At 36.0% G+C, this 120,023-nt stretch overlaps 8 protein-coding genes across 9 annotated transcripts; 2 read left to right on the top strand and 6 right to left on the bottom strand.

Annotated features, from left to right (window-relative positions):
• Window positions 1–11,576: 11,576 nt before the first annotated feature.
• On the bottom strand, window positions 11,577–50,800 carry LOC132563698 (receptor-type tyrosine-protein phosphatase R-like; the record flags this gene model as incomplete). Its single annotated transcript, XM_060228450.1, has 9 exons — window positions 50,721–50,800; window positions 50,301–50,605; window positions 17,024–17,128; window positions 15,433–15,591; window positions 14,574–14,681; window positions 13,833–14,044; window positions 13,279–13,362; window positions 12,306–12,405; window positions 11,577–11,666 (listed from the first exon to the last, which is right to left on the bottom strand). Coding segments are annotated over exons 1-9 (1,236 nt in total), but the record flags the coding sequence as incomplete, so codon positions are not given.
• A 1,544-nt stretch (window positions 50,801–52,344) lies between these two features.
• On the bottom strand, window positions 52,345–57,357 carry LOC132563697 (uncharacterized). The gene is made up of 6 exons (XM_060228449.1): window positions 57,199–57,357; window positions 54,828–54,966; window positions 54,434–54,583; window positions 52,994–53,128; window positions 52,703–52,840; window positions 52,345–52,427 (listed from the first exon to the last, which is right to left on the bottom strand). The coding sequence occupies exons 1-6, from the start codon at window positions 57,355–57,357 to the stop codon at window positions 52,345–52,347; spliced, it is 804 nt and encodes a 267-aa protein (XP_060084432.1).
• Window positions 57,358–59,551: 2,194 nt separating this feature from the next.
• LOC132563693 (insulin-like growth factor-binding protein 2) lies at window positions 59,552–66,254 on the bottom strand. Its single transcript, XM_060228443.1, has 7 exons — window positions 66,090–66,254; window positions 64,172–64,307; window positions 63,152–63,301; window positions 62,609–62,684; window positions 60,851–60,885; window positions 60,252–60,407; window positions 59,552–59,625 (listed from the first exon to the last, which is right to left on the bottom strand). The coding sequence occupies exons 1-7, from the start codon at window positions 66,252–66,254 to the stop codon at window positions 59,552–59,554; spliced, it is 792 nt and encodes a 263-aa protein (XP_060084426.1).
• An 8,538-nt stretch (window positions 66,255–74,792) lies between these two features.
• Window positions 74,793–84,767, bottom strand: LOC132563691 (uncharacterized). The gene is made up of 4 exons (XM_060228441.1): window positions 84,706–84,767; window positions 76,806–76,922; window positions 76,089–76,230; window positions 74,793–75,350 (listed from the first exon to the last, which is right to left on the bottom strand). The coding sequence occupies exons 1-4, from the start codon at window positions 84,762–84,764 to the stop codon at window positions 74,793–74,795; spliced, it is 876 nt and encodes a 291-aa protein (XP_060084424.1). The 5' UTR covers window positions 84,765–84,767.
• Window positions 84,768–89,591: 4,824 nt separating this feature from the next.
• On the bottom strand, window positions 89,592–96,270 carry LOC132563696 (uncharacterized). Its single transcript, XM_060228448.1, has 4 exons — window positions 96,223–96,270; window positions 94,071–94,138; window positions 91,892–92,117; window positions 89,592–91,578 (listed from the first exon to the last, which is right to left on the bottom strand). The coding sequence occupies exons 1-4, from the start codon at window positions 96,268–96,270 to the stop codon at window positions 91,441–91,443; spliced, it is 480 nt and encodes a 159-aa protein (XP_060084431.1). The 3' UTR covers window positions 89,592–91,440.
• A 3,863-nt stretch (window positions 96,271–100,133) lies between these two features.
• Window positions 100,134–112,850, top strand: LOC132563694 (NAD-dependent protein deacylase sirtuin-5, mitochondrial-like). 2 transcript variants are annotated; one of them, XM_060228446.1, is made up of 10 exons: window positions 100,134–100,170; window positions 100,286–100,441; window positions 102,503–102,658; window positions 103,095–103,193; window positions 105,697–105,823; window positions 106,311–106,398; window positions 107,255–107,308; window positions 107,627–107,750; window positions 109,653–109,768; window positions 110,643–112,850. In XM_060228446.1, the coding sequence occupies exons 2-10, from the start codon at window positions 100,307–100,309 to the stop codon at window positions 110,710–110,712; spliced, it is 969 nt and encodes a 322-aa protein (XP_060084429.1). In that variant the 5' UTR covers window positions 100,134–100,170; window positions 100,286–100,306; the 3' UTR covers window positions 110,713–112,850. The 2 variants fall into 2 exon arrangements, with proteins under 2 accessions (XP_060084429.1, XP_060084428.1); XM_060228445.1 differs by lacking the exon at window positions 100,134–100,170 and having other exon boundaries at window positions 100,205–100,441.
• A 1,338-nt stretch (window positions 112,851–114,188) lies between these two features.
• Window positions 114,189–115,635, top strand: LOC132563695 (oligoribonuclease, mitochondrial-like). The gene has a single exon (XM_060228447.1). The coding sequence runs from the start codon at window positions 114,189–114,191 to the stop codon at window positions 114,693–114,695; it is 507 nt and encodes a 168-aa protein (XP_060084430.1). The 3' UTR covers window positions 114,696–115,635.
• A 2,018-nt stretch (window positions 115,636–117,653) lies between these two features.
• Window positions 117,654–119,988, bottom strand: LOC132563692 (NADH-cytochrome b5 reductase 1-like; the record flags this gene model as incomplete). The annotated part of the gene is made up of 3 exons (XM_060228442.1): window positions 117,654–119,005; window positions 119,481–119,607; window positions 119,803–119,988. Coding segments are annotated over 3 exons (486 nt in total), but the record flags the coding sequence as incomplete, so codon positions are not given.
• Window positions 119,989–120,023: the final 35 nt, after the last annotated feature.

Below are 120,023 nucleotides of genomic sequence, written 5' to 3'. Positions count from 1 at the left end.
AACTTTTTATCCTTGTTTTCATTGTTACAATTTTTTATTGTTTCGATGCTGGATAAAGGTGCCGGGTTTACGTCGGGGGTCAGCGCATGGATGTTCCTATTTCTATAGATAATGGGAACCCCATGATACCTGTCCCATTTGCCAACATTACAGCCAGACCTCACTATGTGAACTTTGTTTGCATATGGAGTCTGCTGCTTAGGCTCCCATGCCTTTCCAGCTAACTTTCCGCCGGAAGAGGGATTCGTCCTCTTCTTCCGGTAAGGGAAGTAAGCTTTTTAAGACCTCCCTCCTGAAGTTCTGAACCAGAGCGTTCCTGCTGGGGGTGCTCTCGTTCCACTGAGCTCCGCCCTTCAGCAGGGGGTGGCTCCCCCTGTCCAGGTGCGTCCTGGAGTAGGGGTGGGCAGCCCGACCCTGACTCGGCGCAGTCAAGGGTCGAATTGGCCGGTAGCTCTCGATAGGCGGCGGTGTTACCGTCGGAAAGGGACTTCCGGTCGAGGTCTCTGATTCCTTCAGGGACCTCGGCACGCCAGGTGGCGTCGTTGGTGGGGGCCGCTTTGACTCCGGAACTGTGCCGTCGGGTATAGGTTCAGGGGCCACAGACTTTTTGTCAGGATTGTCTGTGGCTACGGGGATTAGTGACACTTGAGTTCACTAATCCTGGTGTCAGCGCGGGGTCTGTTTTCCCACCCTCACAGGCTTCTGGCTCTGGGACTTCCATCCCAATCCAGATTTCCCAGTGCAGGGTTTCCCAGGGGGTTTTCCTCCAAGGGTTTGGGGCTTCAGGCCAGGAGTCCGGTTTCCGGTCTCCCTTTCCCCGGGCTCAGGGAGTAGGGGTGCCTGCGGGCACTTATTCCTGGGTCGCCCAGGCCAACCTGCGGATGGTTTTGGGTACCAACAGTTACTCAGCAGTTACGGGCTTAGCCCGTACATGTCTGGGTTTCCACCTGGTGGGAGTGGCGGTTCATCCTGGTCCTTTGGACAGGATGTCCAGCCCCAGACTCAGGCAGGCCATCTTGGCCAGTTCTGGGGTCACTCCCGGCCTGCTGGACCGTTCCCATTCCCTCAGGGGTTTGGGTTTTTACCCCATGGGTCTTCACTCGTGGAACCCATAGGGGTTGGTCTCTCCTCTAGGAGATGTTATAGCAGTGCGGAATCCCCCCAATGTTCTGCTACTTCGGGGGCCTTGTTGGCCGGTCCTATAAAGGTTTGCCAGACCTTAAGGACTTCCGCCTCCAGCGCGGACCCGTCGGTCTCCTGTTCCCAGGGGTCGGCTTCGGGTCTCCGACCCAAGCCTACAGCTACAGTTGTTGGTCGCGCTGCGTCCAAATGCCATAAAGAGGAGTTCCCCTCTGCGGAGATGGCTCCTCTGGCGGCCCCTGTTCCTCCCAAGGGGACTTCGGTCTCTATTGAGGAGGAGATGGACATCGAGGGTGCGGGCTCGGCAGAGGAAGACGATGTCATTCATCTTTCTCCTGGGCCAAGAGGGTTCACAAGGGGAAGATGGCCCTGAGACTGCTGAAGCCGAGGCTCAGCATGTGCTTTCTGGGATGCGGGTCCTCCAGGCCAACATCTCCCGGATTCTCAGGGCGGAGGTTTGCCCACCGCCTCAGCATCGTCGGCGCCTGAATCCACCATCCTTCTGGGTTCCCTGGTGGCTCCTCGGGCTTCCGTTCGCTCAGATCGGTCTCTGCCAGAAGGCAATATCATGTCTTCGGTTCTGGCCACGGCCCGGGCTCCGGTTTTAGAGAAGGACTCCTTCTCTACCCGTGCTCCCGGGTTTGTCGGTCTGCAGCTCAGTGTTGGTGAATTGTCGGAGGCTTCAGCTTCCGACTATGCCACACATGATGGGCAGTTGGCCTCTCAACCAGCACAGCTGGAGTTGAGACAGCTGGCTGCCTGGCCCGGCAAATCAGTGGACCAGGTGGTGCTCGATCCCAAAGAGCACCACAGGATGGAGATAATGTTGCACTTCTCCATCCAAGTTCTGTCATACATAGACTTCCTGACAGTTTGTCTATACAGGGTATCCGATTTGCCTGAGTGTCGGTTATCCGAGACAGAACAGCCGACATACAGGACACGGCAGCCTTGCAGGTTCTCTGCTCGTCAATGCCGTGTTGGCTAGGCAGTTTTCAGTTCTGAAATTCCGCCCAGTCCAGTAACCCTACCGTTTCCGCTTGTTGAATGCCCCCTTCTAGGGCTCTACCCTGTTCAGGGGAGCTCTTCCTTGGGTTCAGAAGGATATGAAGGAGGACTCGGTCGCCTCAGCACTTCTGGTGAAGAGGTTTCAGGCTGAGAAGGCCAGTGCCTCGCAGGGGTCAGTGCCTCCTAAGAAGAAGGCGAAGTCTTCGGCTGCTCAGTTTTCTGCACAGCCCAAGTCCCAACCTCACTTCAACGGCAACAAGGGGAAGGGTAGGAAGGGTAAGAAACCTCCTGGGGGCAAGAAGAAGGGTTCCTGACTATTTCTGCTTCTTGGCCGCGAAAGGCGAAGGGTATGGCCGGGTGGACGGTGGTTCTCCTTTCCCGGGCTCATGTCCTTCTCCTGCAGGCTCAGGCTCCGGGTGGGCAGACGATTCTCTGGTCTGGCAGGGGCTCGATCTGCCCCATCCGGAACTCCCTGTGGGCGGACGTCTCTCTGCTTTCCTTTCCTAGTGGCAGGATATTACAGAGGACGCTTGGGCTTTTGTCGGTGGTCAGGGAGGGTCTAGATATTCCCCTTCTTCAGGATTCGTCCCTCGCCTCCTGGCCGTTTTTGTTTCTTTCCTCCTCCCGGGGATTCAGAAAGGGCACGGGTGCTCCAGGAGGAAGTAGGGACCATGCTGCCAAGGCAGAGATGCCCTTGGGGCTCACGACAGCTCCTTTGGTGTTCACCAAGTTGCTGCTGGTGTTTCCTTCACTCCTGCAGAATAGACGTCCACATCTATTTCGACGACTCCCTCATGCCTCTTTTGGTGTGGGAATCGTTAGTGAAGGACACTCGTCTGGTCCTGAAACTCTTGCTCAGAGTCGGCTTCATTCCTTCCAGAGAGAAGTCAGAGGTTTCCCCATCTCAGGACTTTGTCTTCCTGGGGAATCGTTTCGATACGGTTCTGGGCATAGCCCTACCACCGGTGGAGAAGTTCGAGAAGGCCAGGGCTCTAGCTCTGTCCTTCATCGAACGGTCGCAGGTCCAGGTACGTTGGTTCCTCAGTTTTCTGGGGTATCTCAACGCCCTGGCAGATGTGGTCCCCCTAGGGAGACTTCAAATCAGACCTCTCCAGATGTTCCTCCTGTCCAACTGGGTTCCGTCATCCAGGAAGTGGGAGGCCTGGATAACTCTCACTCAGTCGGTCAGGGAGTTCGCTCGCTGGTGGACCATTCGGGAGAACGTTTTCCACGGGGTACCTCTGACCAAGCCTATCCCCTCTATGATCCTGTTCATGGACGCGTTCATGACAGGAATGTGAGCTTACCTCGATGGCCAATGCCGCTTGGGGGAGTGGTCTGGCGAACAACTGAGACTGTTCATTTGGCTCTGCAGTCCTTTAGGGGTATCCTGCAGTCCAAAGTGTGGCTACCGACAACAGTTGTCGCGTATCTGGAGAGACAGGGGCCACCAGGTCTCATGTCCTGTGTGCCCTCTCCATCCACATCCATCTTCTCTGCCAGGACATGCAGTTGACCATAGCGGTCAAGCATCTTTCTGGCAGGCTGAGTGTGTTGGTGGCCACTCTCCAGGCGCCACCAGCCGGTGTTGACGGAATGACAGCTGTGTCCCTTGATTTTCAAGGGGAATTGTCAGGCGTGGGACAGACCTATTATAGACCTGTTTGCCACTTCCCTGAACAACCAGCTGCTAACCTTCGTCTCCCCGGTCCCAGACCGTAAGGCGTGGGCTGTGGACGCCCTTTCTCTGGAATAGGAAGGGACGTATGCATATGCATTCCCTCCCTTCAACCTGGTGGGCAGGGTTCTACAGAAGTTCTGGGAGCATCACTGCTCCTTACTTCTGAGAGCCCCTCTGTGGCCGAGGCAAGCTTGGTTTCAGGAGCTCTTGTCGTTTCTGGTGGAGGAGCCCTTGGCTCTCCCCACCAGACTGAATCTCCTTCGCCAGCCTTGGCCCAGAACGACACACTCTTGACCAGAGATCCTCCACCTTCACGTGCTGAGGCTATCTCTGGAAGCCACGCCAAGGCAGGCTTTTCTCAAGAGGTGTCAGATTGCATTGAGCAATCAATCAGGGCTTCCTCTTCTGCCGTCTACCAGTCACGTTGGATGATCTTCTGTGATTGGTGTGTCGGCAAGGAAGCTTATTCATTTGAAGCCTCTGCATTTGATTACGGAATTCCTAATCTCTCTGTTTAGGTACCGCTATCTGCCACCTGGCACTATTGCTGGCTATCGTACAGCTATTGCCAGAGTTCTTGCTTGTTATGGCAGGAAGGAGATCGGTTAGTCCTCCTCTCTTTCTGCCCTAATCAGAGGCTTTGCTATGAATAGAGTTGTTTTTAGCGAAGAATCAGGTTCCGGGGTTCTCGCACGATCCCATCAGGATCCTGGCTGTGACTAGCTCGGAGGAGCGAGATAGGTTGCTTTGTCCTTGTCGGGCTCTTAGGTTTTATCTTGATAAAACCAGGGGGGGGGGGGGGGGGGGGCGGGGCGGGGCTCTCGATCCCGTCTGTTTTGCCCATCAAACAGGGACAACGAGATATCTCCTCCCAGTCGGTTTCCAGGTGGGTTTGCCAGGTGATTTAGTATGCTTACGAGCATTTTGATGATCTGGCTCGGGCGAGAGCGAAAGCGCGGTCTCACGAGGTCAGGGCCCTTGCTTCATCCTGGGCCCTTCTCTCAATGAGTCCTCCTTTCAGGAGGTCATGTCTGCAGTATTCTGGCAGGGCAGGGATACCTTAACAGTTTTTTTATCTGTGATCCCTAGCTTCCCACTCAGAAGGCCTGTATTCATTGGGACCTTTGGTGGTGGCATAGTCAGTGGCTGGGCCTCCTCGTTAGCCCCGGGCCATGTCTTTCCGTATGGCGGCATGTGGGTACACCTGCTCTTTCACAGAGAGGTCCCTTCCTTCACTTTAGCACTCTGTTCTCCCTCCCTACTACTTTGGTTGTGCTGAAGGGGCTGCCTGGCTTCTAGTCACCACTACGGTAAGACGAATTCGCATACTAAAGTTATGGTAATTATTACTGAAATGAAATTGAGGTTTTTTAATGTAAAACCAATTTTCATGATGTAATACTTACCATAACTTTATGGAGTCCCACCCTATCCTCCCCTCTTCCTTATCTGCCTGGCTGCCCCTCTGTGGGGTTTACGCCATAAAGGTTATTAGAGGAATACTCAAGACTTAATCGTTCAAGAAAATGTGACTGGATTTCACTCCCATTGCTGAATGCATTTCTTTAACATTTAACAATAAACAGAATTGACAAAGCATTAATTTTGGAGTGTCAAACCATTCTTTTTTAAAATTCATCTAAGAATTACAAATGAAATGTTGCATTTTAAGCATATTAACCAAAAGTTTATCTTCAGAGTTTGAACTACTGAAGTGATGTTGCGGTGTCACGGATCGCGCAGCCTTAATGTAACAAGAGTCGATAAGAGTTATTCTCCTAAGTTTGCTCTTCAGTAACAACAAACGTTGCTACTACGTCCTGTTATGAAACACATTTTCGATGTATCGAATGCACATTTTCCTTTCAATGTGGTTTGTGGCCACATACATTGTAAGTTTTGTGATTTAATAAGTTAATCGTTATGCATATTTACTAAGTAAATCATGTTTCTGTGTTTTGTACATCTCAATTGGCAAAATAGCACGTTTTGTGTCAATCATACTCGAGCTGAAGTATTTCATTGTTTTGTTTTATAGTTTCACTTGATTCGTCAGTAATAAATGAGATTTGTCGCTGAACAGATGTAGCATTATTTTTGTATGCTGAACTAGTTTTTAAAGTTCAGAGCCATCTTTTGTAAAACTGCAATGTCATGTCTTTTCAACCACTAGCATTTCATTTTAATTATGATGAAATCAAGCTATTTCTGACTTACATATTTGGATTTCTGTGTTTACAAAAAGAATCAATGGTTTTACTTTAAAATTGATTCTTTTCTTTTTTCTTCTTTCTTTTTTCCCCTCCCTGTCATCAGACAACTGACAAGACATTGCAATACTCCAGGGGTTATGTATGCTTCCTAATACTCTCTATACCCCTGGAACATTTCATGTGTAACACTTTGTGGATAATGTGAGATGACTTGTGTGATTCTTTTTTTCTTCTAAAACTCACTCTAGACTTTGCTTTTGCCTTCAATTTTGCCTTGAAATGTTACAGGGGTGCAGAGAGTGATAGTAAGTGTAAACCTCTGGCTATTGAGGATGCTGACAAGACAGACTAATAATAATATTTCATCAATGGGATATTTATTTTTTATTTGGTAGGGGTTGGGTGTGGAAGACACATGGAGACTTTAAACACCCTAAAAGAATTCAAAATGTCTTGTTTAATGGATTTTGCAGGCTTCATGACCATTATTATCGCACTCCCACTCCTTGCTCAACTGACATGAAGAAGTGCATTTGTGATGCTGAAACCTTTTAAGATAGAGGAACACACAAAATGCACACATATTAAGAAAGTATATATATATAATGAAAATATCAACAGCTCAGTGTCCGGTTCAATATATGAGAATAATAATCAGAAACACGATGTGTATGATGTAAAGCGTCTGAAGATTAATACATGAAAGCGCTCATGCTTTACACTTAAATGCACATCATGTTTCTGAATATTATTCTCATATATATATATATATATATACATGTATATCTATATATATATCATTATAATATATCTCTATAATCAATATATCTCTATATATTCCTTGGAAGTCAGGATTATAAAATAACAAAGCTACCAATCAGAACTTAGCCTTAAGAAACAAGGGCATAACCATGTCATTTAGGTAATGAGGTTTTACCTGTGTATTTGGAGAATTATGGAAGATAAACAGTATTAAACATGTAAGGGGATATAGGCTCTCAATCTTATTGATCCTGGCTTATTTCATCAGACTGACAGCCCACTGGCATAGTATTTAGGCTTGGCTAATCACCTGCTGATCGACTAACAACTAAGCCCCATTACACAACTCCTATCCAGCAATGCACCTGACCAAACACAGACAATTAGAAAGTTGTATAATCCTGCATCTTGTTGGATTCTATTAACCAGACTTTGTCCAGCTGCTGAGCCGTGAAATCTGTCTTTTATTTCCTTGTTCCTGATCAAATATCAACCTCAAAATAACAACAAGGAAGTTATTTAATCCTGCAGGAAATTTACTCTTCACCTTACTTGGCACCAAAATGGCTCAAAGCTCTTTGAAGCTTTCTGAATTTGATTTACTGAATTTGTATCTACACCTGTCAGTCAACATGCTTCGTCACTTTGGGATTTTCTAATCTTAATATCTCATTAAAAACGAAAACCAATTAACTCCCTCTACAGCGAAATAAATTGACAACAGAAATCATTTATTTTTTTCATCAACTCTCATTTTAAAAAGTTAATAAAATTTTAATCATCAATACATCAAATTATCAGTATTATATTACTTGCCCATGTTTTTGTGAGTCATAAGTTTCATCATTTTTTTAAAACTAATCCATGGGAACTTGATTTTGTATGTTCTAATGCGTTAGACTTTAGCCAATTTTTTATTCTTTATTAATTCCTGGACATATGAATTCCCGGAATTAGAGTAACCAAGAAATTGCATTAAAAAATAATAATAATAAAATAATAAAAAAAAAAAAACAGAAAAAATCTCCACCAAACTTGACACACTTATCATCCATCATGCATACATGTACAGTCAAGTCTGTATATGATTTCAGTCTGCCATACTTAAAACCAATCTGTCTTGTCAATCACATCCAATACCTTTGATGTATTGTCTAATGGCAAAGTGTTGTTAACCCTAGCCTGCTTCATATCATTTGACCTAGATTTATACAATAATAAGTATTATGATCATTAGGAAGATACTACCAGCTTATCGGATTTTAATCTTGTTCTAGTCCATGCTCTGTTAATCTTTCTTTCATTCCAGTTTTGCCCTCCTATCATTTATTTAGACTAAGAATAAGGCTGCGTTCACATGTCCTCAGACAAATACAATTCTACAATTCTCACTTTTATATCTCCCATTTAAGAATTTCAATTTCATAGCAATTTCTTAATGACTTTCAAACCACATCAAAGGAAAATGATACTTATCTTTTTCTGTGTTCTTTGATATCACGTAAACAACTTTTCATCATCAAAACATGAGAGTATGTCACTGATAGCAACCAAAACAAAAAAATCTCCAATTTAGCTCTGTCTAATGAAAATGCAGATAGAAGTCTGGATATGGAATGTTTTTCCTAATCAAATATCACATAACATGGGATTTATAGTTACTAGATAATTGAAAACTCCTCATTATACTGCAATGTCAAGGCTAAAACAAAGAGAATAACTGGAGTTCCTTATCTATATTTTTTCTGGAAAAAGCTACGAAGGCAAAACTTTCCTGGAATAAGCATCATGAAAAAGAGATCATGACACTGATGATAGTAAGACTTACTAAGTGATATGATTTAAGCTCTGTCAGCTGATGTCAATATGTCATCAAAAATACAATAATTTTTCAATTTCCATTAAAATGGAAAATTTGTGACTACATTCAGGAAAGAGAAACAAATATAAAATTTGGTTTATGATATAACTTAAACACTTTTGCTAGTATCTGTGAAAATGCTTTATTTTACTGTCATTGATTCAAAACTGGTAGTATTCTCACTCTATCTCCTTATAAACATCACAAATCCACATGATGACGCAAAGTATGACGTCATCATTAAAACAGCTAAAACGTTCATCCAAGTATAGTTTCCTCTGTCAGGCATCGTTAATCATGTAGTCATAATAATCCAGTATTATAACAATGTTAATTGGGTAATTATGTGAAAATTATGTTTGGTTTATTGTTGCTTTATCTCCAACAGCCAAGGTCATTTAAGGACATGCCAGGTTTAGGTGGTAGAGGAAAGCTGGAGCAGCTAGTGCCTGGCAACTGCCCAAAGTAGGAATTGAACCTGTGACCCACAGGTAGAGGGCCAGTGATAAAGACAGTCAGACAACTAAATCATATTGGCCACCATGGCCATTGTGATAAATAAGTTTTCAGACACCTAAGTGATATAAATCTATTGAACATACCAACCTCAAGATCATGAAACAATGTTTAGTCCCCAGTTGAAGTCAGATGATTGTTACTGTATTTTGATCAATGAATCGGTGTTTCAATCTACAAAGAATATTTACTACAAAAACACTGTATCTTCATGTAAAGTGTTTCAAACTGACCTGATATCAAGAGTATGCCTTTGGTACACCATGTCTGTATCTTTTACTGATCTTTATTCACTTAAATATGTAATTATGTACATTGAGTGTACTATCATACAAAGCTAGGTTTTCCAACCATTCTGTACTATCATAAAAAGCTAGGTTTTCCAACCATTCTGTACTACCATAAAAATCTGAGGTCTCCCAACCATTCTATACTATCATAAAAAGCTAGGATTTCCAACCATTCTGTACTATCATAAAAATCTGAGATCTCCGACCATTCTGTACTATCATAAAAATCTGAGATCTCCAACCATTCTGTACTATCATAAAAAGCTACGATTTCCAACCATTCTGTACTATCATAAAAATCTGAGATCTCCAACCATTCTGTACTATCATGTTTGTGTCATTGGACAAATTTTTTACCTCGCTGTGGAAAGTACACGACGGGTCTCCCATATGTTATTCAGTGAGACAGCCACCAGCTGCAACAAGGACATCTAGCCTCAAATTATGACCTTGGCTGTTCATAGAGTAATAAATTGATCAACAAAACAAATATTTATCATGGAAGACTGTACAGATTCCACCTCTTTGTGTTGAATCTAGTGTTGGGAATCGGTTGAGATTTCAACATAGATCATCGGATTTAATCACTTAGTGCCAATCGATTTTCGATTAATAATCAGTTTGTCTACCATAACATAATCCTTAAAAACTGTAGCTAAACTTGCAATTCTGGTTTTGGAAACGATGTTCGATGTTGTTACCTCATAAAGGATAGCTGGGAATCAGTTGCCTTTTCAATTAGACAATGATTATAATTAATTATCGAGACAACACTAGTTAAGAACCTTAGCCTGCCTGAGAACAAGACTCAATAGTACAGTGAAACCTCGCTATTAAGACCACTTTGGGGACTGGACAAAAGTGGTCTTAATAGCGAGGTGGTCTTAATAGTGAGGTGGATCAGATTGACCACAAAGAACCGTAACTCTGTTTAAAATAAAGAGTATATATATCATAAAGTAATGTACATGTATATTATTCAACAATAATAACTAATAATAATAAACTAAAATGTTGAATTTTATGAAATGCATGTAAAAAAGACAAAATTGCTGAATTGACAGAAGAATAATTATTAATATATTCCTTAGTTTATATCATAATATACATGTATATTTACTATTGTAAACATTGAATAAAAGGAAACAAACAATTCATTTTAAGTTCAATTGGAATTTAACGTTAATTTTGCAACTATTTCACATAAATTTACGAACACATTTACTCTGTATTTGTAACAACTTTAATGAAGTCACTATAAAGTCTTTCAACGCTTCATTTTTCACTTAAATTCGCAAACACATTATCTTTATCAGTGTATCACTCAGTACAACACATTTTTCTTTTTACTTAAAAAAACAAAGAGTCCAGTGGACAATATTGCGAAGAGCTACGGATCTGGACAGCCTCCTCTTTCATACGTCCTTTTATAGCGATACCTCGTTTCGTTTCCGTGGTTTCGTCGTTGCTTGATAAAGTTCATCGGAGTTTTGTGACAGAAAAAATGTGGCATACACGTTTTTTATTGTTCAAACGATATCGAGAGTGCAACATTGCTACAAAAACAGTTAAAAACCCTCGACAACGCGTGCGCGTGCAAGCCAAGGAATATCGGCCGAAACGACTTCATAATTCACTTTTGGGTATGCAGGGCTTCTAAGGTGTTTAACAGCATACCTACTGATCTATCAATATATAATTAACAAACAACAGATCGCTATTAAAACATGTCTAGCACACGGTTTCGGACGGGTAGGCCAAGTTAATCCGATAATGATGTTTACTTCGTTTAACGCCACCTGGTGACAGGGTCAGTAACCCGTGACGAAAACAATGGTCGTGAATGACACACATGTTCGCAGTTCACGGCCAACCAGGTAAACTTTAATCACTGGTCAGACCGTGGTCGTAATTGTGAGGTCAATTATCGTTAATAAGTGGTCGTTGGGACTGTAGGTAGTGGTCGTAATACGGAATAGCGGGGTGGTCGTAATACTGAAGCGACCAATACAAAGATATATAGTGAAAAAAAACGGAACTGAAAAAAAGTGCCCGTAATAGCGGGGTGGTCGTAATTTTGAGGTGGTCTTTAGGTGAGGTTTCACTGTATACTTACTTGGTATAATGGTTTTGTATCTGTTCTTCATACCAGAACCTGCTACATACACTTTTTCTGGATGGTTCATCGGTATTTCCTGCAGAGTACACAAACATAGGTTAAATATCTTGTCGTTTAAAAATCATATGTAAATGTTTTCAAAGAGACATCATATTAACCCTTTCGGCGCCAACTATCTTTCACAATGTACAGCTCAGCGCCAAATATTTTCCAGAAAATATCCGAAAACAATGGCAGCATTACTGAAATAAAGATATTAACTTTGTCGACCAAAGTCGCCTACGGCAGCCTGTCTGCATGTCGACTTTAGTCGCCTACGGTGTTGAAAGGGTTAAGGAGACTTGGTATAGTATAGGTAGTTGTCACATTTCTATGAAAAAGGTTGATATATCAAAATATGATATTTTAAAATATAATCAACTAACATCATTTCCTCAATTGATGCCATATTTCTAAACAAATGCCTCTGAAAACACAGCTTATTTGTTTTACCTAACTGCAGATGAGTGAGGTATTTTGTTTTACTTAGAAAGTAGGAGATTGATCAGAGCAAGCGGTCAGATATCCTATGCTCAATATCCGCAAAATCTGGGCTATTCAAAGTGACACAGATGATCGTACTAACTTAATAACCTACAGTAACCAAAGGTAACATCATTTTCATAAAATGAAATATTAAATTATCTATCACTGTTAAGTACTAATTGTTACTTACCCAAAATTCTTCATACAAAGCTTTACAATGTTTGACTGCCATTCTTAAGTCTCTTCTGCTTAATCTGTTCCCCGCTGATAACAAATACTCTAAACCAGTACTGTAATGATATCAAATAAGATCATTTTTACTTTCACCGTCAGTACATAATTACATATGGAAACAAGAGGTCTAAGGACAGGCAATCATCATAATTATTCAGCCTTGTGATTGACCTTTGTATAAAGCTTGAACAAAATCTGTCAAAGAATGAAGTTGGTAAGAGTTTACATTGAATCTTAACTGGAGGGGATGGAACGGACATTGGGCAACCCTATATGCGCCCCGCAACCTTTCATGGCAGAGGCATAAAATGAAATCAAAGAAATATTGCAAATAAGTCTGCAGTAATGTGGCCATATTGATTACATGATTGTGTTAATATGTACATGTCAGGTAGTTTTTTTTTTAAGATATGAAGCAAGAGCAAAATTCTCTAATGTAAAACAACAAAGTGAGGCCAAAAACTGCTGACACAGAACACATGTGATATAATCTTCTCACACAACAACTGTGTACAATAATGTAAAAGTAGCATAATTGTGATGTTTTTTCCAAGTCAAGCGTGAGAGTACAGTTGTGCTGCTTGATCGTGCATTAAAATTATTTTTCACACGTGTTGTGCATATTGCATCTGTAAAACATCACTAGAGGTGTAGAGCCAACACCATTCTTCTCGTGAAAGTATTGTAGGTTCTGTAATACTAGGATACCTCCAGGTAGGCAGGGCCATTGGAGAACATTGTACACTGATGTTTGCACCAATATTAGTGTAATCTGAACAAGTACAACTTGTTGATTTTAAGAATACAAAAATGGGACCAATCAATGCTAATATTTTCTGTGTTTTTTTAGTGGTGTTCTGTTCCCTATTTCCTTGTAAGATGTTCTAATTTATAAGTACATGTACCTTTCTTAAGGATGTTAACTTTACCTTTCTTTTGGTGGTGTTCCGTCCCATCTCTTCATTTCAGGCGAAGCATTCAGGTCTATCGTCAATGACGCATTTGACCCTCGTCTGAAAGAGAGGAAATAAAAAGCCTTTAAGTATACATACTACACCATTTTATATAGAGGCCACAGCTAACTCTCACTAACTCTAATAGCAGTTCAAAGCTGTTATTTGAGTAAAATACTAATATAACATTTGGCTCCAGGCACGGACTAATCAGATTGTATGAATATATCGAACTAAATTCTGTGTAATATCAGATTTTTATTAAATTGATATACAAATTTATCTGTGTTTAGATTCCAATTGTCTCTGTTTGTAACACTATGCTCCCTGTCCAACTAGTGATCATTACCAGGGGGGCAACACAAGAGGTTTTGACTCCAGGTCAGGAGGTGAGCTTACTGGACAATGAACAGCATTTATATGGAATTCTAATGATCTATGTATATAAATGTTAGGCCTGTTACAAGCCATGGGCTTAATAATGAGTAAATCAATTTTAATCTGTGACCTTCACCTTTGGCCTCACTGACCTTTCTAAGAGTCCTTTGGTCTTGATTCTCATAGGTGGTGTCTGTACTGGAGTTACACAACCCTTGGTGACAAATGTTGGACTAGATTCAGGTTGTATCATCATGGGATCCTTCATATCTGGTTTGATGGAGGGATAGTACACCTGCTGAGGCTTGGCCAGCTCCTTAGGGGCCAGTGGCTCTTTTTTGGATTTCCGCCAACAACAATACACCTACAAAGTCACAATGTTATGATGTTAAGATGTTATAGCCAGGGACAAGGTCAAGGTCTCAACACCTAATTAAAAACAGTAGAATTACAAAATTGGAAGCAATGACTCCACTTCTTAAGAATCATAAGGTTTAAATAAAGTTAATTGATAACCGTTTTTTCAAAGTTCAAATTAAGTCTTTCTTAGCCAAGGGCTTTTTGAGGTATGACACTTACCAAGAAATTCAAAATTTCAGAATTACTAAAATTATATGCATTGACTTCACCTCTAAAGATCTGAATGAAGTTAATTACCTTTTAAAGCAAAAACCCAATACAGTTCTGCTTATTAGAGAAATATTTGAGATTTTTATTTCATTAATGAATTCAAATTTCCAAAATTCCAAAAAATTTATGCGATTACACCACTTATATCAAATAACAGAATTTGAACTTTTTATCAAAAGTTATGGAAGGAAGCCAATCCATTTTCTATGATTCTTTAAAGACATTTTGGTTTAAGGAATCCCAGATCAAACAATTCAACGTACCACAATAGAGACTATGAGGACAAGGTACACTCCACAGGCAGCTGCTACATACGGGAAATAACTCTCCATCCAAAACTTCACATGGTACTTCTCAATGACAAAATCATGCTGAACAATAGAAAAATCATTCATTACATAATTTGAATCCCTACGGTTGGGAATAGAACATTCCTACACAAGAGCACACAAGGAGTAAATGTCAGCAATGATACACAGAGCTGTAGTGAAATCTAAGATAAGACCCTAAAACAATTAAGTAATCAATTACAAACAATGGATTTTGTTGTGTTGTCACAACTTTTTCATGTTATACTTCAGCTTTATTATTTTTCAAGACCTTTTTTTTTTAATTTTATTTATCATTATTATTTTTTTCAAGATGATAGAACCCTAAGTTTCATTTTTATTAAGATTTCCCCTTGTAGAATCAAAAACATTTCTATACAACAGTTAATAAATTAAGTGTTATTTTATTCCATTTGGAGAAATTTCAACATTTTTGATATTGAAATTATCAATGACTAAGTTTTTATTTATCTAATATTTAAAATATCACAACTATTATTTGCAGGTCTAAATATTTACAAAGCATGTTCAATTCCATTTACCTCAATGATATAAGCTGACCTTGACCTACCAAATATGAGACTTACTTTGTTGAAAACAGGTTATTTTTGCCAATGCAACAGACCTTTAAATTTTTAATTTAATAAGTTGAAGCAAGTCTACTAACTTGACAAGGTTGATAAATTTACAATCAAATACCACAACACTAAAATTGTCTGACCTTGACATTGAGTAGTCTGACCTTGTCAAAGACTAAGTTGACTCTGAAATAGTTTGACCTTGATCAACTAACCTGAGGATAAAATGAAGTGATATTAAATGTAGGCACTTGGTTTTGGACCGTCTGCAGCAAATCATCAGTGATTATTTCATCAGCCGTCTTTAAGTCTATTAGTCGAAACATATTCACAGGGTGGCCCAGTTTGATGAAGAAGAGCTCGACCTCCGAACCCTTAAACAAATCCAATGTACAGTAAATACAACAAATTTTCACCATTTTTGAAAACCATTTATTGCCTACCAGTGTAACAAAGACATTCTGCATATCTATGAATCAAAGGAAAATAAGCAATCCAAATGATGAGCCTTGTATCTTGTCAAACACTATCAAGATATTGTGACCCCATCATATGTAGATGTACTGTACCAAAGGGACACAACTCAAAGTATTTTATATCTATGTTGAATTTTTCAATCTGAAGAATACATTAAGAAAGAAAATAAATTAAATGGCGTGAATAGAAAGGGTCATTTTGAGGAAGGCTCTCTTTGAAGTTGCTGGTGGCTCCCTCAATGAACAACATAGGAGAGGCCAATCACATGCCATCCAAAGCAATCAGGTAAAAATTACATGAGTAGATCCTGACCAAAGAAATAATCACGTCTGTAAAAACCAGTCCATTTCTCAGCTTCCTGAGAAACACAAGCTGTCATCACTTGAGCCCACTATTATTATTCAGGACACATGCATCAACTTATCAACAATACCCTTCAAAGGATTGTGTATAATTTGCATTATTCAGTTTAGATAGTACTGCAACAATGCATGAGATATTTTTTTTTTATCTTGTTTTGTTTTTCTTTCCCATTGCTCAGAAAATCACTACATATATATAGTGTTTTCGCAAACTTCGTGTTAGCTGATTTGGCAAATTTTGTGTTACCTGGTACTTAAATGACAAAAACCTCTAAGAATGAAAAAAAAGGGTAGTACAGACATGGTTTCAGTTTCAGCCCCTATGACCTCAACATTTTATATATGACCTTGAATTTCCCTAGACATTTATCATTCCCTTGTCCTGCCCAATTTCCTTACAATTACCATGTATTATAAAATCAGTCCATTATGATGCTCATTTAAGCCCTATTATTCCCAATGGACATTTCCTGTGTAGTTTCATTGAATTTCATTCTTCCAAGCTTAGGAGTAGCAGATTTCGTCCAATTAGAGCTTTTCTTTTGGTTACCATGGAAGTAAAAGGAGAACCATTTTAAGTACCAAAGTATTCGCTAGGCCAAATACTAATTTTCAGCTTAATTGGCCAAAAGCTCAATTTTGACAAATCAGGAGCCACCATTAATGTTTACATATTAATCCATAGTAATAATTCTGGAAACATCTGAATATGTCAAATTATATGCTTAGATACAATTCAGCCGTGTTTGGATAAGGTTTGCTTCGATGACTCAGGAGCCTGGGGCTGTCATGCTGATATGAATGGAATGTACTTTTCATTATTTTAAAAGTCGTAGACTTTGATATCTATAATTGAAGTTAGTTAAACTTTAACAGAGGAAATTATCTCTAAACTTTATTTCCCAATATTTTTTAATCATTATCATTTGTTATCATCACTCTAAGGAAGTTAAAACCAATATTTTACCTTGACTTTGTAAATGCCAACATTTTCCAAAGGCAGATTCAGGCCGGTGGCAAAGGCATGGCGTAACCACAGCAAAGTTGTTCTGTTTACAGGCACATTCAGTTTCTGAAATCAAGAAAAGATACATAACTGTCAAGCCATGAGGAAAAACATATTTTTGAAAACAGTTCGGTGATAATGAAACAATCAACTCATGCGTTTTTTAAAACTTTAAATTAGGACATTACACCCATTGGTATCATATCCGATTGTTCAGGAGGCCATCACAGAATCTGTGGTTAAAATTCAGAAGGTAGGTTTATTGCAGGAAAATTTAACACTGTTTCTGCAATGTGACAATATAAGTATGATTGAGCTGATTACCGGACATGGACTTCTTGTACATAAATTAGGTAAAATACCAGGAAAAGAACAATCTTTTCAAAGTGCAATAAACACATATTTTTTTTTACCATTTAATTTGGAATTAGAATTCGATCAATGTTAAGATGGCTTAAGAAGAGTTGACCTATGAACTGCATGAACAAATATGTCACATCTATTAATTCTAACAATAAACCAGGAAATCAGTGTGATGTAAGGCCACCCAACATTTCAAGTGAGAGAATATTATTACTCCTGTCCATGCCAGCACGATAATTACAATAAAAACATATTCAGATGTTGAAAACATTGAAGAAATTTTGGCAGTGGTTCAAAACAGGGATGTAAAATAAAGAGATAAGAAACTGCCTATATCTCTCTGTAATGATACAGCGAAGAAATAGGAGTTAACTTAATATAGCAAAGAAATAGGAGGTAACTTAATATAGCTAAGAAATAGCAGTTAACTAAATTTACTGTATTTGCAAGCCATATTTCTACAAAAGCACAAAACCAATCTTTTAAAAATAAACAGTATTAGAAATTCTAATACATTTCAGATTGATTGTGCTAACTTTTGTGACAATTAATTTCTATTATCTTTTGATATCTATTTTACAATAATACATGTTAAAGCTATTTATAACGGAAATACTGCCCTGCATTTTATACCACTGTCAGCCCAAAATATATATCTGTGAATAAATGGCATTGTAAAGCTGAGCGACTTTCCAATTTACTTGTGACATCACTTTAATTCATTAGTACATTATATTGTTTCTGTTACAAAAAACAGATTCACTTCTCATTGAACAACAAAATGGCCCTGGTTATTAGGTAGGTTGTATTGGGAAGGTGTGAGAGAGAGGGAGCTCTGACGATGACTTCACATCTTGGTAAACAAACACAAATGCTAATACAAGTGACGACTTCTCTGGGCCTAGCTCTTTGTCTTTCTATATAATACGTCCCTATTCAAAATATTGTGTCTTCAAATTTCAACTAATTACTAAATGTAGACATTTCTCAAAATTCTCAGGCAAAGTTGATTTATTTCTCTGGAGTTTGGATTTATACACTAAGGCATTCATTTAACCAGTGCTTCAGAATTCATCTGCACAGTGTTAGAAGTAGTCCTCACATAATATCTTTCCAATTAAATCATCTTTTAACATCGACATTTGAGGACAACTGGGTAACGCCATAAGTTTTCATCAAGGAATGAAATAAATTATGAATTATAATTTTTTTTTTTTTAATTTTAATTTTGTCAAGGAAAATCATGCCTTTTTTACTTTTTTTTATTTTGTGCATGAACATGGTTGTTGAAAATTATTAAACTCTTTTGGTACTTAATTGGCTTTCTGACACATTGAAATCATAAAAATGATAATAACAACAATCAAATTCATCTCCTGCTGATCAATTTTGTCAGTGATTGGACAACATTGAACATCACAAGACACTGCGCTACTTCCACTCACCACCAAATCAGGATCTCACCCTGACACTGTATCACAAAAATGTATTTTTCGCCATGCTGTTTCCACATGAAATGTAGGGCAAATCGTGACAGTTTTATAATTTGGAGAATTTCATTAATCTTGACATACACACATAGAACAGAAGAAATCAATCACAAGATTTCTTTGACAATATTTCATTGTGTTATTGCACTGATAAACAAGCTTGCATTTAAAAATGGACAGACATATATCACTAGATTTTATATACATTATGTATCTATTTTAATTGACAATACATTTTTTTGTCATGTGGAGAAAACTAAAAATTTCTACGACAGACTTCCAACATTGCAAAGGAAGGTTTTATTAATATTAGAACACAGAACAATTGCTCTTTGGCTATGATAAAACTTAGAATTTCTACTATATAAAAAAAAAGAACTTTGAAATTTCGTCATTAAAAAAAGCCATTCATTTCTAACAAAGAAATATTCCATGATTCTGCTGAAGGTCCAGAGGAGTGACACGCTATTGAAAATTCTACAGTGATCATCTATCTACAATTAACTGATACATTACTGTCTCCGTGAGCAATAGAACAGAATATGGGTCCCCAGACACTAGAAATTGACTACATCTTTCACTGGCCTCATTCTAACGGCCTTCGCCTCTCCAGACCAAGTCGTATCGCTCAGCAACTACTGAGAATGCTTTACAACATACTGCCTTTAAATAATGCAGTAAAACAGCAATTTAAAAAAACAGCAACATCGTAAACAAATGTTATAGTGCTAAAGCTCTGAAAAAAATCCTGGTTTGGCTGTTTTTCAAATCATAGAAGAAATGTTTCACTAGCTATTTTTTAAGTTCCAAAATGCAAATGTTTGGGATTTTTATCTATTAACTAATGTCAATAAGCTCAGATTCTGAGAAGTCAACATTTACCCTGCGTTTAGAGTCAGTTTTAGATGAAATTCTGAACTTGACCTGAGTGAGCTGGTTTCATTCTACATTTGTTTGAATTCATCTAAGATTAATTAAGCTGTCTAGGTGATTCTTGCCAATGGACTATTAACATGCAAACACAGAAATAATACCATGCCATTCACAAAAAACTCAGGCACGTTGTTATAGCATTTCATCGAGTTTCAAGCCGATGTTTTGTCAACTTTATACATGATAGCACACAAAGCTAAGAATGTCAATTAGGACTGCACACTATGTCCATATACATTACAGATTAAATCCATAAAAAATGCTGTCTGCAGGTAAGAGATTGGAATGGAAACAATAAAATCCTGGTGGCTTTTTTTATATTCTTCTGTCTGACATGTTTAGATATTGGATAATTCTTATTACCACAGTGATACTGTGGGAATTAAAATAGCAAACAAAACAAGCTGTGGTTACAGTTGCTGTGTTAGGGACCATAGCTACAGCTACTCTGTGTATGGACTTGTAGTTACAATGGCTGTGTTAGGACCCATAGCTACAGCTACTGTGTTAGGAGCTGTGGTTACAATGGCTGTGTTAGGACCCATAGCTACAGCTACTCTGTGTATGGACTTGTAGTTACAATGGCTGTGTTAGGACCCATAGCTACAGCTACTGTGTTAGGAGCTGTTGTTACAATGGCTGTGTTAGGACCCATAGCTACAGCTACTCTGTGTTTGGACCTGTAGTTACAGTTGCTGTGTTAGGGACCATAGCTACAGCTACTCTGTGTATGGACTTGCAGTTACAATGGCTGTGTTAGGACCCATAGCTACAGATACTCTGTGTATGGACTTGAAGTTACAATGGCTGTGTTAGGACCCATAGCTACAGCTACTCTGTGTATGGACTTGTAGTTACAATGGCTGTGTTAGGACCCATAGCTACAGCTACTGTGTTTGGACCTGTAGTTACAGTTGCTGTGTTAGGACCTATAGCTACAGCTACTCTGTGTATGGACTTGTAGTTACAATGGCTGTGTTAGGACCCATAGCTACAGCTACTGTGTTAAGACCCATAGTTACAGCTACTCTGTTAGGACCTGTTGTTACAATGGCTGTGTTAGTATCAACAGGTACAGGTACTGTGTTAGGAGCTGTGGTTACAATGGCTGTGTTAGGACCCAAAGCTACAGCTACTGTGTTTGGACCTGTAGTTACAGTTGCTGTGTTAGGACCCATAGCTACAGCTACTGTGTTTGTTACAATTGACCCATAGCTAGCTACAGCCACTGTGTTAGGACCTGTTGTTACAATGGCTGTGTTAGGACCCAAAGCTACAGCTACTGTGTTAGGACCTGTTGTTACAATTGCTGTGTTAGGACCCATAGCTACAGCTACTGTGTTTGGACCTGTAGCTACAGCCACTCTGTTAGGACCTGTTGTTACAATTGCTGTGTTAGGACCCATAGCTACAGCTACTCTGTTAGGACCTGTTGTTACAATTGCTGTGTTAGGACCCATAGCTACAGCTACTGTGTTAGGAGCTGTGGTTACAATGGCTGTGTTGGTATCAACAGGTACAGCTACAGTGTATGAACCTGTATATATAAAGCTTGTGTCAGGACTGGTAGTAACAGCTGCAATGTAAGGACCCTAAGAACAATTGTCTTTTAAGGACCAAAAATTAGTTAGGTTATTGTGCTAAGACCAATATCTACAGCTTCAATTTATGTTACAATGGACCCATAGTTACAGTTGCTATGTTTGGTAATTTCAGTTACAACTGCTGTGTTAGGCCCTTAGTTACAGCTGGTATATTAGTGTTAGGACTAGTATTTACAACTCCACTGCATGTTATAATGGACCAATCATAAGTAACGAATGCTATGTTCAAACCCATAGTGAAAGTTGCTGTGTTTAGACCCATAGTTACAGCTGCACTGCATGTTATAAAGGACCCATAGCAACAGCTGCTGTGTTATATGTTTGATAATATAATCACAACATAAAGACACAAATACCAATACAGAGAAAAACTTGCATTTTGATAACATGATGCCCAATGGGCCTACAACATAGCTTGGTATTCAGTGTTTTTCACAGATACATTAACATTTCATCATTGAAATTCAAAGTCTTATTCATAAGGAGAATTAGTTTGCAGCTTTTAACAAATTTGACCCTTTTCAACTTTGAATACAAGGAAATTAAATCCTTTTCACAAAGTGTTCCGGGCTTCATCCCAGGAATCTATCTGCCAAACATCATGATTCTAGACCTTTTGGTTAATCAGAAGTCATTTAAAGGCATAAACAACTTTCACCTATGACTCTGAATTATGCCTTCTAATATTGAGAAGAAAACTTTGAAAGGTTTCAATCAAATAGACCTCTATGACCTATATGGGTCAAGGTTAATTCTTTTCACAAACTTTGTTGGGCATTATCCTAAAAACCTACCTGCCAAATATCAAGAGAGTAGGCTTTTTTGGTAATTGAGAAGATGCTGTTTAAACATTTTAATGAATTTGACCTCTGTGATCTGGAATATGAGTCAAGGTCAAGACTCTTAGCAAACTTTGTTTGGTTATTATCCTAAGAATCTACCTGCCAAATATCAAGATAGTAGGCCACTTTAGTAACTGAGAAGATGCTGTTTAAACATTTGAATGAATTTGATCTCTGTGACCTTGAATATGGGTCAAAGTCACTTCTTTTCACAAAGTTACTTGGACTTCATCACACATACCTAACAGGCAAACATCAAGATTCTAAGGCTTTGTTTAATCAGGACAGGTCCTTTAATTTCATAATTTCATCACTTTTGACCCCTGTGGCACCTCAAAGACATGTCCAAGTCATCTTCTCTTTTCTCAACATTGCTGGGCCTCATCCAAAGAACTTTTCAGTCAAGTATCATGATTCTAGGCCTTTTGGTTATGGAGAAGAAGTTGTTTAAAGGGAAAGTTGACAAAGCACAGATACTGGCTGGATGCCACACAGCAAGGTGTGCTAATAAATCATTACACAAATCTTAAACTGATTGAGTTGTTTCATTAGATTTGCTGAGAAAGCTTGGTCAGACTAATCAAAGCTAACAGACAACACTCAAAATGATGTGAGATTTCATTCATCTTTGAAGGTCAAACGCTTTACATTTTAACGCCTGAAGGTCATTTTACTTAGCTACTTGTGGAAAGTTATCACAGTCATTTTGCAGTCCTCAGCAAATGAATTTATAATTAATGTATTGCTACCATACATGTAAAATAATTGATGTGTGTAAATTTTACCAGGTATGACAACGTATTTCATTGATTTCAGAGGAAATGATAGAACAAGAAAAGAATCACTTGAACTGACATGTAGGGGATTGTGACAAATTATTGACAGAATGGCATTTTTCCGAAAAATTCAAGGTTGCTTCTCTTAAAAAGAATTCTACAGGACCAATGCTGGCCACCATGCCACAGTAATTATCGGCCAGTATACCACAATTATCTCCCTCACAACCATTATCTCCCTCCAAGCATCTCCTAGTACACACTGATCCATTGTGTAATAACTAATTATCTTTAGGCAATAGATGAGGGAAAGTTTGGCTAGTTATGGAGAATGTACAGCCCCCTTGTGAGATAATGTCAATCTCATTACCATTGCAATGAGTACGTCCTAATTATTGTTCTGGGCTTTACTTCGTTAAAAACATTGTAACAATATAAACAACAAAAGGTCTATTTATAGATACAGACCAGTCTAGATCTGTTAGTTAACAATCTACTTTCTGAGAATAAAAGGTCTTATTTATCAAATGCTATTGTAACCCCTAAACTATCTGATTCTCCCAATCAGTTTTAAAATTAAACCTGAAAATCTAGCAAGGCTACCTGTTTGGCCATCCTCTGATTGATCTTAAAATCATATGTACAAGTTAAGGCAGAGTCAAGGCTGAAAACCTACAATTTTAAAGTTGAAAGAGATCCATCTTGCTGTTTCTGAGCAACTTTGGTTGTCAAAATCCAAGACAATTGACTGATGGCCATTTTCCTCTTCCAACCATGCAGATTCTAAATTCTATATGCATATCTGCAGACCAACAAGTACACATATGTAGCCTGCATATCTATGGGAAATTTGATAAAGATCACTCTTACATTTTCTTTATACCGTGGAACACAAATACCTTTTTTAGAAATCCAATTTGTTTCCAAACAGTGTGTCTTCATGTTTAATTAATGTATCTGATGAGAAGAATATATACTATACTGAACAAGGTAACATCTGTGACCTTGATTATTTACAATGATCATGCAAAGACCACACTGTTAGACAACAGGGACTCAATCAGAACTTGAAAATGAAATTTGAAAAAAGATCTGACAATATTTTGTTTTTGAAGAAGATTAGTAAAATTTAAAACACAGTTTGATCAAACTCTGACATCAAAAGTCACAATCAATTCCCTGCTAAATATTCACCATAACATCAAATAAAACAGACAATGCACAATTTGGATCTAAATCAAAGAGCACCACACTGAAGGAAAGTCAGAACTTCTAGGAATCTAATATACTGATTATTGGATGGACCCAGGTGTAAATTAAGCGACTCGTCTGCCAAGACTGTTTACATCAAAATCACACTACCCTTATCACGCATAAAAAGTTGGTTCTTATACAAAGAGTGACATTCCCATACGAATGAAGTGTACAAGCACATTGTCTAACCAATATCAAGAGTCATTTATTAAAGCTGAATTTCTAAAAGAAAAAGGTCGGCCTTGATTCATTTAAATATGCATATGAAGAAAAACGATTGCGGCAAGAATGACTGCATGTTGTATGGGAAATATTGATCTCAAGTTCGAAACTATTCATTTTTGTATTTAAATAGGGACTATTTTCGTATGGAGGCTGTTCAAGACAGAATGCATTCTATCAAGTATATAGCAAAAAAACTGTCTATATTTGGCAAGTGCACAAGGATTTTCAATTTTTTAAGACTGCAATCTTCTGAGATTTGTGGGAATATTCAAGAACAACTCAGTGTCTTATCAAAGTCAGCAGTCATAAAAAATCAGGTTCATTTCCTTTAGTTAACCATATCATACTGATGTATAATATCCACCAAAACCTCCCTTCAAACTAAAGCTGACCCAAATTCATTTCCTCATTGAAAAATTATCTAACATAGAATCCCTGTATTACCCCAATATACAATCCCTGTATTATCCCCATATACAACCCCTGTAATACCCTCATATACAATTCCTGTATTACCACCATATACAATCCTTGTAATACCCCAATATACAATCCCTGTATTATCCCCATATACAATCCCTGTATTACCCCATATACAATCCCTGTATTACCCCCATATACAATCCTTGTAATACCCCCATATACAATCCCTGTAATACCCCCATATACAATTCCTGTATTACCACCATATACAATCCCTGTATTACCCCCATATACAACCCCTGTATTACTCCCATATACAATCCCTGTATTACCCCATATACAATCCCTGTATTACCCCCAAATACAATCCTTGTAATACCCCCATATACAATCCCTGTATTACCCCCATATACAATCCTTGTAATACCCCCATATACAATCCTTGTAATACCCCCATATACAATCCTTGTAATACCCCCATATACAATCCCTGTATTACCCCCATATACAATCTCTGTATTACCCCCATATACAATCCTTGTAATACCCCCCATATACAATCCTTGTAATACCCCTATATACAGTCCCTGTATTACCCTGTATTAACCCCATATACATTCCCTGCATTACCCCAATATACAAACCTTGTATTATACCAAGAAACACCAATGTAATTTTATGAAACTAAACATGTTTATTATGAGCAAGTTAGCATAGCAGCCACAATTTTAAAATTAAAACTTAACATTTCTGTACAATTTACATTGAAGTTGGTTGAGAAGTTTTGAGGGAGTTGTCCAGAAAAGATTCTGATACCTCAAAACAGAGCTTAAATCCTTTGTATAGTTATGCCACAGCACCCATATTTAAACTTTCTATGGTACCACTGTACCTGTTGTCATCCCCCTAAACCTTTCAATACCGTTTATGGTTTAATCAGATAATTTTCTAATTTAGCTTAATGAGATACCTTAATTTCAAACAATCTGAAATATTATTTGTGTTTCCATGGTAACATCTGTAATATATGAAAAATTAAAGAATACAATAAGTTATATTAGTTGACCAACTTTAAAAGAAATCAATGAAAGGACTGAGCATAATTGGCCATTTATAAAGCATTGTGACCAGGTTACCAAGGAAACCAAACTTTTCATAATCCAACACCCACCCCCCACACAAAAAAGAAATTGCATCCTCGTTTGCATGAACCTTAACAACCTAATATTTCTGTATCATTTCATCAAAAATTGGTTTGCAGGTTAAGGAGATATTCTGACAGAAAGTTAGTTATGCAGACCCCCTCATGCCTCATGACACATAGCATCAGTCCTATACACTAAATGAACTGCTTCCTAACACATATTATTAAACATGATTTTCATATCTGAATGAAACCAATAACAATGGTTCTCAGGGTTCATGTGTCTCTGCCAAAATGAAGCCCACTCACCCTGTCTCCCTGCATCATATAAACTACCTTATATATGATACGTAAGATTTAATATTATCTCCCCTTTCAGGACATTACATGCTATATATAGTATTTATATATATATATATATACACTGTGTATTACACTGTGATAAACATCTCCATCCCTGAAGCATTTTCCACTTGAAACAAGGCATATTAAATCTCTTGTTTGATGATGTTTTCGACATTGACATGAATATATCCAAATCCGACATGATTAGACAGCTGGGGGCAATGATACCTAGGTATCCACCACCACAAGTATAGAAGAAAAAATCATTCTATGTATTTATGTGACAACTTCTCCTCTTCATCAAATACTGATAATATATTAACGTTGAACTTGACAATAATCATGGCTGAATCAAGTGACTGGGTTGGTTGTATGGTTATTGAACAGACAAAGCTATATCATTCCGTGACTAATTATTGCTTTAATATCAGGTAAATATCACTGACAGGGGAAAACTATATTCAAATGTACAATCATTATACTCAATCAAATCACTGAGCCGAGGTCGTTGCCTTAGATACATGTACTTTGGGTCCTTGGATTGAAACAATACATGTAGTACTGACTTCTAAAATAGTTGCTTGCTTTTAAAATCATCCATCCATAATCCCTTCACTAATGTATCAAAATATTCCAGCTGTGGATTCTGAAGAGGAAATGGCTCAGTGATAGACACAATCTGATGACAGTCCTCAGCCAACCAATAATCACACAAATAAATGACAAAAACCTGAGGACAGATAGAGGAAGTCAGCACAAAATTACACAGACACAGGAGAAAGCTTGATGACGGAGCCAGACCACAGTCATATAGATACGGGACAAAGCTTGATGACAGACAGAGCCAGCCCACAATCACACAGATACAGGACAAAGCCTTGGGACAGATAGAGCCAACCCACAATCACACAGATACAGGACAAAGCTTGATGACAGACAGAGCCAGCCTACAATCACACAGATACAGGACAAAGCCTTGGGACAGATAGAGCCAACCCACAATCACACAGATACAGGACAAAGCTTGATGACAGACAGACACAGCCCACAATCACACAGATACTGAACCAAGCTTGATGACAGACAGAACCAGCCCACAATCACACAGATACAGGACAAAGCCTGGGGACAGACAGAGCCAACCCACAATCACACAGATACATGACAAAGCCTTGGGACAGACAGAGCCAACCCACATTCACACAGATACATGACAAAGCCTGATGACAGACAGCCAACCCACAATCACACAGATACAGGACAAAGCCTGATGACAGACAGCCAGCCTACAATCACACAGATACAGGACAAAGCTTGATAACAGACTTAACATTTGGTCCAGTTTTAATTGATGGTGATGCTAAAAAATTTACAGGATCTTAATCACTATTTCACTGCATGTTAGAGATAAATACATAATAATAAATCCCATTTTTTTCCATTAAAACATGTTTATTTTAACTGATGAAAATTGAAAAAGTTGTGTCAAGTTTAACAAGGCCTCAGATCCTGCAGGCACCATGTATCATTATACTATCTTTTTTTCCTCTTCTTCACTAGATGCCTATAATAATAGCTAGTCAAATTTTCTCAACTTACACACAGCCAACATTGATTTCAAAGAATTTCCACACAAGTTCAAACAGACACACTTAATGGATGGATGAGCTGATTCTAGTAAACTCCCTCTAAACTCTGTTGCAGAGAGATAAATATTGGAAAGAATTTCCAATACAAAGGAATCAAATAGTTTTGTACTTTTTAACTTGTATATATAGACACAATACACAGATATCTGATATGGAAACTGACATCCTAGCTGTCAGTCCAATCCTTCTGGCCAATGTTACAATGCTTCAGTTTGTTGCAGCAGAAGTGCTCCATATACATACATATTATCTCAGTGTAATGGATGAAATGGTATCCTCTTACACATTGAATATCAAGCTGAAACAGACAGCATGGAAAATAAGAAATGTCTCGCTGAACAAATGTCAGAAATTGAATGTTTCATAACCCAAAAACCACAAAACCCCTTGCATTTATTTTTTTTCCTTTTTCCGAGACAATATCTTCTCATTTTTGACACAATCGACCTGCGTTTCATTTCAGGTCTACATGTGTATTGAACAGGATCAGGTGCACTTTAACAGATCGCTACTGTAACTCTCCGCAATGAAAAGGTCATGAAACCTCAAAGGTATCAGGAAATGATCAAACTCAGAAAGGCTGAATGTTGTCTGAAAATGGTGGTACATTGTTGTAGTTATACAATAAGGCGTCGCTATACCCTCAAAGAATGGAAAAATGCTCTTTATATGCAACATTAAGCCTTATAAATGCTGAATTCTTGTAGCACCATAATGAAGCAATGCCTGGCATATATATATATATGATCTATACATACAGACATATGAAACAATGCCAGGAGGTAAGTCCCATATCTATATTGACAGCCACAGGATCTACAAGTCAATTTCAATTCAAATTTTTCACAACACAGTGACATGAACACATCAGCAATAAATTTTCATAAAAGTTACAAAGTTCCAATACTGTATAAATGGGCTTGAATGACCCTGCAGTTAAAACGACATGATATATTTTATGCAGCATTTCAAGTGTAATCTGGTGCAACAACTGTTGATACATATCTGGCAATAAGCCAATTCCAGGTAATAAGCCCACCAGGTTTTTCTTAACCACTAAACGTTGGTCAGATTGTATTTATTGTCAATATGAATGACGGATAAAAAGAATGACATGTGTTAGGATGTCATGAATTTTTATCTGGCACCCAGATTGCACTCCTGTTGACAGTAAATACAATCTGACAGACATTCAATGGTTATATTTACATTTAATACATTATCCTGCCTTTGTTTTTCCTCCAGTATGTTTACATAATGTTAAACCTTTTTTTTGAAAACCATAATCATATAAATGATTAACGTAAAGCTAAAATGCATGTTATCTTAGGCCATGTGCAAAGTGTTGATGTAATGTTGGTCAACATGGCGTATCGTTGTTGTCTTGTGGTCCAGACTGTATCTACATATACTCCTGTGAATACAATTCAGATTAACACTGAGTCAATGGGAGGTCATCATGCAAAATACAAATATTGATATATCAGCAGCTATGTTACTGTTGTGTAATCATACATTAAGCCTTTCATGCAGGAATGGATCTATAGATGTTTCATGAGCAAATGCCCACAGATGCTAAGTGTTCTGTAATAAGCCATGTCTTGACTTAACAAGTGATGTTAAAGCTCTTGGAGAATAACATAACTCACTGATCTGAGAATTTGTCAAATTAAAGTATTTTGAAATACTGGTAAATAAATCTAACAGAGATGTATAACTGAAATATGTATTTAGTGTGTAATTAAGTTTAATACCAGGAGACACAGATATTAAGTTCTCCTAATCAGACCTGGATAGAAGCATGTATTTAGGGATCAATTCTTGCTGTCAGAGGAATTTACCACAGTATGTAGTACCAGGAAAAACCGACATGGTTATAAGTATATGCAGGTTTACCACCAATTCCACATTTGGTTGCAGGGAATTAAACCTCCATTGACTTTAAGATAAAAGGTTTGAAGAATAAATGCACTAGAGACTACTAATTTCAACATTTCTCTAGCTACCTGACAAAAGGTATGACACCTGTGCTAATCAACGAATAACAGGTCTTTGACCAATCAAACACTCGATAGACTGTGAAATTTTAATGAAATTGCAGAGAAAATGTTGACACAGGAGACTGGGACACATATATATAGATACTCTTGAGTCTTTTTCCTCCACCATAGGTTAGAGCTGGTATTGATCGGCTGTGCGGGACCCTAATCTTTACGTAGGCGGTGGTAATAGGTGTTCGTGGTCTTTAATCCCTAGCCTTAACACTATGTACAGAACCTCGCCTATATAGCTACAGCCAAAGTGACACTAAAAATATCTGATTCACCATTAACTCATTACGTACCAACTGGCTGATACTGTACAAGAAGCTCTATGATGTAAATCAAATTCCAGGTTAAAGAATGTCCCATGATTTTATACTGATCAATTTTGCGTAAATTGACCACTCAACCTTTTAAGCATGTAATCTACATGTATATGAGGATTCCAAGATGTTAAGGAATAGATGGCCATCTCCTTCTATAGTGACAGTGTTCCAGAATCACTTTAAACTCCACAACTGCATTTGAATATGCATCCTTTCATTTGTTGAAATTAGATATGCTTTTCGATGAAGTAAATTGACTATAATTAATATTCAGAGAAAGTGAATGCATTTACAATTGCAGATATATTTTCTTTTTTATTGTAACTTTAATCTAAGATACCTCAAATACCTAGAATTTATGCTTGAACGAAGACAAATGCCAGGTTCTTAATTGTCTTGTGCTCTTTACCAACAGAGTGTTTAGTGTATTGAATTGAAATGAAAGAAGAACTCTTCTAAATCATTGAAAATAACAATAAATGTGAAATACTTTTTCTTGGATATCTAGCTAAGAATAAAATAAAAAATAATTGGGTTTCTGAATTATATATAACCTTAACCCCCCCCCCCCCCCCCAACTCCATCCACCTTTATGACATATCTATTGTATATACTTCAAGATTCATTAAGAGTAACCTTTGACCTTCCAACCCTGCAGTACTCCTAACTCACCCAGTTTTCACAGGAAGTATCCACAATCACTTATCTTTAATTTCTGAGCTTTGTGACAAGAGTTTTAATGATGGTTTTCAAAAGCTAAATAGAACCAATTGTAGCAGAATAAAGACAATGTGCTAAATTTGATCAATTTATTACATGCTAGAGTCTCAGATTCATTTATCTTCTTCAAAAAGCTAACCAGAGTTTGATGCTGTAATATAATGGTGTTAATATGTATTGAATCTGATTTAAAATCATGGGGTATCTTTCACACATGTTAAATGTGCCACATAGTTCAATGCTTAATTACACATCACAACTAACTGCCATTAACAACAATACCCTCAAAACTACTGAGATAACAGTAAAGTTGAAAAGAAATTACCATACAGCAGTAGAAAAAAAATTCTGATTCTTTTACAGAAATCTAAAATCAATATATAAAGTATTTTAAAGCTATTCAAATTTTGAAAATAAATCAAAATTATGCAATCACATTCATTGTGATAAATACAAGATTTATTATCACAAGGTAATTAAATCTAAAAGCATCCTTTGAATGCAGATTAACTGTCAGAAATATTTCATGCAGGAAAAAAATGCAAATTGTAAACATTTCTATCCACTACAACCGTATCTTATTTCTACTATTTGAATGCTGAAGCCAGCAATACATCATTATAACGTATTAATGATTTCAATTCCTGTATTCAAATGTAATATGAAATATCTACCTGTAAGAATACAAAAATAGACAAGTACTGTCTAACAGTATTGGGAAATATAAAATTAATCAGTTATTTCTGAAACTCTGATATTTGAGTCCTGCACTCAGGATTTTCCTGCACGACTCATTCAAATTTAATGGACTGACAATATCTCTAAGTAATAGTATTCGACAAAATTTTAGAAATTGTATTCAGGATGTGCCCAAAAATCAATCTCACCAAAATTACTGAAACAATGCATTTTTGTGGTTGGAAAATTTCACCGATCTTTGTAGCAGTACCAATTTTTACTAACATTTTATTTTATGGAGTAAGTCTCTTTAATACACTACCGTAAAATCATAAATTTCTTAGGGCTTTATTTTCATGTTTTTTGGGTTTTTTTTCCAAAACAAGAGGCCCAAAGGGTCTGCATAGCTCACCTGGCTAATTTAGCTATTTTGCCTTTTAATAATAAAGATTGTGCCAATTTTGATATGTATCGTTATAGGCCTTGTGGTTAAATAGAAGAAACTTCATACCAAGCTCCGACAATATCCTTGTAAAAATTCACATTTCCACAGTTGAGCCCAACCAAATTTGGGCAATATCCATTCATTCTACAGGAGGAGTAGGATTTTAAATATTATTCTTATTTCCCCTATTGGGCCTGGCCCCTTAACCCCCCCACCTCCCAAGACCTTCAATCCTCCGGTCCCTGGGGGCAGAAAACAAATATTTATACAAACTTGGTTCCCCTTCCGCCAATGATGCTTCAGACCTTCGGACCAGGTGAGCTATAAACATTACTCGGTATTTCTTTGATACTTGATTTTGTGGATAAATAACGCTCAATAAATCTACTTATACTAATTTAACAATTCATGGATTAAGAATAACCACAAAGATGAACTGTATGTCAATATAAAAAGTATGCCCATAATATTAATACATTATTTTCTGACACGTGTCCAATAAGTCCAGTAAAAGAGTTTAGGTTCATATCATAACCATATACATTATAAGTGTAATGGTTTTGTAATTAGGGACTTTGTATGTGGGCCTAGCTATGAATTCTGCAAACAATGCTGATCATTTTAAGGACGCTTGTTCCTAATAATCCAAGCATTTGTTTTGATCTGACCTTGGGACCGTTTGTTTCTCCAGGGTGGAGATGATGGACACTTTACCCCGATAACTATGGACAGCAATGAGACAGTCCTTCTGCATGATGTTCAATAAAGTAGTCACCAGCTAGTATAAGCAGACTTCACTTCAAAATTACACTGACTATTAAAGGGGCAATAAACCCAGCTTATACTAAAAGAAGATATGTTTTACTTCCTTCCATGCTGACAACCAGCCCCTAGTCAGAGAATAGAAATCAGTAATATTTTGTGACTATGTCAAGACCTTCATATTGTAATCATGGTCCAACATTATGGTTTTATCAATGATCCTAGCTAATGGGTGTAACACACTGTAAATGACTGAATGACGTCCAGAGGCAACACTACATTTGTATGGCGGCTGCACACTACAAATATTCCCTCATATCCATTGTCACCAAGAGATATTCCTGTTCGTCAAAGACACTCCATAATTCAATAGTCACAAATGATGGAAACCAACGACGGAACAAAAGTTGTAAAAGAGGTTCATTAACACATAAATACCAGTTAAAGCTAACTGCATGATGACTGAATCAATTTGTAGTCATATAAGCTTTCATAGCTGAAGATAAAACCTAAAATGAAATTTTTACAAAATTTGTGTAAAATAAAAGCAGGATTAATGTTTGGAATTCAAGGATATAATTATTTCCTTTTCAGCTTTTACAATTATGCAAATATCAAATTGTACCATTATATGTAAACAAACTAAGCTTGACATTACAGCAGAATACTGAAAGCTTTATTCAATTAAGTTTTATATGGTTTGCCAAAAGTATTGGAAGCTTATTATAGTAAAATTATCCAATATTAGCATTTTTTATTTCTACAAGAATGCATAATTTCAATTTTATATAATATTTTGAATTCTATGTAACATAACAATTAAATGTACAATGCATATCAGGATATAAGAAGTAATGGAACTTTGATTGAGGAAGAAATGAAAGTAAACAGGAAGATTTCATCTGTGATAGATTCAAAACAATGCTTAAATCCTTAAAACACTAAACTGTGAAAAGGGGAGAGAAAAAAAAAATATATATATATATATATATATGACATGGATACAAAAATAAAAAAAATGAAACTTAACAAGCTGACAATGCTGATAGCTGACAACAACTGGTTGTTGGAAATTGACAATATATCACTGCGGAATTCAGCTAATAGACAGTTCACTGATGAATAAATACATGAAATATGGATGTCCATGTAAAACAACCTAATCCAGTAATCCAAGCTTTCTTTTAATATTTAAACCACAATTATGCAAATGTCAAATATCCACATCAGCCTAAATATTACATATCTTTTAGTGAGACAATTAAAAGCACATAACCTCCAGAAAATGAGCTCCCGACAAAGAGGGGTTATAAGGGGACTATCATTTTTCTCTCTGTCTGTATGTCCCTTTGCTCTAGTGGCTTTATTCCATTTGGGATGCTCTTCAAACTTCTTGGACAGGTATATTTAGCTCACCGGATATGACAACTTGAAAACCAATGTCATCTGCGTGGTGGACTTATTATCTGGTATGATTGCCATTTTAAGTATGTCAGTATACAAACTGAAAAACTAATTCATATTTCCAGAGCTTTTATTGTTTAAGTCTAATTTTACGTTCCAAAATAACAAACAAATTAACTTCGTATAAACTATGTCATTTTGCTCCAATGTAAACTTGAAAATAGGTCTAGGTCATTCATTTGAATAAATTTGATTGCCATGCATTCATCTAAGCATGCTACTTTAACCTACCAGTAGCCTCTTTGCTATTATAAATAGCTGTACAAAGGAACCCACCTCAATGTAAACTCACTGAAGACTTCCTCTTCAAGCATGTGAGTGAATAAAGGATTGAAAAATGTTTCATTTGATGTAAAAAGCTGACATAAACTCATTTATTAAAATTCAATATTAAATATAATGTATTGGTATTTAAAAGTTATAGTTTATATGAACAGAGAAATAGCACAGTTAAAAAGAGTGAAAAATGTAGTTTCCAAAGATATTTTTATAATTTTAAAGTATAGTGTAGGACTGAATTTATTAGAGTATAACTGTAATTTCAATGTCTTGAAAGGTAATATTTCTCAAATATCATTTAGGTATATAAATGGAGATATATGAAAGGTTGTTCTTAATAAGGATAAGTATAACTTATAAGTATAGCTCAATACACCTACTTATATTTACTGCAACAGTTTGTGACATGTAACTGAACGGATTAAGCAAAAGTACTATGAAGACAATGAAAATATATCCCCAGCAAAAATAAAGGATTTTTATTCTGTCAATAAAAACTGAAAAAATAGTAAAGAAAAACAGGTATATTATCATTTATTGTTCCAGCTGAGCAATTAAGTGTGTATGTTATTTGGTTCAGAGGCACATTTGGTCACTTGACTTCGAAGGCGGTCAACATGAACACCCTGTTTGACCTTCAATGTTTTCTCTGAACTGGCACATGAAGTGTCAGGCTACTGGCAATGTCCCAGCATTTCTGCTTGATGGAATGGCAGATGTAACGTTGATCCTGATATTAAGTGGCGTTTTAGTCTCCCAAACATTCTGCATTTGGCACTTAGCAGAAGTGACCTGGGATATAAATCGCAGCCAACGAGTTATTGACGAAAACCCTTCCTGTTTTTAGTTGGAAGCTTATTCTGTGATAGACAAATGCAATAGGTGGTTACAGTAAGCCTTCAAATGTTGCTCCACATCTGTGATTAGCAAGACATAATGATGAACCGGTTGATTAAGTACAATAAACAGAATTGCATCCTGTCTCTGACAGCATCAAGAACAGATCCACATTTTTATATCCTAAAGTGTCCTGAGACAGAGGCAGATTTTTACATAAGTAGACCCTTTTTATATGATTCCTATAAATCCTGTGCTTATAGACACTGTAACTTCACAAAGTAAAACACTGTTGAAATTCTCAACCACTGTTTTGAACTCTACCATTCTCTAAGAGTTTTGATGTTTTCATACTGAGTAACATATCTTTGGAATTCCTTGGGAGTTTTTGTGGTTTGAAGAAATTCTCTTGAGTTTTTATATTTTTCGCACTTAATGACATATACCTTTGAAATTCCCGATGAGGTGTTATGTTTTGATAAAATTCTCCATGACTTTTTGTGTTTTGATACCATGACTGTTGAAGTTTTTGTATTCTAGATTGAAAACCTACCAGCATTTTGAAATACTCCTATGAATTTTTGAGTTTTGACACCAAACAACACCATTGAAATTAACTGATAATTTTTGTTCAGAAACCTGAGTACCAGCATAAGAGTTTCAGGAAGCATTCCTTAACCATTAAACACCATCTTAAAAACCAGCACAATCTAACTCAGCATTACCTGTAATGTCTACAAATCTGTAGCTCCCCCATCTAATCACTACACAAACCAGCAGGATTACGTGTTACAAGAAACCACTTATATGTAATTAGTTTGTCCAAATCTAAATATGCATGTAATGCCGAACCCATCAAATTGGAAATCTTGCCATCATAAAGTAAACAACAAATTTTGATTCTGTCAGGAGCCTAAAGCAATATATAATGTATTGTACTTTTGTATTAACTGGGAGTAATCATCTGTTTACTTTGGTTTCCTTCAATAAATCCAGGAAAAACAAATAATCTCTGATTCAAAGTCATGGGGATGACTTATCACTGGGCCATGATATACAACAATCATGGGGCTTGTTACAGGACAATGATACACTCCATTGTGGGTGGGCTTATTACAGGAAAATGATATATAGCTGTTGTGGGTGGGATTATTACAAGACAATGATATATATTCTTTGTGTGTGGGCTGATTACAGAACAATGATATCCAGCATTTTTGGTGGGCTTATTAGATGACACTCAGCATTTTTGGGTGGGCTTATCATGTATATATAAATTACAGGACGATGATAAACACATTTTTATGGGGCTTATTACAGGACAATGATATATAGCCATTTTGGGTTGGCTGATTACAGGACAATGATATCCAGCATTTTTTGGTGGGCTTATCATGTAGGTGAAAATAACAGGAAAATGATCTACATATTTTGCTGGGTTTATTTCAGGACAACATACAGCATTTATGGGGAGCTTATTACAGGACAATAATATATAGCACTTCTGGGGAGCTTACTACATGACTGATATATAGTACTTGTGGGGAGTTTATTACAGGACAATGACATATAGCACTTGTGGGGAGCTTACTACATGACTGATATATAGTACTTGTGGGGAGCTTATTACAGGACAATGACATATAGCACTTGTGGGGAGCTTATTACATGACAATGATATATAGCACTTGTGGGGAGCTCATTACAGGACTGATATATAGTACTTGTGGGGAGCTTATTACAGGACAATGACATATAGCACTTGTGGGGAGCTTATTACATGACAATGATATATAGCACTTCTGGGGAGCTTATTACAGGACAATGACATATAGCACTTGTGGGGAGCTTATTACAGGGCAATGATATATAGCACTTGTGGGGAGCTTATTACAGGGCAATGATATATAGCACTTGTGGGGAGCTTATTATAGGACAATGATATATAGCATTTATGGGGAGCTTATTACAGGACAATGATATATAGCACTTGTGGGGAGCTTACTACAGGGCAATGATATACAGCACTTGTGGGGAGCTTACTACATGACTGATATATAGTACTTGTGGGGAGCTTTTTACAGGACAATGATATACAGCACTTGTGGGGAGCTTACTACATGACTGATATATAGTACTTGTGGGGAGCTTATTACAGGACAATGATATATAGCACTTGTGGGGAGCTTATTATAGGACAATATTATATAGCCCTTGTGGGGAGCTTATTACAGGGCAATGATATATAGCACTTGTGGAGAGCTTATTATAGGACAATGATATTTAGCACTTGTGGGGAGACCATTACAAGGCAATGATATATAGCACTTGTGGGGAGCTCATTACAAGGCAATGATATATAACACTTGTGGGGAGCTTATTACAGGATTAAGGATGATTCTAATACAGGTAAGCTAATAGTATCTTGCTACAATTCTTTTACTAGTTGTATTCTGGCAAAACTACTTGTAACTATGTTTATCAGAACAAGCACCAACGTGCATGGTATGCAAATTCCATTGCTATTTTGATATTAATGAACAGCCTAAGGTGGGGCATCAACACTATGTAATGATTGTGATGTAGATCTGTTTTAAAAAGTGTAGACAGAATGCTTCCAAACAAAAGAAAACAGAAATTCTCAAAGGCTAAAAATGGTTATTTATTTAAATACAGTATCAGTTCCAAGCATTAGCTAAAAGGTCTGCGACCACATTAGGTATATCGTCTAGCTGTGTAGGTTTTGTTAATCTAGGTGATAGATATGTTTGTCATCTACTGGGAATGTGCCTTCTGTGTACTAGCTGTAATCCTCTACATAATCAGTCTTATATAGCTTCATGTTCACTTACATTGCATATTACAAAGAGAAAGATTTCAAACTGCTGTCTATGGCTGTTTTAATGCCTCAGCGTTATTGATAAGAGAAAGAAGGGTGTAAAACAAAATAAACCATCTTCCACAATCCTACAGCCTTAACCTTCTACATCCCACAACCTTAACCTTCTACATCCTACAGCCTTAACCTTCTTCATCCTACAGCATTAACCTACAACATCCTACAGCCTTAACCTTCTACATCCCACAGCCTTAACCTTCCACATCCTACAGCCTTAACCTTCTACATCCTACAGACTTAACCTTCTACATCCTACAGCCTTAACCTTCTACATCCTACAGCCTTAACCTTCTACATCCTACAGCCTTAACCTTCAACATCCTATAACTTTAACCTTCAACATCCTACAGCCTTAACTTTCTACATCCTACAGCCTTAACCTTCAACATCCTACAACCTTAACCTTCAACATCCCACAACCTTAACCTTCTACATCCTACAGCCTTAACCTTCTACATCCTACAGCCTTAACCTTCTACATCCCACAGCCTTAACCTTCCACATCCTACAGCCTTAACCACAGCCTACAACTTAACCTTCCACCTAACTATAACCTAACCTTCAACATCCTACAGCCTTAACCTTCTACATCCTACAGCCTTAACCTTCTACATCCTACAGCCTTAACCTTCTACATCCTACAGCCTTAACCTTCAACATCCTACAGCCTTAACCTTCTACATCCTACAGCCTTAACCTTCTACATCCTACAGCCTTAACCTTCAACATCCTACAACCTTAACCTTCAACATCCCACAACCTTAACCTTCTACATCCTACAGCCTTAACCTTCTACATCCTACAGCCTTAACCTTCAACATCCTACAACCTTAACCTTTCACATCCTACAGCCTTAACCTTCCACAACCTACAACTATAACCTTCCACATCCTTAAATTATTTACATCCCACATCCTACAACCATTAACCTTTCACATCTTACAACCATAACCTTCCACATCCTTGAACTATTCACCTCCCACATCCTACAACTATTTACACCCCACATCCTACAACCATAACCTTCCACATCCTACAACTATAACCTTCCACATCCTATATCTTTAACCTTCCATAGCCTTCAACAGATACAAGCTTTCATTATATAAACACTAATCTGGAAAGGATCACGCATTGATCACCATAATATTACTGTCAAAAATACTCAACAGATTTCTCCAAAAACATATCTAGTGAAGATAGATGATGTAAGTCTGGTATATATATCATATATCAATATCAATAATGCAAATGAATGTTACTGAAGTCAGAGATCTCTGGTGTATCCCAGGCTCTGACATAACCTGATTAGTGTATATATAAGTACGATATTACTGATAACCAACACACTCAAGGAGATGTGGAGACCTACAAACAGTTTATGTAGTGTCTTATGCTATTACATTCAGAAGAGCATCAGGAATGTTTTCTCACACAAATGCATCCATTAAGTGTTTTACTGGCACATACATCAATAGAAATCTGTATAATTATTCCGTTTCCAAGATATGAAATATCTATGGTCATTACCAACACAGATAGTATATGTAATTCCCATCAATAAGAAATGTTTATACTAAAATAATAATCTGACGTTAAGTATCTTTTAAACTATTTCTAATTGTAATACCAACAACTTTATGTTTAGTATTGCAAATCTTACAACCTTGAAAGGTTTTAAGACTAAGAACAATTTTTCTTCAATACAAATCAGAAATGATTGACAATTTAGTTAAAAAGCACCAACACTTTGTTGCCCTCTAGTCATAGTCAAAGGTGAAAAGCCCAATCGTTCATTAATATGATTAACTGGACCAACACTAAACTACGAGACAATCTAACCCTATAGCCTCTATAACCACAGTGAAAGGTGAAATGATTAATCCTTGATAAATATGATAAAATGGACCAAAACTCAGCAACCATCTACAAGACAATCTAACCCTGTAGCCTCTATAGTTACAGTGGTAAGTGAAATGATTAATCCTTGATAAATATGATAAAATGGACCAAAACTCAGCAACCATCTACAAGACAATCTAACCCTGTAGCCTCTATAGTTACAGTGGTAAGTGAAATGATTAATCCTTGATAAATATGATAAACTGGACCAAAACACAACAACCACCAATCTAACCCTTTAGCCTATATAACCACAGTGAAAGGTGAAATGATTAATCCTTGATAAATATGATAAACTGGACCAAAACTCAACAACCATCTACAAGACAATCTAACCCTGTAGCCTCTATAGTTACAGTGGTAAGTGAAATGACCAATGATTAATTGATAGGATTAACTGGACCAACACTTAACAACCGCCTACCAGACAACCTTATCCTACAACTGCTATAGTTACAATGAAAATTAAACAATTAATCAGACTAACGCTACAAACTCAGACCCAAACTGAATATGAGATCAAAAAACAGCAGACACTAAATAAACACAGATACCGTGTCTCTAGTAAATATCTAGTAATCATAGCTTATTTTCAAAACATAACATGCCGACACTATGCATTATTTATTGTATGGCAGCCAAATCTTCTACGCACAGTGCTTTTATAAATTCCTTGGCTGGTATATAGCACCCTGTATTATTTATTAGTAAGGATATAGATGTGACTGATGGATTGGGTAAAATGTGTGCCTTGCTGGAGTCACTCACTACGTACAGAAATATATTACAACTGCTAGTCTTTAGATGGTACAGCACACTCTTTCTTAATCAACAATATAAAATTACATACATAACAATTTTGCATTTTCGTTTTTACGTGCATCAAGTACTTGTTCTTCCACTGATAAATTTGAATTCTTGCAGTTTTGCCCCGCTGAAGAAACGCTGATTCCACAAGCTCTGGAAATGTGCTATACTTATTCCCAACATTATTAAAAAATCAAGAATATCTCATTAAATTCTAAGAAAGTAATTAACCTCAGTATCAAACACTCCCAATTTCTACAAGACAAGTAGTTATAAAATTCTGATAGAAAAAAAAACACTGACATCACATCAATAACATGCGTTTATATAGTTAATGATTTATTATTAACTATTTTGATATACTGTAAAACAATTCATTTTTTGTGGGGCTCAAATTTTGTGGATAAATCAGGTTCAGAAAATCAAGTAGTACCACAATCCAGGTCAACCTTAACCTGTTTATCATTTTGTGGAAACACAAATTTGTGGTTTCTGAGTACCCACGAACTCAAATCACTCCCCACAAGAATTAATTATTTTACATAATATATGTTATGTTTCATTACTCAGAGTTCAACCATATGAATCATTAAGAACCAGTAGAATTTTTTTCATACACCTGTAATTGATTACAATCATACACCTGTATTTGATTACACACACTACACAGACAAGTGATCAGGGACTCTTAGCAACACATACATGTTTCAGTGTGACAAGATGACATATTAATTATGAGTGCCAGACAATCTCATGATCTGTATGTGACCATGGGCACATTATATCAGCTAGAGATGGTTTTCTGCTAACACAACTCCCGAACGAATACATTTTATATTGATATTTATTAAAAAAAAACCTACCTGCAAGCTTTGATGAGCAGGTACACGAAAGACAATATTAATATTCCATATCTCTGCCACATATCTGGGCACAATTTCCCTTGAACAATTGCAACACAGGCATAAAGGTAGATACCTCATTCAAATTACATTTTAGAATTACTTGTGGGTTCCACTGCTGGAGTCGAGACTAATTTCCAGTACACCATTATAAAATAAAATATAGATATATCTACATATGGTAAGTATCATCCACTATTGACATACATACAAAATGTTTCCCTATTAAATCCAACCATAATATACAATACATCATAAGTGGATTTGTTGACCCTAATAGGAATTATTGTGATAAAGGTGGAGTTATCTCCCTTCTTGGAATCTTGTGTGCCAGTGTTAAATAGGTTTGAATCTAGTCATCATCCTGGGAGATTTTGGGGATAGATGACATAGTATAGACATGGAAAACATGTCTGGATGACAAAAAAAATTTTTTTTTCAATCCTTTCCATTTCTTAAAATATTGTCATAATGTGAATTTACTTCTTTGCAGTCAGCCGAAGAACTTTTAAGTATATATACTAAACTAAAAGAAACATTTGATAAAATATTTGTCAATTTGTTGTTTTGCGTAGCTAATTCTTCTCGAATGAGGATCATCAGTTTAAATATCCATGTAATAAAAAGTGTCTGGCTAAAATCAAATACTTGTGAAGAACATGTGATTATGATGATCTAGTTGAACCACACCAACCAGCAGCTTGATAAAGTTACTACGACGCTTGAATGTTTACAGTGTTGCTGTTGATATGTCTAATTTTACCTCCATTTCAAAAGAGTTAAGAATTGTGATAACTACTATTACCTTTGTCTACATTATGAAATTATTCCCTTACATAATTAATGGCCTAGAAGTATCAGTATGATGAGTTGACCACAACTTGATGTGCCTGATATAATTATCTGCAGTGATATCTGAACTCAGGACCTATCTTAATTATCATCAGTTTGAGATTTAGTCACAAAAATATTCAGTGTTGAATCAAAATCCATAAAAATGGAATACAATGTAACTTAGATATGTAATGATTGACGAATCAACATGGCAAATAAAGCTTATTTTCGTCAACATTTACAAGCCATGTATCAACATTCTTTCCTTTTCCCAGATGCCTCTGTTTCTGATTTATTCTTTACGTATGCCATTGTCTTAATTGCCAGGTTGATCAATATGTGTTTGAAGAAGTGTGCTTATGGCCCAAGACAGATCACAAATTTCCTATGTTCTTATTCCTGTACAAAGCAAACAGTTAATGTAGGTACTGTTATGTTACGGTCTTTAATATTCCTGTATCATTTCAATAATATTGGTTTGCAGGTGACAGATGACAACCATGAAAAACAACAGATTACAGTAATGAACATACCTTTCCCACCCTGATGTAGAAATACAGGCCTAACATCGAATAATATAATAAGCTATTGTAAATACTGCACCACTTACTGATATACCAGTTTAACTGGTATATATACAACTACAGAAAAAGTTCAAAGTTACCTCCCTTTCATAATTAAGACACCATTAACATGCTTGCCTGTTTGCTGGCTTTATTGCCTGTGAGTACCCAGGGTTACTTTTGGGTTCCTTTGAACCAGCGTTTCCTTGTAGTAGCTGCAGCTGTTACCTTGCTGAACATCAGCTGGAGGCCCATTGCATGCTATCCAAATTGGGTTTTTAAGTGTTTCGTGTGGGTGGAACCATGACAGCACACGATTACCCATGAGCCTAACTCCCAGAGAATTTATAACTGCCCTGGGTATGGTGTAAGTGATGACACAACACAACAGATAATCACCTTAGATTGTGTTATTCTGATGTTCTAATCACGGAAACAATTTGAGGCCCTTATGCCATGCAACCACAGATAGCAACAGCATTATCTGTTGGATGGTTTAGCAGTTGTAATTCTTCATTACTTTATTAACAAATTTTATGTTTATCAAGAAATCTCTGACCTCAGTGACTTAAGGACTCGCATGTCGGAGTCATGGATTTTTTAACACTTTTCCTATGGGACACGCTCAAAGTTTGAATTTTGGAACTGGTGCACTGGACTCGCCTTAAAAAAATTCTCAAAAAATTATTGGACTTGTTTATAAAAACACATTGTATTTCAAAATTATAAAATTACCATCAAGAAAAAAGTAACGATACATTTCTTTTAATTGTAAAAGATCAATCATTAGAGCAAAATTTAAACACGTTGATAACGAATGTCTTGGAACCAGGAGAATCATTTCATTATTATACATAGTTCATAATACATTTATAACAAATTTAGGAAAAAAATATAGCATTCGTTATATGAAAATAAAGAAATAACAATATGATTGAAGACAAAATTTATTTGTTCAATTATCAAAAACACTTAATTAGTGGTATAACAATGGGTCGACTTATCGATGTATTGCAATAGCTTTGCTCTCGATAGCAATAGGTTGATAGCATAGTTTCAAGTTAATAACTATTGCAATAGTTTGTTCAACTATCGATTGTTAGCAATAGTTTTACAACTAAACAAAAGTGCTACTTGAAAGCAATATTTTTAGCGAGTTATTGCCGAAAGGCTGCAAGCCTTCGTTATTATTTTAAAGCATCTTTGTGACCTTGATTGAGGTAGCACTAAATACAAAAACGGCACAATCAATGGCTTAGAATGGAAACTAAATTTGAAGCACACTTGTTACATGGATGAGAATTTAAATCTTAAATGTTGTGTCTAATATGATGTAATTAAATCAACGAACTATAGTAGGGGTGGTGAATTCTTTAACTCCGGGTCCATGTTTTAGACCCATCCTTGAAATTATCCCATTTTGATTAACACAGCAGAATGTAGCAGCATTCCCAATAAGAATGCAAAAGTAACAGCCGCAGGACATCTTTTGTGTTACGTGAAAATTAATGACTAAGTGTCTCCCAGGACATCATTTGTGTTCCCTGAAAATTAATGACTAAGTGTCTCCCAGGACATCATTTGTGTTACGTGAAAATTAATGACTAAGTGTCTCCCAGGACATCATTTGTGTTACGTGAAAATTAATGACTAAGTGTCTCCCAGGACATCATTTGTGTTACGTGAAAATTAATGACTAAGTGTCTCAAAATTGATCACAATTTGACCGCAGTTTGTGTGAAATTACAGGTACCTTCATTAGGTAAACAGCTGTATTATCCTAATTTACTAGATCAGTACTATATCTCATGACACGGATCTACCAACAATGTATGAAGAGTGTCAAGCTTACTGTCGAATTAATTAATCAGGTTTTAAAACATAAAACAAGTTTGAAATAAAGAGGAAATACGCTAGATCTATTGTAAAACTAAGGCATTCATGAGAGTCTGGAATCAAGCTGTGTATGAATTTACAACCAATACCGCAGAATAGCACGTTTATATATGGAATAAATATTCTGAAAATACAATAAAGTAAAATGAATAACAGTGTGCAACCTACTTGCTTGCATGAAAATTGTAAATACTTTTCAGTTTTAGCATTTGCTTAATTGAGTAGTCTAATACATTTAAATGGTTAGTGACCTAGCTTTGTTTCTGGGTTAGAAAACATATCTTAAATGTATAAAAAACTATTGTGATAGTTTCGCAACTGTCACTTCACACTTTACAGTATTTTATTACTCAATACTACTTTGGTAGCGTTTTTTGCTTCAATAGTCACCACTAAACTTAATATTACGTTTTATATGTAAACATTCCAACCAGCCAGTGTTGGAGTTGTTTTGTGAATTCCTCAGATTTTGCCAATAAAACAGGCCCAGACAACGCAATATTATTCTGTTTTCTTTTTTCTAAAAGCCATTGAAATAGAGCCTATTCAACTGTTTCATACATAGCACCCTGATGCCTTTTCCTTTTTTGCGGAGAACTGAGGGCCAAGTACCATAAAAAACCCACATGATATGCCCATTTTTTAAAGAAAATAAATGTCCAAAGTGGGGTGTGTGTACATTACATAGCTAAAGGATTTTGAAGTTTGTTTTTTTTTTATGGAAAAATCAAAGATTCTGTGAGGCCGCCATCATTGATTTTCGGGATTATCTGGAACTCCAAACTGACACAAAAAGGATTTGACAATTTATTTATGAACAACAATAATAAATAAGATAAGTACTGTTTTAATGCACTCTGTCCGAGTCAATATCATGCAAAATCGTGACGAAGTGTTTATAAATGTACCTGCATACATTACATAGGTGCACACATTATGTGGGTTTTATGGTACTGTTTTAAATTCTTCTGAGAGTTTATGCCAGTATTTCAAACTTCGCTGCAATTTTTCTTTTTCTGTATGGTCCCGTTGCCAACTTCATTGATAATTTGATGCTTAGACGGAGGTGATGGAGCCATTTCAAAACTAACAACAACTGAAATAGTATTTGCTGTTTTATTATTTGATAAAAAGAATTTATAACTCTGAAGTCTAACTACAAAAGAATACCTGAGATATGTATTAAAAGACAATTATTTTATTTACGATTACCTTACCTGTGTTTGATACTTACCTAAACACAAGTATTAATAGTCATATACGTATGCAAGACACATGCTACTGTGTCAGAGTGATGGTGTCACTGTGACGTGACGAATGCCTGAGGGCCACTACGTTATACGGTCACTAATTAGAATTAATATTTACCTGAGTGGACCTAGAAGCTGCTTCGTTGTAGACAATGATTCGCTATGTGAAATTCATTATACATTTTGAAATTTACACACAAATGATAGGGCAATTGTTCGGGAATGAACAACACTATGTTATAGCCTTTCAACATAAGCATGTTTATTAAAGACATGTTTTATTGTACTATGATAGCAATGTGTAAATCTTTGTACATACACACAAAAAAAAAAAAAAAAACCATAAAAACATTGCTGCCCTGACTGAGAATTACAAAACCGATATCACAAACAGAGATTATAATGCTCCTACTTCAAAGTTAATCCAAAAATCAATGATCATAATGTCAAAACATTTTCTATTTCTGTCTCTAATCGTGATTTCTGAAGTATCAACATAAAATCCAGCAAGACTTATCATGAAATTATAAATGCGTTCCTTGCCGACCGACTGCGTAGCTTTGTCATGTTTCCAAGTATTTAGCCATATACCTTATCGGGTAAAATCAATAATCAGTTATTAGTTAAAATGTTCTATGGATTTTGATGTAGTTAATTACATAATAAGCTGACTTTTATTCTTCAATATTAAGAGAAAATTAATGCATTCTTCAATAGTTGCAGTGATATTTGTTCTTGGATACCTCAAATATCTCAATTATTAGCTAGAATTTGTATAAGAATGAAAAGTGTTGGTGTTTTTAATATCAGAAAAAAATCAATTTTTTTTTGCTAATACATAAGAGAGTAGCATCAAGACAGAGATGATTTTGTAAAATTACAGTGACCATTACATCAGTCGAGATTAAACGATTTGTTGATCAATTACATTGAAACATCTTCCTACCACTTAACTGGTCACGTTTTTTGTATTGCCTGTATCACAAGAAGACTCAGATGCATGCTTTGATTTGTTTTAGCCTCTTAAGCTTGCATAGCTGTCAACTCTCCTGAAAATTGCGCGAGTCTTTCAGATTATTTTTTACTTCCTCTAGGAATTTCCCATTGGGGCAAGTCTCCCAGAGTCCACCATTTTCAGCAGCCATTCAGCTTTGCATTGTCAATCTTGGCTACACGATGTACTAGACATTATAAGTCACATTAATTGGAGGGAGACTTTGCTTAACACAGGTCTAGGGTAAGCATGAACCACCTAGTACAAGACAGCTGTAAAAGGGGCCAGGTCTTGTGAAGTGTTATTAACATGTCCATGAGCTTCTCTGAAGCAATTTGTTTTATGAAACTGACAGGCTAAATGTGGACTACAAATGTATAATTTATGAAAGCTGACAGGCCGTGAGTGAACTATAAAGCTATAATTTATGAAACCTGACAGGCCATGAGTGGGCTATAAAGCTATAATTTATGAAAGCTGACAGGCTGAAACTGGACTATAAAGCTATAATTTATGAAAGCTGACAGGCTGAGAGTTGCCTATAAAGCCATGATTTTAAAAGCTGACAGGCCATGAGTGGACTATAAAGCTATAATTTATGAAAGCTGACAGGCCATGAGCATACTATAAGCTATAATTTATGAAAGCTGACAGGCCGTGAGTGGACTATAAGCTATAATTTATGAAAGCTGACAGGCTGTGAGTGGACTATAAGCTATAATTTATGAAAGCTGACAGGCCGTAAGTGGACGATAAAGCTATAATTTATGAAAGCTGACAGGCTGAGACTATAAAGCCATAATTTATGAAAGCTGTCAGGCTTAGACTATAAAGCTAAAATTATAATACAGGTATATAACAGCAGTTGTTAAATGGGCACATACTAATCAAAGGACAGGATATTAAATTCATGAAGAAATCAAAATTGATCAATTCTGGAACAAAAACCTAAATACAAAATCCCTATTACCAGTTCATTATGAATATATGTAGTTACAAGTGTTCACACATATAAGGCTTTCTGATTTCAGCTGTTAATTTTCCAAAAGATCTTTTTTTTATTCATCTTTTTAAAAACATTAATTGTGTTCTCATTTCTGGTATCAAATTGACTATGTAACTAAAGCTTTTGCAATTAACAAGGATGAAATGCGAAATACACTCGCCTTTCACCCCGATATCCATGGTTTGACTCCATAAACAGACGTAAAAGGTAGAGGGTCATTGTGACATTTCTCCACCAAGAGTCGACCTAGTGGCACTTCCATCACCAACTCAACCTCCTACCAAAAGACTACTGCACCTCTAAGGTTGATTGAATGAGGTTGTGCCTCTCACCTTAACATCCACAATTTGATTCCCTAAATAGATGTGAAAAGGCATGGAGTCATTGTGTCAACCTAGCTGCCCATCAATCACCTGCCAAATGTCTTATCACTTGACCTCTGTACCGGGAAGGTCGTGCAAAATAGATTGTTGAACACATAACACAGATGATAATGCTAGGTTATCTTCTATAACTCGTACTTCTTGATGTGCAAGTGCAGTTATGCTAATAAGTTTGTCAGAGACCACTTATCAAAAACTTCTGAATTGATACTGTCGTACTCATTGTATGTATTGTATATCGTCTTACAGTAACCAAAGGGTCAATTTTACAAGGAAGAGAATACAATACTAATATCAACTTAGCAAACTTCACAGATTGTTGATTTTTATATATTGCCCAGGAGCGAGGTCTGGTCTTGAATTTGGGTACAAATGGACAATATTTCTATACCCAAAACAGCCCTGATAAAATTATACACAAAAATATCTTGTAAATTATCATTAAGTTATATGTATTTTGAAGAGGTATTAGTTGTCTTTCAGAGTCATGTCTTGCACTAGCATGTGGACAAGTATGCATTTTTAGGCTGAGTTAGATGAATTTATTGCCTTGTGAACAGCCAGGTCATTTAGAGGTGGGATTTCCTAAGAGAAGCTGGTTACTACTGAAATGAACAACAAACAAGAGGCCCGTCACATGTTATCCTTAGCAATCAGGGTAAATTTTATTGCCTTGCAAGGACACAGCCAAATCAGCACTGACCGATTACGTATACCAATCCTTTAATCAACTGGGCTATTGTGGCACAAATATACATCTTTATATATAAATAGTGGTTGATCAAAAAATATGTGGGCCATGACTTTCAAAAAACTGCAAAAACAAAAACTTAAAAGGGTTATTAACCATTAATGTTTAATGACACTGACCAGTCCAGGTCCAAGTCCAGTCAGCATCACTTTATGTGTCATATCAGACCAATGTATTGATTGACAGGCTGTCAAGGTGACACAAATATATAACAGACACATTCTTAATTTCCTGACAATCTGATATATAAATAAATTAATGTTTTCAGCTTCGATGACTACCAACTCTCAGATTGTTGTATTATGGTATGCTTCACACCAAATTTACCTAGGCTAATGAATTGATAATGAATATTCAATTACATACTTGTTCTATTCAGCTCTATTATCACTATAGAGACATACATATAAATGCCACAAAGGAATAATTAATAATTATCAAACTACTCACCACAACCACAATGTATTGTGCAGGTATTGTGGTTGACATGTCAAATTTATCCATCGGTCTGGTTTTCACTTTTCCTAACGACCGCTTTATCCTCTCATGGAACTCTTCCTTCCATCCAGTTTTCATTTTAACCGACTGAACATTTTTATTAATCCCAATTTTTAGCCAATTGAAGGGTGATACACGTGTTTTGTCGACACCTGGTGACAATGCGAACAGACTGCTAGGATCGTATCCATTATTCGAAACCTGTTGTCTCACAATATACAATCCATCAGAATTGATACCTGCGCCATTTTCCGAACCTGCAGATAAGACAAGTGTTACTGTACTCGGTAAATCACATCAGTGCAAACAGCAGAATACAGTTGACAAATTATTACAAAAATGACACGACAAAAGAATGGAATATAACCTTACCTGCGTATGTGCTGCATAGCATAGACACGAAAATAACAACAAATGAATGTTGTTTCGTTATGTGAGGGCCCATCGGCACGGCCAAGCGCTGAACCAGGCTGTTTCAGAGTGTGTATTCTAAAACATGACAAACTGCTGTGCAAATATATATCACTACGCGAAAAGATATAGTTCTATAAAATGACATTATATTAATTGACGAGTAATTCACCGAAAATGTATGACATTTAGTTACAGTTCTGTCACGTTGTTTTACAGTTGAATGCAGTTACAGAAATGGATATGATAGAATACTTCACACCTGGCGGAGGAATTCAGTGTAGCTTGACGTTTGTAAACATTGCGGAAAGACCGAAAACGTTCCTTTCAGCCTCCGAAGCGAAACAACCCACTTGTGTGTGTTTGTCACACAGAATCAGGTAGATGAAATGGAAACACATTAATTTTACAAATGATTATTGAGCAGGTAATCTCCTCGATTAATAAAAAATGTAGTGTCACGAGAAACGATCAATAAAACTGGTCATTCATGGAAATTATTAAAATTAGGGCCCTTGAATTTAGCACGTGGCAGTATTGACAGTAGTGACGTCATATATAGCGGGATTCGCCACGAGGTTACATTGGAATGGGGACGTGTTCAAGGATGCCCCGTCATTAGATTTAACGAATTTATTTAATACCATTTATAATTATAAATAATAAATTGATTTTAAACGGGTATTAAATTTCCACAGATTTTTCTTATATTACTCGAAAAAACCAAATCAATGTCCAGTTTAATTGTGCACTGTGTCATGTATTCGGAAAGTGTCCCTTTTTTTCGTAGCGGGTTCCAACGAACGATTAAGATGCTATATCCTACGTCGTGTTGATCCGAGAAACCCGTATCTGTATCTACGATCGATGATTGTGTTCATTTTCCTGATATTCAAAACTTTTAAGTAGATGATCCGCCAGCTGTTATCAGTTGTCTCGCCCTTTAATATTCTAGCGTATATGTCACTAATGTAGTATATCCTGAAGCGTTAGAAGTTGATTTGTGATGTGATTAGATGAACAATGCTGCACGTCGTGGCTATAGAAAATGGCTCATTCCGTTCGGTTTTGTCATCCATAATATGACTTTAAAACCTGTCAAAACGTAACTTTATATATGAAACCTGTCTCGAATTTTAAATTTTTGCTCGCCTAAGGCTTGCAAAAACCACGCAAAATCTTCGAACATTCGTTTCATAATGTCTCTTATAAAATGAAAACTTATGTAATCCTATCTATAGAAGATATTTAAAGGTTTCCTGTTCAATTAAGCCGAGTCCGTCATTCACTGCATGTTTCAACCACTAACTCGGAGCACTCTGTGGGTGTGGCATGTTTGTCAGCTTAATTTTGTTTTGCTCTCATTGAAAAAAGGTATGCAAGAATTCTGACTCCATTTGCCCATATATTGAATATGCAACTAAAAAACTTTTTTCGTAGATTTTCATAGTAATAACACAGACAGATATATAAACACTGCTTTAAATCAACTCATGTAATATATAAACAACCATACAACTAAACTTGAATGTTGTTATTTTTATTAATGGTAAACAATAACGATCGCTACCAACAAATCTTTCATCTAATTTCCCGTACAATCCACCGGTTTGCTGGATTTCTCCGTAAGTAGTGTGCCTCGCGTAGTGTCAACACAGAAACATTGTCCTGTCAAAGAAATTCGTAAATTTCTTTTCTATATAAGTAATGCGTATTTGACATTTCACAATTATGAAGTTTCAACATGAAAACCTTTTAATATGCAACAGAAGCATAAGTATTTTGTATTGCAATAGAGCTCTATTATTCGTTGTCATTAAGGTGATTGTTTCAGATTTTTATGTAAAACAGCGTTAATTAAAACATTCAAATGATTCGAATTCTGACGATTATAAATCTTTTAAAGATTTCCAATGGGACGATATAGATACCCATGCACTCACCCTCATTGTCGCATTGGTGTGGAAGGTAATTTCCATGAGAATCGCACTTTGGTATCCATTGTCCCTTCCAAACTGCCATATTCATAAGACGAGTTTGTCTGTCCATTTCACACGTCAAGTCAAAATCTAGCAGACGGGCTAAAAAGTAAAAGTACAACAGAAAATTTATAACTCTAAATTATTAAAAGGCGCTATTTACTTGTGTGTCTTTTGTTCAATCTTATATTGATAATACAGACGCATCGGTTAGATTCTGGGTCATTGTGACCTAGTTTTATTAACAATACTAACCAGCAAGTGCCTTTCTCTGTACCATTGTATCAGTTGACTTTTGGTTGATAAGCTGTTGACTACTACAATCCACGGCTCCAAGTGTCTTGCTAGTCAGAAGCTTCCCACTTTGAGTATCCACACAAAAACACTGGCCTTAAAATCAATATACATCATAGTTATCATAAAGAATCATTTTGCTACATCCATCACACGGGATTTCTCGGTAAACCTGAACAAAAAGGTTAGGTCCTCACCAGAAAGGCGCAAATGATTCTCATTGGTTGTCAGTGTAATTTATCGACACATTAAAAAGTAGGCCCAGGTATTTCCAGTAGGGTTTTATATATTTTTTTTTAAATTCGCGTGGTTTTCCGATACCGGAAAATTAGTAAGAAGGGCGATAACTCCATTTTGGAAGAAATCCCAATCTGTTTATAAAAGCCTCCGAGCATCGTTGGCCTTAATTTATTTTCATGGCGGTAAAATGTTTCTTCTATTCATACAAAAAAGGACTATGTTATCGATAACAAAACACAAAAAGACACCATGAAATTTTTATGAGCTGTCGTTTTTTTGCTGGTATTTTCTTGTTTGATCAAGATAAATGTGCATACATAACGATGTGTTTGAGCTAATGTCCATTCTGAATGTCAGCTGTGGTCAGTGCCTTTGTGAATGCAGGTCAATTGACACGAGTATTTATAAACATGAAACGTGTGCAATCTCCTAAGACACATCTTTATCTGAATAGCTTTAGTATCTAAATATGTAATATTTTGATTTTAATTCTTTATTGTAAATTTTACTTCCCCTAGATCAACCAATCAAAAAATCTATTGTTCAAATCCAAACAAGAAATGTTACCATCGGACACCTTCTTGTCGATTAGTGGTCATTATTTCCACTATTAGAGTAATTAAGTATAACACTAAATCAGATTTCTAAATTTTGCTAAGCAAAACTGATATCCATGGCTTACAATTTGTTTTTTTCCACAGAAATAGAGGTTCCTTCATTTAATCATTTTCTTGCGGGTTGGTGCTCCTTAGAGTACCTGTTGGATACCTCAATGAAAACCATGGGACTCGCTGAACTTCGTCTGTAAAGGACTGACCGAGATCTCTTTCAGATTCCTAAGAAACACCAGCCACTTTGTGTTGAGATCTAAAAGCGCCTGCAACAGCTTTAAAGAATGAAAGTAAGGAACGACAACTCTCTGTCTTATTTATGACCGAGATCTCCGATTTACTCATCTTAGTATTGTTTTTGTCGCTACCTAGTGCATGTTGAAACTACTTGTAACTTTAAGGCGATGTCAACACAACAGGAGAAATATTTCAGCACTCAAAAGAAAACCACAACTTTAGATTCTGTTTATCAGAGTTTCCGAACAACAGTTCTGGAAAGTTTTTCGCCTATCAGACAAGCTGCCAATATGTACGGAAAGAGCAATCCTACCTATGTTGTCGCATTGGTGCACAACGAAGTTACCAAGGGCGTCACACACGGGTGTCCACTGACCCTGCCAGACGACCATGGAAAGCAGTCGCGCGCGCCTCATCTGTTCGCACGGGGTATTGTGGGTCATCATTGAGGTCAACCATCGGGCTAGTAATAAAGAAAAGAAAATGTTCAAGGAAGGTAAAACCAACTCCTTATTGATTTCACTTTCAGCTGCAACAACATTTCGATACCATAATCTTTAACTCATTGAAAATTCTTCGGTTTGTAGTTTCAATTCATAACAAAACAAGCATCTCGCGAAAAATAAAGCTAGATCGTTCTGGGGAAATATCACGAGCTGTCTTCCTTGATCTGTATGACATTAAGATCCATATTTTCTAATACTTACGTTCTCGGGGAATATGGCAGCGGCCATACCCTAGACTGACCATCTCACCGTGAGGGACACATATCAGACCTGGTTCGCACGTGCCGTATCTGGAAACCCCGTCAAGTCCTGGTTGAGCTTGGCATGATTCGCCAGCTTGCTAAACCGGAAATAAAAAAACATCTTGTGATCTTTCAAATTGCAAATTTGTTATCTTTATAAAAGAGATAAAAACTTGGATTAAGGTAACTAGAAATTAGGAAGCAAAGATCGGGAATTTGAAAGATAACACTGCCATTATAAGGGAAAGCCAAGTCAATAATATTTTTTTTATTATTCCCAAATATGTATTGAAGATCATAGATATTTAACCCTAGATGCCGCACGACGGCGCCCGTGACGTGTCTAGCGATCCGCCATCTTGAGCAGGTATTGTTCAAGCTGTCAAGTTATTATCATGTACAAACTGATGTTCTACAGAATGTGTGCCTTATCCGATTTACCTTTGTATGATAGGGCCTATTCATTTTGACTTGTAAACATATATATAGTTCTGAGTAGTAGATGTCACTGTAACAGGCAGTGTTTCAAGTAATGATGAAAGGGCTTTTTGAAATACTATCATGAAGTATTTGACCAGCTATACTAAGAGATGGTCATTCGCCTGATGTAGGGAGTAGTATTTTTTTATATTTCACTGTAACATGATGTTGTGCACTGACGTGTGCAAAGTAGTGTGATTGATTACAGTTACCTTTTGTGTTTGACAGTAGTTTCATTTTGGTCACAAAATAAGCAACTAGCCTGTAACTTGTACAATACATGGGCTTATAACTGATGAATACAGAACATATAGACAGAAGACATGATTTGTTGACTGGTTTATGGTATCATTGCTGCATATGTAGAGAGTGTATTCTTTGTATTTGTCTGGTTCAACATGGGACTTAAGATAAAGTAGTTTGCACTTCAAGCAAGGTTACACTGTACTTGTTTTCATTATTGTCTTGAATGATGTGATTGTTGTTGCATCAATTTTTCAAACAGTTATTGGATTATAGGTTTACCTTCTCTGCATATGTATGTGAATGTTCAAGCGAGATCCGATTGTATTGTTTTGCTGTGGCCTCCGCATTCCTAATGCACCAAAATTCAAGAAAGTAGCCAGTGGGATTATGTTATTTATAAATTACTCATATAAATATCAAGGCATACTTTTATTGTGCACTTGATTTTCTTGTGTCATTTTGCAGATTCACCCTGCATATTGTTATGTATTGAAATGTGAATGAAAATGTCTCTTAGTTTCATGTTTTTCCTAAGACTCCCACAGTCACACTGCATGTGACTATATATGATATCAATTAATGCATCTCATGGTCAGAGGCTGTTAGCTGCTGTGTGGTACTTTGCATTCAGTGTTCTGCATGCTGATATAACTTTTAATAGATTGACATTATGTATTCACACATATTATTCACTCTACAAATTAAGTGCCTAAATCCTGGGGTATATTGCTCCTTACCCCAATCCCCCTTAAAATGAGGTTCAGTAAAGACAGTCGCATGAATGAAACTGATATATAATTAATTGCACTTTGATATGAAAGCCATTAAAAAATAAATTCATTTTTGGGGTGAACACCTGTCCAGGGACTAGGTCCATAGGTCCACATGGTCGCTTCTATATAGCTTTTTTTCATTGCCACAATCAAGTTATTTATTTATATTTTAAAAAAGGATAAATTTGAATAAAAGGCTATTTTTTATATCTTAATTGTTCTATTTTATTGGATTTTTTTTCGGTGGGTTGGGTTATTTTATGTCTGTCTATTGTTAAAATTATCCTATGCAAAATAAATGAGGAGTATTTTTTTTTCAATAATTTTTACATTTTAAATATTTCCGTTATATTTTTCTTTAATTTTGATTCCTGATAACCCTACTTTAAGATGACTACAGCATAGAACTTTTTCCCAGCTTTAAAATGAAGTATTTGTGTTGATACGTGGGTTAGTGACCGAGCTTTTTTTCAGTGAGATTTCTAGCATGAGGCCCACTGTGTAGCTATGGTTTGGTGCTAGCGGCAATACCTTCCCAAGATGGCGGCGCTGCAGACACGTTGCCTCAACAGTCGCGGATAGGCCGTGTAGATTCTTACCGTTGTATAATTGCAAATCAAATCGTTTCGGATGTCGATTCCAGACTACTGACTTTTTGACTTTGAAGTATGTTTTTACATCTTTTTCGTATCAGTAGTTCACGATATGCTCTTGTCCGCTGATTTAAAAGTGGATGTAAAATAATTGTTGTTCAAAGATTTTTTTTTTAAATGGAAGAGAATGAAATTACCATTCTGTTTGCTTTTTGTTTCCGTAGGCTTTTTTACGTACCTTGGCGCACACGTCGTAACAACCGCAAAACCCACCGTTTTTGATAATCGTCCCTTTACAATGTAATGGGAGAGAAGGCCCTACAACGGCACAAGTTTCAGGACCGCAGCTTAAGGCGGTCGCGGCGCTAATAATTGTCCATACTAAAATGTAATACATCACTACTAGCCGATGCTAAGATTGTTAAAAGGCAGACACTAGTTATACAAGCGTTTATGCGTTTTAAAGTCAGGACAGCATACTGATAGGTAAAAGCTTATCATTTGATTCAAGCATGCCAGAGATAAGGATGTGACCTCGTCTTGATGATTACAACAGATTGTGGACGAAGAAATCAGCTTTTATATTGAACTATCCTATTCCATGGTGATAAGATCGGTGTCGCCTAACTAATGGAAGGGCGTCCTTGGATGAGATAGCTCGGAGGGCGATATAAATTGCTACATCTAATGGGATAACCCCACCTCGTTCTTGAAAATAATTTCGGTAAATGTAATTTTCTCGGTTTGCCATTAATGCCGCATCTACATAAGATACGAAACGAAATATTCAAATCTTCGACTATTCAATTATTGAAAAACCAGAGGGATAATTTTAGGAAGCACCATATAGATATATATCTATATTGTATGAAACTTTCTTTTTGAAAATTTTAACATCATGTGTTAGCTGTTAGAGGAGAAACGAAAAAAAGTAGACATAAAAGTTGTTCAGTAAATCGAATTGCTGCGTACAAATATGGCTAAACATCAAATACCTTTCAAGAAACAAAAACAAAGCGTTTTAAACATATTTTGAGAATATCAGTCAAAAGCGTTTAAGCTCTCAAGAGAAGTTCCATGGTTACTCTCAATAAAACTGAAGGATTCTGTTTTTTTGGCTTTTGGTAAAATAGGTTTGCTCAAAATTACTTTGTGTAAAATAGTCTTGTGCAAAATCACTTTGTGTGAAATAACCTTTCAATAAATTATTTTGTGTAAAATAATCTTTCAAAAACTAACCTATTAGAAAACGACATGGCCAAATGTCTTAATGTAAAATAGTTTATCATACTACTAGTACAAAAAGATTGGTGAAAAGAAAGCATGTGTGAAATTATTTTGATTCAAACATATTTTATTGGTATCAAAAATGCAGGTAGGTTTGGACACAAGCTTTCTAACTTACATAAGCCCTTTCCTATAAAGTTTGACAAAATACATATTAACCAGACAAGACGACGTGTTTAAATACAACTATTATGCGAAGAGAGAGAGACAGAGAGAGAGAAAGAGAGAGAGAGAGAGAATTTAATTAATTTCTTGTAAATCGGTCTCTCCTACAATGAACAACACTAGTGGAAAAACATAACACTTTTCAAAACTTGCAACCTTTTCTAAAGTTCGTCACATCCCGTGCTTATTTCACTTTCTCACGTTATACGGGTCCTTCAAGTGAACATCACCACTTGTGCGCCGGAGCAAAGAGAGACCAATCATTTTTATAGTGTAAGTGTACCTTTAAATTTTACAGAGAGAGAGAGTGGGATGGAGATAGATCAAAATCTATTTGAGTTAAGTATATATTGCTGAGTGATTTGATATATTTTACATTATCTTCATACAAGTAGTTAATGTTACCATATAGAAGTAACTGTAGGTCTAGAGGGATAGAATTATTTAGTTCTCGGTATAGAATTGTTCTCTGGTCCGCATAATTACAAAAAAATAGTGGTAAGTTATCTTCAACAGGATGTCCACATTGACAGCAACGGAAATCTATAAGATTGGAACTGAAAAGGTCATTGTTTAAGGTACAGGGTTTACTTCTTAACCTCGCGTACGGTATATTAGCCTTACTACTACCAATCAAATAATAATTTGGAACTATTGTAGTGGTTCGAAGAGAAGTTTAAAAGATAGAGTAAGAAACACTTTGTTCACGTTGGTTCCAAAGTCGGATAGTAGACGGGAAATTTGGTAAAGAGTAATTTTGTGCATTACGGAGGTTATATTAAGAGTTTTCTGATATTTAAAGGGACAATAGAGAGGACAGAAAATCAGGAGTGAAATTGTTACCTATTTTGTAGAAAAGCTATAATTTTCTCCTAGAGCGTTTGTCTGATAGTGGTTCTAGACCACTTTCAGTATAGAGTGAATTTCTACTGGTATAAGATGGTAAACCAGTGATGATTCTAGCAGATTCTAAGTTTTTTTCTTGTTTGTCTGCATCACTGAGAGAGCATCCATCCCAAACTTCACAACAGTGTGAAATTATTTTGAAAGACATAAATTAAAATAGGAAGTATTTGACCATTCGTTTTATTTACAATAAACATTCGACTTGGACGAAATATTCGCGATCGATTTCACGCTTAGCATTGTACGTCGCCGAGTTCTCTATCAGTCAGCAGCTTACCGCTCAGGGTGTCCACACAGAAACACTTATCTGTAGACACAAGTAGGTGTAAAATGATTAGATGTATAAAGGAAAACAAGCTAGTCTGAAAACAAACAGAGGAATACAAACAGGTGCAAAATAAACAACTGACAAGGAAGACAGATTTGCCCACAGGTAATCTACTAAACTGAAATGCAAAAATAAAAAAAAAACACGCACACACAAAAAACAACGTAAAAATAGATAGTTAATACAAAGAGGGCAGGTGTAAAACCAACAAATGTAAAAACAACAATTTGTAATAGCAAAGTGATGAAAACCTATATAAAACAGATATATACAACAAACAGGCGTAGCACATACATTTGTACAATTGTAAAACCAAAACAAAGTATAGATGAAAAAAGTGTTAAATGAACAGACGCTAAATTAAAAAGGCACACGTGAATATATAAATAGTTATAAAAACAAAACACTTTAATAAAAACAAACAAAAAAGACTACATGCAAAAATGTGTGCACACAAACATCCTTTAACACAGACTAATCATTGAATCAGATATGTAAACAGGAAACACGACTTAAGGATAGGCACCTTTGACAACTCCATATTTAGTGTATGCTTTTCTTATTTTTGATTTATCTCAATAGATTACGTTGATCAGGTGACTTACGTTGATTGTCACACTGTCGAGGGAGATATTTTCCCTGGGCGTCACAGTTAGGGAACCACTGACCGTCGTAAACAACCATCGACAACATTGCGTGCGATCTGGCTAGTTGACATGGCGTAGCGGCACGTTTAGCCACATCGCGGGAGGCCAAAGGAACTGTGATAATTGTAGAAATATGAAAATATTTGTTATTTTGTCAACACTACAAAGTAGGAAAATGTCTAAAGGACAAATCAAGCAATCCGTGTTAACCAGCATAAACACCGTCTTCACACCCAAAATCCGTGTTAACACGCACAAACACCCCTCTCCCCACCTCAAATCCAAGCAAACACACAAACGCCCCTCTTTCTACCCCAAATCCTTGTGAACACACACAAACACCACTCTTCCCACCCCAAAGCGGTATGAACATACACAACATCCCTCTTCCCACCCTAAATCCATGTAAACGACTTCCACATGTGCTAGTAAACAAAGAGATGAAAAATATCAAGAAAATACTAACGTGTCAGCATAATCCTAACTCAGATTCAATAAAACTTGGACAAAATATGAACAAATGAACGATTTACACGGAGACTCCTGAAAAAAGAAACTAGAATAAGACCATGTGTTCAGGAAGAGTAAGCGTCTTCTGCTTTATTGACGACACCAACCATGTCAACCTGATCAATCCAAGTAAGCAACGTCACTTTCTCGAATGAGAGCAAGGTATACAACAAAGCTACCGACAGGCAAACTAACGAGCATGAAACACGTCATATAATACAAAGATGATACTTTTCATTGAAATCGCTATGACGACCATAAAACTTGCCATAATTTTTTACAACCTGCAATTTTTTGAAACCACGAGTTTGTCCTTCAGTTTGCGACTCCTTGCAAGAAAATTGTGACAATGGGAACATATCCTTGAATAGCGAATCATCTGCGACATGTAAATACCATGGGAAAAGTCACAATAGGGAAACCGAAATTATCACGTTTTTCATACAGCTTGTCCTTGTTGGTTTCGTTGAAGGAAAAAATCGAGATTAGCGGCTGATATAGAAAGTCTGGTGGGTATTTACAAAGAACGTGGCTAATAAATTTATTGGTATTTAGAGACAAGACGTCATCAATATATCTGAAAGTGAAATTAAACGACTTTGCGAGGATTTTGTGCCTTGTTAAGATAAGCTCTTCAATAAATTCAGCCTCGTATGAAAACAAAAACAAGTCAGGCAACAGAGGGACTCAGTTGGTTCCCATAGGTATGCTAATAGTCTGTTGGAAGATCTTACCACCATACTCGACGAGGATGTTGTCAACCAGAAACTCTTTTTTTTATGATTTCGTCCTCCGTAAATTTCTTCTTTTATTTGCACGTGCTTTTTTGTACGCTTCAGTTATAGTTCACAAGAAACCTCCCACAACAAGAGAAGACCCCCATTACACCACGTGTCGACGTTCACGTGTCCAAACATACAATGATGTACAACCTACCAGTTAGCGTCTAAACATGTGGGTGGTGTACAAGGTGGGAAGCGTCTGACTATGTGTCAGTGTACACGGTGGTAAATATCTCCGAACTTGGCGGTGTACACGGTGGAAATCTTCTGAACACGTGGCGATGTACACGGTGAAAAGCGTCTGAACACGTGGCGGTGTACACGGTGAAAAGCGTCTAAACACGTGGCGGTGTACACGGTGAAAAGCGTCTGAACACGTGGCGGTGTACACGATGAAAAGCTTCTGAACTCGTGGTGGTGTACACTGTGAAAAGCTCTTGAACACGTGGTTTTGTTTACGTTTGGAAATGTCTATATATGTGGCGGTGTTCTATGCGGAAAGTGTCTTCATACTCTGTTGTGTTCATGGAGGGAAAACATCTTAACATATGGCGGCGTTGTGCACGATGGAAAAGTCGCCACACGTGGTAGTGTACACGGTTGGATACGTTTCCACACGTGGTAGTGTACACGGTTGGATATGTCTCCACACGTAGTAGTGTACACGGTTGGATACGTCTCCACACGTGGTAGTGTACACGGTTGGATACGTCTCCACACGTAGTAGTGTACACGGTTGGATACGTCTCCACACGTGGTAGTGTACACGGTTGGATACGTCTCCACACGTGGTAGTGTACACGGTTGGATACGTCTTCACACGTGCGGTGTATACGGTTGGATACGTCTCCACACGTGCGATATACACGATGGAAAACGTCTGAACATGTGGCGGTGAACACAGTGGTATGTTTTTAAGATGATGTTTTGGTTTTTTCCTTATTTTTAACCAGAATTTCATGAATTATTAATATTGATCTATAGTAATTGCTGGTCTTACCTTGGCTGTCAATGAAAGCAGACCCAGAACAGGCCACGTGACCTAGCTGTCTCTCAGACAACAGATGTCCTGACTTTTGGTCAACACAGAAACATTTATCTGGGAAAATATGAAATGTTGAGAAGTTAATGGACTGAACAGAAGAGAAAGGAAGGCAATTCTTCACAAACGTCGACATACAATTTGAATTTGATTTTTTAGAGGGAAAAGTCTTCATGTCTTAAACTTGTTAACAATTTGACGAATAAAACCTCGTTTCGAAGACAAAGAGTGTTCATTATTTTTGACTACCTCTGTTATTTATACATATATCAAGATTTCTAAAAATAATAATTCATAACTGTTATCTCTTACAGATCTAATAACACGTTCTGTCCAATGTTAAATAGTTGTAACTGTCCAAGTATTTGTTATATAGAAGTTTCTAGCCGAAAAACAACCAAGTTTATATTTGACGTAGTTCATATCAAAAGATTACTATCAAGAAAGGGAGTGTTCAAGTGGAAAATCTTCAGATATACATTCTAATCTCAAGGCGGCCAGGTGAAACTTTCTAGATGACCTACTTTCATTGTCACATTGCTCTGGTTCGAAGTTTCCCATAGCGTCACATTTGGCCATCCATTGTCCGCTATAGATAACAAAAGAAATCTGCTGAACTGCGCGCATCTGCTCGCACGTCGTCTGCGCGTGACCCTCAAATGACCGGACGGAATCTATAACCAAAATCAGAAAAGTTGCAATCGTTCCATTTTGGTTAAACAATTGTAAATTTCACACCAGTATATTCTGCTCAAAACGTGCAAAAGATATATGTTTGTTAGGATTATCTTCCTGTGACCAGCCTGGGCCATTTACATTGAACAACATACGGGAGGCCTGCGCTTGACGTCCTGAAAAGTCAAATGCATTCCACATCAACATAAACCGGTCCGTTTCTCAGCTCTCTGAGAGACAGAAACCATGCATCACGGATCTTCACCCGTAGTTACATACACCGCGCTCTAACCGAATAGGTTATCGCGGCCCTCCTTTAGAAAAGATCTTTTCATGAGCAAATATGATGCAAACACAATAATTAGGGATAGAATGGTAAGATAGTTTAAGACGAAAGATCTATTTTAACAATAATATTCCTTAAGGTAATCACACGGTAAACTATACACTAGGAAGTCTAACCAGCTCAGCTCAGTAAACATTCAACACGATTGAAACTGCTTTCCCACCATCCTTGGCGATTTTCATCAGGAGTTCATCTGTATTCTGTCGAAAAAAATCCGACAAAATTTGATATTCAGCATTACTGGCACTGGATTACGACAGCTGACACGTGGTAGTTGTCGATGCTGACGTATGGAGTGAGTATGAAATCATTTGTAGTCCACATTGGTTTTCAGTCTTATCGTTCTGATAAGGAAGTAACTCTGCGATGGTAGAACGGTATTAAATATATCGATACCAGAAAACGTTCAAGTTATAAAACTATTGGTCAGTTCAATAATCGGTTACATCTGAATATTGACTCACGTACTAAAGCAACTGAAATACAGCATGACATTTCAAAAGATAATTCGAGTTAAGAGTACCTTGCTTTCTCTGGCAACTTCCAACACCCAATCTGGAGTGTTCCGTAGTATCATGCACGCATTCCAGTCCGTCGTCACAGCGACCGGCAGGAATAATTCCAAACATATAAGTCGCTTGACAGGCCTCCCCCTCTACCTATAGATAGAGAATAACTTGAAATATGATCGATTTTCGTATAAACAGGTAATGTCACTTTTATTTGACATTCAGGATTAAGTACAACACAAACGAGTAGTTCCTTATAACCATGAAACTATGTCCCTATACTGAACGTCTCTCGATAAACAGCAAGTGTCTCCCTATAACAGACATCATCCTGTAAACAGGAAGTGTTGCCTTATAATCACGAAACTATGTCCCTATACCGAACGTCTATCGATAAACAGCGAGTGTCTCCCTATACCGAACATCTCTCGATAAACAGAAAGTGTCTCCCTATAACAGACATCATCCTGTAAACAGGAAACGTCTCCCTACACTGGGCATTGCCCGGTAAACATGAAGTGTTGCCTTATTTTTCTCACGCCGGAAGTTCATAATTTGTTATTTACATTCTTCCGGAAGTACCTCATCGTTATAATAGTATTCTTGATAGTAATTATAGCAACTATATTTCTCCATAGAGTACATCGGTACTCTAGATTCTGCAATGTCTCGTTTTCTACATCTGTTTAGTAGTGTCTCTCAGCCAATGAGTGATTTGTACCCTCAAGTCTTCCGGAAGTACGTCACGTATTTCTTTTACGTTGCATCTCAGTTTCTTTAAGGACACGCATTATTGAACATACTTTCTTTATAACAATCTTACATTTATCCCGAAGAACATTACTGGTATCTCCGGAAGTGCATCTTTTGTATGCCCCCACCCAAATCCCCATTGAAATGCAATTTTTGTATGCCCCATCCCATCCCCATAGAAGTTAATCTTTTGTACACACTACCCCATCTCCATAGAAGTTAATCTTTTGTACACACTACCCCATCTCCATAGAAGTTAATCTTTTGTACACACTACCCCATCTCCATAGAAGTGCATCTTTTGTATGCCCCCACCCAAATCCCGATGGAAATGCAATTTTTGTATACCCTACCCCATCCCCATAGAAGTTAATCTTTTGTACACCCCATTCCATCCCCATAGAAGTTAATCTTTTGTACACACTACCCCATCTCCATAGAAGTTAATCTTTTGTACACACTACCCCATCTCCATAGAAGTGCATCTTTTGTATGCCCCCACCCAAATCCCGATGGAAATGCATTTTTTGTATACCCTACCCCATCCCCATAGAAGTTAATCTTTTGTACACCCCATTCCATCCCCATAGATGTTAATCTTTTGTACACACTACCCCATCTCCATAGAAGTTAATCTTTTGTACACACTACCCCATCTCCATAGAAGTGCATCTTCTATACTCGCCCAACTCATCTCCAGTGAAGTTTGTCTTTTGTTGTCTATATGATCCTATAATTGTGTACGATAAAAGCTATACTGCCATTGGTTCTGTTATATATATATATATATATATTCTCTTGTATAAAGAAAGCTTGTCCGATCGAAAAGAAGTCGTATACCACATTTGTTTCTACTGGAGCTGTCTTATAAGTACGGAGAAATGAGCCAATTTTTAAAAAAAAAAATACATAAATTTCTGGCATTAGCGTTTAACATTATAGTCCTCAACCATTTTCTGTTGTAGAAACAACCACAGCTGCCAAGATATAAAAAATCTTTTCAAAATGCAGACAATTTAAATTTATTGTCGGCAACATTCTAAAGCTGACGAATCCGGAATGAACATATATTACTTATAGATAGATCACAATAGATATGTATCTATATTTTCATCTTGATTGTCTACTAGATTGTTGATAAATTAACAAAGCAATTTCATGACCTTCACCATAATATACCTTCGCACAAACGTCAGAGCATCCACAAAATCCCCCATTTCTAATGATGGAACCGGCACAGTTGAGAGGCGTCTCCCTGTCGACCCCTTTACACAATTCTGGGGTACAGACGATAGCCGAGGCGTACCCAAGACTCGCTACTAATACTACTATGACAGGCAACATGCTGAATCAGAATTGAAATAATCCGAATATTCCAACTAGGGTTCACTCCCCGTGTGACAACCTAATGATAAGCACAGGGGCTTGGGTCTCAAGGTGGTCTTATGTTTCATATTATACAAACATGTCTATTAATATTGAAATTTCACATTTTGGAATGTGTCGGGTCCCTGTGATGATAAGAAACAACCAAGCCAGATAAGATTACCATGTAGGCCACGGACATAGCAGAGGTCAATCGAACAATGATCGTCAAGTTGAAAAATAGTGTACTGCAATAAATGTTGTAGACTTTTGAGAAAGAAATACATTATTTCATTGCACGTATGTTGTGTTAACAATTGTGATAGAAATAACGGAGAAAAGCTTTCAACACACCCCAGTAGTCGATTCTCACACTGTAGCTCTTTACAGCGAATAGGAAATGGATGGTTTCTGTAACGCGACATTCCTAAGTAAACAAGAAGTAGATCATTTCATCAGAAAGATCATTCCTAACAAACCAAGAAGTTGACAATTCCTACATCGAGACACTTCACAGTAAAACAGGAAGTATACTATTGCTACACCAATACACATTAAAGTAAACAGGAAGAAGATCATTGCTACACCTAGACACTTCAAAGTAAACAGGAAGAAGATCATTGCTACATCGAGACACTTCAAAGTAAACAGGAAGTAGATCATTGCTACACCTAGACACTTCAAAGTAAACAGGAAGAAGATCATTGCTACATCGAGACACTTCAAAGTAAAGAGGAAATAGATCATTGCTACACCTAGACACTTCAACGTAAACAGGAAGAAGATCATTGCTACACCTAGACATTTCAACGTAAACAGGAAGAAGATCATTGCTACACCTAGACATTTCAACGTAAACAGGAAGAAGATCATTGCTACATCGAGACACTTCAAAGTAAACAGGAAGAAGATCATTGCTACATCGAGACACTTCAACGTAAACAGGGAGTAGATCATTTCTACACCTAGACACTTCAAAGTAGAACAGAGAGTAGATCATTTCTACACCTAGACACTTCTAAGTAAACAGGAAGAAGATCATTGCTACATCGAGACACTTCAAAGTAAAGAGGAAGTAGATCATTGCTACACCTAGACACTTCAAAGTAAACAGGAAGAAGATCATTGCTACATCGAGACACTTCAAAGTAGAACAGAGAGTAGATCATTTAGTGTCAATTAGTGTCCAAAGTCACATTTCAATGTCGTACACAAGAAAGCAAAATATCGACGTCTAATTGAGGCAAGTGTTTTTGCTGTATCTGTTTCACATTGCAACGGATCTTGTCTAGACAGCAAGAAAATACCAGCATGTTAACATAAGCATAATCATAAACCCCAGTTCAATAAAACTTTGGCAAAATATGAACAAAAGAAATATTTGCCTGGAGACTCCTAAAACAATCACAATGATAATTAGAACATGTGTTCCGGAAGAGTAAGCGTCTTCTGTTTCATCGATGACACCTGTCCCGTCTGTATTCATCAATCCAAATATGTAAAGTCACATTCTAGAATGAGAACAAGGTATACAGCAACGGAACCAACAGGCAAACTGGCGAGTATAAAACACATTAAGTTTCATATCGCACAAAAAATAGAATATTTCTCGATGAGATGACTGTAAGACTTCCCGATAATTTTCATCAACCTGCATCTTTTGAAAGTGATACTCTATCGGGGTATCTTACACATTTTCCACTTAAATATGTAAATATTTTTTATAATAAGTATGGTTTCGATTTGCAATCCATTCATACGAAAACATTCGGTGAGTGAAAAATATTGACAGTTGTAACTTTTAATTAAAGCTTTAATTGCCTAAATGGAAAAAAAAATCAATATAACCGTAAACACTTTGATTTAAGTATCGTACATACCTTGGCAACGATCATTATTGATTATGAGACCGTATAGTAAAGTACGTGCCTATTAAACTGGTGTTTGCAAACAACGAAGCTCACAGACATACTAAGAAGCATTGAACACAGATGACCTTAAATCGCAGCAACAAAGTAAAATGTTTCTTGTAAACCTGTATTGTGTTTTTTCACGTCAGGTACCGATACACAGCCTTAAACTGAATCAACGAAACAGATAATTGCTATATGTATAACAATCGCGTTGGTTACGACCAGAAAATTAATCAAACGAAATAAGCTTGGTAACAAGTTGTCTCTTTTGGTAGTGTTGTAATTAGGGGTCGAGGTAAGCAGTTGATTTATAAAATACCGTGTTCCTGTACGGAATCGAAAACATGTTGCTATCTAAAGACAAAATAACATTATCTTGATTTTCTTCATGTATATCCTCCATGTTATGTCAATATTTTTCAAACATTGAAGGTTTTAACTATGACATGAAATTTTGTTTTCATGAACATCTTTTTTATTCAATGATTTTTGGAGGAGTTCCCTGGTTTTTCTGCATACCAGTTTTGTTCGGAGATCTCCTCCCTTGGTTTTCTTTGAAACTTGAAAGGCATTACTACCATGGCATCGAATCGTGCTTCCCTGAACTGATGGTAGGTAGATTCAACATTATTTTAGAAGAGTTATTGCCCTTTCTTATTTTAATCATTTTTAATTTCTTGTCTCAGTTTCGATCAATTCTCTTTTGCTTTATCATCGAACATATAAAACCTGGGCTTTTTCAGGTTTCAATTTGACGTCACCAATTTTAAACGATGCCCTTTATAATTTTCATCGCTATTTTTTATGCAGTTTTATCGATTCCTTACGCCGTGGGAAAGAGATTCCAGAGGGATCATGGTGATAATCTGTTAAGTCTTTTAGAGTTGGCTCTTTTCTTTTCTCTTCTTTTCTTTGTGTTTGCTCCTTGAATAATTGTATAAAATTAGAAAATGAAGGTAGCCCGTCATTCATTTTGTTTCCTTATCAGTCTTAAAATCCAACCAGCACAACAAGGGACCAAATGGAGCCTACATAAGAAGTTTGGGAAAGGTCCAGGCAGTGTCTTCATAAATATAGATAAAATGTGACAGTCAAAAACAATGATGGCAGATCACTGACAAAGCGCAACTGGTACAATTTGGACAGTCAGATGATGGTGGATTACTTATGCATTGGATAGCAGCGAAATATTCATTCCACCAATGTTTGAAATCTTTCACGTTTCAGCATGGTTAAGGGTTCAACTGGGTTGAATATTACTTATACATGTACATGTGTAGGTATGTTTTGAGTTAGGAAACTGAATCCAATGATTTCTGATACATGTATGTGTGCGAATACGGATTTTCCCCCGTACTGTATGGAATCTTATCTTGTCTTTGTTTACATACAAAAAAAAATATATATATATATATAATGTCCTTGAAAAAAGGAGCCGAGAAAATATACTAAAGATGTTTGAAATATACGTTTTATATATATATATATATATATATATATATATATATATATATATTTTCCCATAGCGGGAAATACTTGTCCTTTGAGATATATACAGAGTTACTGTTCTTGGCGAGTGAACAGTTTCTTGTGCATGAAAGCCCGAGTTTGTTGAGTTTTCCGTCCGTTGTTCGCTATCGATGAAAAATTAACTCTATTACTTTCGGCGAATTATAGTTGAAGTATTCATGAAAATGTGCAATTAATTTCTAATTTAAAAGCAAACGGAATTTCACCGTCAAAAAAGGTTATCGTGAAGTCAGGAGATAGTCCGTGACTGTACACCGAGAGTACGCCTTGCAGGGGGTTCCCCTGGTTTCGCGTTTATAACTTTTCTTTTTCTCAGCCAATCGCATATTACTTTTAAAATGACGTATGACGATTATCCATCATCTTATTATACCAACCAATGAAATCGCTTGAATAAAGCAAACGTCGTCATTTCAATCTAATTTAGAGTCGGGGAATTCCAACAATTTCTTACCCCGGTATTTGTCACGACAAATCCAGAGCTTCGCATGCTAAAATATGAGCGCATATGAGTTTTGAATAATTTCTTGATTTAAAAACAGTACACTTACTTCACAATAAACGAGAAAGAACTTACGAATATCATGAAACTGTGTCTCCGTCCGGGCGACGAATTCGGCTTGTTGTAGTCAAGAACGACAACTCAATACCGCTTCTAGTTCGCGGGAGTGTTAATATTTCACGATACGCTGTGGATATGTAGACTTTTATTTCAATGTTAAAGCTATACATAGAGACATGAAGATCATTTCATATATCGAATGTGTCGATATGCACAAACTGCAAATCGAAGCTAAACTCCTGATACACGATATCCCCGTATTGGTACGAAAATTGTGTACGATAGCTTGGCGAATCCCGTGTGTCTAAACCAGTTGATCGAGTATCATGTAAAAATAGCACTTCCTTAGAAACGCGAATGTAATCAAGGTATCAGTTTTGCAGGTACTCTCTGACATATCGCAGTATAACGTCCTGAATCAGACGCCGCCATTTTGTTTTAGGCATGTACGATACTAAAAAGTCACATGGGATCCTCACCCTGATGAAATGAACTTTGAAAACAGTTGTAAACATAACAAAATGGAGATCGACAGAACCCATTTTCTGAGCAGTGCTGACTTTTGTATTACTTCCGTGTCAGTTTGTCTTGTTTCCCGTAGTTTTTCCGTTAAGAGAAAATAAAAAAAAATAGCGAGTCATTTATTCTTGTCAATTGAAAACTATCGGGAATTCCTCGGTCCGCATTTTAAAGGAAAGATTTTTACAGCATTTTTAACTTGTGTTACCAAATGGCACGTGCGCATCGACAAATACTGTCATAACCAGTTTTGGAGTGTATAAATAATTAGGAATTTTAAATTAATCTTGTATTAAATAATTCATCATCGGGCCTAATGATAAAGAATTACCCTGAGACCGATCTCTGCTTGACAGAAAATCACAGCAGAGGGGAGGTAACTCTGATAAAAGAATTTCCTATTTAATGTAGAGTAAATCGTCTTTGTATTGCAAACTGTATATTTATGCAAGGAGATGCACAGATAACTGGACTTTTTCATCATGTATGACAGCTAATCTCACAGCCATTTCAAATACAGGTCGATAGTATGTTTCAAATAGTCATCAAGCGAAAAGTCTTTAGATGTTGGGAAATTTCTAGTATTGTACATGATTCGAACTATAATAAATCCAAATATTTATTTTTGTTTATTTATTTATCTTTTTAATTTTTATCTATTTATTTATTTACTGATCAAAAGTAAAGACATATCATGGCATTCTAGCATTTTTCAGAATTTGAGCTGATCATGATACGGTGACGATACTAGGAGAGCTGTATGGCGATAATGTTATATTGATCTTCAAAGTTTCCATTTAGGGCCATGAGATTTTACTATCTTATAAAAGAATATAAGACAAAATCAATATTCGAGTAATTATTTCAACAAATTACGAAAATATCATATCCCTTAAAAGAGGTCATAACATTAATATCATTGATGTCTTAATTAACAGAAGCCGTTATTTTGCATACCGAAAAACCTTTATTAATATTCTCATGAAAGGCAACTAGCAAGATGTCGGACCACGATAATTGTCTTATACAAAACAAATATTTGTTACTATACCAAGAATATGTGGAATGGGTCGGACTGTGCTGACGTATTCGTGAAAACTTTACCCTAATGGCATTGGGCAGTACGTGACGGGCATCTCCTATGTTGTTTAATGAGGTTATTACCAGTTTTTACAAGACTCTCTCCAATTCCTCATTCCAACAAAAGTTCGAATCACATATATTGTTGAAAATATCCGTAAAAAGATCATTATCTAGTTTTTAAGTACGTGGACCATTTAATAGTGTTAAAGTCTGTAGAAATACAAGGGGCTCTTCAAGCTTTGAAGGAGGTGCAAAATTAGGGAAACGGGATCCTCTGCCCTTAAGAAACATTTTTATTGTACTTTTTCCTTTCTCTATTTTGCTTATTTGTTAAAGAATCATGTTTTGCCTAACTTATACTGCTTTTGATTCTAGACAGATTATCTAGGTTGGTGAGATCTGGGTTATAACATTTGATTTTTCCGTTGAAAAGAGTTGCACTGTAAAATCAAGCGAAGAACCACCACATCAATTATCAGATCAAGTCTTGAAAACTGCAATTCGCTCGTGTGTATTTTTGTCCAATGTTAGGAAGTTGTCTTATTTAGTTTAAGCGTTATCTTGTCAAGTTAAGAACGAACAGATCAATTTTGGAATAAGATATAGCTGGGAATTTTCATATCTTGTTCTTACTATTAGGTGAAACTAAGTAACGGAAACACCTTTGTATTCCATTGGCACAGAATGTCAACAAAAAAGATAACTACAAAATTGATCATTTTAAAAATATTAATGTGTATCTTGAGTATATTATACACGTTGTACATATTTACATATTTATGATACACACCAGATAGCAGATGTATGTACATGTAATGATGTTTACGGAAAGTTCTTCGACTCGGTCCTCCCAGAGTCAAGATGAGACGAGGTCACCCAGAGTGTCTACGTTGTGATTTGGTTATCCCGAAGTGTCAAGGTCACGACGAAGTAAGAACTACTTTCTTCGACTTCTTCATGCGGTGTGCTTATGTGTCATCATTGGCTACGTGACGTCATCAATTATCTTTGTGACGTCATCGGTAAACAGTAATATAATAACAATGATAAAAGATTTACATTATTACATCTTTTGGTATTTTACTTCTATTTTTCAGTTTATAAGATTTATTTATCCTGAAAACATTAGTTATATCGTATTAAGTTGCCTTCACCAACGGATACACTGATAATAAAGGAGTTTTTAAACGAAAGGATATAGAGATATTTGTAACATATTCAAAATATATACAAAATTCTGTACACAAGAATGAAAATATTAACCAAAGGAGTGGAAAAACTGAAAAAAGAAAAAAAAATTATTATGGTCTTATTCTCTGTGGTTCCATGATCAAATTTTCAACACTTTCGCCACAGTACATAAAAAATGCGTTTTCAAAGTAAGGTAATAACGGTATTGCACCCTTTACCATGCAATATACGAAGACCATCATTTGATTATTGAAGAATAACAATTGTGGTTTAATTTTTAACATAATTAATATAATTTTTCATCTGCAAAAATTTCTGTGACAACCCTCAACCTCCACCCACGCAGCCCCCCCCCCCCCCCCCCCCCCCCCCCAAAAAAAAAAAAAACTCTCCAAGCCCACCACATAGTTACAGATAACTTGGTATATTCGTATATCTGTAAATTCGCTCTATATAGAAGGATTTACTAGTTAACATCAGCGACCATCAGTGGAAAAATATTTCGCTAAGACTGATTTCCTACGAAACGCAAGTTCTTTCCATGTCATTCTAATCTTAAGTTTTGTTACGTTAAGCTCGATGCCTCTAATAGTAACACATTAACTAAATGATATACATTATATATATGTAAAAGTAATTTCAATAACGTTATCGCGGTCATTATCTTATTATCGGGTTCATAAAACCATCTATTGACCTCAAACATTTATAATCCGTCGTTCATTCCATGATTTTTAAGTAGACATTCGTTCAAAAAACTGTTGGGGCGTTATGTAACAAAAGACAGTGAAAAGTGATAAGACTTGCATAGAAAAATTGCAACCAATTAATGATTGACAAGTGAATGGCACAGCAATATGCAACATTTCAGTACCCAGATTTAATGGGCTGTATTGATGTATCGGTTCATTAACACCACCGTCGAAACTCAGAACACTTGGTACACTAATATTCATTTAAATTGAAATCAAGATGTTCATTAAACTTTGAAGTATATAAAAAAAACGGTTAAAAAACACCTTTACATACTTTCTGACTTTTTTGGTAAATGTAGGGGCGATAACTCAAATAAAATATCACAGGTGCTTAAAAATATAATTCAGCTTTTCAGTTAACATAAATTGAACATCTGTGACAATATTCCATGAAAATATCTGTTGTTCATACTAGCAAGTGTGAATGATTTCGGCTACCGCAGATTAATAGAAACTTTCGGATGAACGCTCTACAATATAGTATGTAATGTAATTGAATTATGACTGCTGAAGTGAAATATAAATTCACGGAAATGTGTTGTCATAATATTAACAATATATATATGGCTTTTGTATATAAATATTGTGTATATATATATGCACACACAATGTATTGTACATAAAATATGCATGAAAAAACCCAAGAACTGATTGAAAACATACATATCTTGCTCAAATCGATGATAGTCAAAATGACTCAATTAATACCTAAATATATAAGTATCTTTATCAATTATCGATATTTTCAACATTTGGATAAAACGCTAATGATTTTCCTAATACACGGTACTGATAAAATCTCGGTTGACTCAATTTTTTTAATCAGTTGTTAAAAAAAGACTTGGCTGAGACGGGACGGGGAAATTGCCTCCAGCAAATATATAGTTTTGTACAAGATAAATATTATAACTTGGGCAGAAGTGGGGGCAGCAATATGACTGTGTGATAGGCATTGTATAAGACTCTATAAATGGCTACAATACAAGATGTTATTTTCGTCTTCAAGCGAGGAAGATTGTTCATCACATAATTCGATGTCAGATTCGTCTACAACATATCCGGAATATCGACTAGACACGTTGTTATTGTTGTTCGACGCACTATTTTCTTCCCCTAGTCCCTCCTCAGTTTCAAAAATATACTTCCGAACATCGTCCAGATCATCCGATTCATCAGATTCCTCCGCTGCTAAATGAGTCACGTGACCATTTCCCTTGATCAGTGAATTCGCATGGACATGGTCACGTGATGTGTAGCTGCCATCTTGAAGGTCATATGATTCACTTACAGACATGCGCTTTAAGGATTTTTGCATCCCTGACATCCACAAACGCCCACTCGATTTGCTTATGCGCTGTCTGCCAAGGATCATGTCATTAGTGTGTTCTATCCATGGAATTTTTAAATCATTCCCTCCCTCCTCGTCATCATCTGACGTCACACTATCGTCTCTGACGACATTTCCGTTTCGCGCTGTCACTTTCATGGTAAACATCTTTACCGTTCGTGCACTTAGCTGCGCCTGACAAAAGATGATAAAAATGTTCACTCAAATAAAGTTTATGTGATGACTATGACAGAACGATAGATATAAAATATATAATGTTTCATCAGGATTTAGTCAAAACTATCTCCCGTGATGCTAAAATAATCCTTTAAACTATAACCCGAGGTCGTTGGTAGAGGGGACATAATTTGACTGTATTTCTGACCACATGTATCATGCTTTTATAAACGGTAAGAAATTGTGTTTTTGTCATCATAAATGCTAAAATCTTGGTACTACTGAGTTTATGTTTCTATGGAATTCCATTTTTGTTGGGCGATCCAGGGGTGGGGGTGGGGGTGGGGGTGGGGGTGGGGATGGGGGGTGGGGGGTTTGGGGGGGGGGGGGGCTTTAGTTGTCACTGAGTGTGGTAATTTGGTAAAATGAAGTCTATGTTGTGTTTTGACTACTTACGTGGTCAGTAAATTGGATACCATTGAGTTTATTTATTATTTTGAGTAAATGAGTTTTGTATCATTGAATAAATGTCTTTATTGGGCTATTTACATAGTAAATGATTTTTGTATCATTGAATAAATGTCTTTATTGGGCTATTTACATAGTAAATGAGTTTGGTATCATTGGATAAATGTCTTTATTGGGCTATTTACATAGTAAATGAGTTTGGTATCATTGGATAAATGGTATTTTAGGCTACTTCCGTGGTAAATAAATTTGGTACCACTAATTCCATGATTGTATGAAACTACTTACGTGATGAGTGAGTTTGGTACCGTTGAGTCTATGCTTTTGATGGTATAGGACGATTGAGTCGAGGTAGGGATAAGGTTGATTGTCCATATAATACAGGTTGTCCTCGAAATTCACTCGATGGTGCTCTACATAATCAGTCGATCTAAAATCATCGATTTGAGTTTTATCTTTACACAAACAAACAAACAAAAAATATCGGTAAAGGTACAAATACGGACTATGTGTTTGTTATTTTGGTATTTTATTATGAATACAGATGTATTTCCCTAAAAAAACTCCTTCAAATGCGATTTCTAATTTGCCACATTTTAAAAATTATGAACATAAAACGATATTTCATTGATGTCTGGGAATGTTTTGTGTAAATCATACATTATTATTTATGAAGTATGAAAATAATTTTATATTTTTCGATAGAACAATTCCTCCTCTTATAAGCCAGTATGGTATCGCTACCATTTACTAAAAAGCTATTTATTGACTTTGAGTGACTGTAGACCACTTCGTTGGTCAATATTCTCTTTTCTGTGGTTGATAAACCCAGGCGTCGCCTCAACCAAAGTCTATAACAGTATCGTTTATTACAGAATGCATATAAATCTATGCGTAGACAAGTGATTGGTACGTGTGTAAGTAAACAGTTATCTGTAATTATTTATTGGTTGTATAAATCTCACCAGGAGATCTAAATATAGAACATGACGTTGAATAACTTACCTTAAGGACAGGTACAGCCTGTCCGTGTCATGATCCCGATACAAAAGGTAGGTCCCAGTGTCTTCTCCTTGTAGTACACTCTCTGCGTCCTCTTTACTGAATACGATCACGGTGCTTCTACAAAAGAGATGCAGGATCGTTAGTTCGAATCGTTTTCGGCTTCTAAAGGGAATTCCACATTCAGTGAACTCTTTAACTCCCATGTCCTTTAATTGTGCTCACCCTTAGAACCAACATTATGTTCAAAGTACCCCCTTCTTCATATCTAAAGCTGTTTTCACCTGTTTGTCTCCGGCTTTTTTTTTTTGGTTGCTCGCTTTGTTTTGTTTGTTTGTTTGTTTTTTGTTTTTTGTTTTTTTGTTGTTTTTTTTGTTTTGTTTTTTTTTTTTGTTACTCTAAAATCTTAAATTATAAAAAAGATTTGATAAGGAAATAATATAGTGAAGCTGCATAATCATTGTATAAACATTATCATTATAAGCTTATAGATACGATTCAACAATTCACAATTCAACATTTTTAGAATTAATGAAAAAAGAAATCCTTAATTGTATAGCTATACGTCTCGTTTAACGGTTTTGCATGCAGTGGTTCAGTCACAATGATTGTAACAGTGATTACAAGAACAGAATTTGATATTCATTTTTAGTATTTATATGCAAGTATTCACTAATATGAAATGTTATTAAATATAGATATATGTATAAACACAAGAAACAAAAGTTTGAATCAAATCTTCATACTTTTTAATGTAATTTAAAAAACCATAAATATCATTCACTATATAGATATACATGTTTTAATGAGATTTAAAAAACCACAAACGGTCACATTTTTTTTTATAAATATTGCAACATTCGATACGCCGTGGCATTGATGAAATTCAGATCATGCAAAGGACGCTCTCAAGACAAAGAGGACGTGATATAAAGGTATTAATCAAATTCGTTTCGCTAACAGTATGTCATGTAAGGCGCTGCTCGATCTCAGTGCAGGATTCCTCGATAATTCGACATGATAACTCAATTCAAATTTCATTCTAAGTGAATCGATTTTTTAAATTATCAGTTAAAAGTATCATTTTTCTTTAAATAGCCTGGTTTTATAGATCCGTAGAAAAAAGTTAAAAAACAATTTGAAATATAAAAAAAAAACTTTCGAAAGTTCTTCATCTTTCTCATAACCCTTTTAAAGAGTCTCATGTTTTTAAAAATAATGAAAATTCGAAAGGTGAGACTCAAATATAAGATTTTTGAATATGGAAAATTACTAAATTGAGTTGATTGGATGGGTAATTTTGATGCAGCTTCGATAGACCATATACCCCGTATTTTTAAATTGTAGGCTACATGTTAAATTTAATCATGTTTGTACGTGTGAGTGGTACACACAATACGCTGTGAATATCCAGTCATAACAGTGCTCCAACTCCACAAACTTCTCTCAATGTTTCACAATTAAAAATCTCCCTTCAACAACAGGCCATTTTTTACCAGAAATAAAACACAAACTACCAAACTAACCAAATCGCATTACTTTTAATACGTACAGGTGTCATAGATTTAGGACCCCTAATTACAGGTGGTCAGAATGGGTATTTGTTTGTGAAGGAAGGTAATAACGAGACTATATATGTACTGCTGGACACTTCTGAAAGTTATGAGCCCTCGTTGTCGGCCCTCGTTACGCAGATATGGAGGCACGCGTTTAAATTATATGCCTATTTTATTGACAAATCTGTCATAAAGTTCGATATCAGATTAAAAATGTTCTCCTTGGCAGTGCGATTTATTTTCATGATTGAACATGTTCCAATCTCTACTGTTTCTCCCTTGTGTAGGAACCAAAAACGGTATATTTCGGGCCATGAACGTTATATACATGGTTTACACAAATTTATGAGTAGGTTATAATTTACAAGTGTATGGTTCATGGAACAACCTACACACACACACGGTTTGTAATATAGCTCTTTGCCCCCGTTTTAAAAATATATGGCATTTATTGTCGTAGTAAAGGACAGAGTGATGAAGGCAAATATATTTTTTCAATTATTCTTCATGAAAATAAAACTGAAAGCAAATCGACCAGTGTCTATTTCACTCTTTCACTCCTTCCACCTCGCTGTACGTGGGATCGTCATCAAAAACAAACCTATAGGTGACGCTGAGTAATTTCAGAATTCACAAAGGGATTGATAATAAATTTACTACTAGGCCTACTAAATTGCTAATGAATACCTAAGCAGGGGATGAATTTCGCGTCAATTGACGATAAACTTGACTTCTACAAATTTGTTCCAGCTTGATTATATATTTACGAGACGATAGCTCTTGAAATGTTTGTTTTATCTAGTACATTGATGTTTTGTTTTGACATATCAACGTGTGTTGCTATAGAGACGATAGAAAAGGACGCGAGAACCCGTTGTAAATCGTGCAAGCGTCTCTTTGAATAGAGAGAGGTGGACATTGTTCAAACGTTAACCATAAATAAAGGAAAGCGTCCACAAGACCACGATCAGACAAACAAGATCAATCCAATTTACTTTCTGTAACCTTGACCCCGGTGATTGTAAATTTTGTCAAGTAGAATGAAATTCAGTTGAAATTATATAATACCATGAGTAATCATTCTGCATACTGTAAATGTTCTATCGGTTGATTTTTCTTTAATCAAATTGAAAATCAATTCATTTCAAAAATGGTTTATCTGGCCTAGATTTCACAAGTTAAGTTCTAAACTGGATTGAAGACAGATTTTACTTTTGGAGAAAGTTATTTGGAAAGGGAAACAGAGAAAACGAAACATTTTGTTAATTTTGGGAAGGAAGAATTCATTTCAAATTCAAAAAAGTGTCTCGTGATTTTTCTGAAGATGAATTCTCATTTTTTCTTACCTGAAAATAGCATTTAGTCATGGAGTTATCGTGTTCTGTCCCAGGAGACGCCTGCTCGCTTTGCCAGTAACAGATATTTAACGTGTGTACATATTGATTAGATATTTTTAAAAACTTATCGATTTATTGATTTCTTGGGTGACGATCAACTATCGAGCAATGCCTGGCACCCGTCGTACACGAGATATGTTAAGTAGAATTTCCTTCACAATTCTGTTTCGGAATGATTTTCTAGTTATCTTAAATTTGACCTAGGCTTGAAAATTGCGATCAAAAGTGGGTTAGGCTTGTTTGTTTGGGGTTTTATGTCTTTGTAACTGATATTGAAAGTAATGTAGGGAATGAGTAGATAGCATATATAAACAGGTCAACAGTTCAAGAGATGAATTGTGATAATATGATCTTGTGGTAGACGTGAGCAAGTATATCGAAATGACACAAATGGTGAAACTCGTTTCTGAAGTTTTCTCTTCTTTTTTTTTTACATTAAACGGATGTTTAACTTCGGATGTTTAACTTCTATACAGACTACAAGGTCATCTAGAACAAATTTTCTTATCAATTATTCAAATATTTTAAGTCATGTAAAGATATATAATAGGAATAAAAACAGGCCCTGTCTCGCTGAGGTTTAAGGAATGGTAGGTATATTTCTGACACTCTGCCGCTTGACTGAAGGAAAGCCTCGCAACCTGGGTCTAGTATAAGGGGATTTGAACAAAAAATACATAAGGATTAGGGCCAAATTTCTACACCCACGGTCCGGTGTACGTGATACGTAGGAAGTTCGAGAAAAAAAAGTGGAAGACATGTGATACCATTGGTCTTTTCCATGTCGATAAAAACACAGCCAATCGGCGCTTGTTTGGCGAATGATTTTCAAATAAAAGCCCAAAGTCTAATTAAAACTTCATTTGTGCCTCGTCTATTTCGCAATCCACTTTGCAGAGGCATCAGAATGTTATTGGCTTCCAAGAACAAAAAAAAGCCTGGCGTTTGACATTAAAGTAGTTAAAAAATCATCCTTGCCTGACTTTTGAATGGGAATGATAGAAGCATCATTGAAAGACTGGCAAGCTGCCAGAAGTGTAAACTTCATTAAAAACAAAATGTATTATTCTACTAAGTATTTTAGGAAATGGACATGGAACATCGTTCGGGCTTGCCGAGATTCGAGATGTGGAAGGTGTCTTTCCTGGTTAGAGAATTTGAAATTTAGTCTTTTTCCCCTCTTTTCATAATTATTTATTTTTATCAATCATTCAATTAGTTGGCGTGTCAGACATTATCTTGGAAATATACTATCCCTTACTCTTCCTCTTTTGTTTTTCATAGAACGCTGTAACTTCATTTCTGTCGGATAGTAGACAGGGTATTGCATAGAGTGCTTGCGGCTGGACAGGTTTGTGGTCTTCTGATGTATCGAACAGTTTGTCTAGGGACTTTGCTTTGCTTTTTTTTATCAAACTTTAATTGGATCGTTAGCATATTGTATCCTTATTTTTCTCCCCTCTCGTAAGTTTTATAACACTGTAATGGCTGGAGTATGACCCAACGAGGGAGAGGCTGGTCACGTGGTCACCTGATGTTTCAGTAACTATGACAAAATGGCCATTTCACACATATTTGCTGTTATTTGCAAACTATTGACCAATTGATCACTGGCAGCAATAACATTGTTTTATAGTTTCATAACATCATTTGCAAAACATAAGTTAATATGAATTCACTAAATCTTTAAATGGGTGAAAACATGATATATTCAATATGTCTACCTAATGTTCCGTCACATTTCTTTGGTAACGGGGAACAATCACGTTGTGACGTCACATTGCTGGAATACACGAGGATCAATCACGTTGTGACGTCACACTACTAGAGTGTTCCGTCACATTTCTTTGGTAACGGGGAACAATCACGTTGTGACGTCACATTGCTGGAATACACGAGGATCAATCACGTTGTGACGTCACACTACTAGAGTGTTCCGTCACATTTCTTTGGTAACGGGGAACAATCACGTTGTGACGTCATACTGTTAGGGTACACTGAGACCAATCACGTTGTGACGTCACAATATGCAAAACAAACGAAATCGAAACAAACCGAAACTAATGAATGTAATCAAAAGGAAACGTTATTTCATGAATTGTCCTTAATCAAAGATAGTACCGTTTACATATAGTTTTATTTTACTTTTGATATTTACTTTCTTTGTCAGGGAAGTAAAAAAATAAAGACCAAACACACATACCCTACCACATGCGCAGAAAAAAACCCCACAAAAAACATACAAATAAAAGAAATTAAATAAAAAATAACAGCAAAAACAAAATATAACATTAAAAGGCATGATCAGTCTTAATCAATCTACAATTGGCATTAAATTTTGTTTAACATTGTTGATAATTCTTGCGGCGTGTATATTTACACGTGATAAAAAACCCACATTCTATAATATCATTTTAAAGATAAATTTTGTCATGAACAAACCAGTCGATAATTTTGAAGTAGAGGGCTTTTTAAACGCCTTGTCTAACATGTTCTGATGTGGACCCCTTTAGATAAAGTTATGTGTACACTGATAGCAGACATATCTGTTGTATAATTTAGAATAAATTATTATTCTAACTTGGTTAACCGGAACACGTATTGCCTTAATTCAATAAAAAGTTCCCCTACATGAACTACTGTGTAAAATCGAGCGGATATATTCGCAAGACCGGTCCTCTCTCTAGACAGATCCCATTTAAAGTTAGACATGCATAGCGGTTACATTTTAGACTGAAGTATCAATGATGATAAATCGCTTCACCATGATGTATTCGATATGTGAACGGTATTTGACATTTTAACGTTTGATTACATACCAGATTACAGACTGTTAATAAAGCGTTACTTTGACACTGACAATGGCAGAATTCAATAACACATTGATATAACACGCATAAAAACAAATATCACGTTCCAGGAGTTATTCACGTTGTGTCGTCACATTGCTAGGGTAAACAGGGCTAATCACGTTGTGCCGTCACATTGCTAGGGTACACGGGGCTAATCATGTTGTAACGTCAAAATGCTGGGATACAAGGGGAACAATCACGTTGTGACGTCAAAATTCTGGGTATAACGGGACCCAATCAGGGTGTGCTGTCACAATAATGAGTTCAGGGGGACCGATCACGTTGTTCCGTCACATTTCTTGGGCAATGGGGACCAATCACGTTGTGACGTCACATTGCTGGAATACACGAGGATCAATCACGTTGTGACGTCACACTACTAGAGTACCCGGGGACCAATCACGTTGGGACGTCATACTGTTAGGGTACACTGAGACCAATCACGTTGTGACGTCACAATATGCAAAACAAACGAAATCGAAACAAACCGAAACTAATGAATGTAATCAAAAGGAAACGTTATTTCATGAATTGTCCTTAATCAAAGATAGTACCATTTACATATAGTTTTATTTTACTTTTGATATTTACTTTCTTTGTCAGGGAAGTAAAAAAATAAAGACCAAACACACCTACCCTACCACATGCGCAGAAAAAAACCCACAAAAAACATACAAATAAAAGAAATCAAATAAAAGATAACAGCAAAAACAAAATGTAACATTAAAAGGCATGATCAATCTTAGTCAATCTACAATTGGCTTTATGACATTAAATGTTGTTTAACATTGTTGATAATTTTTGCGGCGTGTATATTTACACGTGATAAAAAACCCACATTCTATAACATCATTTTAAAGATAAATTTTGTCATGAACAAACCAGTCGATAATTTTGAAGTAGAAGGCTTTTTAAACGCCTTGTGTAACATGTTCTGATGTGGACCCATTTAGATAAAGTTATGTGTACACTGATAGCAGACATATCTGTTGTATAATTTAGAATAAATTATTATTCTAACTTGGTTAACCGGAACACGTATTGCCTTAATTCAATTAAAAGTTCCCCTACATGAACTACTGTGTAAAATCGAGCGGATATATTCGCAAGACCGGTCCTCTCTCTAGACAGATCCCATTTAGAAAAAGATTTACTTGAGAATATGTCAAGGTAATTCAACTGGGAAAACTAGATAGCACATCATATGATAATTAATCCGACGATACAATATCAAAATTATGTCTTTTGCGTTCAATTCAAGAGATTTCGCTTGAAAATTTTCATCCGTTTGACTAATGACTCAATAGTATCAAATTGATGGCCTATTTGATACGGTCAGATTTCTTGACCGCGGGTCGCTGTGCTACCGGGCAAAGGTTGTTCGTTTAACTATGCACCGTGATCAAGTACAGAGACGTATATAACACAAAGTTTCTGGCGAAAATGATCCTTCAAGGTCGTTTATTTGAACAAAGGTAGCCCTTCACCTCAATATATCATTTGTTAAATGTCATGATTGTATAACTTAATGTTATTGCGAAGAAGTTCAAACAAAATATGTTGTTGGAAGAAGGCATAAACACAATTGGTTTACAAATAACTTATCACGCAGTTGTAAAAGGGAAGGGCATCTAAAGCTTTTATGTTTTAAACATAAAATAACGATCGAATTGGTCAGGTAAACAGTGAGTAAAGGGCGTAAACTACTTATCGATTAGAGTATCAATATACACCTGGTGTGTACTACAATGTATATCGATCCACACTGAACACGATAGTATTTTTACTTTGAAATCTAAACCCTTCTTTCTCCCTCTAACAAAGCGTCATCATTACTCGCCCTTCCCAATCCCCGATGGGGTAAAATTGATCAACAATGATCGATTAATATGGATTCTGTTGAAACATTGCAAAGTGAGTTGGTTATGAAAGGTAATAAGAATTATGTGATGATTGGACGGTGTGTAAAAAGTGACTGAAATTCACATACAGTCTGGTCGTTTTAGAAAGGGATGTGCAGAAGTTTAAAAATGCAAATGTGATAATGGTTTCATGATATTATCCGAACTATGATTGTTTAGTTTAATTACAGTATTACCTTGGGCTATCCTTGGTCCTTTGGTTGATCGTAACTTGCTTGCTGATTCCAAAGCCCATGCGAAACCATATTATTTCAAAATCATCAAATTCAAGAACAATCTCCCCTGTGGTGCACTGTTTGGTCTAATACACACCCTCCAGAAGCAAAAACAGAGAATCCGTGGGTCATATATCCACAAGTATATTACTCCAACAATAATCCAGTTTCTTTAACTGTTCGTTTCAGTTCATATTAAGTTGATTTTCAATCTTTCCTGTATATAGATTCTTATAATCAGTGTATATAACTTCAACATTCCCTGCCGACTCATCACGTGCATTCATATCGATACACTATCGTCATAATTTCACGTATTTATCATCATGAAAATCCGATATGTTCGTTATATATAAGCTGTCAGATTGAACACGCCCTAACAGCACACTAAATATACCTATATCATTCACTGAATCCGATTCATTTAAAATCCGATGCCCACGTGACCATTATGCACTTGTTTAAATCTCCTCAAACGGTAGTAGAGATATAACATTCCACTCGAGACGTCGGCTCGTTTATCCTCACCTAAAACGTAAACAGACAAGTACCCTGGATAGTACTTCAAAACAAACCTACTTCCAGCAAAGAGGCAAGCTGGTCTTCCATTGCAACGTAAGAAATCGAACGCATCCCGATATATATATATTGTCCAAATGTGACGCTACCCGCAGGGCGTGGTCCTTCTACATTAGGTTATAGACAAATAGAAATATAAAAGCTAAAAATCACAGAGAAAACGTTTCATATCAACTGCAAGCCGAGGCCATCTTGAAGAACCAGCTGTTACGCTGTTTTACCTGGCAAAAATCGATACATTCTCGTGTGCTATGAACAGGTAACACTAGACATGAACACAGACTGCCGACACTAAGCAAGGGGTCCGATCATGGCGCCAATTTACATAATCGGAAGGCAGAAGTCAAGACCAGCTGTATCAATAATTTATCACGTGCGAAAATTCGCCCGTGAGAACCCCCCTCTCATTTCGACTTGTTACAACGGCTGGAGTTTGGATATCAATCCGCTATTGGTGATTCTTTCCTTCGCCTGATCACGCATAGCTATCAATTATTCACACGCACGTAAAGATATAGTGCATCAATACAGGTATGTCAGTTCGGATAGAAAAATCAATCATTCGTATTATTGATGTCTATAACTCGAATGAGTTAACAGTACGAACCAAATTCCACTTCCCAAATGTTTTGCGGAACCAAATATAACGACAAAGGAAGAAAAAATGACATTGAAAAATCGTTTAAAAGCTCTCAAATCTCTGAAAGGTTTTGAATTTAAACGTTTGGTTTTTTTTTAAATTGTCATGAAATTTTTAGAATGGACACGATAAACGTAACATTAAATCACAGAGTTGGTAGGTGGTGTTGCGTAGTACCTGCATTTTTAAGATATACATGTATTACTAAATTGCAATAAGCACGGGAAAATGTTATTGAAATATGTTTTTTGGTATACGGAGGAACGGCTGTTGTATCGAGTTACGTTATAATGAGAAACACTTTATCGAGTGACGTTATAACGAGAAACATTTTATCGAGAGACATTATAACGAGAAATATTTTATCGAGTGACGTTATAACGAGAATCACTTTATCGAGTGACGTAATAACGAGAAACACTTTATCGATTGGCGTTGTAACGAGAATCACTATATCGAGTGACGTTATAACGAGAAACACTTTATCGAGTGACACGATATAGAATGATGCGAAACAATATTCAATATTTAAATAAGATACACTATGTGTAATGACGTTACAACGAGAAATAGCATATCGAGTGATGCTATAACGACGAAGCACTTTAGCGAATGACGTAATAACGAGCGTTCTTTTCAAACTATCAGACGTATGAAAATTACAAAATTTACGAAATTATGAGGCTATTTCCCCTTTCCATTTAGATCTTAATTTTCTTTTGATCAATTTTGTTTATCCTTTGTCACCTGTTACGTTAAAATTCAGGCCTTTAGCATCAATAACGAGTCCACGAAGGATGAAACAGCTGTATGATGCAGCTTCATTCATTATTTAGCTCTGTTTTATCTTATTCAAAATTCGTATTGAAAGGTGCTATTATTTTGTGTGTCTTTTGTATAGTATTCTAAAATCGATAAATATGACCCTAACTTACCATACGAGGAGAGATGAAGTCATCTGAAGACGCTGTCAAAAGAAAATAGAATCACATTTAAAAACTACCAAGTTAATCAGTCACAACGTTTTGATATATTTAACTTGGCTTAACTAAATAAAAAGAAATAGACATATGAATCTCAACTATTCAATAACGTCCCTAGGCAGTTTTTCAGGTGTAGGCTGTCGGGAGTTAGCTCCCTTGCTTCGTCTTGAAAAATCACATATAACTTCTATAATTTCGTTTCTGCATCTTTTGTAAGTTTTAAAAAAAAACGTAAACGAAGCTCTGAAAATCCCGGCAAACAACGGAATAAAAAGTGTTCTTTGGTCTCAATTTCTTGATTACTTGAATGAACAGCGAAATATCTACAAGATTTTTACGGAATAGACTTGTACTACATCCTCATTCTTTCGTGGTAAGGCTGGCCCTTTCTATCGCTATGGAATTAAAATAGTGTGGCCTGTTGCCTTCGCTGGTGACAGCAGAAAAGATTCCATGTGAAGGGTTGTGCGACTAAGACATATGACATAAGTTCTTATCAACACAAGTATTATGATCACGAATGTTGTTGTTACGTTGTGGAAGATTTTGGGTATATATTTGTTGAGGAGACCGTGTACCATTAAATGTTAGGTTTTTGCTCTCTAGGAAGCCAGCCTGTCTCAAGACAATGTTTCACTCTTCTTGTTGCCTCTAATGTCAGCGGCTAAGTTTTTGTAAAACCATCTCAGATAATATTGCCATGATTGAAAAAATAGCCGGAAAAGAGCACAACACAGATTTTGCAGAGAGGTACGATCTTAAGTCAACTTTTTGTGAAAAATATCAAATTTTGGTGAAATCTGAGATTTTGATATGTAAATGTAATCGATCCAGCCGCCATTTTTAATAGAAACAAGTTCAGATTGTCAGTATTGTTCAGACAGTGTAGTATCAGTGCGAGAAGAATGCATGTGTTGCGTCTTACGTTTTGGGAGGCTTGTGACGGTGCAGAATAGAATACGACTTTATAGTGCTACCACAGTTCCTCTTTTAACGACGCTTAAAACTTAGTTAAGGTTGCAAACGCTCAACAAGAGGCCAATGATGAGGCAGTGTTGAGGGAGAAACGAGGAAGAAGAAAATTTTGAAAAGAGAATTATTAAAAGAAAATAATAAAATCCCAAGTTAAGACGACTCTTACAGTCATATACTGGGGCGGCAGGTACAATTCTTGCGCCCTAGCTGCAAAGCAGGTTAGGGGGAAACTGAATTGGAGTGTTCTATTTTTATCTTTAAGCCCCTGAATCGAAAGGGTGGGAGGGTATTGATTTTGTGCTGTCGGCTTGTCTGTTTTCCATACATACTGCACCGTAAAACTGTGCATGCAATTAGCAGATTCCTCATACAGAAAAGTTTTTAATGTCCCACTTCAGAATTTTGTTGTAAGGGTTTCATAAATTCGTCTTGTTTTTTTGTTAGATGTTTATAGGTTTCAGTTTGGTAAGATTAAAATTTACCAAAACAAGTGCGGACCATTCGGGAATTTTACTTCAATTTCTTTTTTTCTTCCAGTGCTTTATGTCTAGTGTGTCAATAATGAGAGGTGTCGTAAGCAAATAATTTGATATAGGTTGATATAAATATAGACCCAAGATGGAACCCAGGGAAATCTTAAACAAATTATATTTTTTGTGATAACAACTCTTTGTAATTATAAAGATAATTTTCTAACCATTTTAAGAGCGAGCCCCGAATTCCAAAACATGAAAGCTTACTTAGAAGTCTCTTGTGCTAAACGCGATCCATTACTTTACTAATAACACAAAACCATTCGTATTTTTTCACCAAGGAAAATATCTTAAGTGTTAACAAGAAGTTGAAGCGCCATATAAACATTCCTCTTAACCAATAACTATTTCTAACCACACATATTCTATGGTAAGTTACTCTCGGCCTACATTCTGTTAGCAGACATGTATCCCTTAACATATACAGAACCAGGCAAATTAAGCTTTGGAGAAATACCGTCCTTATCTAATCAAGTTTTTGTAAAGGAAAATTTATCATAACGAACTACTGCATAACAGAGTTGTTGGGCTGCGGCAAATACTACAAACGTGACGTTTTTGCCGTAGTTTACTTGGCGGTTCCGTTATTGTTGTATACCTTTGATTGGGGTAGGAGTGGGGGAGGGGCTGGGGGGGAACAAATGAAGAGAATCAAGATATTTGTCTGTCGGATAGCTTATTCTGTTCCAACCAGTCCACGGAATGGACAATGCATAAATTAGGACCGTGGGAACACACAAAAAATAGAATAATCCAACAATTTCTTCTCTAGATAGAGCGATAACAATCTGTCAAAAAATTCATGATGGACGAGATTTTCTCCTTACTGAAGTTTTTAAATTTTCGATAACATGTCGAAAACATATTGACGAAAGCATCTCTTCGAATTAAAAACACACCAGTTTACTCCTTCGCTGATAGATGACATCAATGGTGAAGAAACCTCGCCTCACCAGCCCGTGAAAATGTCTGTCTCAGTTTACTATAAACATACATTTTAATTAGGACTTTGTATGTCTGTAACACGGGTAATTGTCTGTCTGTACGTCTGTTACGTTAATGTGTATATTGACAAACTGAATCTCTATTTTGCGGGAGTAAACAATAATAATAATAACAATCACAATTATATTTTTGTACTTTTGTTTTATTGTTCAAAATATACGTATAAAAAAGACAACATTACAAACATAGAAATCGCGTCCATGATTTGGTGAAGATTCTAAAAGCGATAATAGTAGGATACTGACATAGTTTCATCTTTGCTTGATATGAAACCTTAATCTGGATTTTGCAATCAGCAAAATAACACTGACCGATATCCCTGGCCTTAGTGTAGTACAACTACTCTTCTGTTTCAAACTAAGGCTGACAACCTCTCGAACCAGATTACACACTTACATTTAAGTTTAAAAATTCAATGCATGTTTATGAAATAAATGAAAAAATAGTAAGCAAAACTAATTTACAAACTATGACTAATGACAACTACTTCATTTCGTAGTTTAGTTGATAAAAAGTAAAATGGCCTTTCATCCTAATTTTCCTTTTTTGTGAAAATCACGATTTGCAACACAAGTACCACGAAATTACATAACAACACTACTCACGAAAACAATTGAATAACTTTTGATTCCAGACAATTTAAATAAATAAAAAGCTTGTTATTGTAATTGGTTGAAGCTTCAAGGATGTCTACTTCATCGCCGAATCCTTCAGTGTCGGATCGATATTCTAATTTCTGTATGACATCACAGCACCATGACTCATGATCCATGAGACGCTTGAATCGTCTTAGATAAAACATTAAAATGAGTCAAGCTTTGTCATCCCTAAGCTTTAGTATCGAGACAAACCTACTGTAAAAATATAATTGAGAGATAGAAATAAGAGCAAGGATATTTTGGACACTGATGTCCAAAAAAGAAAGAAAACAAACACGCTCATAAGACAGTATGATGATATGGGTAATATCTATATAGTAACCTAGATAATATCTTTAAATGAAATTAATGATTAGATTTTAAAATAATTACAATGATGGAATGTGTTCGCCGTTGTATCAATATTAATTAAAGTTCCGTTTGGATATCAACTTTGATTTATACATCATCTACAAAATTTGATCAATAAAAAATCTAATTATAAAAATTCAAGGAAAAACAATACAATACAATACAGTTCAATTAGGGACTTTTGTTATTACTGATTGTCGCCCTTTAATTCGAGTGACCTAAGTCATAATTTTGAATATCACAGTATTTTTATCGCCAATTTTGCGATAACAAAATCCTCTTTCACATAATACTGGTCTTTTTTCCACATAGGTTGATAAATGATAATGAAAGTCATTCTTCAAACAGATACATCCTCTAACAAACATCTCCATCCTACAGATGACAATTTGTCCCGAAAATAGTCAGCACCAATGGGACATTGTCTAATTTCATTCTCGCATGCCTATGTACAAATCTCACACGATGTGCTGAACACAAGACAGAAATTTTATGCTGGAGAGGTACAATTTTGGCACTTTCATCAACACATTATTAATTCACTCGAAGAAATGGATTCTGGGCAACCATTCATCATTCTTTCTGAACATCACTGTATTATTCTTTCGGAACAGCACTAGATTCTTCTTCTAACAGCAGCAAACTGATTAAAATTTTTCTCTGCATGATTTCATACGAAACAACTCCTAAGTTGTTCCTACATCTATTGAATCATGGACTGTTCGTACCAATCTATAGATGCCCATGTATTTCTCGTTGACAACCTGTTCCAAAATGATTTTTCTTTCTTTCTACACCTTTCGGGATTATTACAATACCTATCAGGTGTGTCTTTCTGTGCACAGGATAACAGTTAACACGATTATCTCCCTTTGTACAGTCTCCACTATGCTTTGCTCGTTGTATTTTCCAGGACAAAACCTAGCGGAGGATTAAAAAAAGAGAGACAATCCGGTCTTCATGGTTAAGAATTAATCTTGTGTGATCGCCAGGTATATACAGGTTGTTATTCCCGCCAGCAACAGAAAGAACAGAATCCCCAAAAATAGATAAAGGATCGTGACGTAACATGGACGTGCAGGTCGCGCTTCCAGTGTCAACGGTTCGGTCTGTAAACAAAAAGAGTGTTATTTTCATTTCAGAAATACTTGGTTTATCAAATATCAAATTGAATTTAGAAGTAAAGCTTTAAACAAACAATGTTGGTAGCATGTTTTGGAAAACGTTAACACAAAGTAAATTAAATTACATGAGAAGTGTTTGCCCATAAAAGACTTCTCGAATGTCAGAAACCGTTAACCGGGATAATTTTCCTGAACTCCAGTTCTCACAATTGTTAACTGACTAATAAAGGATTTTGATTCTAAGGAAAGACAACTCAAGCTAGTAATTGTTGTGTTGTTTTGGTCGAGTGAAACTTACAAGTGGTCTATATACTGGGAGGTAGTTCTGGTAATCTTGTTTCGATAAGATTGACGTTACGGATTTGCAGTAGACTTGGTTCTCTGCCACAGCTTCCGGTACAAACACCGTCACCATGTCAACAGCTTTTTTTGCCGCCGGTTTTTCTTTGGGAACGAGACTCTCCTCCATCCCATCACGAGGCTTCTGACCGCCGAGAACGAGATTCCTTGAATACATCTTGTCGCTGTGGACAGAAAAAAAAATTCGTTCAACAATGATTTGTTTTATTCAAGATAACACACCTCTGTTGCAAAGTATGTAGGTTTGATCAATAGATATCAGCAGTTATCTCCTCTTGTGTGTAAGTATTAATTTTTACTGTGATTATACATATCCCCACTAACAACCAAACAGACAATCTAGATGTATAGATTAAATATACATTATATTTTTTCATATATGACAAATGTCGCGACGCGCAAGGTATTGTGACAAGTCATAAATTATTTTCACGCACTTTTTTCCTCCATGAGAATTTTGAAAAGTTGGCAGGTATGGTAACGTCATTTGTTTGTGAGAGAACTACGCCATAAATTTGTGAGAAAACGATCGAGGTCATTTTCTCATGTAAACTAAGGACGCAACAATCAATAGTTGCTCACACAAGCAGATAAGTCTGCATAACGAAAAGATTTTTGGTGGTTTAAACTCTAGTGAGAGATCAAAGCTAAATATAAACTTGATTTACATACCATATTTTGTACAATTTCCTTTTTGATCATACATCCTCAAAAGAAAAATATTTAAAATATGCTTCAAGATTGGAAAGAAGTATTTTTGTGAGGTGAATCCCTTTGCGTTGAACGGTATGTTAAATCGACATAGTAACACCGTATGATCAGGCGGTCTTATCTAAGCTAAACTATACATATGGTTTTGTCGCTTCGTTGATTTTACTCTGAAGTAAACCTACATTTTGTTTGTCATCCTTCACATATAGACAGGCAGGTGGCGCTGAAAATCAGCGTCATATGTTATGCTCCGAGCAGGTGTTGTTGAAATGTCACAAATTTTGATTGTCAATATGTGAAGTAGTCGACCCTTGTACTCAAGGAATGTTGTCAAGTGCCAAGACCGCTGTATATAGTGTACTGACACTATCGCAAGTACAATGACTGTGGTGATTCACCAACGTAGCGGAAGACGATGGGTCAAATATCAGGCTATCAGCGGACATTATTTTTGTTATGGGAGCAAACATTGTGTGTACTCACAAGATATTTATAAAACAAATTTAATTATTGTTAATTGTTTCAGAATAGCACACATACTTTTAGACGCCTTACACTCGTCTCGCAATAATCATAAAACTCGCCTCTCAAAATTCCTCAAAATTAACAGAAATCACCATTTTATGGTTTTAATTTTATTTTTTGGAAATTAAATTACGCCTATATACTAATCTAACGTCGACATGTTATTAACTTAGGCAGAGACATAAACGTCTCTGACTTACATTAGAAGAAAATTGATATCACGTGTTTCGTTAATATAAAACATGGTAATAGTTTATAAATTAAGTCAAGTTTAACAAGAAACAAATTTCGAAGGGGTGTTCACTGAACGGGACCGAGGCATGTTATGGGGTGTACGCAAAATCAGAGACGTATATAACACACATATATGTCTCTGGCAAAATCCAATGAATATATGTTTTCACGTGATATATATTCTGATAATAGGTTATCACGTATATGTACTTATAGGAAATACGAAAACGGTAGAAATAAGAATATGTCTTTGATCAGAGAAGTATTATACTGAATTATACGTCCCTGCTAAGACTGGGTTATGCCAGGAACGTAGATAACTGTTATTTATGTCCATGGTTCTACTAAGAATCTAGAATACAAAGCCTTAAGGATAAATAAACAAATAAATAAATAAAACGTAATCATTGAAATTAAGCAGGTAACACGTTAAAATATCCTAACTGAAGTCAGTTGAGTGACACTCCCCAATATATACTCGTCACACAGACCAGAGACCTAAACGACACAAGTACAATCCTTTGTGTCTTTCATCTGTAAACTTTTCTACAATAAAACACACAAAATACTTAAGTTTATGTCAACTGTATGAAAACATGTAACATATAATTGTACATAAATTTAACGTAGAGATCACTAAAACCTACCTTGTGTTCAATCCTGATAAACTAAATAAATTTTCCTCGCCTCGTAATTGTTGTTTCAGTATTACAGTCTCGACAATAACAGTACACCACAAAGAGCATGAGTCTCGACCAATCAAAATCTATCTTAGCGGGGATCCTTTTTTGCGTCATACAAGGTCAGACTATATTTAGAATTAAAAGGAAATCTCTTTGTAATGGAATCCCCCATTGTGCAGACATAAGAATCCACCGGAAAACTTCCGTCTTTTGTTTATCATTTATCTATATAACAATTCTTCTGTCTGAATATAATGCAGAATCCATTTCCGAAGTTGACATTTTTAATATTGGTTACGTTTCTGATCTGGAAGCGATCGCGTTGTTTACATAACTTAGGAGGACTAATGACGCAGTTAACGACTTTGTAGGCGGATCGAGGATCATTTCAGTGACGCATAATTAGTATAACACGTCTGTGACCTACTGCACTGATAATTAGTTAAAATATTGTTTTGTTAGTTTTTTAAGCACGTTTTAGCTCTTACTTAATTACATCTTTGTCTCTTGAAATAATGCATCCTTGTTATATATAAATACTCGTGTTTTGATATTCCGAAAAAAAAAGAGATAAAAAAAATCTATACGAGAATTATAAATGTTGTCATTTCTCTCTCTCTTTTTTTTTTAATCAATTAAATATATGAATGACATATTTGTTTAACCTAATTGCTGCTAGTTTTCACATACTTTCACTTTACACTTTCGTTATCTGGGAAAACACGCTGAATTTAGTGTATGCTATTTTTAAAGATTCCACTACTAATAAACACAGCTCAGTTTAAAATACGTACCCTGTGAAGTACTGTTACATTCGGTACAGTGTTGGGGAGTGATTTTTATTATTTACATGGCTGATGTCACTGTCTAGGTGTACGTCACTGTCTATAGTTACATTAGGTTTTTATACACTGTATATTTCTATTGTCGGGAATAAACTGAATTCGTGTTAATTAGAGTCACGCGGTTCGATTCGACGCTGACAGCGACTGGAATTGGAAATCACTAAATATTACAAGTGTATTATGATCATATCACTTCAACACAGACGTATATGTTATATAAGTATCTGGTCTCATGAAGCTAACTACATTTCTGAAGTGCCACTTGTTGATGTTTTTCAGTCCGACAGTTCTTAAACTGATTAGTCTACCACTTTTTATGTATACATGTCACTGAAGGTGATTGTGAACTGATGGAATCTGTCCAGGCGTGACCTATATCAGACTGACATAGTAGTATTCTTGTTTGACCTCTTGTCTGTCAAGTGTGTCACAGTGTTATAAAAAAAAACATCAAATTTGACATTAAATTGTGTTTAGTTGATGCCATGCAAGTGGAGGCCAAATAAAATCAAATAATTAAAAAAGAGAAAAGTGTTGATATATAACTTCGAGTAAAAGACAATATTAGTTTGTTACAATCGATAAAACTCACTGATAAATTACCCTGACGTTTTCAATTAATATTTATCTTTAAACATATATATTGGCGGGCGCACCTTTGTAATGTTAAAATTTAACAATATGAATAACCACGGTTTTCATATCAAATATGCGGTTTTCATTTTACATGGGAATACTGGAGACATTCTTATGTTTTAGATAGCAGTAATTCGTTCGTTTGTGACATTAACCTTAGATATTTTGAAATAATTAACCAAATACTTACGCATAATTTAGGTGCAGGGTTCTTTCCAACAATGATCGTGTCATGTTGTTATTTGTTGTTTTACATGGCTACTCTTCTTGTTAAAATTCTTTCTTGTTCTTACTAAATTATAGCCTTTGGGAATTTTATTTGTTTTTACGCTCAGTTAAGTAGAAAATTTAAAACCGGGACTTACACTGAGAAGGTAATTCAAAAATTAATAGCGTTTAAATATATAAATGTATATACACGAATCTTTTCTCACGTACCTTTGTGCCATTTCAAAATGTTTGCAAAATTCGAGGTATCGATCGATCTGTTGAGGCTGTTTTTTCCAGGGGTTTCCTTCTACAAGAAAAGATGATATGTATGTGACCTGACATTTATTTGCTATATATAGCTTTCTGAAACTTCCCTGTGACATAGTGGTCTCGTCATTTTAATCTCATAATTGGACGTCGAGTACCTCAAACGGCATTGGGACATGTTGACACTTCTTTTCAGCACCGCCCATTATTCCGCTTGACGAGTCAATCAGGCGGAGATGAGGGTAGCCCTTAGGGATTTGGGCTTCTACTGCTCCACGGGTGTGAACAGCGGAAATATTAAATATACAAGAAATGAAAAGATGAAAGAAAATCAAAGAGACCGCCTCATACATTTCCCCGCGGTATCTGTCAATTTATTTAGGACACAAATGACTTGTTTATCTTACATTACCAGAGTGTGTGTAAACAAACAAATCTTGACGATGTTTTCATTTTCTTTTCTTCGAACAGATATATTTTTTATGTCACGTCTTGCCTTATGTAAACATCAACATCTGCTCATGAATGTTTGACGCTAAGTGTGGACAGAAGTTCAAACTGACACTTATCACATACACGAGTTCATTTCCTCATAATATGAGAAATCATTATCTGTTGTAGCTGTTGCATTGCTGTTTATTTATTTAAATTTCCAGGAATTCATTTTTTATCATGTAACTTAGTGATTAGCACCCAAATTACCGACTCTCTACCTGTGTTGTTTGTGTCAGTATTACTATCTTTTATTTTGTCCTTTTCACAATTTTTAAAGTCTGGATAGTTCAAAGGATAGAAATGCTTAAACTGGCGTTATTTTAAAGTAAACGAAAATTATGAGTTCAGCTTTCAAAAATGTCATATTCTGTCTCAAGGTTATACCTTGATAATTATATATATATATATAGTAATACATTTTTGCGTTTATAACGCAAATCGATGGCGTATAATTCAAACTGATATTTAACCTGCGGAGATCGTTCTATTATCGATCCTGAAATGAAATGAAGTAAACTACATATTTGTTGTAGTGTGTTGGGTGTCGTTTCAATACCTATACACGAAATATGATGATATGATGTGCTTAGAATCAATGATAACACTAATCCCTGGGACTAGGGATTTCAATCATGAACTTAGATATGATAGTCTGTGTTTCTATAAATCGATAAACTCAAGGACGTCGACGTACTATTATATAATGTAATTATACGGTCTTACACAGACTGTATCGAAACCCGTGGTCCTTAAAATAAATTGACAAAATCAATAAATTACGATATATTTACAATATCTCTGTTTAGATTGGTCAACATTAAAGATACACTGCGAGGCGGAAGTTCAATATTATTACAAACCTAGGTGGAAGTTCAGTATTAAAGATCAATACACTTTGAGGTGAAAGTCCAATATTAAAAATCAACACACGCTGAGGTAGAAGTTCAATATCAAATAATACACACGCCGAAGTGGACGTTCACGAATGTAGAACACGTGCGTGCCAATTAATACATTAGAGTTAGGTAAATCACGGACTTTGATATCTAAACATATAAAAAATGTGGTATTACGTGTACTTAATATAAATACACAACAACAACAGACTCCTTAGAACCCCCCCCCCCAACACACACACCGCCACCAAACAGACTTCTTAACAATCTGAAGGCTTACAAGTTTTCCAATCAGCAGTTTCCTAGAATAAAAAACCAAACTTAAAGTGTACCTAGATTACGGTATAGTATTAATTAATATTAATTATGTTTCCTTTCTTATTAAAAAAATCGGAAACCCGGTCAAAATTTGTCGCTTAGTTTTTGAGATATTTGTCGTTAAATTCACCGTTCGGAACCGGTTTGCACCTGTCGATGGAGGCTAATTAACACACTTCCCAACTTCCGGTTAACAGACCGGAAAATCCCGTGACGTCACAAGGGTAGCGCTTGGTCTAAGAAATGATACAATAATTATGCTTGCCAACACTTTTTTTGAACTATCGCGATTATGTGACCTAACGAGAGCTCTAAATCTGTTTTTAAGCCGATATCTTTTCCGGGGTTGTTGTTTGGATGATTTTCCGGTTAAAGTTGTATTTGACATCCAGGCGACCTTGACCTTGACCCGTTCTTATTTCCCTTCCTGTTCTCATATCCTTCATTTGTCCGGATGCATTCTGAGAAGCCAAGTATCGCTACAGTTGTACATAGTGTTTAGCTCGTCCTGAAGTGTAGAGCAGTATTTCTTGTTTTCTGCAAAAAGTTACATATCCTATTTGGCGATGTCTGGCAATTCATCTATAAATATGATGAATAGTATTGGCCCTAGGACTGATCCTTGTGGGTGCCTAAATTTACCCTACCTCATTATAAGTCCTCCCTAATCACGTTTACCTTTTGACGCATGCCTTTTAGGAATGTTGATATCCAGGACATAATTCTTGGAAAATTCTTAGAATGCATTTTCATAGTCATAATTTATAATATTATCATATTGTCTACAGCTTCGCCCCATTTTTCCATCTCTTCGAGAAGATGGAGGCACTTGAATCTTCCCAATAAAAAAATACTGCTTCGACAAAATATTGCTAGCCCTCATAACCATTGTTATGCGTTCCCTTACACATCTTCGCATGCGTCCCTATTCTTAAAGACTGCTTTGATCCCAGTTTTTTCCCCAGTCAACCAGAAGTGTTCCCGTTGATAACGTTAGGTTGAAAATCTTGTCCTGATATGGATGGTTCTATGTTCATTAGGTAGATGGGATGGATTGTGTCTAGCCGGAAGACTTCCGGTTGGAAGTTCTTCATTCGTGTTAAGGATTTTTACTTCCACCACAGTTATCTCGAGGCCTTCTCCCTTATTCTGTTTATTTGGTGAAGTTCCCTATGCTTCCAGTCTGTTCTTTTACAAAGACACTGTACTGGGAAAAAATCTTGTTTCTATCAGTTATGTCTCAAGTTTTCTTAACTCCTCATTAATCTGTTGTATAGGTAGCATTTTTGAAGCATCTTTTCTTTTCTTTTCTTTTCGTTTTTTTTTTTTTTTTTTGCGTTGAAAAGTCTGCGAGTAAACGCCCCAGATACTCCTGATGTTACACTCAATATCGCTTTCTGTACCCCTGGAACATTTCCTGGCAAAATGGAAGGTTCCGTGTGCGAAACCTTGTGGATAAGATGAGAAGCCTAGTTTGATATTTTCAACGGCGCCTTTCATTTTGCCATGAAATGTTCCAGGGACGAAGAGAGCGATAGTGAGCGTAACCCCTGAAGTAAAAAGGATGGGAAGTAAACGACAATGCTCTAGAACATGACAGAAGTATTGAATATAGCAAGCGATATCTGCAACAGCAAGTCAACTGATTTTCTTAAACTTGACAAGACATGGTGTAAAGACAAGGAACAACAGGACATTCGAAAAAAATATTTCCACTGCAGAGTTAGCTAGATATCAGAAGAAAAAAAACTTTTTAAGTGTGCGAGTAGTGAAAATTAGGAACAACCTTCCGCAACAAATTATCTCACCACCTAGAATAAATTCTTTTAAAACAGATTAGATAAGCATAGGAAAAATGAAGAACTTTTGTATAATTACAAAGCCGAAGTTGTAAAGGAATTGGAACTGATGTCACAATTGATTTATAATATTGATTATTATTATCAGAGACATATATAACACACATATATATACGTCTCTGATATGATGTTTTCTTACTGTTGTATATTGGAGACCGGTGTAGAGGATCTGAGATGATCCTGTACTGGGAATCTACTTAATTTAATGTTTGCTCCTTTTCCGGAACGGTTAGTCCTTATTTCGTAACCTTTATTATACATACAAAGTGAACATCCTGTCGTAAGTTTTGTAGGGCCGTCGATAGAAAAAGTATGCTGAAAGTACTTCTAACTTTAAGAACGGTCTATGATTATATGTACAGTTAACAAGAATAAAATATCACATCGTTCACACTGTGCATGTATCTCAATTAAGCATATCTGATTCTTACATTTTGTGGTAAAAACAGTTGCTCCGGCCCCACTCGATGTCTTGCACTATTTTTTTTAGTCTACGTGACTTTGAGCATCTGATTCCCGGAACAGCTTATCGGGAAATGTTCGTATCCTAACGCTTTTTGTATGAAAAAGGCTTTTAATATAATCACAAGTTTTCAAACCATTCACTAATGGTGATGTTGTTTGCGTGTAATTCGTGAAAATTTATTTTGTAGCGTTGGTGAACAGTCAATTGAATGAATATTTTGACAAACTGCAGACACTCCCTGCGTCGACTTCTTCCGTGTTCAATAATGGCAGGAGCTGGCGAACCAAAGAAAGATATTTTTGCTGAGTTTGACAGACTCGGGGCACTTCTAGGGTTTTCCACGGTACATGTTTCTATTATTAATACAATACTTTTTTTTCAAATGGAGTGAAAATTGTCGAACTGTGCCAATTACTTTAATACTCATAATTATAATCGGGTGTCTTACATTAGGTACTCATGTAAAATGGCCACCTGTAACATCTAAAGATGCACAGGATCTACATCTACCCTTAATAAACTTCTTTCAATGTACTGAATTAAGATTATGTGGATATTAATGGGGTGTGCAATATACAAGGAAAAAGATAAAAAAAAAAGAGAAGACATTAAGTAGAAGTTAGGATGTTGGTTTTGAAGCCTCAAAAAGCCGGCTGTGACAATTAGATCTGGTGAAAGATTGTTCCATTCCCAGTAGAGGGGTATATATATATATATTTATAAATATAAGGATAAGAAACTAGGTCCAGTGGTGACTTCTCGGGTGTTACTTCTTGTTAACTGAGCCATGATATAATCAAGTTCCCTCTTCTTCCTTTATCTAAAGTTATCTACCTGTGCCTCTAGATCTGTGCTGTAGTTATTGTGGACTTAGCACAGACTAGCCTGATGAGAGTCATTTTGTCGGCTAATGAGAAGTGTATCTCATTTTTGTAACAGAAAAAACAGTCTTAGTGATAAATTAAAGTGACATATCACAAAAGTTAAATGAGGCAATCAGATAATCACTCAGCTTCTTAATGTCATCTTGTTAAAGATGATTATTTCCATATTTTAGACAGAAAGTGACACATACTATAAGGATGGTATTTGCAATGTATACAGCTTAACCCTTTCGGTGCCGTAGGCAACTAAAGTCTACATGCAGACAGGCTACCATAGGTGACTGTAGTCAACAATTTTTGCCATTGTTTTCGGATATTTTCCGGAAAATATTTGGCGCTGAGCTGTACATTGTGAGAGATATTTGGCGCCGAAAGGGTTAAACATGTATTTTGTTTTACTAATAGCAAAAGTTAACAGAAATTATTTATCACAAAAAAGTAACGCAATCAATTTGAAAGTTATAAAGCCCTTTACTACTGCTTATTTAAAAAAATTAGTTATTTACTTTTTGAGAAAAATGTTTTATAAATACAGCAAGACTAGTAATTGGAATTTCTTTGCAACAAGATATAAACATTTTCTTATCTCTCTGTATTTTACACTAGGGAAGAAAGAGTATTTCCAACAGTCAGTTCTACAGTAGATCGTGTGATGGGAGAAAGGACGAGAGAGTCAAGATGATGGCTATTTCTTTTAGAGGTTTTTATTTACAGCAGCAAGCTTGGCCAATGGGGATCTCCCAGCATGTCACTGACACTAGAAATATTGTAATATCTTTTAATGACTAAATCAGCTGCTCTTCTCTGTACCATGTCTGATAATTTATTCTTGAATGGAAGGTTAATGTGTCAATTGCTTCAGCAAAAATATTTTGTCACATCAACAAAGTACAAAATGCTATACTTACAATTTCAAAGAGAGAACATATATAAGCATGCAAGTGTTGTAAGTGAAAATGATAAAATTGTTCATCTAAAACATATAATTGTCTACATATACATAAAATATCCAGCCTATTACCAAAAAATGTTTTTACAATAGGAGTCTTATCCAAGGAGGTGTGAGATATTCTATAATATGAATTAAAGATATTAACAATCCAGGTTTTGACAGCTGTACTTAAATGATTTCCACAAAATGAACAATCAATCCATATAATTAGTGGTACTGCATTATACATTTTATCATAACTCTACCTGGACAAAAAATTCCCAGGTGCAAAAATGTATGCTGTGCTGAAATGAATCCATATAAAATGGACCAGATTTATAGAGAATACGTGATCAGGGTCTCAAAATAAAAGCTGTACTGTGATAAGGGTGAAAGAAGACAAAAGTAGCAAGTCTCGGAGTGTATGTTAAACCCCCCCCCCCCCTCCCAAAAAAAAAAATCCCTTATTATGGCACATTTAAATTATCAGGAACAAATGGAAAATTTCTACGTTATAAATTGTAATGGTATACAGAAATTACTGTAAGTTGATGATTATGAACTTTCCTTTTCTTTTGACTTTTGATAGCCAAAGGGTCGACCTAGCTCAAATATGAGTGAATTCAGAGAACATTTTGCCAAAGCCAAGCACATAGTGGTACTCACTGGGGCAGGAGTTAGCGCAGAGAGCGGTGTTCCAACATTTCGCGGAGCTGGTGGTTTCTGGCGCAAATGGCAAGCCCAGGTAGGACTTGTATGATAATGTTGTAATTGCATAAATAACATATTTTTTAGATGAATTCATTATGTATAAAACTGCATCATTCAGCTGGGATGTTTGATCCTTCTAGTACACTTCCAATGCTGTCTTAGGTGGTCAGGTGACCTTTCACCAGTTGGATTGAGGTCTAACTTTACTGTCAAAAATAGGTAACACTTGTTACAGTTACCTAATCCTCACCAAAACTGTCATCTGCATCATGGAAAAGAGCTTCTTCGTAAGATTTCATTCAAAATGAAAAAAAATCCTCTTCTCCCTGCTGAAAATTTTTGTAGTTGGATGACTGATCAGCCCCATGGGCCTCTTGTTTAGTGATATCTTCCAAACTTTAAATATGATGTCATGGAATTGTTTTGCACTGCTATTTAAACTTGAATCTGTATGTCTCATTGTATTACAGCAACTAGCTACACCAGAAGCCTTTGCCACAGATCCCTCACTGGTTTGGGAGTTTTATCATCATAGACGAGAAGTCATGAACTCAAAGAAACCCAACATGGTATGTGATACAAAACAAACAGCAGGAGACTGTCACTTTGTTGTATACTGGTTATTGACAATAGCACTTTTTTTTTCTTCAAACTGAAAACAATTTTTGTGAACCAGAATATACATATATGAAAAAACCAATCTATAGAATTTTCTCATATACATGTATAAGCAGAAGGGCTATTGAAGCTCGGTTGGTTTGAATGTTGACTTGCCTAACCTTAGGAGAAGATCTGAGGTGCATAGTTCAGCATTCCCTACATATATGCTGGTATGTGTTTCTCAGACAGCAGAGAAACGGACAAGTCTGTTCTGACAGGGTTATATTCTTGGACATGACATTTTACCCTGTTTGCTATGGATGGCATGCAACGAGTCTCCAGTATGTTGTTCAGTGAAGTAGCCATTGGCTAATACATGGAGATCCTGTCTCAAACTGACTCTGGTTGTTTATTGGGTAGGTGGGCCATGTGAGTTCGTAAATCATACCAAATGACAGTTTATAGGGAATGAAGTAAGGGATTTTTTGTTGTAGCTTAAAAATTGTATAATATTGTCTACCAGGGAATGTAATAATCAGGCATTGTCAGATCAGATTTCATTATAATTTTTACAAATTAATAAGTATTAACAAACATTGACCCAAAAACTAATATCCCATTTTATATACTTAGCATAAGGTAGCTTGTTGCATTTTCATGGTTTCCAGCTTCAAGTGTTAACCTTGTCCCTTCCTCTGTATTGTTTTGTTTCTGCTCAGATACAGATGTAGAACTGTAATTTGGTATGGAGTTTTACTAAGTAATAATATGCGGGTTAAGTTCCAATTAGTTCATGGTTCATGACCAATAATTTCAAGACTTTTGATTAAAATTTTCAACAAAAAATCAGGAAGACTAAACTTGAGGAGCCTTGTGTAAAACTTGAAAAAATCTGAAGGCAGAACTTTCATATAAGATTCTTTAATATTGATTCCACAAGTAGAACTGAAATTGTATTTCATAAGTTATGAGTACACATCTTAACCAAGTAAATAACACTAGAAATATTCAATACTTCTCTCCTTGGTTGTCTCTATAGTTCTTTGGAGTTATGTCCCTTTCACAATATCTAACATTGTTGCGGACATGCTTCTTTTTCTTTTCTCTGACTTTTAAGGAGAGTTATCCATTTATTGTCTAAAGATTATATGTGACAGGTGGAAAAAACAAGAGACTCTCATCCTTCCATCCTATGTATTGTTGTCTGTGGAGTCTCATCACTATCATACACTAGAGGTAGAGCATTACATGTATTTGGAAATATGATCCCCCATATTCCCATAGGTCCTGCTGACAAACCCTAGCTACTGGTAAGTGTGCTGTGCTCACAGAACTCTAATACACAGGCAAATAGCATGCACTTAACACTATGACATACCTGTATATAACTAGAAAAACAGGTAAAAGGTAAAAATAGATGTAAAAATTATCAGACACATATGAACTCTATAATTAGACATATAGGTAAACAAAGGACCCTTTCTGTAACTAGTAACACACCTAAACAGAAGATACCCTCTGTAACTAGTAACACACCTAAACAAAAGACACCCTCTGTAACTAGTAACCACCTAAACAGAAGATACCCTCTGTAACTAGTAACACTCCTAAACAGAAGACACCCCCTGTAACTAGTTATACACCGAAACAGAAGACACCCTCTGTAACTAGTAACACACCTAAACAGAAGACACCTCTGTAACTAGTAACACACCTAAACAGAAGATACCCTCTGTAACTAGTTATACACCTAAACAGAAGACACCCTCTGTAACTAGTAACACACCTAAACAGAAGATACCCTCTGTAACTAGTTATACACCTAAACAGAAGATACCCTCTGTAACTAGTAACACACCTAAACAGAAGATACCCTCTGTAACAAGTAACACACCTAAACAAAAGATACCCTCTGTAACTAGTAACACACCTAAACAGAAGATACCCTCTGTAACTAGTTATACACCTAAACAGAAGATACCCTCTGTAACTAGTAACACACCTAAACAGAAGATACCCTCTGTAACAAGTAACACACCTAAACAGAAGACACCCTCTGTAGCTAGTAACACACCCAAACAGAAGACAACCTCTTTAACTAGTAACACACCTAAACAGAAGATACCCTCGGTAACTAGTTATACACCTAAACAGAAGACACCCTCTGTAACTAGTAACACACCTAAACAGAAGACACCCTCTGTAACTAGTAACACACCTAAACAGAAGACTCCCCCTGTAACTATTTACACACATATAGTAATGAGCAGATACATTACGATATACAGGGTAGAATAAATGACCCAGTGACATATATTTTTCAGGAATATTTTTTATCAAAGCTTATGACCTTGAACAGATTCAGTGTAAAAACTGCGTTAAGTGTTAAGTTAGTCTGAAATTACTTCAAGATTTAATTTTTCAAATGGAGCTGAAAATCCTCATGATTGACTAATATTTCTATTATTAAAGGCCCACATTGCTATAGCTGAATGTGAGAAAAGGCTGGCAGAGCAGAATCGGCGTGTCATTGTCATCACCCAGAACATTGATGAGCTTCACCGCCAGGCAGGAACCCAAAACATCCTGGAACTTCACGGTTGGTGAGATATATTGTCTTAGTTGAACAGTCCCACTATATTTTGACATGCACTGGCTATAATGTGTTCAGTCATAAGATCATGTTCATATCACATGATCCTGAACTACTGTGAAAGAATTAATTTTTGTGGGAGATTTATGTTCGTTGAATTTATGGGTACTCTAAAGTTTTTATGTCCATTTGACATGGATTACCAGGTACGGTACTAGTGGATTTTGCATGCCAAAGAAAATACACATTTTTGGAAAATACACAAAATTTGAATACCACAAAAATATATGGTTTTGCAGTACATCAATCATATCATATATTCTTCTTAAACACTTCATGAGTGAACTGCAAGAGTAGATATTTCCAGTTTATCTTTTAAAAACATTGAATTCCTACCAAACTTGTCATCAGTGGTCCTAAGTAATCAGAGTAGGGAGAGGGAAATATGACTGCCAAGAAATGTATGTTTATTCTAATATCTGGATTTTTTCAGGAAGTCTGTTTAAAGTGAGGTGTACAAAATGTGCAGAGGTTACTGTGAACAGGGACAGTCCAATCTGTGAGTCTTTGGCAGGCAAGGGGTATGTATTTAACAGGACACAGACTCATTACTGCATCTCGCACAATCTACAACTGTCTCCCAATACTCAAAAAATAGGTTTTCTTGTAAGATCATTGTAAGAGACCATTCACTTTGATTATTTATTTAGTCCTTTGTGTCACTCATTTACTTAATGCCACGCCCTTTACTTTAGAACTAAATGTTGCTAGAACTCTTCATTAGAGTCCATCACATGCAGATGCATCTATAATGGTGAATCTGACTCTTAGAAACACTTTAATTGTGAGTCTATTTCACATAAACTCTTTAAAATGTGCATCTGTCTCACACAAACATTTGAAATGTGAATCTGCCTCACACAAACATTTTAACTGTAAGTCTTTCTCTCACAAACACATTAAAATGTGAGTTGCCCCACACAAACAAGTTTGATTTGACTCTGCACTTACACAAACTCAAATACAAGTCCACCCTAACAAATTCCCCAAACGTGAGTCTTTTGAACAAAAACAGTTAAGTGCATGTCTGCTTATAACAAACTCTTTAAGTGAGGTTTAGCCTCTCATCAGCACTTATGAGGTACTTCTTCCTTTTACAAATACATTGTATGTGTTCTTCAATTATGCATCCATCTCACATAAAGATAAGATAAGTGTGTCTACCTCACACAAGGTTTGCTTTAGTGTTGTTAAAGAAATGAAACCCAATGGTAATGTCTTGATACATTTGAGTATGTGTTTTACTGTTATAAAACAGATAAATGGGAGATAAATAAAAAAGTACCTGCATATAGTTGAAGTATTTAATTAAATTGTTAATTGAAACTGTTAGTTTCATTATTCTGATTACTATTGAGCCATCTTTTTTTTTTATAGGGAACCTAATCCTGAAGCAAAGGATGCTGGGATACCAGTGGAAAACCTTCCTCGGTGAATAGTGCCCCAAACAATATCCAGTTGTTTCATGCTTTTAGTGTTGGCTTTTATAACACCTCACAATATCAGATGTTAACAAATAAATGTGATGATGAATTCACACATTCTCAATAATTGCTGTATGAATGACACATAGGACCTGAAAGTAGCGTAATTATATTTCAGCGCAATAACTCTAGCAGGAAAAGTTCTGCAATAAAATGACCACTAGAACTTGTTTGCTTACAGTACTATGTATTGCAAGATAATCAAAATGGATATAACTCTATTAAAGAGAGATTTTTATACTGTTTTGTGATGGTTGTCCTGCAGGTGTGAGAAGGAGAGCTGTAAAGGACTACTGCGGCCACATGTTGTCTGGTTTGGAGAATCTTTAGACCCAACTGTTTTACATAATGCCTACAAGGAGCTTGGAGAATGTGATCTTTGTTTGGTGGTAAGTACATATAAGGTACAACTTTAGTGAATCTGAAAATCAAACAGTCCTATGTTTCACTTTTTGGATTTTTTTTTCGGTCAGAAATATATATGTTTAATTTTCAGAAATAGAATTTCATTTTTCAAGTCCTGATTGAATGATTGATGTACAGATTATATTTATGACACTGATTCTATTTTACATTTGTATGTATTTCATATTCTAGTCTTTGCCTATTGATTACTAGAGCTCCTAATCGAGATTAGGTGCCCTATAGTGATCAGCTTGTCCATCTGTCTGTCTGTCCAGTTTTTTTTTGTTTCTGTACAGTATCTCTAATTCTGTTGTGCCAATGGCAATCATACTTTATGCCAAGCCTCCTTGAAAGAAGTGCTTGCTTTGTTGTGTAGCTTTTTATCTCCCAAGGTTAAGGGTCAAGGTCACTTACTATAAATAGAAAATCAGTTTCCTTGCGAGAAACAGAGTTTGCTTTGACCAGTCTAACCCAAGCTTCAGACAGTACTTCCTGACTGAAAGTGTTTGCTTTGGATTGCATTATATTTTCAAAGATCAAAGGTCAAGGTCATTGTTACTATAAATAGAAAAGTCAGTTTCCTGCAATGATCAAACTCAAACCTGATACAATGCTTCCTTACAAAAATAGCTTGTTTTGGATTGCTTTTCAGTTTCTCAGGATCAATGGTCCCGATACTTGTTACTCTAAGAAGAAAATTGGTTTATGTGATATAACTTGGGTTCCTTTGGGGTAGTCAAACTCATACTCAATACAATGCTTTCTTACTGAAAGTGCTTGCCAGGGAATACTTTTCAGACCCAGAAGTCAAAGGTTGAGGTTATTGTTGCTGTAAAGGAAAATCCATTTCATGGAACAGCTCAAGTTTGCTGTAGTCAATCTATCTCAAACTTGATGCAATGCTTCATAAACCAAATGTGCTTGTTTGAGATAAATTGCCACTCAGGTCCAAAGGACAAAGGTTATTGTAACTGTTAGTTTTAATCAGTTTCTGTGTGATAACTAGAGTTAGCTTTGCCCAATATAAATAAACTTCATACAATTCTTCTGTACCAAAAGTGCTTGCTTAGGATATTGATTTTTATATCTCAAGTCCTGAGATCAAAGGTCACAGTTATTATAATTTTGAAAAATAAGATCAAATGTATTTGTTAGTATTTTTTTCTGTAACAGTCTTTCTTGACTAACTTTTATGGCAGAGTGTACTTAATCTGTCAGTCTGGGGTGTGTGTGTGTCTAAGGGTGGATGTGTAGGTAGGGGACAGATTTTCAGCCACACAGTGAGGCCCTTGATGACCTATCAATGTTTTAGTTATTTATGCTTATGTTATGCTCTAACCTTGTTTTCTGCATGGAGCCCTGATAGCTCAGGCAGTAAAAGCATTGGTGTACATAACCTAAGGTTAAAAAACCGCCCTCAAATGACCCTGGCTGTTGTGGGGCAATAAACACAATAAAACAGCAAATTGTTTGATTGGACTCTCAGGTCTGTTGTATTGAATTGAATAAGTAAACAAATGAATAAAGAATATAATTAAGTAATATAAACAAACAGAAAAGAAAAATAGAAAATATCTAGAACTGAAGGTGGAACAATTTTCTGACAATGCTATCTTTGTTGGTAAGTATATTAGCTACTTTATTAGGGACCCAACAGTCCTGGTATATTGAACTTGGGTTGTTGCTGTCTTCGGGGTTGAAGTCTTTTTGGGGGATGGAGCAGTGTAGAAACAGATAATACAGGTCACCTTACTAGTGTTAACTGGTGGGAATTTCTTTTAGTTAGTTGGTAGAGTGTCCAGGTAGAGAACGAAATGATGCTTTTTAAATCCCAGCAGGTGAAAGGTATATCCCATTACTCCTTCTTGTTACACATTGTTTAACAGGTGGGAACCTCATCAGTTGTTTACCCAGCGGCCATGTTTGCTCCAGAAGTAGCTAGCCGTGGTGTTCCTGTGGCTGAAATAAATATGGAGGAAACTGATGTCACAACAAGTCTAGGGTCAGTATACTTTCATATTGAGATCACTACATCAGTATGTTTGTGTTCAAAGGATCTTCAGTATCTAACATTCATGGAAGATTATATTGTTTGACAAGACTTTTTCTGGGGGCCCTATTCCCAACTGAAATTATATTTAGGCTAAATTCCCAAAGTTTGCTATTTGTTCTTCGAAGTTCACTTCCAAATTCACCAATTTTCTTTCAAAAATGAGGCAAAAATGCCACATCCCAAACCTGTGAAAAAAGCCCATGCAAGAATACTGCTTCTTTTATGGATAAATGCTCATTAAAATCTGAGGCAGATTATATTTGACAAGTAGCTACCTTGGGTAGAGACCTATAATGTTTCATCTTCTATTGACCTTGACCTGCTTTCAAGGAAAGAGCAAACTGATCACCAGTAAAGCATCTTATGCTAATGCAATGGCATTCTATTCAACAGATCAGTTAGTATCATCATGCCTTTATGAAGTGTAAAGAATTTTAGAGATTATAAATAGCTTCATTCGTCATATAAGTTATTATTTGTTTATTTGTTGACAAAGTCCATACTTGAGCTCACGGAACATCCATTATGCAGAAATTAATTGTTGTATAAAGTTTAATCATTGTTTTAGTCAGAATATTTCTTTACAATTGTTTGAAAATATCCAGATATTAAGATATAAAAGCTTCTGTAGTCTTTTTTTAAAACTTTTTTAATCTTTATTATCAGATGAAGATGCACCTTCACAAAATCAGATATCTTATTAAGCCGAAATTCTGTTAAAGTAGAGTGTATATAAAGTACTGACAATGTCTACTGATGTCTAGTGACTTCAAGATGTGTGTTTAGACTACAGGCCAAGTTCATAACCATGCTTTTGTTTCAGGTTTCATTTCCAAGGACCAGCAGGAACCATTGTGCCAGAAGCTCTGGCTAAACATGAATCGGAACCCTGAAATTGTTCCCTGTGTCAGACCCTGAAGACATTCCCTGAATGTGAACACTGGAGTTATTCTTTGTAACAACACTCTGAAATTATTTCTGTGTGTTGGAACCATGAAGTTATTCCATGTATCAGAAGGCTGTAGCTTCTCCTTGTCTAAAATGTCCATGGTGTTATTGCTTTATTCATAAACAAAGAGCATTAATCCAGTGATCGAAGCAGTGAAACGAAACTGAATATCTTCAACATTGGATTTTTTAAAACTTCTGTGATAAGTAGTCATCATTATGTTGATAGTATAGATTATGCTATTATTTTTTTTATGCATAAAAGAATAATTATAGTATAAAAAGACCCCACAAAATGCACGAACTTAAAGTTATTCTTTATTGCTGACAGAGCTACAGTGTAGATACGGCCGAGGATAAGGATTAATTCATTGCCTTTCTGTCTTCCCTATTTACATATGTAACCTCAGGTGAAGAGCAGAGGTGCATGGTACAATGCTGCCTACGCATGTTATTTGTGTTACTCGGTCCTGACCTGGGTTGTGTCCTTGGGCAAGACACACTTTAAAACCCCATTTGCTCTAGATAGCAAATAATGGGCCTCCCTTATGTTTTTCAGTGAGGTATCCACTATCAACAGCAAGGAGAATCTGCCCAAAAATTACTCTTGCAGTTCAGGAGATGATGAACCCAGCAGACACACCATTATACATATATATATATTACATGTAATAAATCAAATACAGAATGTATAATTCTCTCCTACTCCTGAGAATATTGTGTTTACATGACAACACAACAAGAAGAACATTGTCAACAGATCAACTTCTGTATCATAATACCACACAGTTAACATAAAACCGAGTAATCAGATGTAAACAAAGCTGAAAAATGAAAAACAACTGAATACCGGGATATTTTCACCCCACCAGGTTATTTTCTACATTGTACCATAACACACAAATTCTCACCATGGTCGTTTCTTTCTCAGAGGATTACATAACAGGGTTACATAAGTGTAATAAATTTTTGCCTCATCTTAAATTCACACTCCCTGTTCATAGGTGAAAAAGGGTGAAAATTAAACAGGGACGTAAAATTCCTGTTATGCAGTATATCTATAAGACCATTGTAGCTTGCTAATATACATTTTACTAAAATGCAGTGCTTGGAAAATCTTGGGGAATAATTTGACCTCTATAGACAGTGGACATTTTGGTCGAGCATTTGATATGGCAATATTACAATGTCAGCATAGACATGGGCTTTTACAAATTCAGCATGCACATTTTACCTCCCATAAGTGGAAGCCTTTGATCGACTGGTGGTCACTGTTATTTAGCCCACCAACATCAGATGAGGGTGGTCTGATTGTGTAGTGGTATAATGCATTCAGATGTCCAGGGTTTGATTCTCTGAGTGGACATGAAAATGTATGGGAATCACCTGCCTGACCACATGGGCTTTCCCAGTTACTGCAGTTTCTTGGCTAAACGGAATGATTAATATAAGCTGATAGCTTGTTTCCCAATTGTTGTAAAATGAATAAAGTTGATATTTATCACATGATGGGCAAATCACCTTTCATCAATGTTCATTGGCAGTCAACAGTCTGTCCATAAACAAAAATCATTCATTCATGAACTTTTGTCCAAACAGTCCATGAGTATAACAGGTGTACATTAAAAACAAGGTACAATATGTATATATGAAATACTAGAAACAAGAAAAGAAAGTGAAGAATGGATTAAGATCTCAATTTCTTAACTTCTTTGACTCAAAAAATAGGTTTACTTGCATGTATTTGACACAAATCCTTGGTATTTTTCACACAAATTTAAACATAAACAGATTTCTCTAATAGTACATACCTTTTTATGAAACATTGTCTTAAATCTTTGTAAGTATCACATGTCAAAATAAAATTACTTCAGTAGTTGATTTACAAGTTGTACAGTATCTCTGAGCTCAATTGACAGTATGGTACTGGCCTGTTTCTATTGTAAGGAATGTGAAGACAGATGCAATCATGTTGAATTAATTATTAAAATTCTTCTGTGTATATTTTGTCAAATAATGCTGTATAGAAAAGTTATCTACAATATGCTTGTATAAATAAAATCTTGATGAGGACTCCATTAAACATCTGGAGTTTTGTTGTTCTTTGTGAAAAATTCTTAGTTTAACTTCAAATTTAAAGTTAATTGGCATTACCATATATTACCAAATTCTATACCAGTCACTTGATTTTTCACATAATGCACCTATCTACAGGTAGTTAAAACAGGTTCCCATGCTCTTTTTTTATGCACAATTCAAAAAACTGTTTACAGAATCTCGTAATTTTTACCAATACCTGTTAATTCTGTATTTTGTAGATACAATAAAATGGTAAATGACCAAGTTCAAAATATATCAAGATGTCACATGTAGATTTACTTAGTTTAAGTAGTCTCTTACATAATTTAAATGAATTTTTTCAATGACCAGCCCTTTTGAGGGCCCCCTTAATTCACAAACATTACACAATATGCCGCTTACATGTGTAGTAAACAAGTATAATATTGTTTTACAGTTGATCTCTATGTGTTAAGTAGCACTGGTGGAATATTTCTCAAACTTAATATTTATCTTCCCCATGGTTCCTAGTTCCTATTCAATTTTGAGATTTAAATTATAAAAAAAAAATTCTTAAGGCCCATATGATCAAATCTAACAATTCATGGATGTCCATTTAGAAGGGCAACAATTAACATAATGTATTTTAAGAAGAGCTTTTACTACAATGTTTCTAAGGGTACAAATCCAGCAGATATGATCTTGTGTCACCATTGTGTCTTTAAATATTATTATTATCATCTTAACGGCCCGTCAACACATAAAAGGTCATCCGGTGAAAGACACAATAATCCAAAATAAAATAAAATAAAACAAACTCTAAAAATCATAAATGGTTAAATTATCACAAAAGATTAAATGGTAAATCATACAATATAGACCAACAACTTTCAGATAGCCTAGAATTTGATATGCTCACCTACTTCTCAATCCAAAGGGGTTCAATGATCATCGTAGAATGTTCTAAATTTTCCAGTAAGAGAGAGCCTTATTCACATATCTGTCTCTTCAACAATGAAAGGCATAATTGTAAATACGTTTAATCGTAATGATGAATCTATATCTGTGAAGAAAATGAAATACACTTTAAAATAAACTGTACGACCCAAATATGATATTTTCCCGTAGATCTTACTGTATATCGTTTGATATATAAACACTGTGAATTAAGAAAAAAATATTCATTTGGGGAAAAAATGAAGAAAAGAAGAAGGAAAAAATTTTGTTCGCGCTAAGCCTCGAGCCGTATGGCACCATCACGCCGCCAAAATTTTATCGGAAATAGCCATTACACTGACAACGTCACTAAGACGTTTGAAAGGGCTCCAAATTTAAACAAGCACCTACTAAACTCACAGACAGGATGGACAACAAAACAGAACGTTTAGTATGGGTTGACTTAGAGATGTCTGGGCTGGACATAAGCAAAGATCACATCTTAGAAATGGCTTGCTTGATCACAAATGGCGGCTTAGATGTTGTAGCAGAAGGGCCAAATCTCATCATAAATCAACCCGATAGTGTGTTGGATGGCATGGGGGATTGGTGTAAAAATCATCACGGACAGTCTGGTCTCACGGAGGCTGTAAAGAAGAGTAACATTTCATTAGCATCAGCAGAACAGGAAATGTTAAAATTTATACAACAACACACCCTTCCTAACTGTGCAATACTTTCGGGTAACTCCGTACATGCTGACAAAGTCTTCCTGGATAAATATATGCCGCAGTTTATGGCCCATCTCCATTACCGAATTGTGGATGTCAGCACCGTCAAAGAACTCTGTCGTAGATGGTATCCTGAAGAATTCAAAAAGCACCCACGAAAAAATTATCTCACCGAGCTCTGGACGATATTAAAGAAAGTATAGAAGAGTTACGGTTTTACAAGTCATCAATATTCAAATGAAGGGGAAATGTGCCTTGGTTTGAGGGTAGCAGTACTTACACACTTCAGTTTATGAAAGGAAACTCAAATGAATTCTACTGGAAAGTTCAATATGTGCAATTAAAACACTGGATGGAATTGAATTTTCTGTATGATCACTCAGAAATTTGATAGGTTTACAATCTGTGAATATATCTATAGCACCATTTCCAAAATTTTGGTGTGTCCAGTTATAAAACAAAAAAATTCTCGGAATGTGAACGAATTACACAGAGAAAGCACGAGGCCAGGACTCCAAAATTTGAGTCTCAGAAATCACTGTCACTTACAAAGATCTGGCCTGGAATCAACAGTAACAGATGAAGAAGAACCATTCTACAATCTTTCTGATGAAATATTGCAAATTGTTTGAATAATATATTGGAATCTGTTCCCTATCCTGCTGATGGGGGTGTTTGCTTTAATGACACCTGTACATACTAATACATGAAGGGGAATTGACTGACCCTACAGATTGAGGGGTATTTTATTTATGTAATTTAGTAAACTGTACTGCAAAATTATTTATGTCTGTTCCAAATGATCGACTTTTATTTACCCCTATATGCCTGTCTGGCTAATATTTTTGTGTATTGATCTGGAAAACTTACAATTTTACCTTACTAAATGAATTTGTACATATGTATCCAAACTTTGGCAGTAGAATATAGAAGGTATAATGATAAGCTGAGAGAGTGTAGATAATGTAAAGACAGAAATGCTCCCTTACAGGTACAGAGGACAAATTTAATGTTTCATTGATATGGTCAGAATTCCAAAACCTGTTAATCAATAAAACCATCTATGTTTAAAGTTGTTTGCTTATTGACTTTCTACTATGAAAAATCATTTATGAGAATAAATTAAGGGTACTGTAAGGAAAACTTCGTTTGTTTATTGTGAGTATGGTATAGAGAACTATGATAGAAATAAACTTTCTCTGTACATTGTGTATGGTTTTACCTGCATATTTTTATACTGATGGGTCTGCCAAGGGCTTTTAGCAACCTTTTAAGCAATATATGATTCTCCAAGATGCATTTATATATTTCAAAGGAATTGTGCTGCATACCATTCCTTAAACATTATTTTATCACTTGTGAATTGTCACATTTTTACAACCACCTATATACAGTTTGTAGATCAAACTGCCGGATCCCTGGAAACTTTTGGTCAAAAGAACAGTCAAAGCGTCAACCCACTTCACCATTGTTGTGTATTGAGAAAAGAAATGGAATAGTAAGAAAAATCCTAGAAGCCAAGAGTAACGATCCATTTTCAGCAAATTTTAATCATTATTTGAATTAAGAAGGGTATTTCTGGTGAATTGATAAAAATAAAGAAATATGTATATATAAATAAATTTCATTTTTGAGTGGCCAAAGGCCCCTTAGCTCGAGTCCAAAATTATCCCTATAGGTTGTGAAGTGGCAGGAAAATCCTGTTTTTGGTCATCAGTATAGCTCTGTCCCTTGGCATGTTGGTGACAAAAACTTCTGAAGTCATTACATTAAGCTGATATGTAATACTAGCTATAGGGACCTATTGCATTTACATACATTAAAATTATACCCCTGGTTTCATATTCATGAAAATCTGACTTCTTTTAAATAATCAATAGTTGTGAATATTTTTTTGACCAATCCCTATATATATATACCATTAATTTTCATCAACCTAACCTCTTTTTTCATTATAAATATGCCTGGCACCATAAAAAAATGTCATGAACTTGGCTTCTCTTTTCATACTAAATAACTTATCTTCTTTTCATAGATTTATACCCTAGATATTCATGAACTTGACCTCTCTCTTCATATTCATATACAATGAATATTCATGAACTTGACTACTCTCTCTTTTGACAATGATCAAGCATTAATATTTCATTTATACGCATTTATTCTGCTTAATTCTTTGCATATAAACTCATTGGTAAACTCCATTAAAGACAATTACAAAGTCCAAAAATATATTGCTGTTAGTAAGGGCGATACTGTTAAGGAGAAGTTTGATGTAGAATGGAGTAAATGGAAAAGGTTAATTGACATGTAGTCGGATTTTGATAAATTCTACCTCAAATATATAATATATATTTATACGAAAGTAGGATGTTTCCAAACCCTTGACAAGGCCATTCTTATCCTCTCAGTCTTCCATCCATTTCTTTCATCTTTTTTCTTAAATGCTTTTCCTATTTCTCACTGTTTTTTTCTGTCCAGTAAATTATGTGCAATACATATCTGAAAAATTTGTTAGCATCTGTGTCTTTTTTTTTTTTAATCAGCATTTCTGATATTAAATACACCATCTCTTGAAATCTTTGGTTACTGCTCCCTGGAGTTGATGTATGCTGTTAAGATTACTGAATTTTGTGAGGTGTGAAATGGTGTGGTAGTGATGTAGTGAATGAGAATTATGATTGTGATGATGATGAGGGTATAATGGTGGTGGTGGTGATAAGGATCATGATAATAATGAAATGGTGATGATGATCTTGATTTGTAATGATGATGATGATGATGATGATTATGATGGTGATGATGGTTGTGGTGATGATGACAATGATCTTGATTTGAGATGATGAAGTTGGCGGTGGTAGTGGAGGTGATGTGATGATAATGATGATTGATACATAATGATGGTGTGATGAGGATGATTATAGTGATGATAAGTGTGATGATGATGAGGATGATATTGAATTGTGATGATGATGATGATGATGTTGATGGATGATGATGATGATTAGGATGGTGATTGTGTGGTGATGATGATAATGATGATATGTATTGTACATTAAAATGGAAATAAAAAGATAATTACAAAAAAAAAAAAAAAAAATTTCATTTATACGAAATGAATGTCCTGGAAAGTGACACAAATAAGTATAAGACATCTGATATGAAAGCAAGGCAAATGTTTATTCATATTAATTCATAAGTATAGACTCTAGTACAATATGTATAGGCTGTTATTAAGCATTCATTCTCATCTCTATCCACACACAGAAAAGAGACATACTCTTTATATATAGAAGATACCATCCCTCATTCTAACATGTATTTATACATTTTACAAATGACTTATTTAATAGTATAAAAAATATCTAAATGAAATGCACTTTTGAAGTACTTGTGCCAAACACACTGAACAGAGAAAAGTACAAAAAATATTCAATTAAATCAACCTATATCAATATGGATGTATATGATTTTATTATTTTATGATTGAAAAAATCCTTGATTATTGAAATTTCTAATAACATGTTCCTGTTGACATTTAAAGAAAATGAAAATGACGGTCCATAATGAGTCTCTATAGGATTATAGTACCTTCAGCTTTATCCAGAAGTATATATGATTGATATGTAAAAGCTATAAAAAAAATCCCATCAACACGATTACAGAATACCAAAGTGTAGAAAAAAAGTGATAACAGACTCTCATAATAAATATCACTCTGAGTTTTTATTTTCTCATCAAATTCCAAGCTTGAACATTGCATTTCTTTCTTTGTACAATATATATTTCTTTTGTCACAAAAAAGTTTGAGTCAAAGATATGGACAATTCTTGTATGTAATAGCACTTTTCTACTGTAGCATATAATAACAGACATCACATTTAATTCGCTACAACATTTCCCTTCTTTTTTTTTTTTTTTTTACAGAAAGAAGGTAACTTGATATCCAACACTTTTTATCTGACACTTAATCAGAAATACTAAATGTATTAAATTGTTCCTGAAATTCATACCATATTGTATCGCAAAGTGTGTCATGCAATAAGATAAAAAAAATCAGCTTTAGTTTAAACTTCACTCTGATTTCAGGGAAGACATTTTGCATACTGAGTATCGTAAAAAATAACTTTGAACCAAAATTACAAATAATTACTCAAAGTCTTCAGAGCAAATTTACCACAAAGGACTATTTTCTAAGGAAGGAAAATTGGAGTCAATAGTGTTAAAAAACCAATGATTCCCTTGAACAGATGGAAGTCCAGTATCAACAATCAACAAATTAACATAGAGTAGACATCTTCAGTGCATACTACTGCAGCTTGGTTGCTATCATCTTACACTTAGTATGCAAATCTCATTTCTGGGGGGTAGCCAAGATTTTCCAGATTTGGGATACATGCAAAGTTAATCATGGGAGGAGGTCCACACATGAGGATCATTGTGCCTTCTTCTGGACCAGGAAGGTGGTCTCTAATCATGTCAGCACTCACAAATCCCTTACTGTATGTCCAACCTGTTAAAAGAATCACAGTATATTGACAAGAAATTGTGCATTGCTGGAGCTAGATAAAAATATATATCACATGACTCATGTTGTTCAGAGCTTTATCCCAATTTAATGTTTTTGTATTCATGAACATATGTTATATGACCTTTGACACTAACATACTAACAGAATACATTGTGCTGTCAAAATTGAAATGGGGACTTCATATTTGATATGGTTAAAATATTTCCGCAATGATTACGAAAAGATTTGATGATGTGATAAAAATCATCTTGACGAAACACGTCTATATGAGATTTCCTTTTGTACAATGATATCCAATGAGCACAGAGCCATACCTCTTTGTATGGAAAAGTTGCAGTAACTATATATAAGACTAAATTTCATTGCAAATATCTTTTATACCCAGGGAAGTAGATATAAAATTATTGAGGTTGTAAGCAAGAGATTAAAGATATTTCCCTGACAAGATGATGCTGACAGCGATGGCCTTGGAGTCCTCCTGTAACTTCAGTAGGGGCAGACCAAGAAAATACATTTTCATTGGCATTTGATCTTGTGGTTGATCCTTTATCACAAAACCCACCATACCCTGTGTCAGCTTTTATCTGTTTAATATTTTGTGGACATATAAATTCATGGAATTAGAGAACCAAAGAATCCAATAAAAATAAATCCTTAACAAAAATTATTGTTTTACAGACAGAGTACACAGCTGCATATGACAGAGAACCCGACAAAGTTTATAGAAATTCAGCATAAACATGGGGACTTGTGGAGCCATAGGTTTGACTTTCCCTCACCTGGTTGGCAAAGAGCAGAAACAACTCAGTCTTGTCCTTGGGATCCTTGAACACCTGCTTTATTAGCTGGTACATTGGAGTGATACCAGTTCCGCCTGCAATCATCCCGACTTTCTTGGCGGTGTAGGTAGATGCCTCAGTCTTTTCGTCAGGGCGAATCTTGAACTCTCCTTCGAACACAGAATACAAAACTATGACAACAGAATCACATAACCAAGCCA

Source organism: Ylistrum balloti, unplaced genomic scaffold (assembly GCF_031769215.1).
Source record: "Ylistrum balloti isolate Yb309-2 unplaced genomic scaffold, AGI_CSIRO_Ybal_v1 Utg371822, whole genome shotgun sequence".
Classification (NCBI taxonomy): Eukaryota; Metazoa; Mollusca; class Bivalvia; order Pectinida; family Pectinidae; genus Ylistrum; species Ylistrum balloti.
The sequence above is the reverse complement of the archived record's forward strand: the minus strand, read 5'-3'. Positions and strand labels throughout refer to the sequence as shown.

What these genes read in the sequence shown, in the direction of transcription:
- LOC132563696 (XM_060228448.1), bottom strand. Translation starts at nt 96,270, where the DNA reads ATGGGCGGTGCTGAAAAGAAGTGTCAACATGTCCCAATGCCGTTTGAG. An exon ending in ATGTCCCAATGCCGTTTGAG is followed by an intron (nt 94,139 to 96,222) that starts GTACTCGACGTC and finishes GTTATTGTCGAG; the next exon opens with ACTGTAATACTGAAACAACA. An exon ending in TCCCAGTATATAGACCACTT is followed by an intron (nt 91,579 to 91,891) that starts GTAAGTTTCACT and finishes TTTTGTTTACAG; the next exon opens with ACCGAACCGTTGACACTGGA.
- LOC132563693 (XM_060228443.1), bottom strand. Translation starts at nt 66,254, where the DNA reads ATGTTGCCTGTCATAGTAGTATTAGTAGCGAGTCTTGGGTACGCCTCG. An exon ending in GCTCTGACGTTTGTGCGAAG is followed by an intron (nt 64,308 to 66,089) that starts GTATATTATGGT and finishes CTCTATCTATAG; the next exon opens with GTAGAGGGGGAGGCCTGTCA. An exon ending in GAACACATGGTCTTATTCTA is followed by an intron (nt 60,408 to 60,850) that starts GTTTCTTTTTTC and finishes CAATTATCACAG; the next exon opens with TTCCTTTGGCCTCCCGCGAT.
- LOC132563697 (XM_060228449.1), bottom strand. Translation starts at nt 57,357, where the DNA reads ATGTATTACATTTTAGTATGGACAATTATTAGCGCCGCGACCGCCTTA. An exon ending in GTTACGACGTGTGCGCCAAG is followed by an intron (nt 54,967 to 57,198) that starts GTACGTAAAAAA and finishes TTTCCGGTTTAG; the next exon opens with CAAGCTGGCGAATCATGCCA. An exon ending in GCACCAATGCGACAACATAG is followed by an intron (nt 53,129 to 54,433) that starts GTAGGATTGCTC and finishes ATTGATTTTAAG; the next exon opens with GCCAGTGTTTTTGTGTGGAT.
- LOC132563691 (XM_060228441.1), bottom strand. Translation starts at nt 84,764, where the DNA reads ATGGGCTTTGGAATCAGCAAGCAAGTTACGATCAACCAAAGGACCAAG. An exon ending in AGGACCAAGGATAGCCCAAG is followed by an intron (nt 76,923 to 84,705) that starts GTAATACTGTAA and finishes TCTCTTTTGTAG; the next exon opens with AAGCACCGTGATCGTATTCA. An exon ending in AGGCTGTACCTGTCCTTAAG is followed by an intron (nt 76,231 to 76,805) that starts GTAAGTTATTCA and finishes CGATGATTTTAG; the next exon opens with ATCGACTGATTATGTAGAGC.
- LOC132563695 (XM_060228447.1), top strand. Translation starts at nt 114,189, where the DNA reads ATGGACAACAAAACAGAACGTTTAGTATGGGTTGACTTAGAGATGTCT.
- LOC132563694 (XM_060228446.1), top strand. Translation starts at nt 100,307, where the DNA reads ATGAATATTTTGACAAACTGCAGACACTCCCTGCGTCGACTTCTTCCG. An exon ending in GGCGCAAATGGCAAGCCCAG is followed by an intron (nt 102,659 to 103,094) that starts GTAGGACTTGTA and finishes ATTGTATTACAG; the next exon opens with CAACTAGCTACACCAGAAGC. An exon ending in AATGTGATCTTTGTTTGGTG is followed by an intron (nt 107,751 to 109,652) that starts GTAAGTACATAT and finishes ATTGTTTAACAG; the next exon opens with GTGGGAACCTCATCAGTTGT.